This window comes from Oryctolagus cuniculus, chromosome 1 (assembly GCF_964237555.1).
Source record: "Oryctolagus cuniculus chromosome 1, mOryCun1.1, whole genome shotgun sequence".
Classification (NCBI taxonomy): Eukaryota; Metazoa; Chordata; class Mammalia; order Lagomorpha; family Leporidae; genus Oryctolagus; species Oryctolagus cuniculus.
In genome coordinates this window covers 205,134,042-205,245,155 of record NC_091432.1, presented here as the reverse complement: position 1 = coordinate 205,245,155, position 111,114 = coordinate 205,134,042, and the positions used below count along the sequence as shown (strand labels likewise).

General features: G+C 42.5%; 3 protein-coding genes across 3 annotated transcripts; all 3 read left to right on the top strand.

Annotated features, from left to right (window-relative positions):
- The first annotated feature begins 10,754 nt into the window (after window positions 1-10,754).
- On the top strand, window positions 10,755-36,323 carry LOC100348617 (bile acid-CoA:amino acid N-acyltransferase). Its single transcript, XM_002708163.5, has 4 exons — window positions 10,755-10,883; window positions 24,576-25,088; window positions 27,605-27,807; window positions 34,037-36,323. The coding sequence occupies exons 2-4, from the start codon at window positions 24,623-24,625 to the stop codon at window positions 34,628-34,630; spliced, it is 1,263 nt and encodes a 420-aa protein (XP_002708209.2). The 5' UTR covers window positions 10,755-10,883; window positions 24,576-24,622; the 3' UTR covers window positions 34,631-36,323.
- A 7,359-nt stretch (window positions 36,324-43,682) lies between these two features.
- Window positions 43,683-72,871, top strand: LOC100350133 (bile acid-CoA:amino acid N-acyltransferase). The gene is made up of 4 exons (XM_008260135.4): window positions 43,683-43,818; window positions 57,458-57,970; window positions 67,821-68,023; window positions 70,237-72,871. Exons 2-4 carry the CDS (start codon window positions 57,505-57,507, stop codon window positions 70,828-70,830), a joined length of 1,263 nt encoding a protein of 420 aa, XP_008258357.2. The 5' UTR covers window positions 43,683-43,818; window positions 57,458-57,504; the 3' UTR covers window positions 70,831-72,871.
- Window positions 72,872-98,603: 25,732 nt separating this feature from the next.
- On the top strand, window positions 98,604-105,895 carry LOC100350872 (acyl-coenzyme A amino acid N-acyltransferase 1). The gene is made up of 3 exons (XM_002708169.5): window positions 98,604-99,376; window positions 99,609-99,811; window positions 104,626-105,895. The coding sequence occupies exons 1-3, from the start codon at window positions 98,776-98,778 to the stop codon at window positions 105,208-105,210; spliced, it is 1,389 nt and encodes a 462-aa protein (XP_002708215.2). The 5' UTR covers window positions 98,604-98,775; the 3' UTR covers window positions 105,211-105,895.
- Window positions 105,896-111,114: the final 5,219 nt, after the last annotated feature.

Genomic DNA, 111,114 nt, shown 5'->3' with positions numbered 1-111,114 from the left:
ATCCCTGCAGCTTCCCGGCGCCTCGCCCCGCCGGCGGGTTCCCGGCTCTGCGCCGCTTCAGCCCGCGCCTCATCTGCGCGGCTCGGCTTTGCGCGGCTTGGCTTCGCGCGCTCCGCGGTCTCCACGCCCTTCGCGTCTGCACCACGGCCTTGCGCCAGCCCCTTCCCTATCTATTCACGCCCCGTGCTCTCTCTGCACGCGGCGGCTTCCGCGAATGTTTCCGCCACCACCGGCATTCAGTCCAAGTTCCCCGGACTAACCTGGAGAATCCTGGCGGCCCACGTCTCTGCCTCTGGTTCCAGATCTTCGCCTCTTGCTCCCCGGGGTGACTTGAAGAATTCCAAGGTGGCTTATATCTCCGCCTCGGCCTGCACTCGCGGCTTCATCCTCCCTAACATTTTTCTCTACCCGGTATGTTTCCTTAAGTTTTCTTCCAACAATATTCCTCTCATTTCTCCTGGCTTCTCCCCACAGTCCGTATCCGAGTCCAAGCCTCCTCCAGGTTTCACTTTCGCTTTCAATCTCCTAGCTTCTTTCCCACAGTCCGTATCCAAGTCTATGCCTAGGCTTTCAATAGCTTCTTCCGGCACCTTTCTCGTCTGGCTTTCCCCTAGGCTCTTCGCTAGTCTCTCTCTCCGGTATTTTCCTGCTTCTTGCCGTTTCTTCCCTCCTAAGTTTCATATCCGTCCTAGGTTTCCTATCCGAGTCACGGCACCATTATGTCGCTCCCCCTCTTCGTGGAGGAACGACACAGGACCCTGTGCTGTTCTTTTGTCTGCTCGGCCCTCCCCGGGTTTGCTGCTGGTTCTTCCCGGGTTGGCTACTATCCCTTCCACCTCCGTGGAAGGGCAGTTCCCCCTGGCCACATTCCCCACTTCCGCAGGGGAGTGGCACACCGCTGGCCGGCTTTCTCGGGGGCTGCACGGGTGTTCCTTCAGCTAGATGTTCCCCATAGATGTTCCTGATGAATGCCGTCTCTCTCCTCCTTTATAGTCCTCCTCTGCCAATCCCAACTCGGCTGCCCACACGCCGAGTACGCTGCTCTCCAATCAGGAGCAAGTCCTACAGTTTATTGGTTGAACTGGAGGCAGCTGTGTGGAAGCTGTTTACTTCTCTCCCAGCGCCATATTGTGGGAGAGCAGATGCATAGAATAAGTCTTAATTCCAGTAACTTAGTCCAGTCCGGATTGCTCCCCACAAGATAAGTAGTTTGCAAATATTTTCTCCCATTCTATTGGATGTCTCTTCCCTCTTGATTCTTTTTTTTTTCTGTAGAGAAACTTTTGAGTTTGATATAATCTCACTTATCCTGTTTTGCTTTTGTCCTGCTGTTTTTGGGGTCCTATCCAAAAATTTATTGCTAAGATTGAAGTTTTGAAGTGTTTCTCCTGGGCTTTCTGCTGATTATTTCATGATTTCTATTCTTATAATTAGGTCTTTTGGTCTGTCTTGAGATGACTTTTGTACATGATGAAAGGTAGGGGTCTAATTTCATTTTACATATGTATAGGCAGTTTTGCCAGTATTATTTATTGAGAAGACTCATTTCTTCAATGTGTACTCTTGGAACCTTTGACAAAAATCAGCTGTATGTGTGTAGATTAATTTCTGGCCTCTATTCTGTTTCATCGTTCTTGTGATGTTTAATGTGGATGCCATGCTGTATGCTTTGAAGTTGGGTATTGTGATGCTTTCAGTTTGTTTGCTTAAGATAGCTGGCTATTTTGGGTCTTTGTTAGTTTGGCTTAAAGATTGTTTTGATTATCTTTTCAAAAACCCAGTGCTTTTTTTTTTTTTTTTTTTTTTTACTTCTTAGCTATTTATTTAACAAATTGTGATTACTATGTCCAACGTCTATCCAAAGCACTTTGAAACAATAGCATATTTAAAAGAATAACATATAATGATTCAGTAGTTCTCTGAGGAAGAAATTATAACTGGATGTCAATTACATTATATTTACTTTTTTGTTTGTATATCTTAATGCTACCCTGTCTTATTCTTCCTACTTAAAATTTATATCATTGCTTCTCAGACTTTCCTTTTTAAATTTTTATTTATTTTTACCCAGAAACCTTTTATTTAAGCTATACAAACTTCATGCATTTCATAAATTCAACTTTAGAAACAGTCATTCTTTTTTTCCCTTTTATTTAATAAATATAAATTTCAATAGTACAACTGGCTGGCGCCGTGGTTCACTTGGTTAATCCTCCGCCTGCGGCACTGGCATCCCATATGGGCGCTGGGTTCTAGTCCCAGTTGCTCTTCCAGTCCAGCTCTCTGCTGTAGCCCAGGAAGGCAGTGGAGGATGGCCCAAGTGCTTGGGCACCTGCACCTGCATGGGAGACCAGGAAGAAGCACCTGGCTTCTGGCTTGAGATCAGCGCAGCGCTGGCCATAGTGGTCATTTGGGGAGTGAACCAATGGAGGGAAGACCTTTCTGTCTTTCTCACTGTCTATAACTTTACCTGTCAAATAATAAAAGAAAAAGTACAACTACTGGATTATTGCAATTTTCCCCCCATAACTTCCCTCTTAACCTGCAATCCGTCCCATCTCCTACTCCCTCTCCCATCCCATTCTGCATTAAGATTCATTTTTAATTATCTTTATATACAGAAGATCACTTAGTATATACTAAGTAAAGATTTCAACAGTTTGCACCCATACAGACACACAAAGTATAAAGTACTGTTTGAATACTAGTTTTACCATTAATTCACATAGTACAACACATTAAGGACAGAGATCCTACATGAGGAGTAAGTGCACAGTGACTCCCGCTATTGATTTAACAATTGACACTCTTACTTATGACGTCAATAATCACCCGAGGCTGTTGTCATGAGCTGCCAAGGCCATGGAAGCCTCTTGAGTTTGCAAACTCCGACCTTATTTACACAAGGCCATAATCAAAGTGGAAGTTCTCTCATCCCTTCAGAGAAAGGTACCTCCTTCTTTGATGGCTGTTCTTTTCACTGGGCTCTCACAGAGATCCTTCATTTAGGTCATTTTTTTTGCCACAGTGTTTTGGCTTCTCATGCCTGAGAAACTCTTATGGGCTTTTTAGCCAAATCCAAATGCCTTAAGGGCTGCTGCTGAGGCCAGAGTGCTGTTTAGGGCATCTGCCATTCTATGAGTCTGCTGTGTATCCCACTTCCCATGTTGGATCGTTCTATCCTTTTAATTCTATCAGTTATTATTAACAGACACTGGTTTTGTTTATGTGATCCTTTTGACACTTAATCATATCTTTATGATCAAGTATGAACTGAAACTGATTACTTTGACTAGTAAGATGGCATTGGTACATGCCACTTTAATGGGTTTGGAATCCCATGGCACGAGACACAGTCATTCTTCCAGCCATACCTGCCCTCCCACCTATACTCCCACCCTTCTTCCTCCTCCCTCTGCTATTCCCATTCTATTTTTTACTAAGATCTGTTTTTAATTAACTTTATACACGTAAGAGTAACCATAAGAGTTCAACAAATAGTATGGAAAAAAAGAAAACTGTTCCTCAACAGTTGAGACAAGGGCAATTCAAAGTCTTTGCATCTCAAAGTGTCAATTTCACTTCTATAGATTACCTTTTAGGTACTATATTAGTTATCACAGATCAGGGAGAAAATATGGTATTTGTCCTTTTGGTACTGGCTTATTTCACTAAGTATTTTTTCCAGTTGCATCCATTTTGTTGAAAACAACAGGATTTTTTTTTTTTTTACCACTGTGTAGTATTCCATGGTGTACACATCCCGTAATTTCTTTATCCAGTCTTCAGTTATTAGACATCTGGGTTGATTCCATATTTTAGCTATTGTGAATTGAGCTGCAATAAACATGAGAGTACAGATAACTCTTTCTTACATGAGTTCGTTTCCCTTGGGTAAATTCCCAGGAGTGTGGTGGCTGGATCATATGGTAGGTCTGTTTTCAGGTTCCTGAGGTATCTCCATACTGTCTTCCACAGTGGCTGTACCAGTTTACATTCTCACCAACAGTGGATTAGGGTACCTTTTTCCCCACATCCTCCTCAGTATTTGTTGTTTATTGATTTCTATATGAGAGCCGTTCTAACTGGGGTGAGATGAAATCTTGTGGTTTTGATTTGCATTTCCCTGACAGCTAGTAATCCTGAGCATTTTTGCATGTGTCTGTTGGCCATTTAAATTTCTTTTGAAAAATGCCTGTGTAAGTCCTTTGCCAATTTCTTAAATGAGTTTTTTGTTTTGTTGAGGTTTTTGAGCTCTTTATCTATTCTAGATATTAATCCTTTATCAGTTGCATAGTTTGCAAATAATTTTTTGTATTTTTTGTTTCAATTTCATTTACTTCTGCTCTGGTTTTTAAAATATCTCAGCTGCTGTTAATTTTGTATTTTGTTTTTGTAAGTCCTTTAGTTGTATCATTAGATTGTTTATTTGATATATTTCTGTTTTCTTAATGTAAACTCTTATTGCTAACTTCCCTCTTAATATTGCTTTTGCTATATTCCTCAGGTTTAGCTATGTTGGCTTTCATTGTCATTTGTTTCAAAAAATTTTTAAATTTCTTTTTAAATTTGTTTAAGGAGTCACTTGGTTGTTCAATGTCCATGCATTTGTAAGCTTTCTATTGTTCTTTTTGTTGATTTTTTTTTTTCTCCAGCAAAGTTGATTTTATTAGCTTTACTTCCCCCAATTTGGTAATAGTCCAGCTCACAAATCCATCCTTACATCCTATTAATCCACCATATATCTAAGTAGTTGTTGTCTTCTTTTTAATTTTTATTAATATAAAGGGAACATATTCATGTAGTTCAGACACAATTCTAACATGATAACCATACTCCCCTCCTTCTCTCCCTCCATCCTTACTCCCTCAATCCTGCCATCTAGTTTTTTATTCCTGTGTGATCTGAGAAGATACATGATATGATTTTTATGTTCTTTTAAACTTACTGAGACTTGTGGCCTATTGTATGATATATCCTAGGAAATGTTCCCTGTGATAATGAGAAAAGTGTATATTTTGTAGCTGTTATATGATATGTTCTGTAAATTTGTTTTATCCATTTACTTTACAATGGTTCAACCTTGATATATCTTTTTTGATTTTCTTTCCTAATGATCTGTTCATTGTTGACAGTGGTGTGTTATGTGCCCCACAATTATTGTATTAGTATCTCTCCCATTAGGTCTAATATTTGCTTTATATGTCTTGGTGGAGGTGTTTTGGGTATAAATAAATTTATGATATATCTTCTTGCTGAATTGATCCTCTAATTAATGTATAGTATCCTTTGTCTCTTTTTACAGTTTTTGATTTAAAGCTTTTTATCTGATATATGTGTAGATATTCCAGTTTGTTTTGGGTTTCCATTTGCATGGTGTATCTTTTTCTTACCTTTTACTTTCAGTCTATTTGTATTTACCTGTGAAATCAGAAGTGGAGCAGCCAGGACTCAAACTGGCACTAATATGGGAGGCTGGCGTTGCAGGCGGTTGCTTTACCCACTATGCCACAATGCCGATCCCACTTGACTTCAAAAAGATAGCTTAGGTCCTGCACCCGCATGGGAGACCAGGAGGAAGCACCTGGCTCCTGGCTTCGGATCGGCGTGGTGCGCCGGCCACAACACATCGGCCGTAGCAGCCATTTTGGGGGTGAACCAACAGAAGGAAGACCTTTCTCTCTGTCTCTCTCTCTCTTATTGTCTAACTCTGCCTTTCAAAAAAAAAAAAAAAAAAAAGAAAGATAGCTTTACTAGGTAATATATTCTTGGTTGGAAGTCTTTCTTTTAAGACCTTTAATATATTATCCATTTCTGCTGGCATGTACAGTTCCTACTGGGAAGTCTTCTATTAGTCTGATGGGTTTTCTTTTATATATATCTTGACCATTTTTAATTCTTTTTATTTTTGTCTGCCTTGGTTATTTCAAGTATTATCCTCCAGATCAGAATATCTTTCCTCCTCTTGGCCCATTCTGTTGTTGAAGCTCTGAATTGTACTTCTTTATTACATTAATTGGAATTTTCAGCCCCAAAATTTCTGTTTGGTTCTTTTTAATTACTTGTATCTTGTTATTGAGTTTCTCATTCATCTATTATTTTCTTCGTTTCTTTAAAATGCCTGTATCGCATCTCTTTGAGTTTCCTTAGGATCATTATTTTGTATTATTTTTCAGATATTTCACAGATTTCCTTCCAATTGGATCTGTTTCTTGAAAACTATTGTGTTCTTTTGAAGATGCCGTGTTTTCTTGCTTCTTCCTGTTTCCTGGGTCCCTATGTTGATGTCTGCACATGTGGTATAATAGTTCCTTCTTTATGGAATAGTTTTCATTGGAAAAGACGTTTTGTTTAGATGGAATGCAGATTATCTCTTAGGGTGTTACTTTGACTTTGGTTCTAGGTGAACCTCAGAAGTGTTGCCTCTGAGTGATTTCTTTAACTTCAGTCAGTGTCAGCAGTGTGTACAAGTGTGTGCAAGTGCTGCAGTTGTCTAGTCTTGCAGCAGTCTGTGGAGATGGAAGCATGACTTTGAAGTGGATGTGGGCTTCCTATGGTGTGTATTTTCAGTAACCAGAGAATTGGATGTCAATCACATGTGGGCTTGTGATGGCTGGAGCCTCATTCTTGGTGCTGAGGGACACAGAGTGAACTGTCCCCTTGTCCTGCCAGAGAAGTCTGAATGATGCTGGGGTTTGTGGCACAAAGATGGGGCCTCAGGGGCTATGATGTGGATGGGACCTTTCTTAGGTCCTGCTGGGAGATTGTGACTGGTACTGGGACTTTGGCACCAGAAGCCCCAGTAGTATCAGCACTGAGAGATGTGAAGGGGAACTTGCCCCAGTCCTATAGGGTGACTAAAATATGTACTTGCAGATATGGGTCTGGAATGATGGAGTGCAGGTATGTTCTTCCCTAGGTCCCACAGGGTAGATTCTGGTGACTGAGGAATCTAATATTACTTATCACAGCCCTGCAGTTTCAGGAAGCAGTGGGGCTATTATCCAAGTGCCACTGGTGAGAGCCAGTTGTGGTGGGAATTGTGGATTAGCAGCTACCAGCCTGAAGTAGAGGAATTCAGGTAGGAGTCTTCAGGTAATGCATGTGAAAGCAAGCTACTCCAGGGATTGTAGCACCAGTGACAGTCCTGGATAAGCATGGCACTTCCAAAAAGGGATACAATGGTGAGGATGGTGTTTGTGTCCTGAGCACCTACACCATTTCTGGGAGAGAAAGGGCCCTTCCTCAGGTCTGATCTTTTTAACTTTTTTTTTTTCAGAAATTTCTTCTTAAAAGATTTATTATTTATTTTAAAAGCAAAATGACAGAGAAAGGAGCATCAGTAGACCCCCATCCAGTGGATTACTCTTCAAATGGCCATAATAGCCATGTCTGGGTCCGGTCAAAAGCCAGGAGCCCAGAATTCCACCCAGGTCTACCACATGGGGCTCAAGTACTTCCCCCTCCTGCCTTCTCTGCTAATGCTAGCAGGAAGCTAGGTTGAAAAGTCTAGTAACAGACTGCTGTGCTGCAACCTTGGCACTCCCTGTCAGATTTCTTTATGATCTGCTGCTGTTGCTGAAACTCATACTCCAGGAAGAAAAGGGGGACTTCGCTGGGTGATGCAGATCCACTAAGTGTAGCCCAGAGCTTGTGCCCAGAATTCCCGCAGCTTCAGGATACTCTCCTTTGGAGTGTCCCCTGTCTCTGCCTATGAGAGCCTCTGGTAGCATCGGGGCTACTTGCTGTTCCTTAACAGCAGCTCTATCATAGCAATTTCGGAATCTGGTGCTTTGGGCTCAGAGGGAGGCAACGTGAGTTCTTTTTTTTCTTTTTTTTCTTTTTCTTTTTTTTTTTTTTTAGCCCAGTAGTGGTTTGAACCCCAGTCAACTATTTAGGCTAGATTTCAAGTCAGTGAGGACTGTGGAATTCCTCTGCAATTAGGGCAGCCATTCTCACCTTCTGCTTAGCTTTTTCCAAGAAGAAAGTGCCCCCCTGGCCAGGGACCTGGCATAAACCCTGCAGTGGCTTTTTTCTTCTCTGTTGGTTTCCAGTCTTTGTGTTGTTTGCCCCTCTTGTCACTTCTTTACTGAAATTTTCCCTCAGTCTCCTAGATAGGTGATCCTTCCCTTGTTAGGGGATTTTTCTGTGGTGATGAGTGCTACTTCTCTCAATTCAGCCACCTTGGTCCCTTTTTATGTTGTTGCTTTTAATCTGGTTTTCCTACTTCTTTGAGTATTGATCTTCCATAAAATGCCTGCCTACTTAGTTTTAAAAGTTATATGAATTTTTTGATTCCAAGCCCAAGAATGGACAGCTTGATCCCATCAACAAGTGTTCTGTGAATCCTCAAGCACAAAGCGGCAGGTACCTTGAAAGTATATGAACTCTATTGTACTTGATCATGCTTTTATTTTCTTTCCTTTTCACTGCATTATTTCACAGGGCAAAAATTCTAGCTTTTTACTTGAATGTTCAGCTTCTGAATTTAACAGAAGTTGCTAAAATTAACTTCTGATTCCACAGAATTCTACTATTTAATTTTAGTTGTATAGTAGCACACTGTGGCTGCCACCAAAGTTCTGCTTCCTTCCATCATAAAATATCAAATTCAAAATATTTAACATTATGAAAAACAATCATATTCTGTCCAAATTCAAATCTTACTAGGGTTCCAGTAAGACCCTTAAGAACAATTTCACCCCCCTCTTTAGGCTGCAATACTGGTTCATTTAGTTATTCATTAGTTATTAGATCATTAGTTTTGCCACTTCATCTCCTTTGCTCTGAAATAATTACTCAATACATTATTTTTAAGTAATTTATTTATCAAAGCTATGAAATTGTTGGCATAGAGGTGTTCACAACAGAACTATTTTAATGTCAATTAGATCTATACTGATAAGCTGTCTTTCATTTTGGGTATTTATTAATTTGTGTTCCATCTTATTTTTGTGCAGTCTAGCTTGAAGTTTGTTGATGGTCTTTTCAAAGAACCAATTTTGTCTTGATTTTTTTCTATCATTTATTTTCTGTTTCAGTAATATACGATTTTATTCTCTACTAACCAGTATTATTTTTCTTTTCTTTTTCTAATGTCTTAGGAAAAGTTCTAGACTACTGGCTTTAGGTCCTCTTTCTTGATTAAAGCCATTCAAATTATAAGCTTCACTTTTTAGCTTCATCTGGAATTTATTTTATATTATACTTCCATTATCAATTGTTTGAAAGATTTTCTAATTTCCAATGTCATTTTTTTCTCTGACCCATAGATTATTAGAATGTGTTTGATTTTCAAATATTTGGAGTTTTATAGATATTTTATTATTATTAGTTTCTAATTTCCTTGTGACTAGAGAATATATCCTATAATTTGAATATTTTTACATTTATTGATTTATTTTATGGTGAAGCTTGTTTTGTTGAATATACTATGTGTACTTGAACTTACTGGGTTTGATGTTCTACAAACAGTAATTAGGTCATTGAAAGTATTGCTTAAATATGTCTTTCCCAATATTTGTCAACTTACTCAGTTACTGAGAGAGGGATTTGAAATTTCTAGCTACTACTATTGTATTGTCTACTTTAATTTTGTCCATTTTTACTCCATATGTATTTCTTTTAAAGATTTATTTATTTATTTGAAAAGCAGAGTTACAGAGAGGCAGTGGCAGGGAGAGAGGTCTTCCGTCCACTGGTTCACTCCCCAGATGGCCACAAAGGCTGGAGCTGTGCCCATCTGAAGCCAGGAGCTTCTTCCAGGTCTCCCGCATGTGTGCAGGGGCCCAAGGATTTGGGCCATCTTCTACTGCTTTCTTGGACATAACAGAGAGCTGGATCGGAAGTAGAGTAGCCAGGACTCAAACCCACCTCCAGTATGGGATGGGAGCACTGCAGGTGGCAGCTTGACCTGCTCTCCGCCACAGCACCAGTCCCTGCTCCATATATTTTAAAATGTATTATTAGAACTTGTGAATTTCATGATGTCATCAGTATCTCTCTCTATGCATTCTTGGCCTTGAAATCTACTTTATCTGCAATTAATATGTCTACTTTAAGGTTCTTAATGCTTTCCCTTGTTTGGTATATATTTTTTTCCATTCATTTACTTGTAAACTATCATTGTTAACTATATCAATCATTTTTCATCACAATCCTGATTCTTTTGGTAATTTTTTTTTACTTTTGTTTAACATTTACTCCAAAACTTTAGCCTATAATTTAAATTCAGCAATATAAACATGATTGATTGTGTGTATTCATTTATGACTGACTTCTAATTCTTAGGTTTGTGAGTTTATCAGGTTTTCTGTTAACAGTATTCTGTATGAGTGTGTCAATATTCTTTCATTTGATTGTTAATAGATATTTTATTGCTTCTAGTTTTTTAGTATCTTGCAAAATAATGCTATGAACATTCTTGTATAGATTTCCTACTATACTTGAGCACACATTTATGTTGGGTGTATCTCTAAAATTTGAATTGTTAGATCAAACGTTATTCATGTTGTTACATTTACTAGAGGATGCCAGATTGCTTTCTACAACTGTGTTGCCTATTCATATTCCCTTAGAAGTCTTGATCTACTTGATGATCTTCTTCTGCCATGCTTTGAATGTGAAAATCCGCAAAGGCCCAGGTAGTAAAGATCTCTTCCCCAGGGTGGTGCTCTTAGGAGGTGCTGGAGCTTTTGGGAGGTGGGGCTTTGAGATGACCTTAGGTCCTTGAGGCATGACCTTAGAGGGACTTCCTGGAAGAGAGCAGTTATAAAACCCTCACCATGTGATTCTTGCTTTCTATTCACGCTACCATTTGCCATCTGCTGCTCACCAGAGATAGGACCTGCATTGTGCCATTTGGACCTTCAGCCTCCAAAACTGTGAGTTAAATAAGCATTTTTCCTTTTTAAGTAGCTTGTCTCAGGCAATTCATTGTAGTAATGAAAAGCTGACACAGAAAGCTTGAGACTCCCCAGTTCTTAATTTCAGAATATTGAATTTTTGTAAATCTTGTGGCATATACCCCATGATTTAAATTTGCATTTTTCTGATTACAAATGAAATTAATCCTTTTCTAGATATTAAAAAATAATCACACTATATTTCATTATTTCATTTCATTTTATTTGAAAGGCAGAGAAAGAGATGGTAGTTCAGTTTTCCAAATGCCTGGAACAATCAGGTGAAAGCCAGGAACATGGATCTTAATCTGGGTTACCCATATTGATTTGGGTTGCAGGGACACAAAATTTTGCACCATCATCTGCTGTCTCCCAGAGTGTGCAGAAAGTTGTAGTCAGAAGCAAAGCTGAATGTCCGATGTGGCATCAGAGGTTAAAGTCCCTGCCAAATGTCCACCCCTATATGCTTGTACTTGTGTTTCCTTCTCTGAAAAGTGCTAAGTCTTTTTTTAATACAGTATTCAAATGAGACTTTACAAATTGAATTTTAGGAATCCTTTTGCAGTGTAATAGTTGTTTTCTTAAAAATATTTATTTTATTTATTTGAAAAGCAGAGTGACAGGAAGACAGAGAGAATTTCCATATACTGGTTCACTCCCCAAATGGCCACAATGGCCAGGGTTGGGCAAGGCTGAAGCCAGGAGCCTTGAGCTCTATCTTTGTCTCCCATATGGATGAAAGGGGCCCAAGTACTCGGTCCGTCATCCACTGTTTTTCCAGCCACATTAGCAGGGAGCTGGATCAGAGAAAGAGCAGCCAGGCCTTGAATCAGCACTCCAATATGAGATCTGGCTTTGCAAGGGGCCGCCTAACCCCTAACCCACTGCACTACAGTGCTCACCCCATGGTTGATAGTTCTTAATCAGTTGTGTGTGTAACAAATCTGTTGCAAATTAGTAAGTTGTGTTATCAAATCTTTTGAAATGGTTAGAAGTCCTTAAAATGAAGAAGTTCAATTTATTAATATTTTCATTTCAGTTTGTACATTTTAATTGCTGTCCATCACCACAAATTAAAAGACCCAACATTTCTTTTCTGGTGATAGTCCTTTTATTTTCTTATCATGTAAAATCTCACTAGTGCTCCATTCTGTGGGTGATTCTGTGCCTGGCTGGGAGTCTGCCTGCCTAGCCCATGCAGGAGGTTAACCTGACTGCTGGCAGGCGCCAGGAGCCCCAGGCACCTCCCCCACTCCCTGCTCCCCACTCCCTTTTCTGTTGAAGAGCTTTGTAATTGCCAGTCAGGTAAACTGCTCCTGGGTATGGCCCAGGCCCATGTGGAAGGCTACCTTAGGCTACCTGACCTTTAAGCTGATTGAAGAAGCATAGTGGTGCCAATATGGGCTTTATCCTATAGAATTAGTATTGCCCTGAATTAGCTACGCACCCCCTCTGCCTGCCCTTTAAAAGCTTATGCTTGAACACTAGTAAATAGACATGTTACCGCAACTTGTCTCTGTTGCTTCTTCTCCAAGAACGCTGTCACCTCCCCACCCCGGCAGTGTGCAGCCTCGCAGGATGATCCTGCACCATTCTGTAGCTATGTCAAGAGCCTGTGATTAAATGAGGAGAGAGAAGGAATTGATAGATTTGGTGTTTAAATTCTAAAGGTAGAAATTGAGCCCCAGAAAGAGTATTTTGTTACTCATTAATGTGAGCTATTTGTAGTTCCCAGCTGAGTGGCCTCAGGAAAGAAAGCATTTCCAAATCATAGTTGTTTAATAATCACCTTGACTTCTTTTTATTTGTAGTGGAAAGACATGCCCAATCAGTGCCAATAGAGGTCAAACAAACAAGTTGTTTGATTAGTTAATAAGAAGTTTAATAAAATATATGAGTAAGGTGAAGGGACTATTTAAGGAAGATAGATAATGAAAAACGGGAAAATAGAAGAGGGCTACGCTTAATACATTTTTTTTTTAAATGTTTATTCATTTGAAAAGCAGAGAGAGAGAAATCAGAGATCTCCGAATGCAGCTTCACAGTCCAAATACCTACAACAGCTGGGGCTGGGCCAAGATGAAGTCAGAATCTGGGAACTCAGTTTAGGGTTTCCAGTGTGCAGCAGGGACCCAAGTGGAGCCATCAGCTGCTGTCTCTCAGAGTGTGCATTAGCAGGATCCTGGAATCAGAAGGGGATTCAGGACTTGAACCCCAGGCACTCTGATATTGGATGTCACTGTCTCAAGCAGTGTCTTAACTGATGTGCCAAATGCCACATGTTGGGGGTGGTATTGTGGTGTGGCAGGTTAAGCCGTCACATGCATCACTGGCATTCCATATCAGAGTGTGGGTTCGAGTCCCAGCTGTTCCACTTCTGATTTAGCTCTCTGCTAATGCACCTGGGAAGGCCTGCCACCCATGTGGGAGACCCAGATGCAGTTTTTGGCCTCCTGGCTTCAGTCTGGCCCAGCCCAAGCCACTGTAGCCACCTGAGGAGTGAACCAGCAAATGGAAGACCTTTCTATCACTCCCTGTCACTGCCTTTTAAATGAGTAAATTTAAAAAAATAAATTACAAAAGCAAATAGGAAACTAGAGCAGGGAGTGGAGAGTAAGTTTGTGCTGTTAACTGTGTTAGACTGCAGCAGATATTTGAGGTTTTGACCATCGTGGTAACTGGGTGTAGTGTTGTTTTTTCCTCTACAGCTGGAAAAGAAGGCTCAGAGGAAAGAGTCAGGTTTGCACTCAGGCTTATTTCTTCTGGGCTGATTGGAAACAGCTTAAATTTTCAACTCTTGAGTTGTAAATCAACAGCAGCATTTCTCCTGTGTTTGGAATTTAGCATTTAGGGAGGACAAATAATCTTTCTTCTGATTTCCTAATCTCAGGAGCTGTGGAATTCCCAGTAGTGCTCAGATAAGGGTGTCTTTGCAGTCAGATTTTGCTTAGAAATTTTGTCCATCGGGGCTTACTATTACTGAGACTATTGAGGTAGGATTTGTATTTTTGAGGAAAAGGCTAATAAACTGTTTAACTTCCCTTTTTCTTTCTCTCCCATTCTTTTCAATACTCCCTTTTTTTAAAAATGTTACTTCCTACAGTTTTATGGAAGAAATCCCCTTAGTCTGGGAAATTGAACCCTAGACCTATTCATATTTTTGTGAAGGAATAGTTCTCTTTTAATGTAAGACTAATGACGTTAGAATTACCTTCTGTGAAAATAATAATGAGGCCTTGTCTACATGTAATCCTACTCTTGCAACTCAGACATGCGTTGTGGCAGTGAAATTCAGTAAACCATTTTAAAAACATATCTAAAAAGCAAAGTGTAGGCCGGCGCCGCGGCTCACTAGGCTAATCCTCCGCCTAGCAGCGCCGGCACACCGGGTTCTAGTCCCGGTCGGGGCGCCGGATTCTGTCCCGGTTGCCCCTCTTCTAGGCCAGCCCTCTGCTGTGGCCAGGGAGTGCAGTGGAGGATGGCCCAGGTGCTTGGGCCCTGCACCCCATGGGAGACCAGGAAAAGCACCTGGCTCCTGGCTCCTGCCATCGGATCAGCGCGGTGCGCCGGCCGCAGCGCGCCGGCCGCGGCGGCCATTGGAGGGTGAACCAACGGCAAAGGAAGACCTTTCTCTCTGTCTCTCTCTCTCACTGTCCACTCTGCCTGTCAAAAAAAGAAAAAAAAAAAAAAGAAAAAAAAAAAAAAAACAAAGTGTAAGTTGAAGTAAAGTTATGGCTTTGCCATTAATTTCTTTGCTTGAGTACATGGATGGATGCCTGTGCCTGTTAAGTAGAAGTTTAAGGGATAATGTTCAGAAAGCACACTACACCCTAAGCTTATGTAGAGCAGGGAACTGTGTCTAATCTTGTAGTGACTGTCACATGTAAACTCCTAATACATTCTTGTTGCAATACTAATCTATTTTGACTACAAGTTGGAAATATGAATTCCATGCCTGACTCTGCAGTGTGTATCTCTGTGACTAAATATTCTGTTTCATGAATTTTGTCACTCCACTTGAAGTGAAATGTGGGACTTCTGAGCTATCAAATCACTTATTAAGCTTTTCTGACAGAAGCAACTGAATCCTTATTCTCAGTATTTCTCTCTCTGCAGGCTCATTCTCACTAACATTAGTTCATACATGCATCTGTCTCCTTTCCCTTTCTCTTCTTTCTGCGCAAATGCACATATCACACACACACACACACACACACACACCCAAGGATAGCAGATGCTGTCAATGCTTTGTCTTTATAGACTTCCTTAACCACATTAATAATCCTGAGTCATAGCATCCAGAACTTGAATTTCTCTGCCTGATGGTTTTCTCAGATCCCCAGTGTCAGCCTTGCCTCTCAGCACAACAGGCCAGAAGTGGTGGAAATTTAATGTATACCTCCCAATCCCGACCCTCACCACCACCAGGAGCAGCCCTTAACCAACCATTTATTGGACACTTCTTACTTCTCTGCTGATGTTTCCTAGAATTCCCTCAAAATGAACTACATGCTCTTGGATTATTGGATGAAAGTCAGCTTTGGAGTAACCCAAAACTGGGCTCAAAGCAAATCTCCCTTGAACCTTCCTTCAACCACCACTCCACGTGTGTCCTCCTTCCTCAACCCTACTGCTCTCAACTTCTACTGTACTGTGTTACCTTTTCTCTCTAGAACTTCACAGGATTGACACATGGTAAATCCATTGGCAGTTCCAGAACTTAACTTGCTTGAAATCACAATGGAAGATACATAATCTTTTCTCTAGGCTCCTCAGTTCCACTAAAACGCACTTGTTAGAGGATTTGATCCTAGACATTTGTGGGAATTTGGTTTACTAGTCTCTGAAAGGTTGTGATCTTTGTATCTGATGCTGGAGTTTGGAGCTTGCAGTCTTCCCAGCAGGCACCTGGGAGGGGAAGATGGATGTGGAGCAGAAGGGCAGGCTGGAACCCACCAAGCATGAGATGGCAGCGTGTGAGTGTGTGCAGGGAAGACTGGTACCCTTCAGGGCAGAATTAAATTGGCAAGAATTTGGAATTATTTTGTTTACAGTGATTCAGTTATTTTCCTATTTCCTTTGTGATTTCTTCCATCACCAATGGATTATTTAAGGAAACCATTTCAAGTGTTCAATAGTCCATGGGGTGCAGCCAGTGTATACTCTGTGAGGACAGCTTCCTACATTCTAACCCCAACATCCAGTTTCCTGTGTTATAATCAGAAACTGGTACCCTGGCTTCATTAGAAAGTTTGACTATCCTGTGATTTTGGGGCGTAGTGTCTTGTGAATGCCAGTTAGCCTGACTTGGGTGGAAGTGTTCTAATAGTCTGTTTCTTACTGATTTTTTTCAAATGTTGCTGAAGTGTGAGTTACTGAGAGACAAGTGTTAAAATCATTAATTATTGTGAATTTTCCTTGAGTTCTATTGATTTTGCTGTATGTATTTTGATTAGTCTGTGCACCTTCTCTACATAATTTGTCTTGAAAGCTCAGTTGATATATAAATATATTACTGTGCAAGAATATATCTTCTAGGGGCTGGCACTGTGGCATAGCAGGTAAAGCCACTGCCTGTAGTGCTGGCATCCCACAGGGCTCCAGTTCGAGTCCTGGCTGCTCCACTTCAATCCAGCTCTCTGCTATGGCCTGGGAAACCCTTTGAGGATGGCCCAAGTTCTGCACCCACGTGGAAGTCCCAGAAGAGCTTCCTGGCTCCTGGCTTTGGATTGGCACAGCTATGGCCTTTGGGGAGTGAACCAGTGGATGGAAGAACTATCTCTTTGTTTCTCCTTCCCTCTCTCTCTCTCTGTAACTCTGCCTTTCAAATAAATAAATAAACCTTTAAACAAACACAAAAAATGATACTATATCATCTATGTGCTTGTGCTGTGGTGTAGTAGAGCCACCGCCTGCAGTACTGGCATTCCATGTGGGCACCAGTTTGAGTCCTAGCTGTTCTACTTCTGATCTAACTCCCTGCTAATGCCCTGAGAAAGCAGTAGAAGATGGCCCAAGTGCTTGGGTCCCTGCACCTGCGTGAGAAACCCCAGATGAACTTCCTGGCTCCTGGCTCCTGATCAGCCCAGCTCCGACTGTTGTGGCATTTGGGGAGTTAACCAATGAATGGAAAAATCTATCAGGGCAGGCGCTGTGGTGTAGTGGGTAAAGCTGCCAAATGCAGTGACAGCATCCCATATGGGCACTGGTTTGAAACCCGGCTACTCCACTTCTGATCCAACTCTCTGCTATGGCCTGAGTAAGCAGTAGAAGATGACACAAGCCTTTGGGCCCCTGAACCTGGGTGGGAGACCCAGAAGAAGCTTCTGGCTTCTGGCATCAGATTGGTGTAGCTTTGGCCATTGCAGCCAATTAGGGAGTGAACCAGCAGATGGAGGACCTCTCTGTCTCTCTGCCTCTCCTTCTCTCTCTGTGTTACTGTTATTTTGAAGTAAAATCAATAAATCTTTTTTTTTTTTTTTTTTTGACAGGCAGAGTGGACAGTGAGAGAGAGAGACAGAGAGAAAGGTCTTCCTTTTGCCGTTGGTTCACCCTCCAATGGCCGCCGCGGCCAGCGCGCTGCGGCCGGCGCACCGCGCTGATCCGATGGCAGGAGCCAGGAGCCAGGTGCTTTTCCTGGTCTCCCATGGGGTGCAGGGCCCAAGCACCTGGGCCATCCTCCACTGCACTCCCTGGCCACAGCAGAGGGCTGGCCTGGAAGAGGGGCAACCGGGACAGAATCCGGCGCCCCGACCGGGACTAGAACCCGGTGTGCCGGCGCCGCTAGGCGGAGGATTAGCCTAGTGAGCCGCGGCGCCGGCAATAAATCTTTTTTTTAAAAAAAGAAAATCTCTCTCTCTCCCTCTCTTAACTCTGCCTTTCAGATAAATAAATCTACATATATGTGTGTATATATATATATATGGAATATATCAACTAAATGGGTAAATATAGCTCCGTTAGCTTTTGTGTACTTTTATATATATTCTATGTTTATGTTACATGTATTCTTCTTCACTGTCTCTTGACAAGGTGTATTTGTAAAACAGCAAACATGCTTTTTTCTAGTCTGACAACATGTCTTCTAAATGGAGTGTTTAGTCCTTTTTAATGTAATCCAATTATTAATATATTACTCTTAATTCCTATCTTGGTATTTGTTTTCCATTGTTTCTGTTTACTATTTTCTCCTTTATTACCCCCTTCCTATTGTGGCAGATTGCATTTCCCAAAAACAGCAGATGGCAGCACACACACCTGTGTACACACACACACACACACACACACCTCATCCTACTTTATTATTTTTTATAATACAATTAGTATTATGAGTCAGGGATCTGTGTTCTCTCCACTTAAATTTTATTGGAGGCTTGTGGCTGCTCTGACCTATATAAATGGCAGAGATTATGCTATGTGACTTCCAAGGCTAGGCTATAAAAAGTCTGTAGCTTACACCTGGCTCTGTCTCTTGGGGTACTTGACCATATCACTCACCACCATGCCATGAGTAAGGCCAAACCAGTCCTTGTAGGGAGACTCCAGTAAACCATATGTACTAGAAATGACACTCCCAGTCGTAGGCCAGCATCAGCTCCCAGATATGTGAAAGATTGAGCTTTCAGATTTTAGCACCTTGCCTTTGAGTCTTTCAGTGGAGATACCAGACACCGTGGTCCAGAGACAACATGGCCCCCTGTGAGCCAAAAAGCATTGCTTTTTCTAAAAAGGTTGCAAGGTGTTTAACGTTTAATGCTCTTAACGTTTACATTCCTAGCCCAGTCTCCTCTATTGTTAGGTCTCCTTCATCTAGGCCTGCCTTCAAGGTCCAGGATCCTCTCAGGCACTCCTACTGAGGCCTCCTTATGCCAGGAGCAGGGGAGAAACCTAAAGACACTTTAACCTGCTCTGACTCCTCCTCAGTGTTTTCTACTCCTAGCCCAACCCCTCACTCTTCTCTCATCCCAGAGATCATAGAACAATGAGAACCTTTGCTTTGGAATTCCCTCCTTCCTGAGATGGCCTCCATGCCTGTGCTGATCCACTGACCTTCTTGCTCTGAGCACTTTTCTTCCAGGTTAGTCTATGGCTATACCATTGCAGCACATGATTCACAGCTACCTGCCCTCCTCTCCTTTCCTAGCTTGTTGCTTTAGTTGGCCACACGTGCACTCACTCACTCTCTGGAAGCTCAGTTCTCTCCTCTTCCCTCATCCCCCAACCAACTCACTTGAGCTCCTAACAAGACCTTTGAGTTGTCAGTCTCCCTGCAAATAATCTTATGTTGCTTAGAAACAGTAATATAAGAATCTTATAATGATATAGTTCTGTTTATTGCATTCCTCCTCTTTGTCATTATATTTTTACATATTATATGAGCCCCACAATAATAATTTTAAATAGTCAATAGTCTTAATTACATTTAAGTCCTCACTTAATGGGTATGCATGTGTGGATGTATATTTAAAGAATGTTTTGGCCGGCGCCGCGGCTCACTAGGCTAATCCTCCGCCTAGCGGCGCCGGCACACCGGGTTCTAGTCCCGGTTGGGGCGCCGGATTCTGTCCCAGTTGCCACTCTTCCAGGCCAGCTCTCTGCTGTGGCCAGGGAGTGCAGTGGAGGATGGCCCAGGTGCTTGGGCCCTGCACCCCGTGGGAGACCAGGAGAAGCACCTGGCTCCTGCCATCGGATCAGCACGGTGCGCTGGCCGCAGCACGCCGGCCGCGGCGGCCATTGGAGGGTGAACCAACGGCAAAGGAAGACCTTTCTCTCTGTCTCTCTCACTGTCCACTCTGCCTGTCAAAAAATTAAAAAAAATAAAAAAAAGAATGTTTATATTTTCCCAGATAACTTTTTTTGATTTTCATCCTTTCCCAAACAAACCCAGTGGTCCATCTTGTATAATTTGCCCTTGAATATTTTAGTGTTGCTTGTAGTGCTACTCTATTGTAGATATAATCTCTCAGAGTTTTTCTGGAAATGTCTTAATTTGCCTTTGTTTTTGGAATACATTTGTGTGAAGGAATTTTAATTTTTTTAAAAACTTTTATTTAGTAAATATAATTTCCAAAGTACAGTTTATGGATTACAATGGCTTTTTTCCCCCATAACTTCCCTCCCACCCGCAACCCTCCCATCTCCCGCTCCCTCTCCCATTCCATTCACATCAAGATTCATTTTCAATTATCTTTATATACAGAAGATCGATTTAGTATGTATTAAGTAAAGATTTCATCAGTTTGCACCACACAGAACATGAAGTGTAAAATACTGTTTCAGTACTAGTTATACCATTAATTCACAATGTAAGCACATTAAGGACAGAGATCCCACATGAGGAGTAAGTACACAGTGACTCCTGTTGTTGACTTAACAAATTGACACTGTTGTTTATGGCGTCAGAAATCTCCCTAGGTTCTAGTCATGAGTTTCCAAGGCTATGGAAGCCTCTTAAGTTCGCTGACTTCTATCTTATTTAGACAAGGTCATAGTCAAAGTGGAAGTTCTCTCCTCCCTTTTTGTCTTCTGGCTTTATATTAGTCATTCTCCTATATGTTGTATTTCTATTTTTCTCTGGCTGCATTTAAAATTTATTCTTTATATTACTAGTTTATCATGTAGTACTTGCAGATTTCTTGGTTTTTAATCCTTTTGTTTTCTGAATTTCTTACAACTGCTTTGTTACAAAATACTTTTTTCACAACTTGGGAGAAAATTTAACATTACGTTTTCAAATATTTTTACTGTGTCTGTCTTTTTTGAAGGCATCATTAACATGTATATTAAGAGTATTTGATAATATTCCACACATGTTAAGTATTTGATAATATTCCAACATCTGTTCTTTTATACCCATTTTTTCCTGTTAGTCATTCAATTTGGGTACTTTTACTCAAATGGTCTTTATGTTGGCTGGCCCTTTGTTCTATTTCCTGTCTGATAATTGAAACTTCTGAACTATTTCTAGTTTTTCCTGTTTTTCTTCTTATGATCACAACTCAATTTACCTACTAATTTTGTGCCTCATAATTATTGAAAATTGAATCCTGAATATTTTTTTATGAATGCAGTGATGGAGATAAATATTTACCCTTAGGAAAGAGCATACCCCTTGTACTGGTCAGCTTTATGTTACAACGGTGAAATAAATACCTTAGAGAAGAGAAGCTAACTTTATTATGAGAACAGGTTTACTTTGGCTCATGGTTTTGGAGATTCACAGTCCAAGCTCAGGGAGGCCTCACTGACTTGGCCTCTGGTGAAGGTGTTCTTGATGGCAGAGTCCCAACATGACTCAGAGTATCAAATGGCAAGGAGCACCAGAGTGTCTGTGTCTCTCCTTAGAAAACCACCATGATTCAGCCCAGAGAGTTCTACCCTAAGGATTCAATCCAATCCCGTCACTTTCCAAAAGCCGAATCTTCAAACACCATACTTGGGTGAAGTTTCCATCTTCTTAAGTACCATTCACTTAAGACTTTGGACAATATGCCATTACTGTTTTGCCTTTGGGAAACATCCAACAGCCAATTAATACCCAAATGCTAGCACCCCTGTTCTGTCAGCTGTTAGACTTAGGGCCGAAACAATCTCACGAGTGGTTGAGCTGGGTCTGTGCTTCCCTGCAGCTTTGTGGATTCTGTGCCCCACTGGCTTCAGATAATTTGGCATGTGGGATTAGGCCTAACTCAGCAGAAAAACCAGAGTTCCCAGCTTTGGCAACCTTCTGGGAAGATCTTTGTGTCTTTGGCTTTTCAGACTGTAGGAGGTTTTCCTCCTACAGGATTTCCAATCCTGCTGGAGGGAGGGTCCCTAGGGAGCTTTCTTTACTCAGCACTCTGCCCCTGTCTTTCTGAGCATGGTGAAATCTCTCTCCAATCTGCCCCTCTGCACTCATCCTGGGGAGGGCAGCTGCCTTACTATATAACAAGGCCTGTAACCTAGATGGATTTCTCTCAGCTTTCAGACCTGCTTTGATCTTTGATAGTTCTGTTGCTGAGCACAATGTCATGTCTTATAGCAAGAAGGCAGAAAGACTTCTACTGTGGCTGGTGTTCCTTGGAATTCTGATCGATTAAACCGGCCCCCACACATCCATTTAAAGTACATTGAGTTTGCTGTTGATTTCTGTGGGGAGCAACTCGGACTAGACTAAGTTACTGGAATTAAGACTTATTCTATGCATCTGCTCTCCCACAATATGGCGCTGGGAGAGGAGAAAACAGCTTCTACACAGCTGCCTCCAGTTCAACCAATAGACAGCAGGACCTGCTCCTGATTGGAGGAGAGCAGCGTACTCGGCGTGTGGGCAGCCGAGTTGGGATTGGCGGAAGAGGACTATAAAGGAGGAGAGAGACAGCATGCACCAGGAACATCTAAGGGGAACATCTAAGAGGAACACCTGTGCAGCCCCCGAGAGAGCCGGCCAGCGGTGTGCCGCTCCCCCGCGGAAGTGGGGAATGTGGCAGGGGGAACCGCCCTTCCACGGAGGTGGAAGGGACGGTAGCCAACCCGGGAAGGACCAGCAGCCAACCCGGGAAGAACCAGCAGCAAACCCGGGGAGGGCCGAGCAGACGAAAGAACTGCTCAGGGTCCTGTGTCGTCCCTCCACGAAGACGGGGAGCGACAGATTTCTCCTTGCTTTCCTTTATGAGGATTTATTTTTTTGCTCCTTTCTCGCAATGGAAAGTATGAGGAGAGAAAATTTCATGTCTTCTAGAACTAAGCTGTCACTGCTTAATTCATTGTTTAATTCATTGAGATTCTTGCATTCTCAGCAATCTAATAAAAACGAAGACAAAAAAGGTGATTTTATGACTTATCCAGGTAGTTTTGATTGTCAGCGTGAGAATGGTTTTCACTCCTGTCACTTTCTCCACATTAACCAAGAGGAGAACAGAGAAGGGTATTCCTTAATTTTTAAGAATGAGTTATAAATCCTAGCAGTAGGGCAGGCACTGAGGCACAGAGGGTTAAATCACTGCCTGATACCTGCAACCCATATCAGAATCCTGGTCTGGCTCCCAGCTCTTCTGCTTCTTACCCACCTTCCTATAATGCTCCTTGTAAGGAAGTAGGCAATGGCACATGTACTTTGATCCCTGCCTCCCATGTGGAGATCCAGATGGAGTTGAGGCTCCTGGCTTCAGCCTAGCCCTCCTTAATGCCTGCTGTTGGGATCATTTGTGGCGTGAAGAAGCAGATGAATATTCTTTCTTTGTTACTCTGCTTTTCTTTTTCTTTCTTTGTTTTTTCTTTTCTTTTCTTTTCTTTTTTTTTTTCAGGCAGAGTTAGACAATGAGAGAGAGAGACAGAGAGAAAGGTCTTCCTTTTCCATTGGTTCACCCTCCAGTGGCTGCTGTGGCTGGCGCTTCGCCGATCAGAAGCCAGGTGCTTCCTCCTGGTTTCCCATGCGGGTGCAGGGCCCAAGCACTTAGGCCATCCTCCACTGCCTTCTGGGGCCACAGCAGAAAGCTGGACTGGAAGAAGAACAACAGGGACAGAACCCGGCATCCCAACCGGGACTAGAACCTAGGGTACTGGCGCCACAGGCAGAGCATTAGCATAGTGAGCCACAGCGCCGGGCCACTCTGCTTTTCAAGTAAACAAATAATTTTTTTTTTTTTTAATGCTCAGCAGTACTTCTATGTTCTGAAGGGCTTATCAGCTTCCAATTTTGCTTTAGGACTGGGTCAATCCTAAATTCATGCCATAGATTTTTTTTTTTTCTAGGAAGCAGTACATGGGTCAGCATGCTTGTGTTCCCAAAGATTTTATTTAAATGACCCTCCTATTTTGTTTCCTGTGTTGGAAGTAAGTACTTGGTTGCCAGTTATTCTGTTTGTAGCACTTGGAAAGAAGTTTAGCAGTGGAGTCAACTGATCTATATGAATATAAAAGCTCAAAAAATCACCTGATTTTCAACTGCGCATCTCACTCATATGCATTGTACCTGACTTTTCAAGGGCTCTGTGTAGCAGATTGTAATATCTTCCTTGATATATTGAAGTGATATGTCTTTTGGGTTCTGCTTCCTCAACCCTGGTTAACTATTATAAAACCTATCAACTTGCTTTTTGACTTCTAGAAATTTGTAGAAAGTTCTCTTGTTTTGTAATAGAAGATTATATCAGGAGCCGCCAGCTTTGGCTCACAGTGGGTAAAGCTGCTACTTGCGATGCCAGCACCCAGTATGGGCTCAGGTTCATGTCCTGGCTGGTCCATTTCCAATCCAGCTCCGTTCTAATGGTTTGGGAAATGCAGTGGAAGATGTCTTAAGTGCTTGGGTTCCTACTACCCTCACGGGATACCCAGAGGAAGCTCCTGGATCTTTTGGCCTGGCTCAGTGCTGACTGTTGTGATCATCTTGGGAGTGAACCAGCAGATGGAATATCTGTCTCTCTGTCTCTCCCTTTCTCTGTCTGTAACTCTGACTCTCAAATAAATGAATAAATCTTTAATAAAAAGATTATATCAGGATATGATGATGACCCCAGACAATTTGTGGAAAAAAGGAAAGGAAAAACAATGTGAATTTCCCATGAACTTTTTGAAGGCTCTTTATGTTTGCTAAATACTTGAAGAGGTATAACTGACCCATATGCATTTCACCTTTTGTTAACCTTATCACTACCTTGTTTCATTCATCTCAATGTTCTTTTTATTTTGAAGTTTGCTGAAGATTCTTTAAGAATCATCCAAGGTGCCACACTGCAAAAATGGTTCAGCTGACAGCCACCCCTCTAAGTGCACTTGTTGATGAGCCAGTGCATATCCGAGCCACAGGCCTGACTCCTCTTCAGTTGGTGGTCTTTCATGCATCCTTGGAAGATGAAGTGGGGAATCTCTTTTATTCACGGGCCTTCTACAGGGCCAATGAAGTTGGTGAGATAGACTTAGATCATGCTGCTGCACTTGGAGGTGACTATAAGGGAGTGCACCCCATGGGACTCTTCTGGTCACTCAAGCCTCAAAAACTAGTAACAAGACTGCTGAAAAGAGATGTGATGACTAGCCCCTTCCGGGTCCAGATAAAACTCTATGACAGACATTTACCAATAGAAGCCAAAACCAGCGAAGCACCAAAGGCCAGCGTGACTTTGGAAAGGTGGTATGTGGCACCGGGTGTCACACGAATCCCGGTCCGAGAAGGCCGTCTTCGGGGAACCCTCTTTGTGCCTTCAGGTGAGTAGAATTATTCTGGTTATTGATACCCCAGTATTCCCTCTTTTGAATGACTTAATATCTCGGGAAATTTAGCTTGAATATGTACAGTACGCAGGGCACTCCTTTAACACCTTAGAATCAAGGTTGACAGGGTTGGAACCAGAGTGTGTTCATATTCCATTCCAACTCTAGTTTCATCTCAACAATTCTGGAGCTTGTCTAAGGATATGAATGTCTATAGTTTATAGAATCCCTTTGTTGTAGATGTCTATAGCTTTGGACTTACGTTACATTTGTCTGCATTGAAGACTGGCTATCTGAAGACTCTGGATTTGCTATCCTGAAAACCCTGCGCCAGCTCCCTTTAGGGATCTGTCATGTTGAGTTCCTGTTTACAACATTAACACAACAAGCTGGTAATATGTTGGACTGAAAGACTGCAGGAAGCAAGCAAACCAAAAAACCAGAGAATTGAAAGAAACTTTATACTGCTTCAGTTTCATAAATATTGCATGTTAATAGAATGTTCCATAAGTCAGGTAATTCAGCATGCTTCCTAATGGTTTTAAGACACTCAGTTTCTGGCAGTGATATCTGCATTCCAGCACATGGTTTCTCCAGGTTATTGGAGGACTGAATAAAGCAAGGTTAATTTACCAAAAGACCTCACAGGACAGGTTTCAGGCCTATTTGAGCTCTTCTTCATCAGATATGTGCTTTGTTGCGGGACACAGCTATAACCTCATCAGGATATATCAACTTTATGGTTTTCTTTTAAATCTAACAGTCTATTTGTACAACAGAGATGGACTGAGTCTACTTGAAGTATTATAGGTCGTTTCTCACAACATAGAGATGGTGTAAAAGGAATGCAAGCTTTCCCTTCCAAATTTACTGTAGCTCATGAACTTGTGTGGATAAATTTGAATTTTATGTACACCCAGTGATTAGCATATAGACCACTTACTAGTGTGTAGGGACCAGGAAGTTGCATAAGCTGCTGTGCCTTCATTATCCCATCCCTATTAAAAATCTATATCTTGGTGCAGACCTTCCATTTTATAATGATGTGTTGTTTCAGGGTGTATTACTTGAGAACCCCCTTAAACATTGCATGTGCTAGGTCTCTTGATTAAAGTGTTTGTTCTGTGGGGACAGAAAGGTCGGTTGAATTATTGGGGTCATAAAGAGGTTATGTCAGATCTCAAAACATTTCTCATTTGCAACATTTTTGCAGAAAGTGCTCAGTATTCTTCAAGTGGTCCTCCTATTCCTGACAATCAGAGGAGGATGTAAAAGAGTCCTTGCTCATTTATTCAAATGATATCTTTTTTAAGGTTTATTTATTTATTTGAAAGGCAGAGAAGCAAAGGCAGAGGGCGAGAGAGAAATCTTCCATTTGCTGGTTCACTCCTCAAGTGACCACAATGGCTGGAGCTGTGCTGATCTGAATCCAGAATCTTGGAACGTTTTCTGGCTCTCCCATGTGGGTACAGGGGCTCAAGGACTTGGGCCATATTTTGCTGCTTTTCCAGGCCATAGCAGAGAGCTGGATTGGAAGTGTAGTCGCCAGGACTAGAACCAGCACCCGTATTGTGTGCCAGCACTGCAGGCTGCAGCTATACCCTCTATGCCACAGCACCAGCCCATTCAATTGATATTTTTATACCAGGATATGCTTAGTGTTATTTTATTTCTTTTTTTTTTTCAGTGTAAAAAAAACCAATATTCTTTTAAATCAATACTTCTTTCAAATATGACTTGGTCCTTTCTTCGTTAGCTGAAATCACTTATACAAGAATAAAATTTAAAACAGTACTCCCAATAAGCGTTATTGCAAATTTCATTCAGTCTATAGCATCTACTGTATTTTAGAAACAATATTTTAGAAACAATTTTAGAAACAAGCTGCCTACCTAAGGCATGGATGCAGCCTATTATTTTACCATTGCTCTGTAATGAATGAGCAGACTGTTACTGAATGAAAGGATTTAGCAGGTACAGCTGCACAGGTGCGAGACTTATCCCTTTAAAAGTGTAGTGAGATGAGTGTAACAGAGTGTTGTTAACTCAGGACTTTAGTCAGCATGCACTCTAAACCTAGTTGAATCTGTAGACCTTCTCATCAGTAAAATGCATGTATCCACATATATACCGTGTTTTACCTGAGTACCTCCGTTGGTTTCCTGAAAGCTATATTTGTACTCCTTTATAACTTAAGAAGCCATGGCCCTCTGTCTATGGCTTTCTTTATCCCGAGACTTTCAAACTGAAACCCGTTCTTCTTGGCAGCAGGGATTAAACGTGTGCAGTGAACATTGTTCCCAATCAGACTGTTAGATATTGTGGTCCACTGTATATTCAATATGTCCAATTCTTTCCCAGATAAAAGGCAGAAAAGTTGGGGATTCTGTTTGAAAATGTTTACATTACTTCCAAACTCAGAGGTGCACTTCTGCTTTGTGTTCCCCTATTTTCATTATCTTTTCCTGCTCTTCCCTTCATGCACTATTCTGTTTTGTCCTCTTTCACAGGAGAGGGCCGTTTCCCAGGAGTGATTGACATGTATGGCGCTAGCGGTGGGCTGCTTGAGTTCCGAGCCAGTCTCCTGGCCAGTCGTGGATTTGCCTCCTTGGCTTTGGCTCACTGTGGCTTTGAAGACCTGCCACCCCAGCCAGACAAAGTAGACTTGGAGTATTTTGAGGAAGCTGCCAACTTCCTCCTGAAGCATCCTAAGGTAATATTTACTTTTCAGTAGGTTTCAGTCCCCCTGTTAAAGTAACTACCATAGTCTGTGATTTGCTTTACCTTCCAAGTGTGATTCTCCCTCAAGGAACTTGAGATTCTGTTACATACCCAAATCATTCTCATGACTTTTTTCTCATCCCATGTCCTGTGCCCAGAAAGATGCAAGGCTGGTCTGTCATTATATCAAAAAGCCTTGGCTTTGAATTGAGAAACCCTTTGAAATAGGTTGTGTTTCTGGCTCCATCCCATCTGCCTGAGGGAATTTTGGACAGGTTAGACCTTCTCTCCTGCATTTCTTCCTGTTATATAATGGTGTACTGATAACACTTCATGATGTTATTGTGAGAATTGAAGGGGATAATACATGTAAAGTATGTATCACAATACCAGGCAAGTCCCAGTACTCAAGAAAGTTTAATTAATATTATTATTATATTGATTTATCATGGTGCTTAACCAATCTGTATTTACTTGAAGATTGTGTCTGAATCCATGTCTTCCAAATAGGTGAGAGAGACCCAAGTACTTAAACCATCATAGCTGCTTCGCAGAGTCTGTGTTAGCAGGAAGGTGGAATTAGGAATGGATTCAAATCCAGGTACTCCATTATAGGATGTGGGCATCCCAAGTGATGTCTTAATCACTAGTTCCATTGCCCACCCCCAAATGACTGGGTTTTTTTTCTTTTTTTTAAAGAGTTATATATTTATTTGAAAGGCAGAGTTACAGAGAGGCAGAGGTGGAGGCTGAGAGGTCTTCCATCCGCTGGTTCACTCCCCAGATGATCACAATGGCTGGGGCTGTGCTGATCCAAAGCCAGGAGCCAGGAGCTTCTCTCAGGTCTCCCACATGGGTGCAGGGTGCCAAGGACTTGGGCCATCTTCTACTGCTTTCCCAGGCCATAGCATAGAGCTGGATCGAAAATGGAGCAGCTTGTATTTGAACTGGCACTCTTATGGAATGCCAGCCCAGCCAGTGGAAGCTTTACCTGCTACACCACAGTGTTGGCCCCCAAATGACTTTTTGATGTGTGTAATGAAATTGTTCTTTTTTTTTAAAATAGAGAGATTTATTTATTGAAAAGCAGGGTTAGAGAGGGAGAAACAGAGGGAGGGAGGGAGGGAGGGAGGGAGAGAGGGAGAAATTTTGCATCCACTGGTTCACTCCCGAATTGATCGCAAAGACCAGAGCTGGGCCAGTCTGAAACTAGAAGCCAGGAGCTTCTTCTAAGTCTCCCACATGGGTACAAGGGCCCAAGGACTTGGGCCATCTTCTGCTGCATTACCAGGCACATTAGCAGGGAGCTGGATTGGAAGTGGAGCAGCTGGGACTCGATCCGGCAGCATCACAAGTGGTGGCTTTTTCTGCTATACAACAGTGCCAGCTCCAATGAAATTGTCATTGACCTATCACATAGGCAATGTCATCGTGCTAATCTGCTTTGCTTGTGGGAGACATGCAGAGGTTATGTGATTCTGCTTTTTTACTTTATTAGCCTGTTCCCTTAATACTTGTGGCATAACTTTTCCACAGCTGTTCTTGCCAGTGTAATATAGACAACTTAATGACGAATCCAGGGCTGGAAACCACATTTCTTTCCTGCCTCAGAGTAATTCCAGTAATCCTGTTTCATATTGTCTCTTCTGCTAGATAATAGATCATAGATATTTCAGTTCCTTGTAGGTCTTATTTCTCTACCTGTTGATTTTGTATGATTTCTGTGGACTCAAAATTGATGCCAAATTTGATAGCATAAATGTTTTTAATAAGAATTACTATTCTGCCAAAGACGACAAGCAAATTAGATAAAGACTGTACATATTTTAGTCACCTGTTTTGTACATCCCTGTTGTACTAGCCTTTGCTTCATTGTCCATGGCCAAATCCATTCTGAATTTTTATCTTTCCTTGCCATAATGGTGAACCTATACTTTTCATATTGAGACATACAATTCCGTGGGGTAGGTGTTTGGCACAATGATTATGATGACACTTGGGGTACCCATATTCCATATCAGAGTGACTGGGTTCAGATCCCGGCTCTGCCTCTGATTCTAGCTTCCAGCTAAGGTTTTCCCTAGGAGGCAGTGGATAATGGCCAAGTAGTTGAGTCTCTGCCACCCATGTTGAGTTCCCCAGTGTCCTGGCTTCAACCTGGCATTCCTTGGCTGTTGCAGGCATCTGGGAAGTGAACCATTCTGTGTATGTGTGTTTTTCTTTCAAATGAGGGGAAAAAAGGAATTTTGATCTGGAAAGAAAAGGATGTGGAAAGGGAACTGTGTTCAGGGGTACAAAGTTGTAATAAAACAGGACAAATAAATCGTGATGATTAGTTTGCACAGTGTGGTGACTATAGTTAATAATAGTGTATATTTCAAACTTCCTGAAAGTAAATCTGAAATCTATTGCAAAAAGTGATGTTTGCAGATGATAAATATATTCATTATAAGCCATACTTGCCCCTTCTACAATGTATAAATATATACATTTATCAAAGCATCACATTAAACTTCACAAATATGAAAGATCTTCAAAAATTTCATAGAAAATGTGTATCATAAAAAAACTGTTCATGGGTTTCAAAGTGTTTTTGCACCAAAATAAACATCTTTTAATTCCATTTTCATGAGATTTTTCAAGTACTCTTTCTTTCTTTTTTTTTTTTTTTTTTTTTTTTTTTTTTTTTTTTGACAGGCAGAGTGGACAGTGAGAGAGAGAGAGACAGAGAGAAAGGTCTTCCTTTGCCGTTGGTTCACCCTGCAATGGCCGCCACGGCTGGCGCGCTGCAGCCGGCGCACCATGCTGATCTGATGGCAGGAACCAGGTGCTTCTCCTGGTCTCCCATGGGGTGCAGGGCCCAAGTACTTGGGCCATCCTCCACTGCAGTCCTGGGCCACAGCAGAGAGCTGGCCTGGAAGAGGGGCAATCAGGACAGAATCCGATGCCCCGACTGGGACTAGAACCCGGTGTGCCGGCGCCGCAAGGCGGAGGATTAGCCTAGTGAGCCGCGGCGCCGGCCCTCAGGTACTCTTTCAAAAGTAATTGTCAGTTAAAAATGAGAACTAAATAATTTTTTTAAAAGATTTATTTTTTACTTGAGAGTCATGGTTACACAGAGACAGGAAAGGCAGAGAAAGGGAGAGAGGGAGAGGTCTTCCATCCGATGGGTCACTCCCCAGACGGCCACAACGGCCGGAGCTGCGCCAATCTGAAATCAGGACCGAGGAGTTTTTTCCAGGTCTCCCACATGGGTGCAGGAGACCAAGGATTTGGGCCATTTTCTACTGCTATCCCAGGCCGTAGCAGAGAGCTAGATCAGGGTGGAACAGCTGAGACTAGAACTGGTGCCAATATGGGATGCCAGCACTTCACGCCAGAGCGTTAACCTGCTGCGCCACAGCGCCGGCCCCCTAAATATTTGTTTTGTCTAAGCTTAAAAAACCTTTTAATTAATTCAAGTCATACCTTGAATATGCCAGGTAGGAAACAGAGTTTATACAATTCTGTTTGTTGTTTTTTCCCTTTTATCCTAATAATTCTCACATTTCTGTCAGCTGGACACAAACGGCACATTCATTCATGTTTTTCTAAACTGTAGGAAAAACTCCAGAACATTCGTTAATAAATGCCTTAAAATGTAGGAAATCAACTGAGAAAAATATGAGAGATCAATTAAGGTTTTGGAAAAGACATGTGTGTCAATGAAACTGTCCTTGCAAGGAGCTAGTGTTCAAAGAGAACCAAGACTGTATTTTGTGTCACAAAGAATTGCTATGTTTTGCTCTCATTAATAATTGACAGTGGGGCTGGCATTGTGGTGCAGTGGATTAAGCTGCTGCCTGCAATGCTTGGTCCCATATGAGTGCCAATTCCAGTCCTGACTGCTGCACTTCCTTTCCAGCTCCCTGCTAATGTCACTGGGAGAGCAGTAGAAGATGGCCCATGTATTTGGGACCCTGTCATCCATGTGGGAGAACCAGATGGAGTTTCAGGCTTCTGGTTTTGCCCTGGCCCAGCCCCAGTCATTGTGGCCATTTGGATAGGGAACCAGTGGATGGAAGATTGCTCTCTGTCTCTGTAACTCTGCATTTCAAATAAAATAAAAATAAATAATATATTGTTTCCTTTTAATCTCTACTGATGTTGCCTTAGTTCAGGACACCGCCATTTCTTGCCTATAATAATATAATCAGCTCTGGCTTTTCTGCCTTGATTTTTGTAGGTCACCATTGTAAGTCTGGATTTTTTAGAGCACATCTATTTTACTCACTTCCTCAAGAGTCTCCCACTTACTACAGGATTAAAAAAAGCCAGGCTTCCTAGTTGTTAGATAAAGTTTTCATGATTTCACTTCTGCATACTTCAGCTTTATCTTGTGCTCATCCTTAAAATCTGTCTTCATTATCCTTTTCAGTTAGGAAAAGTCAAGATTGCTTATCATATCTTTCAGAGTTATTCACTATCATGTCCAACCCTACTTTGCTATTACTCATATTCTACTCCAAATTCAAGTAATAAAGAATGACCTGTCGTTCCCTAAATGCATTGCTCTTTGTTGCCATTTGCTTGTATTCTGGCATGGTGATGACATTTTTCAGAAAAGAGGCTGTAATGGTTCACACAATAACAACACAAGGCAATTTATTGGCTCATGTACCAGATAGAAATGGTGGTTCATGTTCCTCCTCCCTCCCCTAATCCAGTCAAGGACACTGGATTGGTATTTCTGCAATTTTCTGACCTTACCCTCAAGTCACAAGACAACTAGGAGTTCGGCACCGCGGCTCACTAGGCTAATGCTCTGCCTGCGGTGCCAGTACCCCAGGTTCTAGTCCGGTTGGGGCGCCAGATTCTATCTTGGTTGCTCCTTTCCAGTCCAGCTCTCTGCTGTGGCCTGGGAAGGCAGTGGAGGATGACCCAAGTCCTTGGACTTTGCACCCGCATGGGAGACTAGGAGGAAGTACCTGGCTTCAGATCGGTGCAGTGTGCCAGCCGTGGTGGCCATTTTGGGGGGTGAACCAATGTAAGGAAGACCTTTCTCTCTGTCTCTCTCACTGTCTAACTCTGCCTGTCAAAAAAAAAAAAAAAAGAAAGAAAGAAAGAAAACTAGGAGTTCCAGACATAAAGTCAACATGCCAGCATCCTAAACGGGAAAGAATGATTAGGAGAACAGGCTTTCTTTTCTTGATTCTAATTTTACATGGAATAAAAAGCAAGTCCCTTGGCAGAATATGTTGGACTTACAAGAGAGGCTGAAATGGTATGTAACAAAGGGGAAGAGATTCAGACCCATCATAATCTACCACTGTGGCTGGAGACAATGTTGTGACATACAAAATCAAGATCATGTTAGCCTAGAAGTTGTGGAGAATGGCTCTTGTGTAGGAAATTAAAAGTGTCTTTATACTCAGTATAGAAAACCATTCATTCTAATTGCATCCCAGTTTTTTTTATTTGAAGACACAATTTATAACCCATTTCTTCTGATAATATTTCTTGGGCCCTATATTTTTTCACCTTAAATCTGTTTTGACAGCACTGACTATGTACATTCTTGTATCACAGAATTTATGATACTCTAATCATTTTTTCCCTCCTGTCTCCATCTGGAAGTGAGTTTTTGATGACAAGAGATTATGTCTTTCTGCTCTGTGTTTCCCGGGGCTTGGCACAGCGTGGATATCCAAAAGTGCTTATTTGATGACTGACAATGAAAGAGGAAGTAGAGCCAAAGCTCCTTATGAAATCAGGACAAATCTATAATAATCTGTTAAAATTTCCATATTCTCTCCTTCTATCTCACCTTGTTTTCTCAGTCTCTTCTTGCAGGGGTACTTTCTCCTCTGAGCTTCCAGAGAGCTCAGAATGTGTACAGCAAGATGTACCAATTAATTATACCTCAACTTGTATTCTTTACAATAGTAATTTTATCTTATTTTCCCTATATTTATGTTTAGTTAGGACATTTAAACTCAGAACTCAACAAATGCTGAATACATAGTATTCAGTCAATAACGCCTGATACCTTTTTGAAGGAGTATTTCCTTTCATTAGACATTATATGTTTCAGAATTTTAGAGCTGGGATGTATAAGGATATGAGTAGGAATTTTACTTGCTTTCTTTCAGTTGGTCATTGAAATTTTTTTGCTTGTTTGAGATTGTGGAATTCCTCTGAATAAAAATAGAATAACATCTCATTTCTATTTTTTTTCACAGGTCCTTGGCCCAGGCATTGGGATAGTCTCTGTGTGCAGAGGAGCAGAGATTGGACTCTCCATGGCTATTCATCTAAAGCAAGTCACAGCCACTGTACTTATCAATGGGCCCAACTTTATTTTTAGTATTCCACATATATATCGTGGTCAGATCCTTAAGCCCAGACCCCACTCTGTACAATCAATATCCATCAATGCCTTAGGTTTTGTAGAGTTTTATAGTATTTTCGATGAAAGTGGGCCTGAGACTAGTCAGTCTTGTCTTCCCATCGAAAAGGCCCAGGGACCTTTCCTCTTTATTGTAGGAGAAGATGATAAGAATGTCAATGGCAAAGTATTTGCTAAGCAAGCTACAGAACAGCTGAAGAGACATGGGAAAAACAACTGGACCCTGCTGTCCTACCCTGGGGCAGGCCACATGATAGAGCCTCCCTATTCCCCACTGTGCTGTGTCTCAGGGATTGCCAATGTATGTTCAGCTATACACTGGGGAGGAGAGGTGGTCCCACATGCAGCTGCACAGGAACATTCTTGGAAGGAGATCCAGAAATTTCTCAGGAAGCACCTCACGCCAGTGATACCCAGTCAAATCTGAGAAGAGAAGGTTTTCAGGGATACATGTATAAATCTCCTTATTAGAAACTTCTCTCAATTTTAACAGAGGAATGTCTTTTATCTGTTATTGTAAGAAGGAAGACAAAAGGAATGGGCATAGAAATGTCCTGAATTTTGGAAGGGAAATATGTTTTCACCTCACCAAGCATCAGACACTGAGTCATACAGTTGTAGCTATGAACCTGGAGCTCTAGCAGCCCTAAAATATCATAAAGCAATTCTCAATCATAGTGATTCTCAATCATAGCAATTCTCAATCATAGTAATTCTCAATGATAGCAGTTCTCAAGGGGAAACAGTGAATCACAGAATTTTCTGGGTTATACAATGGACATGAAGAGAATCAGATACTGACATTTGTCGTTTTCCCAAAACTCAGATATACATAGACCTCTCATCTCTCTTTGAAATTATGCTTGCAGCTCATGATTACCTCATTGTTCTTGGAAAACTAGAACTGCATTGCCAGTATTTTAGGGCAATATGAAAGCTTTACAGATGTAAGATCGCTGAATCAGCCTACAAACAATAATTCAGCAGGAGCCATGTGTGTGTGTCTAAACATGTCCATTTTGGCACTTCCAGCAATGAGCATGGAGCAATCTGAGAAGCACACGATTGCAGTTTGGGAAGCAGCCACGATAATGTGAATGGTGTCCTTCTAGGATAGAGGCTTGCACACTTTTTCTATTAAGGACTAGGTAGTAAATATTTTTGACTTCACAGTCTACAAGGTTCCTTTCACTAAATTTTATTTATGGACACCAAAATGTACATTTCATATAATGTTTACATGTCACAATATTGTAATTTTGTTTTTATTTTTTTCTCTAAGCATTTCCAAATATAGAAGCTATTCCTAGCCCACTGGCAGCACAACAATAGACTCCAATTTCTGTTTGGCTCTCAGTTGCATAATCTGATAGACCTGAGTATCCAGCAATTTAAAAGACCTTGTCCAAGGTCAAATTTGAAGTGTCTTTTCTAATGGGCAAGTCATAGCCCAAATATTCCTGAACTATTGAATCGCAGTCAGTGGATAATCAAGGTGAAGATGAACCAGTAGACATGTATTTTAAATCATTTGTAGACAGGATCAGAAGCCAGTGAGGATTTAGAGTAGTGGAAGTAACAGAAGGACTCTTCAGTTGCATCTGCCTAAACCCTCTCCTCTGCTTTCTGATACTCTGTCTGTTTAAAGTAGAGATATACTGTGTGGTTGAAATGGAATTAATAGCCTTCCTCCTCTCTTCTAGAACTGATCACATTTCACATACAGTCTTGGTCAATTAGAACACCTCACTAGAATGATTATGTAATTGGATGACTAATACCTCTGGTACAGTGTTATGTAATAGTTGTCATTGTGAGCATCATTTTCTTTTCTCCTTTTGTGGGCTTTAGAAAGAATGTCTCTGACTGTGAGGTGTGATGTCAGTGTGTGACCTGTTATATATCCTGCAATATATAATTTATGGAAGTTTTTTAAAACCGTGAATGTCTGAGGATTTTTCCTAGTACTCTTTTGGGATCACTAGAAATGTTTCTATCGCCTGTCTCTGAATATCTATTAAAAAGAAAAATGAGTTTTATAGTCAATAATTTTTGCATTTGTGAAATAAAAGTCATTATGATGTATTGTATTGTTAATAATAAATGAGATTGAATTGTCATTTTTTGTGTGATTTATTTTGGTAAGGTATGAATTCTAATGTTGCTCTTGTTTCATTGGAAGAATTAAGAAGTTTTTCTTCTTTCCTAAAATAGTTTACTTAGAATAGAAACTTTTCTCTTTTAAAGTCTAGTAGCACTATCCTGAATATTTTATTATTCAGAGTAAATATATTAAGGAAATCAGGATTTCATTGATATTAGTATACCTTATATATGGTACAGTAGATATTTTCTATCAAAGCCAGTGTTTTTTGGCATTTTAAAATATATCAGGAAAATTCAAAGAGTAAAAGTTACACTACAAGGGATCTTTAAAAAGTTGATAGACATGCATATTGTGAAAAAAACCACATGGATTTCATATATTTTGCACCAAAGTTAACTTTTATTTTGTTGTTATTAAAAATGTTCTTTCCTGATTTATTTGAGAGTCAGAGAGGTAGAGAGAGAGAGAGACAGAGAGTGAGAATTTCCACCTGCTGATTCCCTCCACAAATGTCTGCAGTGTCCTTGGCTGGGCCAGTCCCAAGCTGGGAGCTGAGAATTTAATCCAGTCTTCCATGTCAATGGTAGGGACCCAATTATTTTAATTACTGGAATACTCACTCCTGCTCCCCAGCATCTACATTGGAAATAAATTGAAATCAGGATCCAGAGGTGAGTATCAAACCTAAGTGAAACAATGCAGGATGTAGGCATCTCAGCCAGTGTCTTGAGAACTAAACTAAATGGCTGCCCCGTTTATCCTTTAATTCCATTTTTAAATGAAATTTTGAACTTTTCTTGTATATCAAAAGGGCTAAAAAATACTCTGCAGTTCTGGGAATTTTTTTAATGTTTCTTGGTTTAAAGTACAAATGGAAGCCCGCACTGTGGTGTAGCAGATAAAGCCACTGCCTGCAGTGCTGGCTTCCCATATAGGTGCCGATTGGAGGCCCGGTTGCTCCACTTCTGATCCAGCTCTATGTATGACCTAGGAAAACAGTGGAAGATGGCCCAAGTGCTTGGGCCACTGTACTGTGTGGGATTCCTAGAATCTCCAGGCTCCTAGCTTTGGATCGGCCCAGCTCCGGCCATTGCAGCCATCTGGGGAGTGAACCAGCAGATGGAAGACCTCTCTCTCTTTCTCTACCACTCTGTAACTCTGCCTTTCAAATAAATAAATAAATTTAAAAAATAAAATACAAATGAATTCTGTATTTTTTGTTGGTTAACATTACATGTATGAAACTTTGCAGAAGATTCTGACCTTTTTATTATGATAAAGTAGACATGAAGCAGACATTTTGAGATCGTTTTGTAACTCAAATGTAGGAAGGAATTTTTTTCTAGCTTTGTTTTGCCACCTTTAATTTGTGATTTATTTTAGGCTCATCCAAAAATATCAATAAAATCAAGAGATTGATGCAGGCCTTGAGGTAATTTTCTTGTTACCCATGTTTCTGACAAAAGTTACCAATACCATGTGGTTGCTGGTTTGTGTCCCAGCTGCTCCTGATCCAACTCCTGGCTAATGCCCCTGGGAGGGCAGCGGGAGTGGGCCAAGTGGGAAACCCAGATGAGCTCCTGGCTTCGGCTTCCAGGCGGTTGTGGCCACTTGAGGAGAGAACCAGTGGATGGAAGATCTCTGTCTCCCCTGTCTTTCAAATAAATTAATTAATCTTGTTTTTTAAACCCATGTCTGTTTACTACCAACATTTGGATTATATTGAGTTTGGCTTCTAACCTGTTTTTCTTTTATTGGAAACTGTTATACATTTCACATTTTTCAGGTATAGAGTACTTTTGAACTATGTTCTGTTCATTACTGAAGATCCTTTTAGAAACTTTACTGTATTCTTCAAAAAAGGACTGATTTTTCTTTTAGGCAGGAAGTTTAACCTGGCTGACTTCTGAAACTAAGTTAGTTGCCTAAGTCTTAACTTAGCTGCTAAACACAGGTGCACTAAACATATTCCAGTCCACACTTCCACAAAGATGCTTATTTGGGGCTTGCCATCAAAGGACTGTTACAGAGGAAGCTGCTTAAGAGACGATTGACTCGGGACCAGCACCATGGCGTAGCAGGTAAAGCCGCTGCCTGTAGTGCTGGCATCCCCATATTTGTGCTTGTTTGAATCCCGGCTGCTCCACTTTTGATCCAGCTCTCTGCTATAGCCTGGGAAAGCAGTAGAAGATGGTCCAAGTCCTTGGGCCTCCACACCTGCATGGGAGACCTGAAGCTCCAGGCTCCTGATGGCCCAACTCCAGCCACTGCCACCATTTGGGGAGTGAACCAGCAGATGGAAGACCTCTCTCTCTCTCTCTCTCACTTTCTCTCTCACTCTCTGCCTTTGCCTCTGTACCTCTGTAACTCTGCCTTTCCAATAGATAAAAAAAAATCTGAGCATGAGAGAGAATTAACTCAGAGGATGAAATAGAAAAGGAACTTGAGTGAGGCAGAGGAAACTAAAGCCAGGAGATGAGAGGAGTCGTCGAGTGAGAAAGCTTGTGATGTCAGACTCCAGTGTGAACACCTGGGCTGAAAGATAACTGGAGGCAGATGCCTGACTCTGGCGTAGCACCTGCTGGCATGCAGGCTTGTCACTGGACTCACAAAGAGGAGCAGCTGATGGTTTCTGTGGAGACAGGTTCAACAGTATGCTAGGTGTTTTGAATTAAGTACTTGTACGTTTGCAAGCAACAGGTAAGCAAGCAATGGGTGCTCATAAATTGACATCTACGTTCTGCAGATCTGCTTTAGATTGCTTTGCCACTGAACTCACAGTGAGTATCTGGGGAGTCAGGGCTGTGATTGCCTGGTCAAAAGGCCTGTTCTCGGACAGTTGTTGGCAGTGCGCATGGAAAGACTTGGCATTTTGCTATGTGTATTTCTGTCATCTCTGTAGGTAATAAGTTTTCTGAGGGACTAGCAATCACCAACCCACGTGACTTATTGCTCATAAATGTGCAATTAGGTTAGGTACATCCATCTAACCAAGAGATTATTAGGGCCATTTTGGAGGCACCATGCACAACTTGGATGCAAAACAAAGGTAGCAGATAATGGAAATTTGTGAACAGATTATTTCTGGACTTAGGAGTTTTTTTTATGGAATTTAGTACAAGGGAGTAGGGAGAGGTGGTCTGGCATGGCGATGCTCCTATTTGTGCCGCCTGAGGAAATGCTTGTGATGAAGAAAGCAGGTTCCTAAAGAGAATAGATTTTTGTTTCTTGTTTAGTAATTTCATATACCACTGATACCATCCTGCTTATTAATAATTTTCAACATTAATAATCCTGTGGGTTCTTGCTACTTATTCAGAGAATAATTCTGAATCCTGGCTCAAGTAGACCAGACAACATGGTATGTTTTAAGCCTTTTATTACCAGGCAGAGAGCAGGCTAGGAGCGAGCCACATGGAGCAAGCGAATGGTTATGAGCAGCCACAGGGAGCTTAGCGTGGCAGCAAAGCAAAGGCAGAGAGCAGGCCATGAGCCATGTGGAGCAAGCGTGCAGGAATGAAAGCAGAGAGCGGGCAGCCTGAAGGCCATGTGCCCCAGGGCCACAAGGGATGGGCCTACCATGCTCCCAGACTTCTGTTGATTCCCAAAGGGGGAGTGGTTACGTAGTCTGATTGGCAGGTGGGCCTACAGGTAGGATCAGGTAGAGGCATGAGATCACACGGCACACAAATCTAACTGATTTTATCCTATCTGCCCGCCTATATCACCACAGCATATAGCTCTACTGTAAGAGGATCAATAGGGCCTAGAACCCTGCACCCATGTGGGATGCCGGCACCGCAGGTGGAGTATTTATCTAGTGCACCATGGTGCCAGCCGCAATGATTTTTGAGTTATATAGAGAATTGTCTGATAACATTGCAGAGATCAGACTGAGGAACAACAACAAAACAAAATTATAATGAGGTAAAAAAAATTTGGGGAAAAAGATGAAAGAGTTTATAAGAAGAGAGAAAAGAGAAAACAGTCAGTAACCATTTATAAACACATGGAAAATGAAGGGCTCCCTAGTCCCTGAAAGTGACAGAGAAATTGGACAGGATTCTGCCTTCAAGAAATTTACACATTAGCAGGGCAGAGAATACACAGCATATATGATCCTTTTTTCTTCAAAGATTTATTTATTTATTTGAAAGTCAGAGTTTCAGAGAGAGAGAGAGACAGAAAAAGAGAACTTCCATTCTCTGCTTCACTCCCCAAAAGGCCACAACATCCAAGGCTGGGTCAGGCTGAAGGCAAGAGATTCATCTGTGTCTCCCACACTAGTGGCAGGGGCCTGAACATGTGGACCATCCTCCGCTATTTTCCCAGACCTTTAACAGAGAGCTGAATCAGAAGAGCAGCTTCAGGGACATGAACCCACACCCATATGAGATGCTGGCATTGCAGGTGGTGGCTTTACCCACCATGCTACATGCCGGCTCCCCGTGATTCTGACCTAAGATCGTAAGGGCTCTGAGGGGTAAGCACTTGTGATTGTGACTAAGGAATCATAATCTGTTGGACCAGTAAAAAAAAAAGAAAACCATTTCTAAGTCAGAAAACCAGGCATGTCATCATCAAGATCTTGATATGACCTTGCAGACTTAACTATTCTGAGTTTGTAAAATGTAAAGTTGAGCTGGTTGATACTTTGCTTACAAGTAACATAGGCAACTGAAGTTGGTATAAATGAGATTGTGTATGAGGATGCCAAAGTATCTCAAGGAACCCAAGCATAGCTGATGCTTTGGAGCGGCTGCAAACAGGAATGTGAAAACGAGTAGACTGTTCTCTCTGACTTTGTACCTGTTTTATTTATTCATATTCTCTGTTTCTCTCTCTTTTTACTCAAGCTTCTACAAGTAAGCATCAAGATTGATTTTCTGTGATTATCTGGACACATAAAGTCTGAATTTTTGGATTCAGTTACATGTAGAGTCCAGACCAGGACTAGAGTACCAGAGAGGCACCTAAGATGCAAAATGTAAGACTTTGGTGGTTTGCCCTCAGGGTTGTGCAAGTAAGTTTGGATCCCCAGATCTCTTATCTTTAGGCCTGACCCTGATAGAGTTACTGATGACCTCTGGCACTCAGTTCTAAACTGACAAAGGGAGAACCTCCAGGGCACAAACTGAATCTGTTATCCAGCCATTACCCAGGTCAGTAATAAGCAGTTCTCCTTACCTTTAAATTGTCTTAAAAATAGCAAATTTGGTTAATATATTATTTCATAATCAGTTGTTATGTAATTATTCAATATTCTGTTGGGCTTCTAAATGGCTTTTTTTGCTTTTTCAACATGGTTTTAAACTTATAAAATAATAATTGTAGAGTTGTGCAATGGGTTCTCATACCTGACACTCAGCAGCTTCCCCTATTAGTTACATCTTATATTAGTATATCTGTCACAATCTATAAACCACACCCAACTTCCCCTATTTTTTTTTTTGTCCAAACTATCTCAACCCTCCCAGCCTCTAGTGTTCAACTTTCTATGTTTATATGGAGGCTTTTTTTAAACTCCAACATGATTGAGAGTGCTGTCTTTGTTTTTGTGTATCTGACTTGACTTTGCTAACAGGATGTCCTCTAGTTCCATTCATTTTGCTGCACATGATGGGATTTTATTTTTGGTGGCTGAATAGTATTTCGTTGCATATATATATATCACATTTCCTCATCCATTTGTCTGATGATGGACTCCATGGTTGACCCCATATCTTGAGCAGGTAACTCTATGATATAATAATTTCATGCCTTTGGATGTATCTTTCTTTTTGATAATAGTCATTGCATGAGTGATGAGGCAAAGTGCTTTTTGATGTATAGGTTTCTGATGGCTAGTGATACTGAGCATTTTTTCGTGTATCTGTTAGCCATTTGTATTTCTTCTTTTGAGAACTGTCTATTCAGATCCTTTAATCTCATTCTTAACTGGAATGGGGGTTTTGTTGGTTTTTCAGTTTCTGACATATTGTGGATATTATACTTTGTCCAATAAGTAGTTTACAAATATTTTCTACCATTCTATTGGATGTCTCACCCCTCTTGATTCTTTCCTTTTTGTACAGAAGCTTCTGAGTTTGATATAATCTCATTTGTCCTGTTTGGCTTTTGTTGCTGCTGTTTTTGGGGTCCTATCCAAAAATAAGTTGCTAAGAACAATGTTTCCAAGTGTTTCTCCTAGATTTTCTGCTAGCAATTTCCTAGTTTCAATTCTTATAATTAGGTCTTTTGGCCTGTCTTGAGATGATTTTTATACATGATGAAAAGTAGGGGTCTAATTGCATTTTACATATGTATAGACAGTTTTGCCAGTATTATTTATTGAAAAGACTCATTTCTCCAATGTGTACTCTTGGCACCTTTGACAAAAATCAGTTAGCTGTGTGTATAGATAAATTTCTTTACAGAAGCTTCTGAGTTTGATATAATCTCATTGTCCTGTTTTGCTTTTGTTGCTGTTGTTTTGGGGATCCTATCCAAAAATTCATTACTAAGAACAATGTTTCGAGTGTTTCTGCTAGGCTTTTCTGATAACAATTTCATAGCAGTTTGACCTGCTCCGCCACAGCACCAGTCCCTGCTCCATATATTTTAAAATGTATTATTAGAACTTGTGAATTTCAAAATGTCATCAGTATCTCTCTCTATGCATTCTTGGCCTTGAAATCTACTTTATCTGCAATTAATATGCTTTCCCTTGTTTGGTAAATATTTTTTTCCATTCATTTACTTGTAAACTATCATTGTTAACTATATCAATCATTTTTCATCACAATCCTGATTCTTTTGGTAAAATTTTTTTTGCTTTTGTTTAACATTTACTCCAAAAGTTTGGCCTATAATTTAAATTTGCAATATAAATTTATGATTGTGTATATTCATTTATGACTGACTTCTAAACTCTTAGGTTTGTGAGATTTATCAGCTTTTCTGTTACAGTATTCTGTATGAGTGTGTCAATATTCTTTCATTTGATTGTTAATAGATATTTTATTGCTTCTGGTTTTTTCGTATCTTGCAAAATAATGCTATGAACATTCTTGTATAGATTTCCTACTATACTTGAGCACACATTTATGTTGGGTGTATCTCTAAAATTTGAATTGTTAGATCAAACGTTATTCATGTTGTTACATTTACTAGAGGATGCCAGATTGCTTTCTACAACTGTGTTGCCTATTCATATTCCCTTAGAAGTCTTGATCTACTTGATGATCTTCTTCTGCCATGCTTTGAATGTGAAAATCCGCAAAGGCCCAGGTAGTAAAGATCTCTTCCCCAGGGTGGTGCTCTTAGGAGGTGCTGGAGCTTTTGGGAGGTGGGGCTTTGAGATGACCTTAGGTCCTTGAGGTGTGCCCTTAGGAGGTACTTGGGAGAGACTTGTTAATAAAACCCTCACCATGTGATTCTTGCTTTCTATTCACGCTACCATTTGCCATCTGCTGCTCACCAGAGATAGGACCTGCATTGTGCCATTTGGACCTTCAGCCTCCAAAACTGTGAGTTAAATAAGCATTTTTCCTTTTTAAGTAGCTTGCCTCAGGCAATTCATTGTAGTAATGAAAAGCTGACACAGAAAGCTTAGGAGTCCTCAGACTTAATTTCAGAATATTGAATTTTTGTAAATCTTGTGGCATATACCCCATGATTTAAATTTGCATTTTTCTGATTACAAATGAAATTAATCCTTTTCTAGATATTAAAAAACAATCACTAACATTTTATTTTCATTATTTATGCATTTCCAAATCAGAGTTGTTTAATAATCACCTTGACTTCTTTTTACTTGTAGTGGAAAGATATGCCCAATCAGTGCCAAGAAAGGTCAAACAAGTTGTTTGATTAGTTAATAAGAAACTTAATAAAATATGTGAGAAAGGTGAAGGGATTGTTTAAGATAGATAATGAAAAAAGGGAAAATAGAAGAGGGCTACGCTTAATACATTTTTTAAATGTTTATTTATTGAAAGGCAAAGAGAGAAATCAGAAATCTCCGAATGCAGCTTCACAGTCCAAATACCTACAACAGCTGGGGCTGGGCCAAGATGAAGTCAGAATCTGGGAACTCAGTTTAGGGTTTCCAGTGTGCAGCAGGGACCCAAGTGGAGCCATCAGCTGCTGTCTCTCAGAGTGTGCATTAGTAGGATCCTGGAATCAGAAGGGGATTCAGGACTTGAACCCAGGTACTCCAATTTGGGATGTGACTGTCTCAAGCAGTGTCTTAACTGATGTGCCAAATGCCACATGTTAGGGATGGTATTGTGGTGTGGCAGGTTAAGCCGTCACATGCATCACTGGCATTCCATATCAGAGTGTGGGTTCGAGTCCCAGCTGTTCCACTTCTGATTTAGCTCTCTGCTAATGCACCTGGGAAGGCCTGCCACCCATGTGGGAGACCCAGATGCAGTTTTTGGCCTCCTGGCTTCAGTCTGGCCCAGCCCAAGCCACTGTAGCCACCTGAGGAGTGAACCAGCAAATGGAAGACCTTTCTATCACTCCCTGTCACTGCCTTTTAAATGAGTAAATTTAAAAAAATAAATTACAAAAGCTAATAGAAAACTAGAGCAGGGAGTGGAGAGTAAGCTTGTGCTGTTAACTGTGTTAGACTGCAGCAGATATTTGAGGTTTTGACCATCGTGGTAACTGGGTGTAGTGTTGTTTTTTCCTCTACAGCTGGAAAAGAAGGCTCAGAGGAAAGAGTCAGGTTTGCACTCAGGCTTATTTCTTCTGGGCTGATTGGAAACAGCTTAAATTTTCAACTCTTGAGTTGTAAATCAACAGCAGCATTTCTCCTGTGTTTGGAATTTAGCATTTAGGGAGGACAAATAGTCTTTCTTCTGATTTCCTAATCTCAGGAGCTGTGGAATTCCCAGTAGTGCTCAGATAAGGGTGTCTTTTCAGTCAGATTTTGCTTAGAAATTTTGTCCATCGGGGCTTACTATTACTGAGACTATTGAGGTAGAATTTGTATTTTTGGGGAAAAGGCTAATAAACTGTTTTGTGGGAGCAGGGCCCGTCTGCCGCAACATGGCGGGGCACCCGGGAGACAAATAAGTACTGAGAATATGGACAAATAAGTACTGAAACTACCGAGACTGGACTAACCACTGAGATGATTAAGACTAATTCTATGCATCTGATCTCCCACCATATGGCGCTGAGAGGGAGTAAACAACTTCCACACAGCTGCCTCACCAATTCGACTAACAAGCTGCAGGAGCTGATCCTCCCCTGATTGGAGGAGAACAGCGTGCTCAGTGCGTGGGGAGAGAATGCCAGCAGAGTCGGGATTGGTGGAAGAGGACTGTAAAGGAGGAGAGAGACAACATGCAGGAGGAACATATGAGGAACCCCTGAGAGAGCCGGCTGGCGGTGTGCTGCTCCTCTGCAGAAGCAGGGGAAGCGGCGGGGGTGCCATCCCTCTGCAGAGGCGAGGGGTGGGGGGGCGGCAGCTAATCTGGGGAGGACCAGGGAAAGAAACAACAGCAAATCAGTTGCCGCTCCTCCGTGAGCCTGCGGAGCGAGCGACACTATTTAACTTCTCTTTTTCTTTCTCTCCCATTCTTTTCAATACTTCCTTTTTTAAAAATGTTATTTCCTAGTGTTTTATAGAAGAAACCCCCTTAGTCTGGGAAATTGAACCCTAGATCTATTCATATTTTCTTGAAGGAATAGTTCTCTTTTAATGTAAGACTAATGACATTAGAATTACCTTCTGTGAAAATAATATTGAGGTCTTATCTACATGTAATCCTACTCTTGCAACTCAGACATGCGTTGTGGCAGTGAAATTCAATAAACCATTTTAAAAACATATCTAAAAAGCAAAGTATAAGTTGAAGTAAAGTTATGGCTTTGCCATTAATTTCTTTGCTTGAGTACATGGATGGATACCTGTGCCTGTTAAGTAGAAGTTTAAGGGATAATGTTCAGAAAGCACACTATACCCTAAGCTTATGTAGAGCAGGGAACTGTGTCTAATCCTGTAGTGACTGTCACATGTAAACTCTTAATACATTCTTGTTGCGGTACTAATCTGTTTTGACTACAAGTTGCAGATATAAATTCCATTCCTGACTCTGTGTTGTGTTTCTCTGTGACCTTAAATATTCAGTTTCTTGGATTTTGTAACAAGTGAGATACGGTACTTCTGAGCTATCAAATCACTTATTAAGCTTTTCTGACAGAAGCAACTAAATCCTTATTCTCAGTATTTCTCTCTCTGCAGGCTCATTCTCATTAACATTAGTTCATACATGCATCTGTCTCCTTTCCCTTTCTCTTCTTTCTGCGCAAATGCACACACACACACACACACACACACACCCAAGCATTAGCAGATGTTGTCAATGCTTTGTCCTTATAGACTTCCTTAACCACATTAGTAAACCTGAGTCATAGCATCCAGAACTTGAATTTCTCTGCCTGATGGTTTTCTCAGATCCCCAGTGTCAGCCTTGCCTCTCAGCACAACAGGCCAGAAATGGTGGAAATTTAATGTATACCTCCCAATCCCGACCCTCACCACCACCAGGAGCAGCCCTTAACCAACCATTTATTGGAGACTTCTTACTTCTCTGCTGATGTTTCCTAGAATTCCCTCAAAATGAACTATGTGCTCTTGGATTATTGTATGAAAGTCAGCTCTGGAGTAACCCAAAACTGGGCTCAAAGCAAATCTCCCTTGAACCTTCCTTCAACCACCACTCCACGTGTGTCCTCCTTCCTCAACCCTACTGCTCTCAACTTCTACTGTACTGTGTTACCTTTTCTCTCTAGAACTTCACAAGCATTGACACATGGTAAATCCATTGGCAGTTCCAGAACTTAACTTGCTTGAAATCACAATGGAAGATACATAATCTTTTCTCTAGGCTCCTCAGTTCCACTAAAACGCACTTGTTAGAGGATTTGATCCTAGACATTTGTGGGAATTTGGTTTACTAGTCTCTGAAAGGTTGTGATCTTTGTATCTGATGCTGGAGTTTGGAGCTTGAAGTCTTCCCAGCAGGCACCTGGGAGGGGAAGATGGATATGGAGCAGAAGGGCAGGCTGGAACCCACCAAGCATGAGATGGCAGCGTGTGAGTGTGTGCAGGGAAGACTGGTACCCTTCAGGGCAGAATTAAATTGGCAAGAATTTGGAATTATTTTGTTTACAGTGATTCAGTTATTTTCCTATTTCCTTTGTGATTTCTTCCATCACCAATAACCCCAACATCCAGTTTCCTGTGTTATAATCAGAAACTGGTACCCTGGCTTCATTAGAAAGTTTGACTATCCTGTGATTTTGGGGCGTAGTGTCTTGTGAATGCCATTTAGCCTGACTTGGTTGGAAGTGTTCTAATAGTCTGTTTCTTACTGATTTTTTTCAAATGTTCCTGAAGTGTGAGTTACTGAGAGACAAGTGTTAAAATCATTAATTATTGTGAATTTTTCTTGAGTTTTATTGATTTTGCTGTATGTATTTTGATTAGTCTGCACATCTTCTCTACATAATTTGTCTTGAAAGCTCAGTTGATATATAAATATATTACTGTGTAAGAATATACCATTTAGGGGCCTGCGCTGTGGCGTAGCAGGTAAAGCCATTGCCTGCAGTGCTGGCATCCCATGTGGGTGCCAGTTCGAGTTCTGGCTGCTCCACTTCCAATCCAGCTCTCTGCTATAACATGGGAAAGCAGCAGAATATGGGAAAGCAGTTGAGGATGGCCCAAGTCCTTGGGCCCTTGCACCCACGTGGAAGTCCCAGAAGAGCCTCCTGGCTCCTGGCTTTGGATTGGCACAGCTCTGGCCTTTGTAGCCATCTGGGGAGTGAATCAGCAGATGTAACACCCTCCCGCCACCTCTCCTTCTCTCTCTGTGTAACTGTGACTTTTTTTTTTTTTACAGGCAGAGTGGACAGTGAGAGAGAGAGAGAGAGAGAGAGTGAGAGAGAAAGGTCTTCCTTTTTGCCGTTGGTTCACCCTCCAATGGCCGCTTTGGCCGGTACACCGCGCCTATCCGAAGGCATGAGCCAGGAGCCAGGTGCTTCTCCTGGTCTCCCATGGGGTGCAGGGCCCAAGCACTTGGGCCATCCTCCACGGCACTCCCAGGCCACAGCAGAGAGGCAACCTGCCTGGAAGAGGGGCAACTGGGACAGAATCCAGCATTCCGACCGGGGCTAGAACCCGGTGTACCGGCGCCTCAAGGCAGAGGATTAGCTTAGTGAGCCGCGGTGCCGGCTATAACTGTGACTTTCAAGTAAAATAAAATCTTTTTTAAAAAAAATGTAAATCTCTCTCTCTCCCTCTCTTTTCTAACTCTGCCTCTCAAATAAATCCATATATATATATATGAAGAATATATCAGCTAAATGGATAAATATAGCTCCATTAGCTTTTATATATATTCCATGATTATGTTGCATATATTGTTCTTCCCTGTCTCTTGAAAAGGTGTATCTGAAAAACAGCAAACTTGCTTTTTTCTAGTCTGACAACATGTTTTCTAAATGGGGTGTTTAATCCAATTTTTTTTTTTTGACAGGCAGAGTGGACAGTGAGAGAGAGACAGAGAGAAAGGTCTTCCTTTGCTGTTGGTTCACCCTCCAATGGCTGCTGCGGTCGGCGTGCTGCGGCCTGCGCACCGCGCTGATCCAATGGCAGGAGCCAGGAGCCAGGTGCTTTTCCTGGTCTCCCATGGGGTGCAGGGCCCAAGCACCTGGGCCATCAACTTCTACTGTACTGTGTGTACTGTGTGTACTCCCCCTCTTCGTGGAGGAACGACACAAGACCCTGCGCTGTTCTTTTGTCTGCTCGGCCCTTCCCGGGTTTGCTGCTGGTTCTTCCCGGGTTGGCTACCAACCCTTCCACCTCCGTGGAAGGGCGATTCCCCTTAGCCACTTTCCCCACTTCCGCGGGGGAGCGGCACACCGCCGGCCGGCTCTCTCGGGGGCTGCACAGGTGTTCCTTCAGATAGATGTTCCTTGTGCATGTTGTCTCTCTCCTCCTTTATAGTCCTCTTCCACCAGTCCCAACTCTGCTACCCACACGCCAAGTACGCTGCTCTCCTCCAATCAGGAGCAGCTCCTGCAGCTTGTCAAGTTGGTGAAAGGCAGCTGTGTAGAAGCTGTTTCCTCCTCTCCCAGCGCCATATTGTGGGAGAGTAGATGCATAGAATAAGTCTTAATTCCAGTAACTTAGTCTAGTCCGAGTTGCTCCCAGTTGCTCTCCACAGATCCCCCTTTCTTTTTATTTTTTGGTGTTGATACCTGCCTGTCTTCGGTGCCCCGCGGCACACACTCTGCTCTGCTTGCTAGAGTTGCCCACAGGTGCTTACAAGCCATACCAATCAGGCAAACCGAATCCGGGTCCTCTCTTCACCATGTTGTGAGGAGGTTTTTAGGCGCTGATGCGTGCCTGTGTTTGGTGCCCTGCAGCGCATGCTCTGCTCTGCTAGAACTGCCTGCAGGTGCTTACAAGCCCTACCAATCAGGCAAACCGAATCCAAGCCTTCTCATTGCCGTATTGTGGGGAGACTTATTGGTGTTGATAACGTGCCTGTCTTCGGTGACCTGCAGCGGGTAAGCTACTAGCCGCCAGCAGGTGCTTATCGTCTTACTAATCAGGCAGACCGAATCCAAGCTCTCTCATTGCCATGGTGTGGGGAGGCCTTGTTTTTCTCTATTTCTCTACCTCCGGGCATTCCTATTTCTCCTATTTTATTTCTATCTACCAGCATTCCTATTTCTCTCATTTTACTTCTAAACTTCTGTTTCTCTTATCCCTGCGGCATCCCGGCGCCCGCCCCGAGGCTGCTTCTCGGCGCCTCGCCCCGCGGCGGGTTCCCGGCTCTGCGCAGCTTCAGCCCGCGCTTCTCTCATCTGCGCGGCTTCCCAGCGCCCGCCCTGCTGCGGGTTCCTGGCTCTGCACGGCTTGGCTTCGCGCGCTCCGCGGTCTCCACGGCCTTCGCGCCCGCACCACGGCCTTCGCACTAGCCCCACGTTCCCTATCTATCCGTGCCCCGTGTGCTCTCCCCACTTGTGCCCCACGCGCTCTCTCTGCGCGTGGCGGCTTCCACGAGTCACACAGCCCAGCTCACGTTTCTGCCACCGGCATTCAGTCCAAGTTCCCCGGGCTAACCTGGCGAATTCCAACCTGGCGGCCCACGTCTCTGCCTCTGGTTCCAGATTTTCACCTCCCCGGGCTGACTTGAAGAATTCCAAGATAGCTTACGTCTCCGCCTTGGCCTGCCCCCGTGGCTTCAATTTCCCTAACATTTTTCTCTACCCGGTATGTTTCCCTAACTTTTCTTCCAACAACAATATTCCCCTCTCATTTCTCCCGGTTTCTCCCCACAGTCCGCATCCAAGTCTGTTTGTTCTAGCTTTCACTTTCGCTTTCAACCTTAGAGATTTCTCTCAGCTTCTCCCCGTAGTCCATATCCGAGTCTATGCCTAGGCTTTCGATAGCTTCTTCCGGCACCTTGTCTGTCCGGCTTTTCCCTAGGCTCTTCTAGTCTCTCTCTCTGGTATTTTCCCACTTTTTCCCATTTCTTCACTCCTAGGTTGCCTATCCGAGTCACGGCACCATTATGTCGCTCCCCGTCTTCGTGGAGGAACGACACAAGACCCTGTGCTGTTCTTTTGTCTGCTCGGCCCTCCCCGGGTTTGCTGCTGGTTCTTCCCGGGTTGGCTACCAACCCTTCCACCTCCGTGGAAGGGCGATTCCCCTTAGCCACTTTCCCCACTTCCGCGGGGGAGCGGCACACCGCCGGCCGGCTCTCTCGGGGGCTGCACAGGTGTTCCTTCAGATAGATGTTCCTTGTGCATGTTGTCTCTCTCCTCCTTTATAGTCCTCTTCCACCAGTCCCAACTCTGCTACCCACACGCCAAGTACGCTGCTCTCCTCCAATCAGGAGCAGCTCCTGCAGCTTGTCAAGTTGGTGAAAGGCAGCTGTGTAGAAGCTGTTTCCTCCTCTCCCAGCGCCATATTGTGGGAGAGTAGATGCATAGAATAAGTCTTAATTCCAGTAACTTAGTCTAGTCCGAGTTGCTCCCAGTTGCTCTCCACAGATCCCCCTTTCTTTTTATTTTTTGGTGTTGATACCTGCCTGTCTTCGGTGCCCCGCGGCACACACTCTGCTCTGCTTGCTAGAGTTGCCCACAGGTGCTTACAAGCCATACCAATCAGGCAAACCGAATCCGGGTCCTCTCTTCACCATGTTGTGAGGAGGTTTTTAGGCGCTGATGCGTGCCTGTGTTTGGTGCCCTGCAGCGCATGCTCTGCTCTGCTAGAACTGCCTGCAGGTGCTTACAAGCCCTACCAATCAGGCAAACCGAATCCAAGCCTTCTCATTGCCGTATTGTGGGGAGACTTATTGGTGTTGATAACGTGCCTGTCTTCGGTGACCTGCAGCGGGTAAGCTACTAGCCGCCAGCAGGTGCTTATCGTCTTACTAATCAGGCAGACCGAATCCAAGCTCTCTCATTGCCATGGTGTGGGGAGGCCTTGTTTTTCTCTATTTCTCTACCTCCGGGCATTCCTATTTCTCCTATTTTATTTCTATCTACCAGCATTCCTATTTCTCTCATTTTACTTCTAAACTTCTGTTTCTCTTATCCCTGCGGCATCCCGGCGCCTGCCCCGAGGCTGCTTCTTGGCGCCTCGCCCCGCGGCGGGTTCCCGGCTCTGCGCAGCTTCAGCCCGCGCTTCTCTCATCTGCGCGGCTTCCCAGCGCCCGCCCTGCTGCGGGTTCCTGGCTCTGCACGGCTTGGCTTCGCGCGCTCCGCGGTCTCCACGGCCTTCGCGCCCGCACCACGGCCTTCGCACTAGCCCCACGTTCCCTATCTATCCGTGCCCCGTGTGCTCTCCCCACTTGTGCCCCACGCGCTCTCTCTGCGCACGGCGGCTTCCGCGAGTCACACAGCCCAGCTCACGTTTCTGCCACCGGCATTCAGTCCAAGTTCCCCGGGCTAACCTGGCGAATTCCAACCTGGCGGCCCATGTCTCTGCCTCTGGTTCCAGATTTTCACCTCCCCGGGCTGACTTGAAGAATTCCAAGATAGCTTACGTCTCCGCCTTGGCCTGCCCCTGTGGCTTCAATTTCCCTAACATTTTTCTCTACCCTGTATGTTTCCCTAACTTTTCTTCCAACAACAATATTCCCCTCTCATTTCTCCCGGTTTCTCCCCACAGTCCGCATCCAAGTCTGTTTGTTCTAGCTTTCACTTTCGCTTTCAACCTTAGAGATTTCTCTCAGCTTCTCCCCGTAGTCCATATCCGAGTCTATGCCTAGGCTTTCGATAGCTTCTTCCGGCACCTTGTCCGTCCGGCTTTTCCCTAGGCTCTTCTAGTCTCTCTCTCTGGTATTTTCCCACTTTTTCCCATTTCTTCACTCCTAGGTTGCCTATCCGAGTCACGGCACCATTATGTCGCTCCCCGTCTTCGTGGAGTAATGACACAAGACCATGTGCTGTTCTTTTGTCTGCTCGGCCCTCCCCGGGTTTGCTGCTGGTTCTTCCCGGGTTGGCTACCAACCCTTCCACCTCCGTGGAAGGGCGATTCCCCTTAGCCACTTTCCCCACTTCCGCGGGGGAGCGGCACACCGCCGGCCGGCTCTCTCGGGGGCTGCACAGGTGTTCCTTCAGATAGATGTTCCTTGTGCATGTTGTCTCTCTCCTCCTTTATAGTCCTCTTCCACCAGTCCCAACTCTGCTACCCACACGCCAAGTACGCTGCTCTCCTCCAATCAGGAGCAGCTCCTGCAGCTTGTCAAGTTGGTGAAAGGCAGCTGTGTAGAAGCTGTTTCCTCCTCTCCCAGCGCCATATTGTGGGAGAGCAGATGCATAGAATAAGTCTTAATTCCAGTAACTTAGTCTAGTCCGAGTTGCTCCCCACAATAATATAATTGGTATTATAAGTCAGGGATCTGTGTTCTCTCCACTTGAATTTTATTGGAGGCTTGTGGCTGCTCTAACCTATATAAATGGCAGAGATTATGCTATGTGACTTCCAAGGCTAGGCTAGAAAAGGTCTGCAGCTTACACTTGGTTCTGTCTCTAGGGATACTTGATCTTCTCACCCACCACTATGCCATGAGAAAGGCCAAAATAGTCCTTGTAGGGGACCCCAGTGAGCCCATATGTACCTGAAATGACACTCTCAGTTGTAGGCCAGCATCAGCTCCCAGATATGTGAAAGATTGAGCTTTCAGATATTAGCACCTTGCCTTTGAGTTTTTCAGTGGAGATACCAGACACCGTGATCCAGAGACAACATGGCCCTCTGTGAGCCAAAAAGTATTGTGGTTTCTAAAAAGGTTGCAAGGTATTTAATGTTTAATGCTCTTAGTGTTTACATTCCTAGCCCAGTCCCCTCTATTGTTAGGTCTCCTTCATCTAGGCCTGCCTTCAAGGTCCAGGATCCTCTCAGGCACTCCTACTGAGGCCTCCTTGTGTCAGGAGCAGGAGAGAAACCTAAAGACACTTTAACCTGCTCTGACTCCTCCTCAGTGTTTTCTATTCCTAGCCCAACCCCTCACTCTTCTGGCCCTTTGTTCTATTTCCTGTCTGATAATTTAAACTCTTGAACCATTTCTGTTTTTCCTCTTTTTCTTATTATGATCACAAATCCATTTACCTACTAAGTTTGTGCTTTTTAATTTTTAAAAATTGAATCCTGAATTTTTTATTTTATTTATTTTATTTTATTTTTTGACAGGCAGAGTTAGACAGTGAGAGAGAGAGAGAGAGAGAGACAGACAGACAGAGAGAAAGGTCTTCCTTCCATTGGTTCACCCCCCAAATGGCCACTGTGGCCGGTGTACTGCGCGGATCCAAAGCCAGGAGCCAGGTGCTTCCTCCTGGCCCAAGCACTTGGGCCATCGTCCACAGCCTTCCTGGGTCACAGCAGAGATCTGGACTGGAAGAAGAGCAACCGGGACAGAATCCGGCGCCCCACTGGGACTAGAACCTGGGGTGCTGGTGCCGCAGGCAGAGGATTAGCCAAGTGAGCCATGGCACCGGCCAGTCCTGAATATTTTTTATGAATACAATGATGGAGATAAATATTTACCTTCAGGAAAGAGCATGCCTTTGTATTGGTCAACTTTATGTTACAACGGTGAAATAAATACCTTAGAGAAGAGAAGCTAACTTTATAATGAGAACAGGTTTATTTTGGCTCATGGTTTTGGAGTTTCACAGTCCAAGCTCAGGGAGGCCTCACTGACTTGGCCTCTGGTGAAGGTGCTCTTGATGGCAGAGTCCCAACAAGGCTCAGAGTATCATATGGCAAGGAGCACCAGAGTGTCTGTGTCTCTCCTTAGAAAACCACCATGATTCAGCCCAGAGAGTTCTACCCTAAGGATTCAATCCAATCCCGTCACTTTCCAAAAGCCGAATCTTCAAACACCATACTTGGGTGAAGTTTCCATCTTCTTAGTACCATACACTTAAGACTTTGGACAACATGCCATTACCGTTTGGCCTTTGGGAAACATTCAACATGCAAACGAATACCTAAATGCTAGCACCCCTGTTCTGTCAGCTGTTAGACTTAGGGCCGAAACAATCTCACGAGTGGTTGAGCTGGGTCTGTGCTTCCCTGCAGCTTTGTGGATTCTGTGCCCCACTGGCTTCAGATAATTTGGCATGTGGGATTAGGCCTAACTCAGCAGAAAAACCAGAGTTCCCAGCTTTGGCAACCTTCTGGGGAAATCTTTGTGTCTTTGGCTCTTCAGACTGTAGGAGGTTTTCCTCCTACAGGATTTCCAATCCTGCTGGAGGGAGGGTCCCTAGGGAGCTTTCTTTACACAGCATTCCTGCCCCTGTCTTTCTGAGCATGGTGAAATCTCTCTCCAATCTGCCCCTCTGCACTCATCCTGGGGAGGGCAGCTGCCTTACTATATAACAAGGCCTGTAACCTAGATGGATTTCTCTCAGCTTTCAGACCTTCTCTGATCTTTGATAGTTCTGTTGCTGAACACATGGTCATGTCTTATAGCAAGAAGGCAGAAAGACTTCTACTGTGGCTGGTGTTCCTTGGAATTCTGATCGATTAAACACATCCATTTAAAGTACATTGAGTTTGCTGTTGATTTCTCCTTGCTTTTCTTTATGAGGATTTATTTTTTGCTCCATTCTCATAATGGAAAGTATGAGGAGAGAAAATTTCATGTCTTCTAGAACTAAGCTGTCACTGCTTAATTCATTGTTTAATTCATTGAGATTCTTGCATTCTCAGCAATCTAATAAAAACGAAGACAAAAAAGGTGATTTTATGACTTATCCAGGTAGTTTTGATTGTCAGCGTGAGAATGGTTTTCACTCCTGTCACTTTCTCCACATTAACCAAGAGGAGAACAGAGAAGGGTATTCCTTAATTTTTAAGAATGAGTTGTAAAAGCCTTGCAGTAGGGCAGGCACCTAGGCACAGAGGGTTATATCACTGCCTGATACCTGCAACCCATATCAGAATCCTGGTCTGGCTCCCAGCTCTTCTGCTTCTTACCCACCTTCCTATAATGCTCCTTGTAGGGAAGTAAGCAATGGCACATGTACTTTGATCCCTGCCTCCTATGTGGGGATCCAGATGGAGTTGAGGCTCCTGGCTTCAGCCTAGCCCTCCTTAATGCCTGCTGTTGGGATCATTTGTGGAGTGAAGAAGCAGATGAATATTCTTTCTTTGTTACTCTGCTTTTCTTTTCTTTTTCTTTCTTTGTTTTTTCTTTTTCTTTCTGTCTTTTTTTTTTTTTTTTTCAGGCAGAGTTAGACAATGAGAGAGAGAGACAGAGAGAAAGGTCTTCCTTTTCCATTGGTTCACCCTCCAATGGCTGCTGCGGCCGGCGCTACGCTGATCAGAAGCCAGGTGCTTCCTTCTGGTCTCCCATGCGGGTACAGGGCCCAAGCACTTGGGCCATCCTCCACTGCCTTCCTGGGCCACAGTAGAGAGCTAGTCTAAGAAGAACAACAGGGACAGAACCCGGCATCCCAACCGGGACTAGAACCTAGGGTACCGGCGCCACAGGCATAGCATTAGCCTAGTGAGCTGCGGCGCCGGGCCACTCTGCTTTTCAAGTAAACAAATAATTTTTTTTTTTTTAATGCTCAGCAGTACTTCTATGTTCTGAAGGGCTTATCAGCTTCCAATTTTGCTTTAGGACTGGGTCAATCCTAAATTCATGCCATAGATTTTTTTTTTCTAGGAAGCAGTACATGGGTCAGCATGCTTGTGTTCCCAAAGATTTTATTCTCAGATTTTTTTTTTTTTAAGTGACCCTCCTATTTTGTTTCCTGTGTTGGAAGTAAGTGATTGGTTGCCAGTTACTCTGTAGCACTTGAAAGAGGATTAGCAGTGGAATCAGCTGATCTATATGAATATAAAAGCTCAAAAAATCACCTGATTTTCAACTGCGCATCTCACTCATATGCATTGTACCTGACTTTTCAAGGGCTCTGTGTAGCAGATTGTAATATCTTCCTTGATATATTGAAGTGATGTGTCTTTTGGGTTCTGCTTCCTCAACCCTGGTTAACTATTATAAAACCTATCAACTTGCTTTTTGACTTCTAGAAATTTGTAGAAAGTTCTCTTGTTTTGTAATAGAAGATTATATCAGGAGCCGCCAGCTTTGGCTCACAGTGGGTAAAGCTGCTACTTGCGATGCCAGCACCCAGCATGGGCTCAGGTTCATGTCCTGGCTGGTCCATTTCCAATCCAGCTCCGTTCTAATGGTTTGGGAAATGCAGTGGAAGATGTCTTAAGTGCTTGGGTTCCTACTACCCTCATGGGATACCCAGAGGAAGCTCCTGGATCTTTTGGCCTGGCTCAGTGCTGACTGTTGTGATCATCTTGGGAGTGAACCAGCAGATGGAATATCTGTCTCTCTGTCTCTCCCTTTCTCTGTCTGTAACTCTGACTCTCAAATAAATGAATAAATCTTTAATAAAAAGATTATATCAGGATATGATGATGACCCCAGACAATTTGTGGAAAAAAGGAAAGGAAAAACAATGTGAATTTCCCATGAACTTTTTGAAGGCTCTTTATGTTTGCTAAATACTTGAAGAGGTATAACTGACCCATATGCATTTCACCTTTTGTTAACCTTATCACTACCTTGTTTCATTCATCTCAATGTTCTTTTTATTTTGAAGTTTGCTGAAGATTCTTTAAGAATCATCCAAGGTGCCACACTGCAAAAATGGTTCAGCTGACAGCCACCCCTCTAAGTGCACTTGTTGATGAGCCAGTGCATATCCGAGCCACAGGCCTGACTCCTCTTCAGTTGGTGGTCTTTCATGCATCCTTGGAAGATGAAGTGGGGAATCTCTTTTATTCACGGGCCTTCTACAGGGCCAATGAAGTTGGTGAGATAGACTTAGATCATGCTGCTGCACTTGGAGGTGACTATAAGGGAGTGCACCCCATGGGACTCTTCTGGTCACTCAAGCCTCAAAAACTAGTAACAAGACTGCTGAAAAGAGATGTGATGACTAGCCCCTTCCGGGTCCAGATAAAACTCTATGACAGACATTTACCAATAGAAGCCAAAACCAGCGAAGCACCAAAGGCCAGCGTGACTTTGGAAAGGTGGTATGTGGCACCGGGTGTCACACGAATCCCGGTCCGAGAAGGCCGTCTTCAGGGAACCCTCTTTGTGCCTTCAGGTGAGTAGAATTATTCTGGTTATTGATACCCCAGTATTCCCTCTTTTGAATGACTTAATATCTCGGGAAATTTAGCTTGAATATGTACAGTATGCAGGGCACTCCTTTAACACCTTAGAATCAAGGTTGACAGGGTTGGAACCAGAGTGTGTTCATATTCCATTCCAACTCTAGTTTCATCTCAACAATTCTGGAGCTTGTCTAAGGATATGAATGTCTATAGTTTATAGAATCCCTTTGTTGTAGATGTCTATAGCTTTGGACTTACGTTACATTTGTCTGCATTGAAGACTGGCTATCTGAAGACTCTGGATTTGCTATCCTGAAAACCCTGCGCCAGCTCCCTTTAGGGATCTGTCATGTTGAGTTCCTGTTTACAACATTAACACAACAAGCTGGTAATATGTTGGACTGAAAGACTGCAGGAAGCAAGCAAACCAAAAAACCAGAGAATTGAAAGAAACTTTATACTGCTCCAGTTTCAGAAATATTGCATGTTCATAGAATGTTCCATGAATCAGGTAATTCAGCATGCTTCCTAATGGTTTTAAGACACTCAGTTTCTGGCAGTGATATCTGCATTCCAGCACATGGTTTCTCCAGGTTATTGGAGGACTGAATAAAGCAAGGTTAATTTACCAAAAGACCTCACAGGACAGGTTTCAGGCCTATTTGAGCTCTTCTTCATCAGATATGTGCTTTGTTGCGGGACACAGCTATAACCTCATCAGGATATATCAACTTTATGGTTTTCTTTTAAATCTAACAGTCTATTTGTACAACAGAGATGGACTGAGTCTACTTGAAGTATTATAGGTCGTTTCTCACAACATAGAGATGGTGTAAAAGGAATGCAAGCTTTCCCTTCCAAATTTACTGTAGCTCATGAACTTGTGTGGATAAATTTGAATTTTATGTACACCCAGTGATTAGCATATAGACCACTTACTAGTATGTAGGGACCAGGAAGTTGCATAAGCTGCTGTGCCTTCATTATCCCATCCCTATTAAAAATCTATATCTTGGTGCAGACCTTCCATTTTATAATGATGTGTTGTTTCAGGGTGTATTACTTGAGAACCCCCTTAAACATTGCATGTGCTAGGTCTCTTGATTAAAGTGTTTGTTCTGTGGGGACAGAAAGGTCGGTTGAATTATTGGGGTCATAAAGACGTTATGTCAGATCTCAAAACATTTCTCATTTGCAGCATTCTTGCAAAAGGAATCCGTATTCTTCAAGTGGTCCTCCTATTCCTGACAATCAGAGGAGGATGTAAAAGAGTCCTTGCTCATTTATTCAAATGATATCTTTTTTAAGGTTTATTTATTTATTTGAAAGGCAGAGAAGCAAAGGCAGAGGGCGAGAGAGAAATCTTCCATTTGCTGGTTCACTCCCCAAGTGGCCACAACGGCTGGAGCTGTGCTGATCTGAATCCAGAATCTTGGAACGTTTTCTGGCTCTCCCATGTGGGTACAGGGGCCCAAGGACTTGGGCCATATTTTGCTGCTTTTCCAGGCCATAGCAGAGAGCTGGATTGGAAGTGTAGTCGCCAGGACTAGAACCAGCACCCATATTGTATGCCAGCACTGCAGGCAGCAGCTATACCCTCTATGCCACAGCACCAGCCCATTCAATTGATATTTTTATACCAGGATATGCTTAGTGTTATTTTATTTCTTTTTTTTTCAGTGTAAAAAAAACAATATTCTTTTAAATCAATACTTCTTTCAAATATGACTTGGTCCTTTCTTCGTTAGCTGAAATCACTTATACAAGAATAAAATTTAAAACAGTACTCCCAATAAGTGTTATTGCAAATTTCATTCAGTCTATAGCATCTACTGTATTTTAGAAACAATATTTTAGAAACAATTTTAGAAACAATTTCAGAAACAAGCTGCCTACCTAAGGCATGGATGCAGCCTATTATTTTACCATTGCTCTGTAATGAATGAGCAGACTGTTACTGAATGAAAGGATTTAGCAGGTACAGCTGCACAGGTGCGAGACTTATCCCTTTAAAAGTGTAGTGAGATGAGTGTAACAGAGTGTTGTTAACTCAGGACTTTAGTCAGCATGCACTCTAAACCTAGTTGAATCTGTAGACCTCATCAGTAAAATGCATGTATCCACACATATACTATGTTTTACTTGAGCACCTCCATTTGTTTCCTGAAAGCTATATTTGTACTCCTTTATAACTTAAGAAGCCATGGCCCTCTGTCTATGGATTTCTTTATCCCAAGACTCTCAAACTGAAGCCCATTCTACTTGGCAGCAGGGATTAAACGTGTGCAGTGAACATTGTTCCCAATCAGACTGTTAGATATTGTGGTCCACTGTATATTCAATATGTCCAATTCTTTCCCAGATAAAAGGCAGAAAATTTGGTGTCAGGATCTCCCCCTCCAGGAACTGGCCAGGTTGCCACGAAGGAAGAGTTGAGGAGACTGAGGAAGGTCAAGCTAAACTCACTTAATTGGTACTCTAGGCGACTAGGAGGAGAGATCACTCAAGCCAATTTCTGCGGGCACTAGCCGCTATGGACCAGGAGCTTCTCTCTGTGGGCACAAGGCACTACGGACCAGGGAGAGAGGCTGAGCAACCTCTGGTTTACAGCGTCTGAGGGGCCCCTTATATACAGTTTCTAGAGGCTAGCCCCACCCACACGCTGACCTCCCAGTGTCCCATGTTCATGACAATGACAGTTTGTGGTTTGTAGTTAGGCCGTCCTTTTCAAATCTTATGAGCTAGCATTGTTACTTTTCTACTGTGCAGTTACTTTCTTTCAAAAGGTGCTACAGTTACTTTCTCTGAGAGTGGTTCCCTAACAATCCTCGCTTTTCTTTTCTTTAAATGATCTCATAGCCCTGTAAAGCCTGTTGAGCCGCTGGGCCAAAGGGATGAACATTCTTGAGCATATCCTGGATTGATTTCCAGATTTGGGGTCTCCTTTTTCTTCTTCTTCTTCTATTTCTGGTGGGCTGGTTTCCTCTCGGAGGGCTAGGTATCCCTTCGTGAAATTCCGTCCAATTGAGAAGAGGTGCTGTAAGACAGGCAAGCATACAAGAACTACACAAAATATTGCTCCACCATTTCCAGGATGGGAGCCAAGAGGAAACTGTGTCAGTCAAAGTATTTATTGTGTGTTCCACTATTTTGACTTGACCTATCTTAAATGCCGCTATATTTTGAAGCTGTATTATTTGTAGAGCTCCCTTAGTAATGTTAGCCTCAAGATGAGCGGTTGCATTTACCCACTCTAGCCAGGTAGAATGGTTGAGTTTGAACATATCAGCTAGTTGCATTGCATTAGGAATGGATATATGGTTCCATGGAATGGTGGTAATGCAAACTCTTCCAATTGCTTCACACTTGAGTTCTCTTTCCAAAGCTAGTATGGTAATTATCTGTTCTATTTGTAGCGTGCTTGCTTCGAGCATTTGGAGCCCCATAGTGTGTGCCTTAAGCAGTGCTTACTGGTCACCTAGCTGAGCCTGCTGCTCCTGAATTATCTTCAGGAGGGACTCCAAAGCATTTCCCTGTAGTTGGGTAGTGCTTGGAATCAGTGCTCCAGTCACAGCGCTAGCTACCATGGCTGCTGACACTGCTATAGCGACAATAGCTGCTGTTACTCCAAAGTCTCTTTTTTTATGCATCAGTTTTATTGGTATAGTCAAATCAGACCTATTTACTGGTACATATGTGAAGGGAGTTGCCTTTACCACCATATATGGAGCCAAGAATGTTATCATTCTCTCTTCCCATTCCAAGTCCCTTATATAGCAACTGAGCTCCTTTTTAGAATCTAATGGGTGTGTGCATTTAGCATACAATACCTCCCCTTCTGTTCTGCATGTCCAACCTCCTGGGTCTTCCCTTACTGGAGTTTTTACAAAATGTTTGTGAAACATTTCATATCCTGCCTGCCAAAAACAATGTGTTGAGTGATTATTACTTGGAGGTCTGCATCTAATATATCTATGCTCTAAGCCATTTTTACAAATAAAAGACAGGAAACTCATCTTGAATTGTTGACCATTATATTTTATATGTTCATATACATGCTAGTCCCTATGGGCTCACATCCTGACTTTGGTACGTTTTCACAAGTAAAGTAAAGGGCACATTATTAATATCAGGCTATTGGTGGGTTTTCTACTAAGCCTAACGCTTGTTCTTCTGTTTTTACACTTGGCAATATAATTAAGATGATGTTTGTCATTATCAATCCATAAGCTCTAAGCATAGGTAGTTCAAATCTTTCCCACAATCTCATTAAGTTACCTAATACTTTAAATCTTTAAGTGCTTGCTTACCTTCAATTAAATTACCTTTACCTGAGTCCCATCTCTTTAATTCTTCTTTCACCTGTTGTAGATGTGCTTGTTGTTGGGCTGCTAATTCATCTTGTTGGTCCTCGGGCAATCCCTCAAAAGGGTTTACAAATGGTGGATTTTCTTCCTCACTTAATTGTTTAAGTGCATACTGTTCATAGAGGTCTTTTGCTTCTCTTCCTTTAATGTACATTTCTCCATTTGCTGCTGCTGTTGCCATTTCTGGAATTCTTTAGTCCTAGCTCTGGAATATGAAATCCCTAATTCTTTCTGTAAAAAGCACAATTGACAGTGGTATCTACATTTCTTACAAACACATGAGTTAGGATAATTGCAATTGATATTCCATTACTACCTAATTGGAAATTCCCAAATCCTGAGGTCCTGGGGCTGGAACCATCCTAACATGTCTTTGGGGAAGTTAATAATCCCCTTTTCAAGTGTGTCGATCACTACTGCTCCTTCTCCTTTCCAAAAGACGGTAGTGAGCCCTTTCCAGTCTTTACTGTTTGGTAATATATAGAAGCAAGAGTTTTTTGTCTTTAAATTTCTGGAGTTGGAGCGTTTGCTGTAGTTCTTGCCATCTCTGATGGATATATCTTTCAGTAGGAGTATAGCCCCCTATTCCTCCCCTTTTCTTTTGATTAAGGGCAATAAGAGCCAATTGTAGCCATGCTTCAATGGTTTGAATTACATCAGCAAATTTATCCATTTCTTGTTTTAAGGATTGATTAGCTCTTTCAACCATTCCCTGTGACTGTGGATTATAGGGTGTGTCTGTGGTATGATCAATATTTAAATATTGGCACAGTCCTGTGAACCTTTCTGCTGTGAAGTTAGGGCCATTATCTGTATGGAGTGCTTGGATATGAAATAGGTTCTGCAGTTCTAATATTCCCCATACTGTTTCCTGAGCAGTTTCCTTAGGAATTAGCTTAGCCCATAGAAGGCCAGTAGATGTCTCAATGGCTACCGGAATTAGCCGGGCCTCATAGTGGGTCACATCCATTTGCCACAGTCCTGGCCCTGTTCTACTAATATGAGGAGTAGTTCCTCCTTTATGCACACACTTGGGGCAGTTCTTTATTATTTGTTCTGCTACAATTTTTGGTAAGCTGAATTGTTGTCTCAAGTATGACACATCACTATGCCATTTTGCATGATAGTCCGTGGCTGTCTCAATATGTTCTAGAAAAAAGATGTTTGGTGCCTTACTTATGTCATGGAGGACAGGCATTAAAGTTAACTGAGCTATCAGTTGTCCTGTTTTTACATATACTATTTTTTGGGATAGGTAGCATGGCTCTTTTTTTCTAATTCTTGATTACTTCCCTCACTCTCCTTAACTAGTTTAACTCCATCTGATCTCCAAAAGCCATATCTTCCTTGCCCCTGTTTGCTTCCTGCATCAACATACTAAGTAGGTCCTGGCACAGGATGACAATGAAGACTGCTTAGCACTCTTCTAAGCATTAAAGGTGCATGGATACATTCAATCTGTGGTACCCAACACAAGTAGGGGTCTTCATGAATCATAACGTCTAAATCCTATATACAGGTTCTTGCCCTATTTGTATAATAAATTCTTGTCTAATTTTATGTAAACATTTTAGGGCTCTAGTTAGAGGAGATGCTGCTGATACCTTTGGAAATCCCTGTCTACCTACCCAAAAGATATCAGATCCTTGGTGCACTTTATAATTTATGGTGTTACCTCCCATCATAATGGTACAGTAAACTTCCTTGCTGGGGTCCCAGTAGCTTAAAGGTTTGTGTTCCTGTAATAGCCTCCTTATAGTCCATAACTACTGTCTTGCTTCGGGGTCCATTCCCTGATGCTATTTGACTCCTGGTTTCACTTCATCATGAGAGTGAAAGGTTTTGTCTTAATTCCAGGAACAGCTTGGGTCATCCAATTAAGGAGTCCTACTAACTTTTGTAGTTCATTTAGGGTGGGCTTCTCTGGAAGTTCTGGCAACTCTAGTTTTTGCAATGTCCATTTATTCGGGTGTAGTAATTACCCCATCCATGAATAAGGATATTGTTCTTGTAATTTCCCATTCAGGGTCTTGAATCCCTTTTCTAGAAGCATTTTTCTAAGTTTTTCTATGATCAGTTTGTGTTGTTTTGGAGAATGATTGGACCCAATATATATATCATCTATATATTGATAAAGATCTACCTCTGGGTGTTGTCTCCAGGGCTCTAGTATGTCCCTTAGTGTACTTTGGTAAATCAAGGGACTTAATACAAAACCTTGTGGGAGGCAATTCCAAACATACCTATGGCCTGGACCTTGATTATTTTTTTTTTTTAATTTTTTTTTTTGACAGGCAGAATGGACAGTGAGAGAGAGAGACAGAGAGAAAAGTCTTCCTTTGCCATTGGTTCACCCTCCAATGGCCGCTGCGGTCGGCGTGCTGCGGCCTGCGCACCACGCTGATCCGATGGCAGGAGCCAGGAGCCAGGTGCTTTTTCTGGTCTCCCATGGGGTGCAGGGCCCAAGCACTTGGGCCATCCTCCACTGCACTCCCTGGCCACAGCAGAGAGCTGGCCTGGAAGAGGGGCAACTGGGACAGAATCCGGTGCCCCGACCGGGACTAGAACCCGGTGTGCCGGCGCCGCTAGGCGGAGGATTAGCCTAGTGAGCCGCGGCGCCGGCCTATGGACCTTGATTATTAACCTCTGGGATGGTAAAGGCAGTGTACTGCCTGAAGTCCTTATCCAGAGGGATGGTAAAATAAACATCCCCTATGTCCAAAACAGTAACCTGGTTTCTTCTTTGTAATCCTCCGTGGTGTGGGATACCTAACTGAATTTCTCTTCCCTTGTCTACTAACTTATTAAGTTCTCTAAAGTCTATTAACATTTGCCATTTACCTGATTTTTTCCTTATCACAAATATTGGGGTGTTCTAGGGATTATCTGGGTCTGCTGGAGATATCTTCCCTTCCTCTAGTAGTCTTTTTGTTATTTCCTTAATTCCTTCTAATTTTTCTTTGGTTAAAGGCCATTGGGGGAATCAAGGGACCTTTATTAGGATCTTTCATTTTTATCTTTATTGGGGGTAATTTGGATAGAGTTGTGCCATAATTAGGGCTACCCCTAACTTTGTTAAGATATCCCTTCTGAATATATTGATGGGAATATCTGGGGATATTAGAATGGATGTCTTTGTTTTCCTTCCTTTTTTGTCTTTCAGTGTAACCTATGATATCTTTTGTAATTTAGAGCACCCTCCCACCCCCTCTATATTTTGCCATCCTTTTGTTATCCCTTCTTTTATTCCTTTAGCCTCTTGTTCCCTTATTATAGTTAAATGGGCCCCTGTGTCTAACAGCCCTATTATATCTTTCCCCCCAAGGTTTACCTTTAAGGTAAGTCTTTGTTTTAATTCTATTTTGGTAGTTTCAGGTAGATCCCTGTCGAAGGGGCTTCTACCTGTGTTTCCCCCAGGGGCAGGGCAGATGGTGGGATAGATGACTGTATATTCTGGGCAGACGCCATCATGGTCCAGGGGGCATTGCCCCCCACTTTCCCATTTTTTGGCTGTCTACATACTTTTGCCATATGTCCTGTTCTCCCACAATTATAGCATTTTAGTGGAGTTTTTTCTCCACTCCTACAATTTCTTGCCATATGCCGCTTTTTTCCACACCTGTAACAATTTCCCTGAAAACTTCTTGACCCTTGCTGTCTATCTCCAGCCTTTAAGGCTTCTGCCAGCATGGCCATCTTACAGGAGGTGGATCCAAATTCTCTACAGGCATACATTTTTTCTTCTAATGAATCTCCTGTCTTAAATTTCTAAGCAACTTTTTACATTCTTCATTAGCATTTTGGATGCTCATGGTGTCCTTTAAATATGTTCTCAAATCCTCTGTAGATGTTTCCATATCAATCTGAGTAAATGATCGATTAATAAACTCAGGGTAGGGTTTTTTGGGCCCTTGTCTGATGCTGACTGCCTTAGGAGCCCCACTGATAGTTCTCTAGCAATCTTGAAGCACTTCAAGAACCCATGTTCTATAGAGGGTTCTGGCATCAGCGAATCTAGGGCCAGCTGCTTCTTCTGGTGATAATCCAATTCCCCTAATCTGATCTGCTGTTGGCGGCATTGGTCCAGCCGCTTCGTCTGGGGGAAGGGGATGCATGTCACCCCATGCTATCACCTTCTCCTTTATCTTGTCTATGACTAGCTGTTTCTCTGCTGCAAAGCCAGGAGTTACATTCAGTAGTACGTTGATGTCTACTGATGTAAAGTTTATTGAAATTACCCCAAAGTAAGTGATGGTAGCTGAGTGCGTGAGACCATGTTCCTGCATTTGTTTAAGCCAAGCAGCTATTAGTCCAGGTCCCACAGGCTCATATTCTTGTCTACCACATCTTAACATTATTGCATAAGCTGACTGTTCTTTTGCTTTTTCTTCCTTAGTTAACTTCCTAGGAATAACCTGAGGTTTTTGCCTACATTCTGTTATGGAGTCATAGAGCTTACAGGCATCTCCTGTATTTTTTGGATTTAATCCCTTGCCGCAACAAATTATCACCTTAAGGGTATCTACTGCACATTTATAATCTTTCCCTGTTGTGGTGCCTTCTCCTCTTTGTAGAAATTCCTCCAGGAGGATTTCTACCTCTTCCAAGGTCTGCAGATCTTGGAGGTCCTATCCTGTACAATCTGCTGCCAGCTTACAAGCCCATGGTACATTTCCTGGTGAGTAGCACTTCACTTTCTTACCTCTTGGTGCCTGGCCTGGAAGGACCTTCACCTTCTCTATACTCTCTAGTGCCTGTCTATATTCTTTTGACTGGGACGTCCCTACCATCGTGGTCTCTTTCAACCACCACTACTCACCCTTTTGACCATTCCTCAAGGGCTTGTCTCCTCACCATCTGACTTCAGGTCCCTGTTCGGGCACCAGCTATCAGGATCTCCCCCTCCGGGAACTGGCCAGGTTGCCACGAAGGAAGAGTTGAGGAGACTGAGGAAGGTCAAGCTAAACTCACTTAATTGGTACTCTAGGTGACTAGGAGGAGAGATCGCTAAAGCCAAATCCTGCGGGCACTAGCCGCTATGGACCAGGAGCTTCTCTCTGTGGGCACAAGGCACTACGGACCAGGGAGAGAGGCTGAGCAACCTCTGGTTTACAGCGTCTGAGGGGCCCCTTATATACAGTTTCTAGAGGCTAGCCCCACCCACACACTGATCTCCCAGTGTCCGTGTTCATGACAATGATAGTTTGTGGTTTGTGGTTAGGCCGTCTAGTTAGGCCGTCCCTTTTCAAATCTTATGAGCTAGCGTGGTTACTTTTCTACTGTGCAGTTACTTTCTTTCAAAAGGTGCTACAGTTACTTTCTCTGAGAATGGTTTCCTAACAGTTGGGGATTCTGTTTGAAAATGTTTACATTACTTCCAAACTCTGAGGTGCACTTCTGCTTTGTGTTCCCTATTTTCATTCTTTTCCTTCTCTTCCCTTCATGCACTATTCTGTTTTGTCCTCTTTCACAGGAGAGGGCCGTTTCCCAGGAGTGATTGACATGTATGGCACTAGCGGTGGGCTGCTTGAGTTCCGAGCCAGTCTCCTGGCCAGTCGTGGATTTGCCTCCTTGGCTTTGGCTCACTGTGGCTTTGAAGACCTGCCACCCCAGCCAGACAAAGTAGACTTGGAGTATTTTGAGGAAGCTGCCAACTTCCTCCTGAAGCATCCTAAGGTAATATTTACTTTTCAGTAGGTTTCAGTCCCCCTGTTAAAGTAACTACCATAGTCTGTGATTTGCTTTACCTTCCAAGTGTGATTCTCCCTCAAGGAACTTGAGATTCTGTTACATACCCAAATCATTCTCATGACTTTTTTCTCATCCCATGTCCTGTGCCCAGAAAGATGCAAGGCTGGTCTGTCATTATATCAAAAAGCCTTGGCTTTGAATTGAGAAACCCTTTGAAATAGGTTGTGTTTCTGGCTCCATCCCATCTGCCTGAGGGAATTTTGGACAGGTTAGACCTTCTCTCCTGCATTTCTTCCTGTTATATAATGGTGTACTGATAACACTTCATGATGTTATTGTGAGAATTGAAGGGGATAATACATGTAAAGTATGTATCACAATACCAGGCAAGTCCCAGTACTCAAGAAAGGTTAATTATTATTATTATATTGATTTATCATGGTGCTTAACCAATCTGTATTTACTTGAAGATTATGTCTGAATCCATGTCTTCCAAATAGGTGAGAGAGACCCAAGTATTTGAACCATCATAGCTGCTTCGCAGAGTCTGTGTTAGCAGGAAGGTGGAATTAGGAGTGGATTCAAATCCAGGCACTCCAATATAGGATGTGGGCATGCCCACATTTCAAGTGGTGCCTGAACCACTAGTTACAATGCCCACCCCCAAAAGACTGTTTTTGTTTTTGTATTTTTTTTTTTGGACAGGCAGAATTAGACAGTGAGAAAGAGAGAGACAGAGTGAAAGGTCATCCTTTCCTTGGTTCACCCCAAAAATGGCCGCTACGGCCAGTGCGCTGCAGTCAGCATGCTGTGCTGATCCGAAGCCAGGAGCCGGGTACTTCCTGCTGGTTGCCCATGTGGGTGCAGGGCCCAAGGACTTGGGCCATCCTCCACTGTCTTCCTGGTCCACAGCAGAGAGCTGGACTGGAAGAGGAGCAACTGGGACAGAATCCGGCATCCCAACTGGGACAGGAACCCGGGATGCCGGCACTGGAGGCAGAGGATTAGCCTAATGAGCCGCAGTGCAGGCCTTTTCTTTAAAAAAAAATATATATATATATATATATATACACACACACACACACATACACATATTTGTTTGAAAGGCAGAGTTACAGAGAGGCAGAGGTGGAGGCAAACAGAGAGGTCTCCCATCCGCTGGTTCACTCCCCAGATGACTGCAGTGTCTAGAGCTGGACCATTCTGAAGCCAGAGAGCTTCTTCCAGGTCTTCCTCATGGGTCCAAGGACTTGGGCCAAATACTATTGCTTTCCCAGACCATAGCAGAGAGCTGGATCAGCAGTGCAGTAGCCAGGACTAGAACTGTTGCTCTTATGGAATGCTGGCACTGCAACTGGAGGCTTTACCTGCTACACCACAGCATCAGCTCCCAGATGACTGTTTTTGATATGTGTAATGCAATTGTCCCTTTTTTTTTTAAATAAAAGAGATTTATTTATTTGAAAAGCAGAGTTAGAGAGAGAGAGAAACAGAGAGTAAGGGAGAAAGGGAGAGAGAAATCTTCCATCCACTGGTTCAACCACAAGTGGCCACAAAGGCTGGAGCTGGGCCAGTCTGAAGCCAGGACAAGGAGTCAGGAGCTTCTTCCAGGTCTCCCACATGGGTAATGTGGCCCAAGGACTTGGGCCATCTTCTTCTGCTTTACCAGGAACATTATCAGGGAGATGGATTGGAAGTGGAGCAGCTGGGATTTGAACCAGCACCCCATGAGATGCCAGAATCTTAAGTGGTGGCTTTATCTGCTATACAACAATGACAGCCCCAGTGAAATTGTCATTGAGATTTTTTGCTTGTTTGAGATTGTGGAAGGGCCGGCGTTGTGGTGCAGTGGGTTAAAGCCCTGGCCTGAAGCACCAGCATTTCTAGTCTCGGCTGCTCCTCTTCCGATCTAGGTCTCTGCTATGGCCTGGGATAAAGTAAGAGATGGCCCAAGTCCTTGGGCCCCTGCACTCATGTGGGAGACCCAGAAGAAGCTCCTGGCTCCTGGCTTCGGATTGGCACAGCTCTGGCCATTATGGCCATCTGGGGAGTGAACCAGCAGATGGGAGACCTCTCTCTCTGTCTCTCGATCTCTCTGTAACTCTGTCTTTCAAATAAATAAAATAAATCTTAAAAAAAGAGAGTGTGGAATTCTTCTGAATAAGAATAGAATAACATCTCTTTTCTATTTTTTTCAGGTCCTTGGCCCAGGCATTGGGATAGTCTCTGTGTGCAGAGGAGCAGAGATTGGACTCTCCATGGCTATTCATCTAAAGCAAGTCACAGCCACTGTACTTATCAATGGGCCCAACTTTATTTTTAGTATTCCACATGTATATCGTGGTCAGATCCTTAAGCCCAGACCATGCTCTGTACAATCAATATCCATCAATGCCTTCGGTTTTGTAGAGTTTTATAGTATTTTCGATGAAAGTGGGCCTGAGACTAGTCAGTCTTGTCTTCCCATCGAAAAGGCCAGGGGACCTTTCCTCTTTATTGTAGGAGAAGATGATAAGAATGTCAATGGCAAAGTATTTGCTAAGCAAGCTACAGAACAGCTGAAGAGACATGGGAAAAACAACTGGACCCTGCTGTCCTACCCTGGGGCAGGCCACGTGATAGAGCCTCCCTATTCCCCACTGTGCTGTGTCTCAGGGATTGCCAATGTATGTTCAGCTATACACTGGGGAGGAGAGGTGGTCCCACATGCAGCTGCACAGGAACATTCTTGGAAGGAGATCCAGAAATTTCTCAGGAAGCACCTCACGCCAGTGATACCCAGTCAAATCTGAGAAGAGAAGGTTTTCAGGGATACATGTATAAATCTCCTTATTAGAAACTTCTCTCAATTTTAACAGAGGAATGTCTTTTATCTGTTATTGTAAGAAGGAAGACAAAAGGAATGGGCATAGAAATGTCCTGAATTTTGGAAGGGAAATATGTTTTCACCTCACCAAGCATCAGACACTGAGTCATACAGTTGTAGCTATGAACCTGGAGCTCTAGCAGCCCTAAAATATCATAAAGCAATTCTCAATCATAGTGATTCTCAATCATAGTGATTCTCAATCATAGCAATTCTCAATCATAGTAATTCTCAATGATAGCAGTTCTCAAGGGGAAACAGTGAATCACAGAATTTTCTGGGTTATACAATGGACATGAAGAGAATCAGATACTGACATTTGTCGTTTTCCTAAAACTCAGATATACGTAGACCTCTCATCTCTCTTTGAAATTATGCTTGCAGCTCATGATTACCTCATTGTTCTTGGAAAACTAGAACTGCATTGCCAGTATTTTAGGGCAATATGAAAGCTTTACAGATGTAAGATCACTGAATCAGCTACAAACAATAATTCAGCAGGAGCCATGTGTGTGTGTCTAAACATGTCCATTTTGGCACTTCCAGCAATGAGCATGGAGCAATCTGAGAAGCACACGATTGCAGTTTGGGAAGCAGCCACGATAATGTGAATGGTGTCCTTCTAGGATAGAGGCTTGCACACTTTTTCTATTAAGGACTAGGTAGTAAATATTTTTGACTTCACAGTCTACAAGGTTCCTTTCACTAAATTTTATTTATGGACACCAAAATGTACATTTCATATAATGTTTACATGTCACAATATTGTAATTTTGTTTTTATTTTTTTCTCTAAGCATTTCCAAATATAGAAGCTATTCCTAGCCCACTGGCAGCACAACAATAGACTCCAATTTCTGTTTGGCTCTCGGTTGCATAATCTGATGGACCTGAGTATCCAGCTGTGGGGAGCCATTGCACGGCGCCCTAAAGATGGCGCCAGCTCCTTTCCCCCGGAAGGACTGGCGAGAAACAAACATCTCCTAATAAGGAGATGGCTGAGCTCCCTTCCGGCTTCCGCATTGCTGTACCAATCAATGCTTGCCACTTGGCTGCTTTTGATTGGTGCGCTGATGGCTATAAGAGGGAGGGGAGAGGAAAGGAGGCGGTAGTAGAAGTTTGAAAGAGGTTCCTGAATAAACTGCTGGAAGAAGAGTTCGGGTCGTGTCTTCCTTGCTGGTCGAGGGACGCGACAACTGGTGGCCCGTACAGGGAACATCTCGAATGCGAACTCAGAACTTCCTGCAGTCAGGGCAGCGCTGGTAAGTCCCCCAGGAAAATAAGGTGGGGATCCGCGATAAGAGCGGGCAGTCCTGCGATAATAGCAGGAGGGTAGTTCTGCGATTAAAGCAGAGGAAGTTCTGTGACAAAAGCAGAAGGAGCTCTGACCCATGGCCAGGGAAAGAGCGCAATTTTTGACGATGGGTAATTCACAGTCCCATCAAATTTTTCTGGCGCTGAATGCGCTGCTTCGGGAAAATGGTTTGAAACTTAAGCCTAGTACGTTGCATAGGTTTTTACGTAACTGCGATACCATTGCACCCTGGTATGGGGTTTCGGGAAGCCTTACTATCCCTTCATGGGACAAACTAGGCAGGGATTTGGATTTTGCATTTGAACAGGGTAATCTTGAAGGGGGAGTGAGACCAATATGGAAGTTAGTGCGAGCATGCCTCGAGGATGAGCAGTGTAGTGAAGCTATTCTGAGCGGTCAAGCTGCCTTGGAGGAGCTTCAGGAAGAGCGCTCCGAGAGAGCTGCCAGTGAAAAAGGGAAAACTTTGAAGGAGAGTCGGAAAAGAACTAGGAAAAAACTGTACCCCAATCTTTCCGAGTTGCGCAGCCCCTCCTTAGTAAGTAGTTCTAGTGCAGAAAGTAGCTCAGAAAGCAGCAGTGAGTCTGAAGAGTGTGGCGATAACAAAGAGTCTGATATAAAGCAAGTACGGGAATTAAATCGGCAAATGAGGAAGTTGCAATTAAAAGGAAAAAAGGAACTTAAGCATGGTACTTTCCAGGGGAACTTAGGGGAGGAGCCTGAAGCCTCTCCTCCTCAGTATGAGCCTCTATCCGCGCAAGAAAGAGGGCGGACTTTCTGTCCGGGAGTCTGGAAACAGGTTGGTGCGGAGTTGTTAAGTGCCTATCCTGTCTTCCAAGATCCGCAAGGGCAGAGGTACGAGGAACCCCTCGACATAAAGATAATCAAATCACTAGCGGAGTCAGTAAGAGCCTATGGCATCAGCAGCTCTTTCACGCTGGCTCAAGTAGAAAATCTTCAAAGATACTGCATGACTCCAAATGACTGGAGCGGGTTGGCTCGTGCCACATTGTCACCAGGACAATACTTAGACTTCAGAGCTTTCCTGATTGACTTTGCCAATGAACAAGCGGCAGAAAATGCAGCGGCAGGAAATCAGCATTGGGACAGAGATATGCTGCTAGGCATAGGGAGATTCGCTAACCAGTAGACAGGTTACCCACATGCAGTGTAGGAACAAGTTAACAAGATAGCCATCAAGGCTTGGAAGTCTATACCCAACAGAGGAGAGGTAAGTGGGAATTTGACAAAGATTACACAGGGACCCACCGAACCGTTTTCAGACTTTGCAGCGCACATGGTGGAAGCTGCGGGTAGGATTTTTGGAGATCCAGATCGCACCATGCCGCTGATAGAACAGTTGGTTTTTGAGCAGTGCACTAAGGAATGCAGAGCCGCTATAACACCATGGAAGAGCAAAGGGCTTCAGGTATGGATAAAACAATGCAGGGAAATAGGAGGGCCGCTATCCAACACTGGCCTCGCTGCAGCAGTCCTTCAAATCACGAAGGGCAATAGGGGATCAGGGAATGCTGGAGCATGTTTCAGCTGTGGAAAAATGGGACATATGAAGCGGCAATGTCCGCAAAGGGGAAGAGGCAAAGAACAAAGACAGGAAGGACCAGGAATTTGTCCAAAATGCAGGAAGGGAAAGCACTGGGCCAACGAATGTCGCTCGGTAAAGGACATTGATGGCAATGTCCTTGCTTCTGGCAATGGTGGGGCGCGTCCAAAAAACGGGCAGCGGGGCCCTCGTCCCCAGGGCCCGCAAATATATGGGGCATTCGAGAATCAGCATCAGGGCCCCCATCAGGACCAGCAGCAGGGGAGGCAAAGTTAGTGGCCCAGCTTCAGACATCCCAGAGGCCACGGAGAGCCACTGCAGGCTCCGCAGGCCTGGACCTCTGTGCCACCGCCAGACTCATACTGACACCAAAAATGGGAGTGCAAGCCATTGAGTCAGACTTTCAGGGACCCCTAGAGGAAGGGACAGTGGGATTGTTGTTGGGACATTCATCCTCTACCTTGAAAGGTCTCATAATTCATCCAGGAGTCATAGATTCGGATTATACTGGCATGGTGAAAATCATGGTTGAGTCCCCTAGAGGTATAACAGCTATTAATCCAGGAGATAGGATTGCACAACTTGTAATCCTTCCTAGCAAGCATTTGCAGTTCAGTGCATCAAAGAAACAACGAGGAAGTGAAGGCTTTGGATCCACAGGCGTAGATTGTACCTTCTTGTCTTTAGAACTAGACCAGAGACCAACCTTAAAGATAAAAATAAATGGAAAGGACATTCTTGGCCTACTAGACACAGGTGCAGACCGTAGTATCATCGCCTCCAAGGATTGGCCTCCAAAGTGGCCTAAGCAGGCATCCTCACAATCCCTTCGGGGACTGGGATATTCAGAAACTCCTGAGATGAGCGCAGTAATGCTGTGCTGGGAGGATGCAGAGGGACATTCAGGCACGGTGCAACCTTATGTTTTGGATTTACCTATCTCTTTGTGGGGCCGAGACCTTTTGAAAGACATGAACTATAAATTAAGTAATGAATACTCCCGTGTTTCTCAAAAATTGATGAAGGATATGGGACACCATCCGAATTATGGAATAGGAAAATCCTTACAAGGAAGAAATGAGCCCACTGAAGTAGTGCAGAGGCCTCCTCGCCAAGGGCTGGGTTTTTCATAGGGGCCGCTGAGGAAGGTATTCCCATTACTTGGAAGCACGAGGACCCAGTGTGGGTTCCTCAGTGGCCTCTGTCCTCAGACAAATTGGTCGCAGCGCAGCAATTGATTCAAGAACAATTGAATTTAGGACACATTAGACCCTCTGTATCGCCTTGGAATACTCCTATTTTTGTAATAAAAAAGAAATCAGGGAAGTGGCGGTTGCTACATGACTTGAGAGCTATTAATATGCAGATGCAGGTCATGGGGCCTGTGCAACGTGGGCTGCCTCTTCTATCTACACTTCCACAGGGATGGCCCATAATAATAATAGATATTAAAGACTGTTTCTTCTCCATACCCCTACATACAAAGGATTGTGAAAGGTTTGCCTTTACCTTGCCGGCGTGCAATCATGAGCAGCCTGACCAGAGGTATGAATGGGTTGTGCTTCCGCAGGGCATGGCTAACAGCCCCACAATGTGTCAGCTATTCGTGGGTCAAGCGATTGGGCCTTTACATAAGAGATTTTCTTCCTTAAAATGCATCCATTACATGGATGACATCCTCTTAGCAGCAAAAGATGAATTCGTATTAGATGATGGCTTTGCATATTTGATTCAGTTGTTAGAAAGTAAGAAGTTATTTATTGCCCCTGAAAAGGTTCAAAAAGGAAGCATTGCAACTTATCTGGGATCCCGCATAACTAGTACTCAAATTGTTCCTCAAAAGGTGGAATTGCGCAAAGATAGTTTAAAGACTTTAAATGATTTTCAGAGATTATTAGGAGATATAAATTGGGTTAGGGGTTATTTGAATCTTCCCAATTATGAACTTAAGCCACTTTATGTCATTTTGCGTGGTGATTCGGCATTGGACTCACCGCGGTGCTTAACTCCGGAGGCCAGGGAAGCCCTAGAGAAGGTAGAAAAGAAATTACAGGAGGCATTCTTATGCAGAATGAATGAAAATCTGCCATTGTCATTATGCATTCTCCCAACGCTTAACCAACCTACAGGGCTAGTATGGCAGGAAGGTCCACTTTTGTGGATACATCCAAGGAGCTCTCCAGCCAAGTCTATTGAGTATTATCCGGCAGCGGTGGCAAAGCTAGCACTGGAGGGTTTGCAACAATGTTTACAATATTTTGGAAAATTGCCGTGTGAAGTGATTGTTCCTTATGATGCCAAACAAGTCAACGTCCTATGTGCTCTTTTAGATGATTGGGCAGTGTTTCGCTGTGGGTTCCCAGGCTTTATAGACAATCATTTACCGAAAAGTCCATTGTTACAATTCTTTAAAGAACATCCGGTAGTATTTCCAAAAATTACAGCCGCTGAGCCATTACTAGGTGCTCCAAATATATTTACGGATGGGTCAAAAACAGGCTGTGGGGTTTATATGGTAGAGGGTAATGACCCGGTATTTCATCAGTTTCAGCCAGGCTCACCTCAAGTTGTGGAGTTAAAAATAGTTATTGAGGTCCTTAAGCAGTGCTCTTTTGCCTTTAATTTGTTGTCAGATTCCTTATATGTGGTGAACGCATTGAAGATATTGGAAACCGCAGGGCCGATTAAACCTTCTAGCCCAATTGCATCCCTATTACATATAGCCCAGCAGTTGCTTTGGTCACGGAAAAATCCCTTTTTTGCTCAGCATATTAGAGCCCACACAGGCATGCCTGGTCCTTTATGTGAAGGCAATGCGCGAGTAGACCTGTGTACTAGACAGGAATTCATCTTTTTTACTACTTCTGCAGAGGCTGCTAAAGCTTTCCATCAATCTTTTCATGTCAACGCGCGCGCTTTGCAGCAGAAATTTCATCTTTCCCGCGCAGATGCCAGACAGATTGTACTTGATTGCGCTGACTGTGCTGTTACTCGTGCGCAACCTAGTGTTGGCGTAAACCCTAGAGGGTTACTGCCTGGGAGAGTATGGCAGATGGATGTGACCCATGTATCGGAATTTGGGAAATTGAAATATGTTCATGTCTCAGTGGACACGTGCTCAGGCATTATGTATGCCTCTCCCCTCAGTGGTGAATCTACACGTCAGGTGATTGCTCATTGTCTGGATGCATGGGCCGCGTGGGGGAAACCCCAGGTGCTAAAAACTGATAATGGCCCGGCCTATACATCTCAAACCTTTACCACCTATTGCCAAAAATGGAGGTTCAACTTGTCCATGGATTGCCATACAATCCTCAGGGCCAGGGCATAATTGAACGAGCACACCGCACACTGAAAGAATATCTTTTAAAACAAAAAGGGGGAGTTGGCTATAGCCGCACCCCAAGAGAGAGAATTGCCTTAGTCTTATTTACAATTAATTTTTTAAATTTGGATGTGCATGGGCACTCAGCCGCGGACAGGCATCAGCAACAAGGAAACCCAAGTAGAGGGTTGGTAAAATGGAAAGATCTCTTGATGGGCCAGTGGCGTGGCCCTGATCCCATGCTGGCATGGGCATGAGGTGCTGTTTGTGTTTTTCCACAGGATCAACATGACCTGGTGTGGGTTCTGGAGCGAGCGGTCAGGCGGGTCTGCCACGAGGAGAATCCTGCTGTTGCTTTTGATACTTCTGCCTCAAATGCAGCGGACACTGGTGGAGCAGAGATGGGGGATTCTATCAGTATTCCCAAAGCCGATGCCGAATTGGTCCGCGGAATTTGACTACACCTTGGAGCAACTGCGCCTTGCCATGGTCACCATCAACTCCACGCGTGTGGATGTCTCCTTCGCATCTGGATTGTCATCCTGGATCCGCACAGCTGTCTCCAGCCTGAAGGAGTGGGCGGGACTTGGAGCTTTGATGGGGTTGCTGTTACTTGTTGTGTTATTTTGCCTGTGGTGTTTGTGCAGGATGAGGACAGCTCATCGGCGGGAATTGGCCATGATAGCTCAAGCCTTTTATGCCCTTGAGGCTGGACAATCGCCGCAAGCATGGCTGGCCTTCCTTGAATGCTAGGCATGGGTGCAGGGTGCGAGGCAAAGCACTGCAGAGAGAACGAGCCATTACGTTCTCTGGAAGGCAAGTCTGTCTGCATGTGGGTTGGCATCCCAGATCCCACCCCCGCGAAAAGGATGCTGTTCCAGGTGGATGCCTGGCAGTGGGGGACAGACCCCTACCTTCTCCTGTAATCCTTAGATGCCTGGTTCTAAAACAAAAAGGGGGAACTGTGGGGAGCCATTGCATGGCGCCCTAAAGATGGCGCCGGCTCCTTTCCCCCAGAAGGACTGGCGAGAAACAAACATCTCCTAATAAGGAGATGGCTGAGCTCCCTTCCGGCTTCCGCATTGCTGTACCAATCAATGCTTGCCACTTGGCTGCTTTTGATTGGTGCGCTGATGGCTATAAGAGGGAGGGGAGAGGAAAGGAGGCGGTAGTAGAAGTTTGAAAGAGGTTCCTGAATAAACTGCTGGAAGAAGAGTTCGGGTCGTGTCTTCCTTGCTGGTCGAGGGACGCGACATCCAGCAATTTAAAAGACCTTGTCCAAGGTCAAATTTGAAGTGTCTTTTCTAATGGGCAAGTCATAGCCCAAATATTCCTGAACTATTGAATCGCAGTCAATGAATAATCAAGGTGAAGATGAACCAGTAGACATGTATTTTAGATCATTTGTAGACAGGATCAGAAGCCAGTGAGGATTTAGAGTAGTGGAAGTAACAGAAAGACTCTTCACTTGTATCTGCCTAAACCCTCTCCTTCTGCTTTCTGATACTCTGTCTGTTTAAAGTAGAGATATACTGTGTGGTTGAAATGGAATTAATAGCCTTCCTCCTCTCTTCTAGAACTGATCACATTTCACATACAGTCTTGGTCAATTAGAACACCTCACTAGAATGATTATGTAATTGGATGACTAATACCTCTTGTACAATGTTATGTAATAGTTGTCATTGTGAGTATCATTTTCTTTTCTCCTTTTGTGGGCTTTAGAAAGAATGTCTCTGACTGTGAGGTGTGATGTCAGTGTGTGACCTGTTATATATCCTGCAATATATAATTTATGGAAGTTTTTTAAAACCGTGAATGTCTGAGGATTTTTCCTAGTACTCTTTTGGGATCACTAGAAATGTTTCTATCGCCTGTCTCTGAATATCTATTAAAAAAAATGAGTTTTATAGTCAATAATTTTTGCATTTGTGGAATAAAAATCATTATGATGTATTGTTAATTAACGTTAATAAATGTGATTGAACTGTCATTTTTTGTGTGATTTATTTTGGTAAGGTATGAATTCTAATGTTGCTCTTGTTTCATTGGAAGAATTAAGAAGTTTTTCTTCTTTCCTAAAATAGTTTACTTAGAATAGAAACTTTTCTCTTTTAAAGTCTAGTAGCACTATCCTGAATATTTTATTATTCAGAGTAAATACATTAAGGAAATCAGGATTTTCATTGATATTAGTATACCTTATATATGGTACAGTAGATATTTTCTATCAAAGCCAGTGTTTTTTGGCATTTTAAAATATATCAGGAAAATTCAAAGAGTAAAAGTTACACTACAAGGGATCTTTAAAAAGTTGATAGACATGCATATTGTGAAAAAAACCACATGGATTTCATATATTTTGCACCAAAGTTAACTTTTATTTTGTTGTTATTAAAAATGTTCTTTCCTGATTTATTTGAGAGTCAGAGAGGTAGAGAGAGAGAGAGACAGAGAGTGAGAATTTCCACCTGCTGATTCCCTCCACAAATGTCTGCAGTGTCCTTGGCTGTGCCAGTCCCAAGCTGGGAGCTGAGAATTTAATCCAAGTCTTCCATGTCAATGGTAGGGACCCAATTACTTCAATTACTGGAATACTCACTCCTGCTCCCCAGGATCTACATTAGAAGTAAATTGAAATCAGGATCCAGAGGTGAGTATCAAACCTAAGTATTATAATTCAGGATGTGGGCATCAAAGCCAGTGCCTTGACCACTAACCTAAATGCCTGCTCATTTTTTAAATGAAATTTTGAAGTACCCTTGTATATAAAAAGAGCTAAAAAAAATACTCTTTAATTCTGGAACGTTAATGTTGCCTAGGTTAAAAAACAAATGGAGGCCTGCACTGTGGCGTACCAGATAAAGCCACTGCCTGCAGTGCTGGCTTTCCACATGGGTGCTGATTTGTGACCCGGCTGCTCCACTTCTGATCCAGCTCTCTGCTATGACCTAGGCAGCAGTGGAAGATGGCCCAAGTGCTTGTGCCCCTGAACCACGTGGGAGACCCAGAAGCTTGTGGCTCCTGGCTTTGGATCGTCCAGCTCTGGCTGTTGCAGCCATTTGGGGAGTGAAGAAGCAGATAGAAGACCTCTCTCTCTCTCTGTCTCTACCAATCTGTAACTCTGCCTTTCAAATAAATAAATAATAATAAAAAGTAGACTACAAATGAATTCTGTATTTCTTGTTGGTTAACATTACATGTACGAAACTTTATAGAGGATTCTGACCTTTTTATTATGATAAAGTAGACACATGAAACATATATTTTGAGATCGTTTTTGTAACTGAAAAGCAGGAAAGAATTTTTTTCTAGCTTTGTTTTGCCACCTTTAATTTGTGATTTATTTTAGGTTTATCCAAAAATATCAATAAAATCAAGAGATTGATGCACACTTGAGGTACTGTTCAGAAGAAACAGAGATTCCCCACTCAAAGTGGACATTCATTACATTGATTACCTCAAAGTTCTGTTCCTTAATCCTTGATATTTGACCCAAGTCTAATCATCAAATCCTTTTACTGAAAAAAAGCAAATGTTTGCATTTGCTTGTCAGATTTCAATTTCACATATATGTAAATGACAAAATACATTGATCCAAACTGTTCCTAATGATTTGGAATAGAGACTTAACATGAAATTCAAGTGCTCTCTGCCATGTAGTCCTTTTTGTATTTCCTAGAGGCTCATCTCTTTCTTCTAGAATCAAGGGTCAAGGTTATAATGCCTCTTGGATTTCAGGCATCTTGGGGTTAGGTATACATAGAATCATATAGAGCAAATGCTCCCTAAATTCTTTCTTAAATGCCACAATGTCATATTTTAGTTTTTGTTTTAAGAAATCTGAGGTATTTTAAAGAAAATAGAAAAATTGTCTTCTACATTAATGACATGTTTATGGTCTGACGCTCCTCATTTCTTCCTAAATATTTGAATGTCCTCTGCTGTCCTTTCCCTTCATCCTGAAATACTTCATCAGTTCTGTTGGCAGGAAGTCCTCGGTTTACTTTCATCTGAGATGTTTTTATTTTGTTTTTATGTATAGATGATGTTTTCGCTGGAGGTGGAATTCTAGGTTGAAACTACTTTCAAAGACACAGCTCTAACTGTCTTGTTACCCATGTTTCTGACAAAAGTTACCAATACCATGTGGTTGCTGGTTTGTGTCCCAGCTGCTCCTGATCCAACTCCTGGCTAATGCCCCTGGGAGGGCAGCGGGAGTGGGCCAAGTGGGAAACCCAGATGAGCTCCTGGCTTCGGCTTCCAGGCGGTTGTGGCCACTTGAGGAGAGAACCAGTGGATGGAAGGTCTCTGTCTCCCCTGTCTTTCAAATAAATTAATTAATCTTGTTTTTTAAACCCATGTCTGTTTACTACCAACATTTGGATTATATTGAGTTTGGCTTCTAACCTGTTTTTCTTTTATTGGAAACTGTTATACATTTCACATTTTTCAGGTATAGAGTACTTTTGAAATATGTTCTGTTCATTACTGAAGATCCTTTTAGAAACTTTAGACTCTACTGTATTCTTCAAAAAAGGACTGATTTTTCTTTTAGGCAGGAAGTTTAACCTGGCTGACTTCTGAAACTAAGTTAGTTGCCTAAGTCTTAACTTAGCTGCTAAACACAGGTGCACTAAACATATTCCAGTCCACACTTCCACAAAGATGCTTATTTGGGGCTTGCCATCAAAGGACTGTTACAGAGGAAGCTGCTTAAGAGACGATTGACTCGGGACCAGCACCGTGGCGTAGCAGGTAAAGCCGCTGCCTGTAGTGCTGGCATCCCCATATTTGTGCTTGTTTGAATCCCGGCTGCTCCACTTTTGATCCAGCTTTCTGCTATAGCCTGGGAAAGCAGTAGAAGATGGTCCAAGTCCTTGGGCCTCCACACCTGCATGGGAGACCTGAAGCTCCAGGCTCCTGATGGCCCAACTCCAGCCACTGCCACCATTTGGGGAGTGAACCAGCAGATGGAAGACCTCTCTCTCTCTCACTTTCTCTCTCACTCTCTGCCTTTGCCTCTGTACCTCTGTAACTCTGCCTTTCCAATAGATAAAAAAAAATCTGAGCATGAAAGAGAATTAACTCAGAGGATGAAATAGAAAAGGAACTTGAGTGAGGCAGAGGAAACTAAAGCCAGGAGATGAGAGGAGTTGTCGAGTGAGAAAGCTTGTGATGTCAGACTCCAGTGTGAACACCTGGGCTGAAAGATAACTGGAGGCAGATGCCTGACTCTGGCGTAGCACCTGCTGGCCTGCAGGCTTGTCACTAGGACTCACAAAGAGGCGCAGGTGATGGTTTCTGTGGAGACAGGTTCAACAGTATGCTAGGTGTTTTGAATTAAGTACTTGTACGTTTGCAAGCAACAGGTAAGCAAGCAATGGGTGCTCATAAATTGACATCTACATTCTGCAGATCTGCTTTAGATTGCTTTGCCACTGAACTCACAGTGAGTATCTGGGGAGTCAGGGCTGTGATTGCCTGTTCTGGGAGAGTTGTTGGCACTGTGCATGGAAAGACTGTTGGCATTTTTCTATGTATATTTCTGTCATCTCTGCAGGTAATAAGTTTTCTGAGGGACTAGCAATCACCAACCCACGTGGTTATTGCTCATAAATGTGCAATTAGGTTAGGTGCATCCATCTAACCAAGCGATTATTTAGGGCCATTTTGGAGGCACCATGCACAACTTGGATGCAAAACAGAGAACTGTGGAAACCCCGCAAATCATTCTATCATCATTGAAGAGTCTCCCATCTCCAGAGGTAACACATAGAATCTCTATTTGCTTCTGTTCTTGCTTAGTCATATTCCTTCTGACAAGTTTGACTCCAGTTTTCCTTTGGCATTCTTTCATTCATGTGTTCATCAACACCAGTTGGGAATCACCCTGTTGCTAGAGAATCAATTCTGGACAGTGGCTAACTGGGTATAGAGCTGCATCTGTGCCCTGAAGAGGTATGGGGAGTGAGTTGGGGAGTCCCCTGTTTCTTTGGACACTGGGAGTTGTATGGGAAAATGGTCTCATGGCAGCACTCCTCAAACTAGAGGCAGATGAGGAAAGAGTCATGGGAAGCCTGGTCTGAAGGCTGCCTTTCTCACCATGTTTGTAGGAGGATCCCAAGGCATTCCACATAGATTTAAGTCATATAGAAGTTTAAATTTGTCTCTATATCCTATATGGGTGGATGCATGTAGGGTCTCCAGAGCACATTAGAGCCATTCCCCTGCACAGGGCCAGGTCACAGGATTTAGATTTTATCTTTAAATGAAGCTGGGGGCTTTTGGAAGTTTAAAGAATTAAAGTAAGTTGACTATTATTTATTTTATTTCTTTATTTGACAGGTAGAGTTATAGAGAGTGAGAGAGAGAGACAGAGAGAAAGGTCTTCCTTCCATTGGTTCACTCCTCAAATGGCCGCTCTGGCCAGTGCTGTGCCGATCTGAAGCCGAGAGCCAGGTGCTTCCTCATGGTCTCTAATGGGGGTGCAGGGCCCAAGCACTTGGGCCATCCTCCACTGCCCTTCCTGGCCACAGCAGAGAGTTGGACTGGAAGAGGAGGAACCAGGACTAGAACCCGGCGCCCATATAGGATGCCGGTGCCGTAGGCAGAGGATTTACCTATTTCGCCACGGTGCCAGCCCCGATTATTTTTGAGTTATATAGAGATCTGTCTGATAACATTTCAGAGATCAGATGAGGAACAACAACAACAACAAAAAACATAATGAGAAAAAATACTTGGGGGAGCAGAAGAGAGAGTTTGCAAGAAGAGAGAACATTAAATGAGCATGTATAAACACATGAAAAATGAAGGGCTCCCTAGTCCCTGAAAGTGACAGAGAAATTGGACAGGATTCTGCCTTCAAGAAATTTACACATTAGCAGGGCAGAGAATACACAGCATATATGATCTTTTTTTTCTTCAAAGATTTATTTATTTATTCATTTATTTGAAATTCAGAGTTACTGAGTGAGAGAAAGAGAGATCTGAAACCTAACTTCTTGCATGTCTGTTCTCTTGCATTTATCCACATAATCCCTTACCTTTTTTGTTCTTTGGAGTTTTCTCGGGGTAAGAACTATTGCATTGTAAAGCTGCTAAGTCAGAGGCAGGGGTATAGAGTTGGATCAAAACCCAGATCTGGAACGAATTAAATACAATAGGGGGCTGGCGCCGCGGCTCACTAGGCTAATCCCCCCCCGCCTTGCGGCGCCAGCACACCGGGTTCTAGTCTTTGTCGGGGCGCCGGATTCTGTCCAGGTTGCCCCTCTTTCAGGCCAGCTCTCTGCTGTGGCCCGGGAGTGCAGTGGAGGATGGCCCAAGTACTTGGGCCCTGAACACCATGGGAGACCAGGAGAAGCACCTGGCTCCTGCCATCGGATCAGTGCAGTGTGCCGGCCGCAACCTGCTGGCTGCGGCGGCCATTGGAGTGTGAACCAAGGACAAACGAAGACTTTTCTCTTTGTCTCTCTCACTGTCCACTCTGCCTGTCAAAAAAAAAAAAATACAATAGGGAATTTTCCTAGACCTCAAGAATATAGAAATTGGCTTTTTAATTCAGAATTCTAAAAGATATTGTTTCTGGGCTGACATTGTGGTGTACAGGTTAAGCTGCCACCTGCAATGCTTGCATCCCATATGGGTCCACATTCAAGTCCCAGCTGCTCTACTTCTGTTCTAGCTCTCTGTAATGTGCCTGTGAAAGCAGCAGCAGATGACACATGTCCTTGGGCCCCTACCACCCATGTGGGAGACCAGGATGAAGCTCCTGTCTCCTGGCTCCTGGCTTTGGCCTGATCCAGCTCTGGCTGTTGCGGCCATTTGGGGAGTGAACCAGCAGATAGAAGATGTATCTCTCTATCTCTCCTTCCCTCTTTCTCTGTAACTCTGCTTTTCAAATAAAATAAAATAAAGTAAAATAAAATAAAATAAATTTTCTTTTAAAAAAGTTATTATTCTAGAGTATAGTTTTATACCATTGTTGACCCCTTAATTGAAGTATAGTATGAAAGAAGATTTGCATAATCCAGCCATATAAGGTCTTTTCTAGAAATTGCCTTCAGAAGGTAAGAAAATAGAAAATACACAATTGGGCAATTTTAGACTCCTTCAAGGATAGACTAAGCAAAGAATCAGTATTGAAAACAAAATAAAGAAAAACTAGGCATGAAACAGTATTATGTGGTAGTATAAAACTTTATTTCAGCCATTGGGTGAATGAAAGAGAGTCTTGTTCTCTCTTTTTGTAAATTGGATCAAACCTTAATTAAGGGATTTATTCAGAAAAATATAAAATTGTTGATGTAGAATATGTTCAATATGGCAGTAGACATTTTCAGAGTGTTTTCAAAAATACTCCTTAGGCTCAACATTGTAGTGCAGTGGGTTAATGCCCTGGCCTGAAGCGCTGGCATCCCATATGGGCACTGGTTCAAGACCTGTCTGCTCCACTTCCGATCCAGATCTCTGCTATGGCCTGGGAAAGTAGTGGAGGATGGCCCAAGTCCTTGGAGGAAGCTCATAGCTCCTGGCCTCGGATTGGTGCAGCTCCAGCTGTTGAGGACAGTTAAGGATTGAACCATCGGATGGAAGACCTCTCTCTTTCTCCCTGCCTCTCCTCTCTCTCTGTGTAACTCTGACTTTCAAATAAATAAATAAATCTTTAAAAAATTACTCGTTGGAAATATACACCACTTAGGGCTCTCTAGATAATTCTATTTGTTCCTGAAATTAAAAAGTCAAACAGAAACAACAGTCAAATAGATAGATCTTATGTTTTGTGAGAATTAGAAATTAATAAATAAAAATACATAAATAAGGACACATGAAGATAGTGTAAGCAGAAAAGCCACTGAAAGTGCTAATTCTCATATTAAGTTTTCACATGTGGAGCGATTCTCATTCAATTCTTTGTTCTTGCTTTAACTCTCAGAAATGAGAGTGGGAGAATTTGAGGTGGTCCTTGCAATCTTCTCCCTCACTTTGGGTGACATAGTAAAGGAATAAAACCCAAGCACAGGGAATAGAATAATCTACTTTAAATTCCCAGTCCAAGAAACTGTGAACAATAGAAAGCACTGGATTTTCTTTTGGACAAAAAGGAAGGTGTCTGTGCCAGGGCTGATGCTTTCTGTTGCACTTGTATTGACACTGCAGGTGAGATGAACTGTTTATATTTAGATTAAATGTCAAGCAAACCTGGCTAAGACTTGGAATTGTTGGGACTTGTTTTCATGGTAAGGCCTGTGACATTTTAAGTCTTGTTATGAAATATCTTCCAATACCTTCTTACAGTACTTCTCCTTAGACTTGTAATGTCTCCTGGTTGCTTGATACATATTTTTCAAAAATTTTAAATGTAGCTGTTATTCTCACTATGATTCAACAAATGATCCAAGGACAGGAATATAATGGAATCAAGTTGTTGACTGAAAATTAGATCGCTACAAACAAAAACCTCATCATTAAGGAGAATTGACAGCAGAAGGCTGAGAATTAAAAAATGTACCTATACTCCTGTGAAAAGACCGATTTTTCTGTAGGTGAAAGAACAATGAATCTTTTTTAAAAGATTTATTTATTTATTTTAAAGTCAGTTATACAGATAGAGGAGAGGCAGAGAGAGAGAGAGAGAGAGAGAGAGAGAGAGAGAGAAAGAGAGATCTTTCATCTGATTGTGGAAATTATTTCACAAAATACACAGAAAAATATTATACTATATATCTTAAATATATACACTTTTTATTTGCAATCATGTTTCAATAAAGCTTGGAAAAAAAGAAAATATAGATAGAGACAATGGAAAGAAATGGTGGCTGATATGGGACACTTGGCCTTCCCACAGCAAGGTGAGACTGATTCTGTCACCCATTCTAGAAGGACAGCCAGCTCTGTCTTGGGCAGGAGTTTGATGCTGCGATTTTCTGTGTTTGACTAAAAGGAAGCTCTCTGGTTATTGGGAGATCCTGGAGCAATTTTTCACTTAGCAGAATCTTTGAGAAAAAGTAAAACTCAAGCTCTCCCAAAGTCTGAACAAGAGGAAGCACTTGTGATTGTGACTAAGGAATCATAATCTGTTGGACCAGTAAAAAAAAACCATTTCTAAGTCAGAAAACCAGGCACGTCATCATCAAGATCTTGATATGACCTTGCAGACTTAACTATTCTGAGTTTGTAAAATGTAAAGTTGAGCTGGTTGATACATTGCTTACAAGTAACATAGGCAATGGAAGTTGGTATAAATGAGATTGTGTATGAGGATGCCAAAGTATCTCAAGGAACCCAAGCATAGCTGATGCTTTGGAGTGGCTGCAAACAGGAACATGAAAACCAGTGAACTTTTCTCTCTGACTTTGTACCTGTTTTATTTATTCATATTCTCTCTGTTTCTCTTTTCACTCAAGCTTCTACAAGTAAGCATCAAGATTGATTTTCTGTGATTATCTGGACACATAAAGTCTGAATTTTTGGATTCAGTTACATGTAGAGTCCAGACCAGGACTAGAGTACCAGAGAGGCACCTAAGATGCAAAATGTAAGACTTTGGTGGTTTGCCCTCAGGGTTGTGCAAGTAAGTTTGGATCCCCAGATCTCTTCTCTTTAGGCCTGACCCTGATAGAGTTACTGATGATCTCTGGCACTCAGTTCTAAACTGACAAAGGGAGAACCTCCAGGGCACATACTGAATCTGTTATCCAACTGTTACCCAATCGGCAATTGTTCCAGGTTGCACAAACATACATAGTGTCTGAGTCTCTGCAGCTCTAGGACTTGAGGGAACAATTTTCAGAATAAGGAGAAAGATGGCTTGGGAAGAAACTCCAAAATTTTATATCACAAAAGCACTGTGTACTAGAGGATTTATTTCTGTTATGTTTTTGGTGCTTTTTTTTTTCTGCCCCTGTGTGGCTCTTGTGTCTCCCGAGAATGACATCTTCTAATTTGCTATTTGAGTGTCAATAGGATCCCTAAAGTTTGCACATGCAGTTGCTGCCCTTGAGGAGTTCAAATGGGAGGATAAGACTAGATACATGATGTATGCTAGAGAATGATTATGGTGAACAATTAAAATTAATTAGCTTTAAAGTCAAATTTGTGTGGATATATACATTATATAAAAGTTTTTGAGTTGGAAAATAATAATAAGAAGAGGAGGAATCAATTATGCCTTCTTATGATCTCTTTTTGGGGGCAAAGTAGATATCAATGCCTTAAAGAAAGAAATTGGATCAAAATACCTATAGAGTACTGAAATGTTACATGGACACAAAAAGCTTTTTTCTTTCTTTTTTTCCCATTTTTTTGAAAGGCATAGAATCTTACAGCCACTGTCTACTCCCCAAGTGTCTACAACATGCAGGGAAAAGCCAGGCTGAAATCAGGAGCCTAGAACTCAATCTAGGTCTGCCACCTAGAGTAGCAGGGACCCAAGTACTTGAGTCACTACATACTGCCTCTCAGAGTGTGCATTAGCTTGAAGATGGACTCAGAAGGCACTCAAAGCCAGGCACTGAGAAATGGGATGCAGGTGCCCCAGATGGCAACTTAATCACTCTGCCAAATGCCTGCCCCCCAAAATCCTTTTTCAATATCACATGTCCCATCTTAACATGAATGAAAAGACTATGATGTTTGAATTGCTGTCATCTTCTGCCAATAACTTTCTTAGTTTTGAGAAGTATTCATAATAATTCTTCTCCCCTCCAAATTATTCCATTAACCATGAATACAGGTTTATGTAAAATGGCCAGGATTGCTGTAGGTTGATGGGGCTTTAGGTATGTCCTTTGTAGAAAAACCATTTTCGATAAAGTAAAGTGCAAAGTGGTTTTCCCTTGGCCTTTCCTACCTCCGGCGATTCCTACTCCACACGGGAGAATCGGGTACCAAGAACCTTTTCCTGCCCTTGCATAACTGGAGTTAATTTTCCACATCAGTCTTGCTGCTCACAAATCTAAACCCAAGACCTTTATTTTACATTTTCTTCTAAAATAAAATTAAGGATACCATGGAGAATCAAGCTTTTATGAGGGTAGACATAGTATTAAAATGTCTACATAGATAGAAAATAGTGGTACATAGGTATGTCAGATCCTCATGAAAAGTCTCTTTTCCTGCTAAGGCTTTTCTGGAAAGGTATCATGTTTTCATTTTTAAAAAGGAAGGGACATCTTTTTATGTGAGAAAAATTGGACAGATCCCATAAGGCAGCAATTTTTCCTTTGGCCACCAGGAGTTAAGTACCAAACATACAGTACACAAAATGCTAGAATTTTCATATTCCAGGTTCTCTTAGCTTAATGCCTGATTCTAGTTCATATTTTCACAAATCCTATTTTAATTTTATTTTTACATTTTATCTGTCAATAGATTCAAATCCTTAGTGGAATCAGGTAAAGGAAAGGAGTGGAGGGAGGAAGGAAGAATGGAGGAAGGGTACCCCCAATTTTCCCCATTGTGCAGCATAGTACAAAATGGACAATCAAATGTATCTTATAGTGTCTTTACTATAAACAGCATTGGCATTTATCAATATTTTAGAAACATATCAAAGTGAAATTGATATTGGCCAGCTTATTAATAATTCTCAATATTAATAACCCTGTGCGCTCTTGCCACTTATTCAGAGAATAATTCTGAATACTGGCTCAAGAAGACCAGACAACATGGTAAGTTTTTAAGCTTTTTATTCAGTGAGAGAAATGTGCAGGAGAATGAGGGCTTTATTTAGGAGAGAAAGAAGTCTAGGTGCAGCATCAGGACTCCGGCTCCCTGGGATTCAATATCATTGGTGGCCGGCTGTGCGTGGACACCCAAGATGGATCATCCAGTGAAGGAATCTTTGTGTCCAAAATAGTTGACAGTGGGCCCACAGCCAAAGAAGGAGGCCTGCAAATTCATGACAGGATTATTGAGTGGCTGTGACTCGGAGGACTACTGGGAGAACAAGGTCGCCCACCGTGTGGAAGCCGCAGGGTCTGCGCGCCAGTGCAGGAAGGGGAGTGGATATCACACAGAAACCAGCGGGGAGAGTTGAGATGCCCAGGGCTCTGAGTCCACACATCAGCGCTGGAAGGGGAGGTGAGCTCAGTAACCAGAGACATTGGCGGGGAAATGGCGGTCAGAATCTAGAGGGGAGCAAGAAAGTGCACCAGACAGACTACAGGAGAGAAGGAAAAAAGGTGGGGGGTTTCTCTCTCCGCCAACCTTGCAAAGGTTGCAAGGCTACAAGGTTTGCAAGAGTTTGCAAGGTTTTCAAGACACAAAGAGCAGGCCCCTACTCTGGATTTACATAACAACAGGAGAGAGCTAAGGAACTGAGTCACTACAATTCAGTAGCCTAGGCAACCCAGTGGGAGTCCAGAGGAGAAACAGAGCCTGCACAGATTCTTTGGGTAGAAGCCAGAGATCGGAAGCTAAATACCATCAATTCTGCACATCCGTGCAGTGCGGTATTACTTACCTCCTGAATAAATAAAAAAATAAATAAAAAGAGAGAGATTTACCACCCATAACCTGAGGGTGTCACCTTTGCACACCCGTAACCCGGAAGAACCAAACAGAGCTCTCAGGCCACACCCATCTCAAGCCTCCAAGGCTCCTTCAACAGCAGGCAGTCCACTTAACACAGACATAGTATAAAATAAAAAAATAAATAAATTAAAAAAAAAAACAAACACACAGTGACGAAAGAATTAACTATGCCAAGCAACAAACACAGAAATCGAGGGAACAAGATCAACGATGACACTATGATGCCTCCAAATAAACAAAACACCCCAAGCCAAGATTATGAAGATGATGAGTTAGAAGAAATGCAAGATACGGATTTCAAAAAATTTATGATAAGAACATTTAGAAGTTTTCAAAAGCAAATCCTTGAACTACAGAAATCCTTATTGGACAGGATTGAAAATCTCTCTCGTGAAAATGAAATTTTAAGGAAGAATCAAAATGAAACGCAGAAACTAGTAGAACAGGAAAGTGTGATAGTGAAGAGAAATCAAAATGAAATGAAAAGCTCAATAGATCAAATGACAAACACATTAGAGAGCCTTAAAAACAGAATGGGTGAAGCAGAAGAGAGAATATCGGACTTAGAAGACAGAGCACAGGAAAACATACAGTCAAACCAAAGAAAAGAAGAGGAAATTAGAAATCTAAAAAATATTGTTGGGAATCTACAGGATACTATTAAAAAAACCAACATTCGAGTTCTAGGAGTTCCTGAAGGCATGGAGAGAGAGAAAGGATTAGAAGGCCTTTTTAGTGAGATACTAGCAGAGAACTTTCCGGGTTTGGAGAAGGACAGAGGAATCCTAGTACAGGAAGCTCATAGAACCCCCAATAAACATGACCAAAAGAGATCCTCACCACGACACGTGGTAATTAAACTTACCACAGTGAAACATAAAGAAAAGATCCTAAAACGTGCAAGAGAGAAATGTCAGATTACTCTCAGAGGATCTTCAATTAGACTCACAGCAGACTTCTCATCAGAAACACTACAGGCTAGGAGGGAATGGTGAGACATAGCACAGGTGCTAAGAGAGAAAAATTGCCAGCCCAGAATATTATATCCTGCTAAGCTCTCATTTGTGAATGAAGGTGAAATAAAGACCTTTCATAGCAAACAGAAATTGAAAGACTTTGCCGCCACTCATTCAGCCCTGCAAAAGATACTTAAAGATGTGCTACACTCAGAAACACAGAAACACGGACATCAATATGAAAGAAGGTAAAGGAAGAAAAACCACCAGTAAAAGAGCATGGGAAGCTCAAAGCATATACTAGAAAATATCTCCAGGAAAATGGCAGGGCAAAGTTACTACATATCAATAGTCACATTAAACATTAATGGTCTTAACTCTTCAGTTAAAAGACACCGATTGGCTGATTGGCTCAAGGAACACAACCCAACTATTTGTTGACTACAAGAAACACATCTCTCTAACAAAGATGCATGCAGACTGAAAGTGAAAGGTTGGAAAAAGATATTCCATGCCAACAGAAACCAAAAAAAAAGCAGGTGTAGCCATATTAATATCAGACAAAATAAACTTTAATACAAAAACTGTTAAGAGAGACAAAGAGGGACACTATATAATGATTAAGGGTTCAATTCAACAGGAAGATGTAACTATTATAAATGTATATGCACCTAATTACAGGGCACCGGTCTATTTAAAAGATATGTTAAGGGACTTAAAGGGAGATTTAGATTCCAATACAATAGTACTGGGTGTGGGGAGCAACTCGGACTAGACTAAGTTACTGGAATTAAGACTTATTCTGTGCATCTGCTCTCCCACAATATGGCGCTGAGAGAAAGAGACCAAACAACTTCTTCGCAGCTGTCTCTCACCAACTTGACTGATAAGCTGCAGGAGCAGCCCCCGAGAGAGCCTGCCGGCGGTGTGCCGCTCCCCCGCGAAGTGGGGAAAGTGGCAGGGGGAACCACCCTTCCACGGAGGTGGAAGGATCAGTAGCCAACCCGGGAAGAACCAGCAGCAAACCCGGGAAGGGCCGAGCAGACAAAAGAACAGCAAAGGGTCCTGTGTCATTCCTCCGTGAAGAGGGGGAGCAACACTGGGGGACTTCAATACTCCACTCTCAGAAATAGACAGATCAATAGGACAGAAGATCAACAAGGAAACAGCAGATTTAATCGACACTATTGCCCAAATGGATCTAACAGATATCTACAGAACTTTCAATCCTACATCTAAAGACTTCACATTCTTCTCAGCAGTGCATGGAACCTTCACTAGGATTGATCACATACTAGGCCATAAAGCAAGTCTCAGAAAATTCAAAAGAATTAGAATCATACCATGCAGCTTCTCAGACCACAGTGGAATGAAGCTGGAAATTAGCAACTCAGGAAACCCTAGAAAATATGCAAACACATGGAGACTGAAAACATGCTCCTGAATGAACATTGGGTCATTCAAGAAATCAAAAGAGAAATCAAAAACTTTCTGTTAGTAAATGAGGATAACAACACAACATATCAAAACTTATGGGATACAGCAAAAACAGTACTGAGAGGCAAGTTTATAGCATTAGGTGCCTATATCAAGAAATTGGAAAGGTACCAAATAAATGAGCTTTCAGCGCATCTCAAGGACCTAGAAAAACTGCAGCAAACCAAACCCAAATCTAGTAGGAGAAGAGAAATAATTAAAATCAGAGAAGAAATTAACAGGATTGAATCCAAAAAAACATTACAAAAAATCAGCCAAGCGAAGAGCTGATTTTTTGAAAAAATAAACAAAATTGACACCCCATTGGCCCAACTAACTAAAAAAAGAAGAGAAAAGACCCAAATCAATAAAATCAGAGATGAAAAAGGAAACGTAACAACAGACACCACAGAAATAAAAAGAATCATCAGAAATTACTACAAGGACTTGTATGCCAGCAAACAGGAAAATCTATCAGAAATGGATAGATTCCTGGACACATGCAATCTACCAAAATTGAACCATGAAGACATAGAAAACCTAAATAGACACATAACTGAAACAGAAATTGAAACAGTAATAAAGGCCCTCCTAACAAAGAAAAGCCCAGGACCAGAAGGATTCACTGTTGAATTCTAGCAGACATTTAAAGAAGAACTAATCCCATTTCTTCTCAAACTATTCAGAACAATCGAAAAAGAGGGAATCCTCCCAAATTCTTTCTATGAAGTCAGCATCACCTTAATCCCTAAGCCAGAGAAAGATGCAGGACTGAAAGAAAATTATAGACCAATATCCCTGATGAACATAGATGCAAAAATCCTCAATAAAATTCTCGCCAATAGAATACAACAATACATCAGAAAAATCATCCACTCAGACCAAGTGGGATTCATCGCTGGCATGCAGGGATGGTTCAACATTCACAAATCAATCAATGTGATTCACCACATTAACAGACTGCAAAAGAAAAACCATATGATTATCTCAATTGATGCAGAGAAAGCATTCGATAAGATTCAACACCCTTTCATGATGAAAACTCTAAGCAAATTGGGTATAGAAGGAACATTCCTCAATATAATCAAAGCAATTTATGAAAAACCCACGGCCAGCATCCTATTGAATAGGGAAAAGTTGGAAGCATTTCCATTGAGATCTGGCACCAGACAGGGATGCCCACTCTCACCACTGCTATTTAACATAGTTCTGGAAGTTTTAGCCAGAGCCATCAGACAAGAAAAAGAAATTAAAGGAATACAAATTGAGAAGGAAGAAGTCAAACTATCCCTCTTTGCAGACGATATGATTCTTTACTTAGAGGATCCAAAGAACTCTACTAAGAGACTATTGGAACTCATAGAAGAGTTTGGCAAAGTGGCAGGATATAAAATCAATGCACAAAAATCAACAGCCTTTGTATACACAAGCAATGCCATGGATGAGAAAGAACTGCTAAGATCAATCCCATTCACAATAGCTACAAAAACAATCAAATACCTTGGAATAAACTTAACCAAGGACGTTAAAGATCTCTACGATGAGAATTACAAAATCTTAAAGAAGATTCTTAAAGAAGAATCTTAAATAGAAGAGGATACCAAAAAATGGAAAAATCTTCCATGCTCATGGATTGGAAGAATCAACATCATCAAAATGTCCATTCTCCCAAAAGCAATTTATAGATTCAATGCAATTCCAATCAGGATACCAAAGACATTCTTCGCAGATCTAGAAAAAATGATACTGAAATTCATATGGAGGCAAAAGAGACCTCGAATAGCTAAAGCAATCTGTACAACAAAAACAAAGCCGGAGGCATCACAATACCAGATTTCAGGACATACTACAGGGCAGTTGTAATCAAAACAGCATGGTACTGGTACAGAAACAGATGGATAGACCAATGGAACAGAATTGAAACACCAGAAATCAACCCAAACATCTACAGCCAACTTATATTTGATCAAGGATCTAAAACCAATTCCTGGAGTAAGGACAGTCTATTCAATAAATGGTGCTGGGAAAACTGGATTTCCACATGCAGAAGCATGAAGCAAGACCCCTACCTTACACCTTACACAAAAATCCACTCAACATGGATTAAAGACCTAAATCTACGACCTGACACCATCAAGTTATTAGAGAACACTAGAGAAACCCTTCAAGATATTGGCACAGGCAAAGAGTTTCTGGAAAAGACCTGGGAGGCACAGGCAGTCAAAGCCAAAATCAACTATTGGGATTGCATCAAATTGAGAAGTTTCTGTACTGCAAAAGAAACAGTCAGGAGAGTGAAGAGGCAACCAACAGAATGGGAAAAATTATTTGCAAACTATGCAACAGATAAAGGGTTAATAACCAGAATCTACAAAGAGATCAAGAAACTCCACAAAAACAAAACAAACAACCCACTTAAGAGATGGGCTAAGGACCTCAATAGACATTTTTCAAAAGAGGAAATCCAAATGGCCAACAGGCACATGAAAAAATGTTCAAGGTCACTAGCAATCAGGGAAATGCAAATCAAAACCACAATGAGGTTTCACTTCACCGCGGTTAGAATGGCTCACATACAGAAATCTACCAACAACAGATGCTGGCGAGGATGTGGGGAAAAAGGGACGCTAACCCATGGTTGGTGGGAATGCAAACTGGTGAAGCCACTATGGAAGTCAGTCTGGAGATTCCTCAGAAACCTGAATATAACCCTACCATTCAACCCAGCCATCCCACTCCTTGGAATTTACCCAAAGGAATTTAAATTGGCAAACAAACAAGCTGTCTGCACCCTAATGTTTATTGCAGCAGAATTCACTATAGCCAAGACCTGGAACCAACCTAATTGCCCATCAACAGTAGACTGGATAAAGAAATTATGGGACATGTACTCTATAGAATACTATACAGCAGTCAAAAACAACGAAATCCAGTCATTTGCAACAAAATGGAGGAATCTGGAACACATCATGCTGAGTGAAATAAGCCAGTCCCAAAGGGACAAATACCATATGTTCTCCCTGATCGGTGACAAGGGACTGAACACCAAAAAGGAAACCTGTTGAAGTGAAATGGACACTATGAGAAACGGTGACTTGATAAGCATAGCCCTGACTGTTAATGAACAACTTAATACATTATCCCTCTTAGTAGTTTTTTTTGTCTGTTCTACTTAATATGACTGGTTTAATTCTGTAATTAATACACAGTTATTCTTAAGTGTTGAAATTTAACTGAAATGTGATCCCTGTTAAACATAAGAATGGGAATAAGAGAGGGAAGAGATGTACAATTTGGGACATGCTCAAGCTGACTTGCCCCAAATGGTAGAGTTAGAAACATACCAGGGGATTCCAATTCAATCCCATCAAGGTGGCATGTACCAAAGCCATCTCACTAGTCCAAGTGATCAATTTCAGTTCACAGTGGATCATAATGAAAGGACTAAGAGTCAAAGGGATCACATAAACAAGTCTAGTACCTGCTAATACTAACCGATAGAATAAATAAAGGGGAGAGTGATGCAACATGGGAAGCGAGATACACAGCAGACTCATAGAATGGCAGATGTCCTAAACAGCACTCTGGCCTCAGAATCAGCCCTAAAGGCATTCGGATCTGGCTGAAAAGCCCATGAGAGTATTTCAGGCATGGAAAGCCAAGACACTCTGGAAAAAAAAAAAAAAAAACCCTAAATCAAAGATCTCTGTGAGTGAGATCCCAGTGGAAAGAACAGGTCTTCAAAGAAGGAGGTACCTTTCTCTGAAGGGAGGAGAGACCCTCCACTTTGACTATGACCTTGTCTAAACAAGATAAGTGTCAGAGAACTCAAAAGGCTTCCATAGCCTTGGAAACTCATGACTGGAGCATAGGGAGATTACTGATGCCATAAACAGGAGTGTCAATTTGTAAAGTCAACAACAGAAGTCACTGTGCACTTACTCCTCATGTAGGATCTCTGTCCTTAATGTGCTGTACATTGAGATTTAATGCTATAATGAGTGCTCAAACAGTATATTTCACTTTGTGTTTCTGTGTGGGTGTAAACTCTTGAGATCTTTACTTAATGTATACTAAACTGATCTTCTGTATATATAGAAAATTGAAAATGAATCTTGATATGAATGGAAGGGGAGAGAGAGCGGGAAAGGGGAGGGTTGCAGGTGGGAGGGAAGTCATCGGGGAGGAGGGGGAAGCCAATGTAGTCCATAAACTGTACTTTGGAAATCTATATTTATTAAATAAAAGTTAAAAAAAAAGATAAACAGGAAAAAAATTTGTAAAGTCAACAACATGAGTCACTGTGCACTTACTCCTCATGCAGGATCTCTGTTTAATGTGCTGTACATTGAGATTTAATGCTATAACGATTACTCAAACAGTATATTTCACTTTGTGTTTCTATGGGGGTGCAAACTGTTGAAATCTTTACTTAATGTATACTAAACTGATCTTCTGTAAAAAAAAAAAAAAGAAGAAATTATCAATTCCCAACTTGACTCTCACTGGGATTAAACATGACAATAGGTCTGATCTGATTTCATCATCATTTAAAAAATCATCTATTATTTTTCACTTTATGTTTCTGTGTGGGAGCAAGCTGTTGAAATCTTTACTTAATGTATACTAAACTGATCTTCTGTATATAAAGAGAATCGAAAATGAATCTTGATGTGAATGGAAGGGGAGAGGGAGTGGGAAAGGGGAGGGTTGCGGGTGGGAGGGACGTTATGGGGGGGAAGCCATTGTAATCCATAAGCTGTACTTTGGAAATTTATATTCATTAAATAAAAGTTAAAAAAATGTAAAGCAGTCACATAATACTTTATTTTCCATATTGGAAAAAAAAAAAGAAAGAAGTCTAGAAGCTATGTTGGGTCCATACCAAGCAGAGAGCAGGCCAGGAGCAAGCCACATGGAGCAAGTATATGGTTACGAGCAGTCACAGGTGGCTTAGCACGGGTAGCAAAGTGAAAGCAATGAGCAGGCCAATAGGCCACACGCCCTGAAGATGTGGGGCAACAAGGGAAGGGCCCACCATGTTCCTGGCCTTTAATTTACTCCCAAAGAGAGTAATCTCATTGGCAGGTGGATGTACAGGTGGGATCAGGTAGAGGCATGAGATCACACAGTGGGGTGTGGTCTTCCAGCTCACAAATCTAATCGATTTTATCCTATCTTCCTGCCTACATCAAAATGAGAGCCTAAAGTTGTATTTCCCCTTAAAAAGAACAAAAAATGAAAAAATGGAAGCTGCAAAAAGCCGGAGGTCTAACAGTGGCAGACAAGGAATAAGACTGAACTGAAAACAACAGCAAGTGCCGTAATGGATTGCTTACTCTTGTAATGCTATCCAATACAGGTGCAGGGGATTGAAAGTGGCCCTGTCTCAGAGCCCTTTGTTGTGTATTATCCTTCTTAGATATCCCAACGTGCTGTGAAATAGGTCACGTGGGATTTTACTTCAACTGAAGAATTAAAGTTCAGTTTACACAAAACTAATATTTACTGCAGTGATATAAGTGATAAGGCAGGAAGCCCTGGTATCAGATCTAGCCTGAATTTCCAGTCCTACTGTCAACTATCTCTGACACTTGGAGCTTCTCACTTTACCCATTTCTTTCTGATCTGTAAAATGATAATAATGGGTACTTTCTGCATTTCTCCCTCTCATTTCTCAAAATTTTCTGCTTCTTTTGCATGAAGTCTCTGGAATTTAATTTGGCCACACCTGCCATAATCCTTGCCCTGGCTTTTCCTTGGAATTTGTCTCCAGCTCAAAGTCTCCTTCACCAAGGCAGGGCAGAAAGCACCACTTGGTGCCATTGCCAGTTGCCAATGCTCCAGCTGACAGCCAACCCGGCAAAGGCCCTTGCAGATGAGCCGGTGCACATCCGGGTAACAGGTCTGCCCTCATCCCAGGTGGTGACCATCAAGGCTTCGCTGAAAGATGAGAAGGGGAATCTGTTCCAGTCCAAAGCCTTCTACAGGGCTAACGAGGCTGGTGAGGTAGACCTGGCAGAGGCTCCTGCATTTGGAGGAGACTACGTGGGGGTCCATCCAATGGGTCTCTTCTGGTCTTTGAAGCCTGAGAGGGCTCTCCGGAGGCTGCTCAAACAGGATGTGATGAGCAGCCCCTTTTGGGTCACTCTGGAGCTATATGACTCAGTTTGCATCCAGGATTCTGCCACGGTTTTGCCCAGGGCCAGCCAGATGGTGCAGCGCTGGTTCTCGGGTCCAGGGGTGCAGCGGCAGCAGATCCGAGAAGGTCGAGTGCGAGGGACATTTTTCCTTCCTTCAGGTGAGACCAGTCTTTGGTGATTTAGGAAACATAGTTGAAGGAAACTGAAAGAAAAACAAATGACATGAAATTGTTGCAGAACAAGCATTTCCCACAATAATGCAAAACTAATGTACTAGTGTATGTGAGAGAGATGGAGTTAATTTTGCTTAGCCTGTGATTTCACTGCTATGTACCTGATCTTCTTTTCACTCATTTTGATCTTTTTGTTTCCTCTCTTTGTTGCTCTCAGGAGAAGGCCCTTTCCCAGGAGTCATTGATATGTTTGGAGGCATTGGGGGTCTGGTGGAATTTCGGGCCAGTCTTCTGGCTGCCCATGGCTTTGCGGTGCTGGCATTAGCATATTTTGCCTATGAAGACCTGCCTGACAAATTGCTGGAGGTGGACTTGGAATATTTTGAGGAAGCTGCCAATTTTCTACTAGCTCATCCCAAGGTATTTGAAATGCTTCTCATTTTCCCTTACAATATTACAGAAGAAAAATCACAAATGTCTGCTCTGTTTTACAGTCTGTGCAGGATCAGGCTCAGCAAAGTTGACACTGGAATGAGAATGATAGTATCTACCTTGTAGGATTGCTGAATTGGTGAGTGATTAGCACTGGAATTTAGGAGACAATACAGGTGGACATATGATTAATTTCAGTGGAAAAAAGTTAAAATCCTTTACATTTGAAGTACTTATAACTTATTCAGCATGGCTGTTCAATGTTTTTGCAGTCACTGATTACACATCGAAAATCCTCTGGCTTGAACATATTTTCCAACTTCAGTGGTTATCTGCATGGGGCGAGCTACACCAAGGGCTCCCAAGACAAAGAACAATGCAGAAGTCCAGTACTAGAGCTGAAACACACACCCAGAGCAAGACAGTCAGCAAAATTGACTTGTCTGCATCATCTGATTAGCTGCATTAGACCTTCAGTTAGTTCTAGAGCTGGCAGTCAGAACAAAGCCTAAAAGAAGGGTTGAATGCCAGGAGACAGATTAGGGAAAAGAATCTAAAAGGAAAGGTCATTTTAGAGTTCTTATGTAAGTATAATCGAACTATTGAAAGCATAATCCATGCACCAGAGACCTCAGGAGCTATTAGAAGTATAGAATCTCATTCCCTATGGCTGAATCGGTTTCTACATGTTAGCCAGATGCTCAGATAATTCTTAGTTATATTGAAGTTTGAGAAGAACTGGAATAGTGCATCTATAACTTAGCTTTTTCTAGAAATTAGCAGTTGAATTATGATTTCACTCTCTTCTGGAAGTCCCCAAGTGTTGATATTTGTGTTAAAGACTGTGTTTCTTTTTAAAATACAAATAGAGGGATACCATATAACCAGGTGTCAGGGTTGATATGCTATTAAGTTAAACCGTATTAACCTAACATTTTGAAGGTCAAGAATGTTCACCGGCCGGCGCCGCGGCTCACTAGGCTAATCCTCCGCCTAGCGGCGCCGGCACACCGGGTTCTAGTCCCGGTTGGGGCGCCGGATTCTGTCCCGGTTGCCCCTCTTCCAGGCCAGCCCTCTGCTGTGGCCAGGGAGTGCAGTGGAGGATGGCCCAGGTGCTTGGGCCCTGCACCCCATGGGAGACCAGGAAAAGCACCTGGCTCCTGGCTCCTGCCATCGGATCAGTGCGGTGCGCCGGCCGTAGCACACCGGCCGCGGCGGCCATTGGCGGGTGAACCAACGGCAAAGGAAGACCTTTCTCTCTGTCTCTCTCTCTCACTGTCCACTCTGCCCATCAAAAAAAAAAAAAAAAAAAAAAAAAAAAAAAAAAAAAAAAGAATGTTCACCTATCAGCTCTTTCCTATGGGTCAACTTCATAATGGAAAAATAGTAACACCAGCTAACGTTTATTAAAGTAGTATTTGTTAGTCTCTCTGCCAAATACTTTATGTGGCCTAATCCCATTTAACACTCAAAATAACCTTATAAAGTAAGTACTATCAACATAATTTTTAAATGAAGTAATGTGTCAAAATATAGCCAGTATGTGACAAAAATCAAATATCTTGACTTCTGACCATGTATCATTTTTCTCACTCCAATTCTGGGTAACTTTTCTCTTCTCAAAAAGACATAGAATATATTTCCTATTGGAGCATCATTGACATCTTCATTTTCAGTGCTGATGGAACATGATTTTCCTAAGCATATTAGGATCTTTTTAAATAACAGCCAAAAGGAAATTAAATCTCAAATAAAATGTTCTCAAGTTTTTCCCCCCACCTCAAATTTCATGATTTGTGACACTCTCTGAGGAAGAAAATCAAGTGCAAAAATCCAAGATGGAATTAGATTCAATGGATGAGACTTCCACCTTGGCTCCTTGCTACTGTTATAAACTTGGACAAGTCTTTTTTTTTTTTTTTTTTTTTTTTTTTTTTTTTTTTTTTTGACAGGCAGAGTAGACAGTGAGAGAGAGAGACAGAGAGAAAGGTCTTCCTTTTGCCATTGGTTCACCCTCCAACGGCCACCATGGCTGGCGTGCTGTGGCCGGCGCACTGCGCTTGATCCGAAGGCAGGAGCCAGGTGCTTCTCCTGGTCTCCCATGGGGTGCAGGGCCCAAGTCATCCTCCACTGCCTTCCCGGGCCATAGCAGAGAGCTGGCCTGGAAGAGGGGCAACCGGGACAGAATCCGGCACCCCGACCAGGACTATAACCTGGTGTGCCGGCGCCGCTACGTGGAGGATTAGCCTATTGAGCCGTGGCTCTGGACTGGACAAGTCTTTATCTTCCCGAATCTCAGTTTTCCCATGGGAAGGACCAATTTAGGCAGTAAATGTAAAGCAATTGGCATAGAACCCAGCATATAATTAACAGTCAATTCACCTTGTCATCTTCTCCCATCTGGTTCTTTTTCCTTCCTCTTTCTCCAGATCTGCAACTAATCTCAAAGTGTTGTAGGTCTACTCTTGAATCTTTTTTAATATATCGCCCTTTCTTCCCTTATTTTGTTTTAGTTCATTCCCTCATAATTGCTCACCTATGATACTAAGATGGTGAGTGAATAAATTTTTTAAATATTTATTTTATTTGAAAGGTAGACTTACAGAGAGGAAAGGGGAGAGAGAGAGAGAGAGAGAGAGAGAGAGAAAGCAGGAGAGAGAGAGACATCTATCCATTGATTCACTCTCCAAACTGCCTCAATGACCACGGCTGGGTCAGGCCAAGGTCAGGAGCCAGGAGCTTCATCAGAATCTCCTGCATGGGTGCAGGGGCCCAAGTGCTTTGGCCATCTTCCACTGCTTTCCATGTGTATTAGCAAGAAGCTGGATTGGTAGTAGAGCTGCCAGGACTTGAACCGGTGCCCATATGGGATAATGGTGCTGCAGGCAGTGACTTAACCCACTGTGCCACAGGGCCAGCCCAACATTAATCAATTTTCTATCTCTGGTTACAGCCCTCCTCTCTCACTCTCCCATCCATTCTTCACATGGATGGTTTCCAAACATGGATGCACATTGGATTTCCCTGTAGATATTTTAGTGTCAGATTTTTGGGTACTCAGACCTATAAAAGGAGACATTTGAAAACTTGCATTTTAGGCTGGCGCTGTGGCTCAATAGGTTAATCCTCTGCTTGCGGTGCTGGCACACCGGATTCTAATCCCTGTCGGGGCGCCGGATTCTGTCCCAGTTGCCCCTCTTCCAGTCCAGCTCTCTGCTGTGGCCTGGGAGTGCAGTGGAGGATGGCCCAAGTCCTTGGGCCCTGCATCCGCATGGAAACCAGTAGGAAGCACCTGGTTCCTGCCTTCAGATCAGCGTGGTGCGCCGGCCGCAGTGGCCATTCGAGGGTGAACCAATGGTAAAGGAAGACCTTTCTCTCTGTCTCTCACTGTCCACTCCGCCGGTCAAAAAAAAAAAAAAAAAAACTTGCATTTTAGAAAGCTCTAATAAAAAAAAATTCCAGGTGGATCTGATGACAGAAAGTACTGATTATACTCTCATAAACAAATCAGATCTCCTTGCACTTGTTGTCCCTCCAGAATGCCCTTCCTTTCCTCACTTCCCTCTCAGACTTCTTGCCCCCTCTCCACTCTCTCAGTCTAACCATGAATTCTGACTCCTTTCTGTGTACCACTTCCTTTTTTGCTTGGACTAATGACACAATCCAAACGTTTAAAGAGTCCAGGCCTTGCCCCTGTGCACTCTCAATGCCCTCAGGATTAGCCCTTGGATTAATACATGAGCAAAACCTTTGTAACTATAGAGCACTGTGTCAACATGAATTGTACTTAAATAATATTTGAGACAACCTGAGCAATGTAATTTTTTTTTGGACAGGCAAAGTGGACAGTGAGAGAGAGAGAGACAGAGAGAAAGGTCTTCCTTTGCCGTTGGTTCACCCTCCAATAGTTGCTGTGGCTGGTGCACCACGCTGATCTGAAGCCAGGAGCCAGGTGCTTCTCCTGGTCTCCCATGGGGTGCAGGGCCCAAGCACTTGGGCCATCCTCCACTGCACTCCCTGGCCACAGCAGAGAGCTTGCCTGGAAGAGGGCAACCGGGACAGAATCCGGTGCCCCAACATGTAAATTTTCTAACTGAAGATGAGAGCTTGATGTTTTTAGAAAGCTCAACTTCCACTGCTCTTGTGATGCCAAATGCTGCAGGTGCATTAAGCACTTTTTTTTTTTTTGGACAGACAGAGTGGACAGTGAGAGAGAGAGACAGAGAGAAATGTCTTCCTTTGCCGTTGGTTCACCCTCCAATGGCCGCCGCGGCCGGCGCACCACGGCTGGCGCACAGCGCTGATCCGAAGCCAGGAGCCAGGTACTTATCCTGGTCTCCCATGGGGTGCAGGGCCCAAGGACTTGGGCCATCCTCCACTGCACTCCTGGGCCACAGCAGAGAGCTGGCCTGGAAGAGAGGCAACCGGGACAGATTCCAGCACCCCAACCGGGACTATAACCTGGTGTGCCGGCGCCGCAAGGCAGAGGATTAGCCTAGTGAGCCGCCGCGCCGGTCTAAACACTTTCTATGTTGATAAGACTGCACCTTTGATGGGGAGTTTTTATTTTTATTATTTCATTTGAGCCTCGTAACAATGCTGCAAGGAAGCTAGCATCACCCCCCAAGACAACAAAGCTCAGCCAGGGGAAATTTTATTCTGTTCTCTGTCATGGAAGCTGGTGCTCTGAATGTCAGAATTCCATATTCTTTGATTCTTTGCACCATATTGTTTTCTGGCCTGCAGGACACTTTCTTCTAAGTATGGCCTGTAAAAGGGGTTCCCTCTGTTTTGTGCTTCAGGTCCAAAGACCAGGAATTGGCGTGCTCTCCGTGTGCAAAGGGGCAGAGATTGGGTTAGCCATGGCCTGCTACCTGAAGCAGGTGGTAGCCACTGTCTGCATCAATGGGTCCAATGCCATCACTGAAGTTCCACTCAGGTACAAGGACCTGGTTGTGACACCCATCAACTTGTTTCCGGAGCGCACACAGTTACACATCTCTGGGGCTCTGCGCCTCCGCCACTGCAGAGGAGATCCCTGGGAGCTGAATCGGCAGAGTGTGCTTCCAGTTGAAAAGGCCCGGGGTTGGATACTCTTCATCGTCGGAGAGAATGACGAATTTCTGGATGGCAGAGCACACGCGGAGCAAGCCCTGGCTCAGCTGCGGAGCCACGGCAGAAGCAACGGAAGGATACTGGCATACCCGGGGGCAGGCCACCTCATAGAGCCACCCTATGCTCCTCTGTGCTACATGTCTTGGAACCCAGGCATTTCCCTCCCCCTGCTCTGGGGAGGGGACCGTGTTGCTCACGCGGCAGCCCAGGAGCACGCCTGGGGGGAAATCCAGAAATTCTTCAGGCAGCATCTGACCCCGGCTGGAAGTTAATTCTGAGCAAGCACTGGTGATGATGGGGTGGGGCAGGGAGGCTGGTGTGGGGGCAAAAACGTATGAGGATAAGGAGGGATCAGATGGTGAGACAGGAGCTCCTGGGGTCTTTAAGTTCACACTCATCCTGAACCCACTGGGAGGAAGTGAGTCAGAGGTCAAGGGTGCACATGCATCTGAAGTAATTCTGATAATTTTGTTTGTGCTTTGAATGTTTGTAAATTGAATACTAGTTTATATGTGCCAGGATACACTGCTATGTCAAAATTATAAGACCCCTGAAAATGGCATAATCTTTTGTTTTATTCCCAGTTGGGGAAGCCTTGGATTCAAGGCATTGCTAATCCAGATGAAATCTTCAGAATTTTCAAGTTATTTGCAGAAATACATTTTCTGTCTAAACTGTTTTGAGTGGGCTTCTGGCACTTGATATGAGAAGTTCATGCTCACTGTAGATTTCCAGTTAGATGCTGTAGCATTTTTAAAAATCAGGAATAGGATTGTATTTAACCAAGCACCTTTGTAACATGTTGAAATTATGTGCCTTCCACATAACAAGTACTACATCAATTACTCTGTCATGATGATTTTCATAACTTCAATCTGTCAGGATGGTGAATTACATTCATGAATAAACTAATTTTGCTTGCTCATCTAATTTTAACAATAAATTTCTCATACTGAATGACGTTAAGTTCTAATATTTCTTTTGGAGCTCATTTGGTCATTTAGATTTTCTCAGAATTTCTCTCGTGTGTGTGTGTGTGTGTGTGTGTGTATGTATATTTAAAAGATTCACGTATTTATTTGAGAGGCAGAGTTACAGACAGAAGGAGAGACACAGAGAGAGGTCTTTCATCTGCTGGTTCACTCCCTAAATGGTCCCAATGGCCAGAGCTGGGCCAATCTGAAGGCAGGAGTCAGGAGCTTCTTCTGGGTCTCCCACTTGGATTGCAGAGGCCCAAGACCTTGGGCCATCTTCTACTGCTTTCCCAGGCCATTAGCAGAGAGCTGAACTGGAAGTGGAGCAGCCGGGACCCAAACCTGAGTCCATATGGGATGCTGGCACCATAGGTAGAGGCTTAATGCCCCCTCATATTTTCTAAAAAACATTTTTCTTTTTAAGCTTTTCACATTGTTTCTGTTTTTTATTTGCATGCTTACTCTTTTCTCTCTCTGACTTTTCAAATAATTTGTCTATTATATTTACATGACCCAAGGACAGGTTTTGGTTATTAGTCAAATCTATTTTTTTCTGATTCACTAATTTCTTATTTTTTAACAATAAGTTAATCCCCGCTCCCATTTCAGTGTTTGTTTTTCTAGATTTCTGGTATATAAAATTCTTCTTTTGTTAGTTTCAAAGTAGCTGCTGATTTACTGTGTGTTCCTGTTAAGCCCAGGATTAATTTTGCCAAAATGTCATCTGTATATAGTTTATTGATATAAGAGGAGGAAAGAAAGACCCCTTTTCAATGGAGGGATCAAGTAATCACAACCTGAACTTGATACTCAAACTTATCTGGGAAAGGGTCAATGTGGAATGCCCAACAGTGCTTGGAGCTACTATGTACAACACTGTTAACTTTGAGCTTAATTAAGCCCTTAATAACTACTATTGTGGCTGGAGAATAAATTCAATGACACCACAAATAACCAAATCTGGATTGTGGGTCAAATCTCATTGTGGGAGAACTGGCCTGGTCTCTTCAATGAGTTAATTGCATGAAAAAAACGAAAGGCTGGAGTATGCTGGGACAATTACATTTAGAACTAAAAGACATTTAGACAACAGATGAACCAGATAATATGTGTGGTGCTGGTTTGAACTAAGTAACTTAAGACATTTGGGGGGAAATTAGAGACATTTTTTATTTAAATATTCGTTTAAGAAGCAGAGGGAAAGGGAGACCTCCCATCTGCTCATTCATTCTCCCCACCCAAATGCCTACAATACCTGGGGGCTGTACCAGGCTGAAGACAGGAACTGGGGATTCAATCTGGGTGTCTTGCATGGGTGGCAGGAACCCACTACTTGAGCCATCATCTACTGCCTCCCAGCATGCATTAGCAGGAAGCCGGAATTGGGAGTGGAGCTGGGACTCAAACCCAGGCACTCTGATATGGGAATTGGGCATCCAAAGCAACCTCTTAACCATGCCACACCAAATTCTTGCCCCTAAATTTGCATTTTAATTGACAAATAACAAATATATATATAGTCATGTGGTATATATTATATATCATATCTATAATGGTTACATTAATCTAATTTAGCCTACCACATACTTATCATTTTTGCAGTGAGAACATTTAAAATTTATTTTTATAATTTTGAAATATACATTAGTATTGACTATGGTCATCATATACAATAGATCCACAAAATTTACTCCTATGTACTTTGTACCCTTTGATCAACATCTCTCTGTAGAAAATTTAAATATGGACTGAAAGTTAAATAGTACTAATAAATTGTTATTATGTGTGATAATGCCATTGTGGTTATGTAAAAAGTCACTATTTAGGAATGCATATTGAAATAATTAGCAGTAAAGAGTTATGGTATTTGGGTATTATCTTAAAAATACTACAGGAGGGGCTGGTGCTCTGGCGTAGCAGGTAAAGCTGCTGCCTGCAGTGCCAGCACCCATACGTTTCCACTTCCAATCCAGCTCTCTGCTATGGCGTCGGAAAGCAGTAGAAGATGGCCCAAGTCCTTGGGCCCCTGCACTGGCATGGGGGAACCCGAGGAGGTTCCTGTCTCCTGGCTTTGGATCGGCGCAGCTTCGGCTGTTGCGGCCAATTGGGGAGTGAACCAGCAGATGGAAGACCTCTTTCTCTCTGCCTCTCCTTCTCTCTCTGTGTAACTCTGACTTTTAAGTAAAATAAATAAATATTTAAAAATATATTACAGGAATATGGTAATTATTAAATTTAGATGGTGAATAGGGTAAAGTATGTTATTACATTCTCTTTTATGTGTGCCTATAATTTTTCATAAGAAAAATTTAAAAAAGAGATAACATCAATGTATTTGTGTTCTGTGCACAGAGAATATTACTATGCACTACATCTTTTACTCCAGATTAATTTTTTACAATCACTAAGTACTTAACCACAAAAACATACCAGGGGACTCCAGTTTCTTTGCTTTTCATTTTTTCTTTTGGTCTATTTTTAAAAAATTCTTAGCTTTTCCATTTTGCCATCTTCCAAAAACATGAACTCAAGTAATTCTTTTAAAAGGTTCATGTTTATGTTCTAAATCTCAGCACCTCTGAGAATGTCTATATATTTCTTCTTTCATTATTCAATTATGATTTTTGTAGATCTATAATTTGATGGTAACTTTGTTGTCTTTATTATGGCATCCATTATTGCCAAAGAGAAGTCTGATTTTTGTTACTTTGTGGGATTTTTTTTCCTCTATCTCTATGGAAGATTTTTACAATTTTCCCCTTGTAGTTAGTGTTTTGAAATTTCACCAAGATGTGATTAACGATGGGCTTATTATTACTCTTTTAGTCTATGCTGCTTCTCACACCACAGGACGTTTCAAGCTGACAACTTGTGTCTATGTTCTGGTTTGACTAGGTCCCTTCCCAAGTTCAGGTGTTGATAATTAATGGCCTAAGTAACAGTATAAACAGGTGGATTCTTTACAAGGTAATTCAACTGTCGGGTTGCCTCACTTAGCCTGGGGTTCAGGCCTTTATAAAAGAAGCATTCTGTGGCATTTGGCCCTCTTGTCTTTCTGTCCCTTAGGCCCTATGAGAATGTTGCATTTTGCCCAGTTTGTAGCAACAAGGTGCCATCTTGGAAGCAGAGAGAGCAGCCCTTACAGACAGAGTCTGCCAGAACCTTGATCTTTCTTGGACTCCCAGCCTTCAGAGCTGTGAGAAATAAGTTTCTGTTCTTCATAAACTATCCAGACTCAGATATTCTGTTAAAGCAACACAAATGGACTAAGATGATCTGTTTGCAGCTTTAGGCCATTTGCTTTTGTAATTATCTGACCGTTTCACTCATTGCATTTTTTTTTCCTGTTTCTCCCTCTGGATCTCCCATTAAGATTTTGGAGCTTCTAGACGTACCCTCCACAAATATTAAGGTTTTCACATACATTTATTCCTTTGTACTCCCTTCTCCCACCATACTCTCAGAGAACTCCACACTTCAAATTGTTCTAACCACTAATTTGTTCTTCAGCTCTGTCCAAGTGCTATTTAGCTCATCTCCTGGGTTTTATTTTGATGATGATTATTTTTATTTTCCATGATCTTTAACTGGCTGTTGTGACAAGGTGAGGTGTTCTAAAAATTGAAAACTTCAAGACAGTGAAAGTAAAGTAAATGTATGTGAACATCAAGGAAACGTTTGGTACTAGAGGGCATCAGATGCCAGACACCTGGCACCAGCCACTGACATTAGGCGGGAATAGGTGTTGATTGTTGATTGGCTAACTGCTTGCTCACCATGCCCGTGCGATTAACTGCTGATAACAGAATGTGGTTTTTTACCTTAAAAATCCCTCTGCTACTGCAACTCGCTGCTGTCTTCTCTGGACTTGCTCTGGAGAAAGGTGGTCACCAGCTGGCTAATCAAGACCCTCCCCAGTTTAATCTCAAAGTCTCGCTGAGTTTTAATCAGTGTGCCCCGCAACAGCTGTTTCCTAGAAACCTGGTTTTTATATGTATTTCATCTTTTGTATTCATCCTCTCACCAGTGGCTTTCATGAACACACCTAGGTTCTGCGCAGGATGTTGTCATTGTGTTGAAAAAAACAAACCAGGGCCCTCTGATTGGAATTAGGAACCTACTTATCAGCACCACCCAAAATTTAGATGTTGAAACTCTGGCTAAGGTGTTAAAAAGTGGGGCCTGCGTTTCAAGGATTTCTTTCTTTACTTTGTCTCTGTAAGACTATACTGGGGGCCGGCGCCGCGGCTCACTAATCTAATCCTCTGCCTAGCGGCACCGGCACACCAGGTTCTAGTCCCGGTCGGGGCGCCCGATTCTGTCCCAGTTGCCCCTCTTCCAGGCCAGCTCTCTGCTATGGCCTGGGAGTGCAGAGGAGGATGGCCCAAGTCCTTGGGCCCTGCACCCCATGGGAGACCAGGAGAAGCACCTGGCTCCTGCCATCGGTTCAGCGCGGTGCGCCAGCCACAGCGCGCAGGCCGCGGCGGCCATTGGAGGGTGAACCAACAGCAAAGGAAGACCTTTCTCTCTGTCTCTCTCTCTCTCACTGTCCACTCTGCCTGTCAAAAAAAAAAAAAAAAAAAAAAAAAGACTATACTGGGATCTCAATTTGGCCTTGGCTTGATTTTACTAAATGTTAAAAATCTACTTTTAAGGTTGTCGTACTTCACTCAAATTCTGCAAATGATGAGTTAATAATTCACAGTTCATCACTATTTGGTTACTTAGCCCTAGACATGGACTTCATTGGGTCCGCAGGCAGCTGTGGTGGACTCACACCTGCCTGCCTTAACATATAACCCCTATGACTAATGAAGGACAGGAAAGAAGAAATGCCAAAATGAGAAATTATCTGACTGCACGATCCCTACAAGGATAGAAGCTACTGACTACAAAGAGGGATAATAAGAGGGGGTATAAATATTTTGAACAGAATTACATGTGACTTTAGTTAGCTTTGATTTACCCCATTCTGAAATATGAAAGAGCTTCACTTGAAATAAAAACAAACAAGTTTATAGGATGGTTCATATAGAGATCATGCAGCAACATTCAACATTATCATAAGAGGAGAGCTGGCCGGCGCCGCGGCTCACTAGGCTAATCCTCCACCTGTGGCGCCGGCACACTGGGTTCTAGTCCTGGTCGGGGCGCCGGATTCTGTCCCAGCTGCCCCTCTTCTAGTCCAGCTCTTTGCTGTGG

What these genes read in the sequence shown, in the direction of transcription:
- LOC100348617 (XM_002708163.5), top strand. Translation starts at nt 24,623, where the DNA reads ATGGTTCAGCTGACAGCCACCCCTCTAAGTGCACTTGTTGATGAGCCA. An exon ending in AACCCTCTTTGTGCCTTCAG is followed by an intron (nt 25,089 to 27,604) that starts GTGAGTAGAATT and finishes CCTCTTTCACAG; the next exon opens with GAGAGGGCCGTTTCCCAGGA. An exon ending in TCCTCCTGAAGCATCCTAAG is followed by an intron (nt 27,808 to 34,036) that starts GTAATATTTACT and finishes TTTTTTTCACAG; the next exon opens with GTCCTTGGCCCAGGCATTGG.
- LOC100350872 (XM_002708169.5), top strand. Translation starts at nt 98,776, where the DNA reads ATGAAGTCTCTGGAATTTAATTTGGCCACACCTGCCATAATCCTTGCC. An exon ending in GACATTTTTCCTTCCTTCAG is followed by an intron (nt 99,377 to 99,608) that starts GTGAGACCAGTC and finishes TGTTGCTCTCAG; the next exon opens with GAGAAGGCCCTTTCCCAGGA. An exon ending in TTCTACTAGCTCATCCCAAG is followed by an intron (nt 99,812 to 104,625) that starts GTATTTGAAATG and finishes TTTGTGCTTCAG; the next exon opens with GTCCAAAGACCAGGAATTGG.
- LOC100350133 (XM_008260135.4), top strand. Translation starts at nt 57,505, where the DNA reads ATGGTTCAGCTGACAGCCACCCCTCTAAGTGCACTTGTTGATGAGCCA. An exon ending in AACCCTCTTTGTGCCTTCAG is followed by an intron (nt 57,971 to 67,820) that starts GTGAGTAGAATT and finishes CCTCTTTCACAG; the next exon opens with GAGAGGGCCGTTTCCCAGGA. An exon ending in TCCTCCTGAAGCATCCTAAG is followed by an intron (nt 68,024 to 70,236) that starts GTAATATTTACT and finishes TATTTTTTTCAG; the next exon opens with GTCCTTGGCCCAGGCATTGG.